Source organism: Bufo bufo, chromosome 3, assembly GCF_905171765.1.
Source record: "Bufo bufo chromosome 3, aBufBuf1.1, whole genome shotgun sequence".
NCBI classification, from domain to species: domain Eukaryota; kingdom Metazoa; phylum Chordata; class Amphibia; order Anura; family Bufonidae; genus Bufo; species Bufo bufo.
Window position 1 is genome coordinate 90,334,100 of NC_053391.1, and position 144,179 is coordinate 90,478,278.

Consider the following 144,179-nt stretch of genomic DNA (forward strand, 5'->3'; position numbering starts at 1 on the left):
CCAAGAATTCAATTTGTCTCTCTCCAAGATTACCATAGTTTTTCAACTGTAATTTCATATTATTAATACCCTGTTCATGATCAATCACGGTATAGAGCGATTGAACATCCAATGTCCCTATAAGCCAGTGTGGCTCCACCTTCAGATTTTCCAATATCTGGACAATCTGTGTGGTGTCTTTAAGATATGATGGAGTGTTCTTTACTGTAGGTTGAATAAGTTGATCTATGTATTGGGACAAATTGGACGACAAGGACTCTATACCCGAGATTATGGGGCGGCCTGGAGGATCCGACATACTTTTATGTATCTTGGGCAAACAATAAAACACAGGTAATCTCTGCTGTGTGCCCAAGATAAAATCATACTCATGTTTGGAAAGTAGACCGTCCTCCAGTCCTCCATTACAATATTGGTTTAATAATTCTACATATTCTTCTATTGGGTCCTTCCTCAGTTTCTTATATGTTGTTGTATCCGCAAGCTGTCTCAAGCACTCTGCATTATATTTTATAGTGTCAAGGAGAACAATAGCTCCGCCTTTATCAGCGGGGCGAATAGTAAGGTTATTGATTTTTTGCAATTCCTTAATCGATTTGATCTCCTGTGGGGTCAAATTATTTCTCCTCGACTGTTTGTCTGATACCTTCCTCAAATCTGTCTCTATGTTTTTCCTAAAAGTCGCTATCTCTACGCCAATTTCCTGTCTTGGGAATTTTTTTGATTTAGGTTTCAAGATTGTATGTTGGATCCCACCTTCTACATGTTCATCTGTGTTTGTTAATATCGGATTTTTTAAGAAGTATTTTTTCAAACAGAGTTTCCTCACAAATTTCTCTATCCCCACATATGTATCAAATTTATTCAGTTTTGCTGTGGGTGCAAATTTGAGGCCTCTGTTCAGTAGTCTCGTCTGGGAATCAGTCAAAACCACCGAACTGAGGTTCACCACGGCATCTGAATCAATTATCTGTGTCTGTTGTAAGTCCCTCTTTTTTCTTTGGGATCTTCGTATCTTTCTTTTGGGTCTAGATTGTGTTGGTGTCTGTGAGTTCCCTCTCGCAGATGTTTGGGTGTATATTGCTGCCTGTAGTTCTGAGGGGGACGAGTCCTCTGTTGTGGCTCGTAATCGTCTAACTGATGATTGGGCCTGTGGTGCAGCAGATATATCTCCAGAATATATAGTTGAATAAATAAATGGACAATAAACGTGTGAATATCTAAATTAGTAGTGATAGTGTATGGTATAAAACATTAACATATAGTGCATATAGTGAAATACCTGTAGAATAAATATATTAAATATATTAAAGGATCAGACAGAGATCACAGACACCAATCGATTTTCCCGTCCAACATCAACAGACAGTAGCATGTCACAATACGAGAATCAGACACAGATCGCGATCACCAATAAGAGATCAACCCCACACGTACAATCTGAGGAACAGGCCCAATCATCAGTTAGACGATTACGAGCCACAACAGAGGACTCGTCCCCCTCAGAACTACAGGCAGCAATATACACCCAAACATCTGCGAGAGGGAACTCACAGACACCAACACAATCTAGACCCAAAAGAAAGATACGAAGATCCCAAAGAAAAAAGAGGGACTTACAACAGACACAGATAATTGATTCAGATGCCGTGGTGAACCTCAGTTCGGTGGTTTTGACTGATTCCCAGACGAGACTACTGAACAGAGGCCTCAAATTTGCACCCACAGCAAAACTGAATAAATTTGATACATATGTGGGGATAGAGAAATTTGTGAGGAAACTCTGTTTGAAAAAATACTTCTTAAAAAATCCGATATTAACAAACACAGATGAACATGTAGAAGGTGGGATCCAACATACAATCTTGAAACCTAAATCAAAAAAATTCCCAAGACAGGAAATTGGCGTAGAGATAGCGACTTTTAGGAAAAACATAGAGACAGATTTGAGGAAGGTATCAGACAAACAGTCGAGGAGAAATAATTTGACCCCACAGGAGATCAAATCGATTAAGGAATTGCAAAAAATCAATAACCTTACTATTCGCCCCGCTGATAAAGGCGGAGCTATTGTTCTCCTTGACACTATAAAATATAATGCAGAGTGCTTGAGACAGCTTGCGGATACAACAACATATAAGAAACTGAGGAAGGACCCAATAGAAGAATATGTAGAATTATTAAACCAATATTGTAATGGAGGACTGGAGGACGGTCTACTTTCCAAACATGAGTATGATTTTATCTTGGGCACACAGCAGAGATTACCTGTGTTTTATTGTTTGCCCAAGATACATAAAAGTATGTCGGATCCTCCAGGCCGCCCCATAATCTCGGGTATAGAGTCCTTGTCGTCCAATTTGTCCCAATACATAGATCAACTTATTCAACCTACAGTAAAGAACACTCCATCATATCTTAAAGACACCACACAGATTGTCCAGATATTGGAAAATCTGAAGGTGGAGCCACACTGGCTTATAGGGACATTGGATGTTCAATCGCTCTATACCGTGATTGATCATGAACAGGGTATTAATAATATGAAATTACAGTTGAAAAACTATGGTAATCTTGGAGAGAGACAAATTGAATTCTTGGCAGAGGGCGTGAGATATATCTTAACGCATAACTATTTCTTTTTTGAGGGGGCTTATTACCTCCAGACTCGTGGCACTGCCATGGGCACCAGGTTCGCCCCCAGCTATGCCAATCTATTTATGGCCCAATGGGAACAGGAGACCATTTTGCCCAGGCTGGGGTCGGATCTGGTGCTCTGGCAGCGCTACATTGATGATATTATTTTTGTCTGGCAGGGAGATATATCCAGCCTCCACACCTTCTTAGAAGAAATCAATAGAAATCAATTTAATCTTAAATTTTCCTCTAATATTAACCAAGAATACACAGAATTCCTAGATATTCGGATCACTACCCAGATGGAACAATTTATCTGCACTACTTTCCAGAAAGAGGTAGCTAAGAACAGCTTCATCCTCTTCTCTAGCTGTCATTTGCCCTCTTGGTTATTAAATATACCTACAGGGCAGTTCCGTAGAATAAAGAGGAACTGCACAAACCAGACAGAATTTGAGGATGAAGCTGTCATTATGAAGAATAAATTTCTGGAAAAGGAATATCCCGAGACAGTTGTCGAAAATGCCCTTTGTAAAGTGAGAAAAATGGATAGAAAAATGTTTTTTGAAACTAAACAGAAGAAAGATGATAAACCCATTGATGATAATAAATTCCGCATAATACTGCCTTATAATGCACAACACAAGAAAATAGAGCAAAGTATTAAAAATAATTGGCATCTTATTCAAAAAGACAAAATTGTAGGCCCTCTAATTCCATCAATACCGGAGATAGTGTACACAAAGGCCCCTAATCTGGGTCTGAGGATAGCACCATCGATTAAAAATCAGACAAGAGAGACCGGATCCATTAATAAATGGTTAAAAAGGAGTGGGTTCTACAGGTGCGGATGCTGTATAAATTGTAGAAATACGTCCTTTGCGAAAAAGACTATACGAGTGACCTCAACACAAAACAACTTTTCAGTTGAGATAAAAGATCTTCTCACCTGTAATAGTTCTAATGTAATCTACATTATTGAATGCTCATGTGCCAAACAATACATTGGCAGGACCAAAAGACCCTTAAAAATTAGGATAGCGGAGCATATAAATAATATCAAGAAAGGGTATGAAAAACATGTACTATCAAAACACTTTAAACTGATACATAATCAAGACCCTAAGTCTCTAACCTTTGCAGCATTTGAACAAATAGAGCGTCACTGGAGGGGGGGCAATCATATTGCCCGAATGTCCAGGGCAGAGTCTAGGAAGATTTTCGAATTCGGCAGTTTGGCCCCAGCTGGGCTGAATGCCGAGTTGGAAATTTTTGGGTTCTTATGATGGGTTGGGTGTCTTCGGCCCATGGAGGGTACTGGTCGGGCTGTTTAGCAGCACTATGACCCTCCCTGGTCTGGAGAGATCCAGCCCCATTCCATCTAGACCACTCTTCTGTGCACTCTGCCTGAACATTTTAGAGGATGAGCCCCACAGGTCAAGCCTGCTGTCTATTAAGATAATCAAGATATACAATATTATGAAAATAAATAACAACTAAAATAGAAGAGATAAATATACAAAAAACATATGCATGTACCTTCCAATAGATGAATACCCCATATATCATATAAATTATTTAAATTATATATTTTATATTTTTAGACCTAATACTGAAGCTCCCTACCATTTAATATGTTCTTAACCAAGCCCCTTTTTTATATTTTTTATATTTTTTATATTTATGACCTTTTATTTAATTTTATAAATAAAATATGTTTCTACTAAGATATGTTATTGGATACAACTATGTATATAGGATCCAAACATAACTAATTGCAACAAGAATCGAATATATGTACTATTTCTGGTGGACTTGAGTATTTAACAAAAAAACGCATGTCTACACAAAAGCCGCAGACATACCGCAACAATATCGCAATACATGTTAAATGTATCAGTGAAATCCAGATTCTTGGGATCCATTTCGGGATTAATAAGGAGCCCTTTGGATGAAAAAATGGATAAATAGCTGGTTAGTCAGTCAGATCCAAATTAGCCACTGAGGAAGAAGGCAGCTAGCCTTCGAAACGCGTCTGGTGAGGAACAACTGGACCTGATGAAATACCAGCTTTAATTCCTATTATATATTGGACTGAGAAAGCGCTTTCTAAAGGACAACTCTATTGCGGTTTCCAGGAGCAACTGAACTGCGGGTTTTTCTGGATGCACTATACTGATTGACGGGTGAGATCCTCACCACCAGTACTGACCCAGACAGGTGGAACACCCATTCTAATCAGAGAAACCTGACGCAGCTCTGCAGTGTGTTACAACGAAGCACTCCCGTCCACAGTCGGGTGGACATACCACTGCTAGTAGACAAACCTAGCAGATTTTGATTGCGCTACTGAAAGACAAGTTCACCCCGGATCTCTACCACGTGGGACGCCACGGTGAGAGCAGGACTGTACGTGAGTAATCTGGTGCTGTTGCACAACCATCGGCACATTACTGTGGATACATTTATATTACTTCTCAAATTATCTTGCCACAATCGTTGCGGCTGACTCTGTTGAAATCTACTATACTCCTGGTAAATTGCGCGGACCAAGCCGATTTCCAGGCTATATGCTCCAACAGCAAAAGACTGTTTTCTAGGAATAAAACTATCAGTGGGATGCAACAAGTTATTTATTAATGTTGATTCTCCAGAGATTTATTATATATATATTCACTAATTAATTGTACACTTATATATTTATTTATTTAATATATTTATTCTACAGGTATTTCACTATATGCACTATATGTTAATGTTTTATACCATACACTATCACTACTAATTTAGATATTCACACGTTTATTGTCCATTTATTTATTCAACTATATATTCTGGAGATATATCTGCTGCACCACTGTTCTAGATAACAGAATTATATTAGTTTTTTCTTATATGCCGGACCGGTTTTCCAGTTTCTATTAGCTACAACAGTGGATGAATTGCCTTTTTAATATATATTTTATGTGAGTTTTAAATATTCTGTATTGGGGATACAGCTATGGTTTAGGTCTTACTACCTATTGCGTATGGTTATAATATTATCGCTACCCATCCGCTTTTATACTGTCCTAAATAAACTAATAAATTGACATATTATTAATATATTGTTTGAGTCGCTTTGCCTATCTTGTGAACTGGATATATGAGTGCCCATTCTATTTTTATTACTAGTGTATTTCTAATACACACCAAACCGAAGATAAAATCGATTTTAGAGGAAAAATTGTTAGGAAACATTCTTTCCTGTATATTTACTTGTATATAAAGTGCAAAGGCTGCCAAAAATTATAAGGAAGAGGCACTCCGATACAACCTGTATATCACATAAAGGAGGGCCTCATTCACATTGTGGTACAATTGTTCAGGTAGTTGGACTCCTAAACTCATAAAGCCTATGCAGTAAGTGAAAGAGCTGTCAAAAATTACAAGGAACCGGCACTCCAATACACCCTGGCACTCCAATACAAACTGAACAGGCTGCAAAAATGCAACGTTATGCAATGTTGCACAGCTAGGTTCTAGATACAACTAAATGCAACTAAATAGGGAAACAGATAAGGCAATGACTGACAGGTGAGGTAACAGGTGAGACTATGACAGAAACAGATACAGATTGAGGGGTAGAGATAAGCAAAATCTTCCAAGATGTGGTTTGTTTTGGATTCGCCGAATTTTTCAAAAAAGTTTGGTTCAGGTCCGTATCTGTTTATTCTGAACCAAAGTTTATCCAATTGCCCTGAAAACTGGTATATAACCCCCTCTAGTCCTCTAAAACAGAGATTTTTTATTTTATAAAGAGCTCCTATCTATTTACCTTAATTAAAAAAAAAATAATAATAATTCCCTTGCCCGTCCCCTTGGTCAGATACAGCGTTAGGTGTAACTGTATCTACTTTTATCGTTGCCGCTGCAAACTGCGGTTATTGCTTGGCCGCAACTGACTGCAATTACCTCCTGCCTGGTGGTGACAGAACACTATTGATTGCTTATGAGCTGGGCGCCATTTTAAAAGATTCATTTGAATCAAACCAGAAAAGATTCGGGTTCGATTAGGTGCCTAAAGAAAAATATAAAAATAAAAAAGATCGGAGATTCGGACTGAATCTTCAAATCTGAGAATAGATTTGCTCATCTCTATTGGGAAGTCAATCTCGCAGAGCCAGTTAGTGTAGTGTACGGGAACTGTAATACCCGTCACTACCAAAGTGTCACTTGGTGTGCTGTCATCCCTCCTTAGTTATGGAGAAGTTGGTATATGTCAGTTTTATAAAATGTCATGTAATGCAATGCTATGTGTTTCCCTGTTACTATGACACTTGCATGTACAGGCCTGCTAGGGGTGTCATTCCAGCTTCTAGTCATTAGAGGGAGCTAGGGAGCCCTAGTTTACAGTATATAAGGCCCAGTCAGGGAAGTAGAAGGCAGACGGAGTCTAGTGTCTGTAAGCTACAGTTGGAGATTAGACAATGTCAGAGACAAGTCCAGGCCTGAAGCCTGCTGTCCAGGAGCAGATTCCCTCCTAAATTCCCATATGCAGAAACAGGAATATCTTAGCTAAAGAGCCTGAGGAAGCCGAGAGAGACAGAGGCAAAGTGCAGAGAAGTAAGAGGTACTCAAAATAACAGAGGAGGTACTTTCTAAAGCTATAGCCAAGGATATAAAGCCAGAACTAGGTTATTGGGCCTTGGTGAAGAATTGCTATATTCCAGGATCAGACCGAAATAGAGTGCAAGCTCCTGTACTGCAAGTCCTGTGTTCAACACTCTGTAATCACCTTGCTAAATCTGTAATTGCCTGCATCAACCGTATTGCAAAATCGACTGTATGCCAAGGAACTGCGATTCCAATATTGTCTCTGCATGAAAACTACTAAAGTTGGAGTTCTGTTTTAATACCACGTGTTCCTCAATTTATTCCTGCTATCCGCAAACGGCGTGCCACCGTTTACTTGGCACTGGCGTCACGAACTATCTATACCATCACCTGTCCTTGCAGAGAGTCAGCCGTACCAGGTTAGTGTCTATTGCACTACATCACCCAGAAACACCTACTGCACACAACTTGAGTACGCTGCACCTCTCTTTTGGCGTCACGAACAGGATACGCACGCTTTCTAGTGCAAGAAGCGTGAACTTTGTGCCTTATACAGTTGCCCTGTGACCAAAGTGACAAATTGCCTGTTTATTAAAAGTGGACTTTGTGGACTGAAAATCATACCCAAAGTGTACCAAAAAACCTCTAAAAAGCGCTGTGCAGTGTTGCGCTATCAAGGGGAAGAAAATCGCCACATTGGAGTGTGGTTTTGTGGACTTTTTACAATCCTGCTTGCTGTCAGGGAATAGACAGCGTTTCTTGCTAAAGATGGCCGCTGAGCTTGCTGAATTTACTGCTGTGTCACCTTCATCCCGAAAAGGCGGGAAAAATTGGCGCCTTTCTGAGGAAAAAGCGGGAAGGAGTTCAAGGTCAGGCGCCACTGCTTATCTGGACATTTGCATGTCTGCCAGCATGGACACCGCCTTCCATATACTGGAATACCTGGGGGGCGGCCTCCCAGTGCAGTGGGAGGAGCTGGCTGCTGTAATTGACGCGACCCTATCGCTCTCCTCAGAAGGATCGAGCATGTTGGAAAGTGAGCATCATTGTGCTGCAATGTCTACGCCTAAAATACCGCAAGTTCCTGATGTTGGTGTAGAGCCAGAGGAGGCTCCACCGGCCTACGCTCCGGGACCGGAGCAACCCGCCTGCCGCCCAAGGGAGAAAGAACCCGAGCCCTACTATGGCTCGTGGAGAGACTTTTTCCAACCATCTTTCAAATGGTCCTCCCTGATGGCGGAGATCCGAGAGGCTGCTATAAAGCGGAATACAAAGACCAAAATACTCTATGAGGAACTAACTAAGACAATACATGAGAAGCATACGTACACCCAACCCCGCCTGGAAAGGAGAAAGGGAGTGGTGCTGTCATTTGACAAATCCCGTGGCTACGGGTTCATCCAAGACTATCTTACTGGCAGAGACCTCTATGTGAATCGAAGGTCTGTCAAAAGAGACTACCTCCCTTCTTACCAGCATAGCCTCCGCGAGGGAGAGGAAGTGGAATACACCCCTGCCGAGAGCCTGCGAGGCCCTTATGCGACTGCTGTGACCCGTCCCAAGCGAAACCCTGAGGACTGGGAGGCAGAAGAAGGAGAAGACTACTCTGGCTGCGAGCGGGAACCGGAATGCTCTCCAGAGCCGGCCCATCACGCCTTTCAGGAGCGGAGCTCCTTCATTGGGCCTAATGTCTTCTGGCAGCCAACCGTGTTGGAGAAATGGGTGAGCCCCTATCCTTCCCCCGAGCTGCCTCGTCGGGAGAAGACCATATCAGAGCTGGAACAGTTAAAAGGACTTCAAAATACCTTTAAGAACATCCGGGTGGGTCGGAGACCAGACGCATCGCCAGAATCTGCAGAGGCCGAGTCCGCACCATCGGTGACTGTACCTGCGCCGGCGGCGCCAGCAGATGACAGCGGCTCCGACACAGAGAGCATCGGTGAGCAGATCGTCCGGCTGGAGGAGAAGTTGCGGGAGTTGCGCAAGATACACACTGCCAGGATCCGGACACCGCCAAGGAAGGATGAGGTAAGGGTGCCTGTCACCACCCGTAGACCGCCTTCTGTTGCCACCGCTCCGTCAGTGCCCCAGACCGGACCCGCGATTGCCGTAAACTGCTGCACCCAGAGCACCGGATCGCTTGCTGCGGCGGTGCCAAGCACGTTACACCCTGCAGTGATCATGCCAGGACCGGCACGGTCCACCAGAGGGTTCACCCTTAGGCCTATGGGGCCAATACCTATTAGGGGCCCCTTTACTCTACAGCTGCCCCCTGACACTGTTATGTGGGCACACCCTCCTGTAGAAGAATACTACAGACGATACCTGCCAGCGGAGCCAAGTGGTTATGATATGCCACTGTAATCAGCCTGCTAGGCCTTTGATTTATTTCACTGCAGAAGTTTGATGTTAACCCTTCCAGGACAGGAGTCCTACGTTTCTGGTCCTTTGTTGCGGCTGCCAGTTTGTCCACGGCTCAGTGGTAGGTGTTGACCACTGAAATCACAAAGTCAGCAAGGCCACGTTTGTTTCCAGGATCTCCTGCCTGCTTTTGCTACCCCACGCCAAGTTGTGCCTGTTCCTTTAGTTGCACCTTTTACCCTTCACCCCCTTTTCAGGTTGATCAGGGGTATTACAGCACTTGTCTTTGCTGTCCTTTTATTGTGCAACTTCATACTAAGGAACCGTGCCCGGAGACAGACTCAAAAGTACCTGAGCCTCTGAGATTCTTACTCTTTTAAAAGTATTGTGCCCAGGGATGGACTCCACTGCATGAGAGCCTCTGTGATTTAATAAGAAATAACCTGGGTACGGACTCATGTTTGTTCTTTGAGCCTCCAAGAACTTTTATACTGTTTTATCCATTTTGCTGTTCTATCATGGACTTATTCATTGTCATGGACTATCCTGGTTATAATGTTACGCTGTGCCAGGTCAGCGCCCCCGTTCCATTCACTATCCTGAGAGAAGAGAACGACGCCCCTTGTCACTACCCTTCACTTTTGCCAATTGGACCTGATGTAAATGTAAATGCAGATGAATTACATGTATGTATGCCTGTATGTCTCTATTTTCTATTTCAGGTAGAGATTCCAGTTGGGCGACCCATGATGGAGTACGAGGTCGTACTCAGCTTAAAGCAGTGGGGTATGTAGTGTACGGGAACTGTAATACCCGTCACTACCAAAGTGTCACTTGGTGTGCTGTCATCCCTCCTTAGTTATGGAGAAGTTGGTATATGTCAGTTTTATAAAATGTCATGTAATGCAATGCTATGTGTTTCCCTGTTACTATGACACTTGCATGTACAGGCCTGCTAGGGGTGTCATTCCAGCTTCTAGTCATTAGAGGGAGCTAGGGAGCCCTAGTTTATATAAGGCCCAGTCAGGGAAGTAGAAGGCAGACGGAGTCTAGTGTCTGTAAGCTACAGTTGGAGATTAGACAATGTCAGAGACAAGTCCAGGCCTGAAGCCTGCTGTCCAGGAGCAGATTCCCTCCTAAATTCCCATATGCAGAAACAGGAATATCTTAGCTAAAGAGCCTGAGGAAGCCGAGAGAGACAGAGGCAAAGTGCAGAGAAGTAAGAGGTACTCAAAATAACAGAGGAGGTACTTTCTAAAGCTATAGCCAAGGATATAAAGCCAGAACTAGGTTATTGGGCCTTGGTGAAGAATTGCTATATTCCAGGATCAGACCGAAATAGAGTGCAAGCTCCTGTACTGCAAGTCCTGTGTTCAACACTCTGTAATCACCTTGCTAAATCTGTAATTGCCTGCATCAACCGTATTGCAAAATCGACTGTATGCCAAGGAACTGCGATTCCAATATTGTCTCTGCATGAAAACTACTAAAGTTGGAGTTCTGTTTTAATACCACGTGTTCCTCAATTTATTCCTGCTATCCGCAAACGGCGTGCCACCGTTTACTTGGCACTGGCGTCACGAACTATCTATACCATCACCTGTCCTTGCAGAGAGTCAGCCGTACCAGGTTAGTGTCTATTGCACTACATCACCCAGAAACACCTACTGCACACAACTTGAGTACGCTGCATTAGGTACAGACACATACTAGAAAGCAGACTGGGGAACTTAACCCCCCTCAGAAACCAGGCAAAACTAGACAGACACTGTTCACAAACCAGGCCACCGCTGCCAGCACGCATAGACCACAGAGAACCATCCAACACGGTAGCAATTTCAAACGGGCGCCTCCCCCCAGGTGCTCTGGCTGGCGTGGGCACGTCCAGCAGAGACCTGCCCCTGCACACCCTTCCCCTTGCAGGGGGTAAACTAAAACTGACTCTACCTGGTCCCCACACTTCCTGCAGGAAGTTGCACTAGCCCACCCTCTACAGAGGGGGGTTAGAATGGAATGCTCCAAGTACAGCTCTGCCGTGTTTACTGCCACCTGCTGGTGAACCAGGCACATTACATATGAACAATTGCGTAATGGTACTTTCACACTAGCGTTAAAGTTTTCCGGTATTGAGTTCCGTCCTAGAGGCTCAATACCGGAAAAAACACTTCAGTTTTATCCTAATGAATTCTGAATGGAGAGCAATCCGTTCAGCATGCATCAGGATGTCTTTAGTTCAGTCACTCTTACGATATTTGGCCGTAGAAAATGCATTAATGCTGGATCCGGCACCAAGTGTTCCGGAAAAACGGATCCGGTTTTCCGGTCTGCGCATGCGCAGACCTTTAAAAATGTCAACATTTTTTATACCAGATCCGTTTTTCCGGATGACACTAGAGAGACAAATCCGGTATTGCAATGCATTTGTGAGACGGATCCGCATCCAGATCCATCTACAAATGCTATCCGTTTGCACACGGATTTCTGGATCAGGCAGGCATCTCCGGCAACAGAACTGCCTGCCGGATCCTCACAGCGCAAGTGTGAAAGTGCCCTAAGAAGACTAGGAATGCACATTGTGGAGGACTTGGACAAAAATACAGTTGCAATAAAAAGTATGTGAACCCTTTGGAATTATATGGATTTCTGCACAAATTGGTCATAAAATATGATCTGATCTTCATCTATGTCACAACAATAGACAATCACAGTCTGCTTAAACTAATAACACACAAAGAATTAAATGTTACCATGTTTTTATTGAACACACCATGTAAACATTCACAGTGCAGGTGGAAAAGTATGTGAACCCCTAGACCAGTGTTTCCCAACCAGTGTCCCTCCAGCTGTTGCAAAACTACAACTCCCAGCATGCCTGGACAGCCAAAGGCTGTCTGGGCATCCTGGGAGTTGTAGTTTTGCAACAGCTGGAGGCACACTGGTTGGGAAACACTGCCCTAGACTAATAACATCTCCAAGAGCTAATTGGAGTGAGGTGTCAGCCACCTGAAGTCCAATCAATGAGATGAGATTGGAGGTGTTGGTTACAGCTGCCCTGCCCTATAAAAAACACACACCAGTTCTGGGTTTGCTTTTCACAAGGAGCATTGCCTGATGTGAATGATGCCTCACACAAAAGAGCTCTCAGAAGACCTACGATTAAGAATTGTTGACTTGCATAAAGCTGCAAAAGGTTATAAAAGTATCTCCAAAAGCCTTGCTGTTCATCAGTCCACGGTAAAACAAATAGTCTATAAATGCAGAAATTTCAGCACTGCTGCTACTCTCCCTAGGAGTGGCCATCCTGTAAAGATGACTGCAAGAGAACAGCGCAGACTGCTCAATGAGGTGAAGAAGAATCCTAGAGTGTCAGCTAAAGACTTACATAAGTGTCTTGCATATGCTAACATCCCTGTTAGCGAATCTACGATACGTAAAACACTAAACAAGAATGGATTTCATGGGAGGATACCACATAGGAAGCCACTGCTGTCCAAAAAAAACATTGCTGCACGTTTACAGTTTGCACAAGAGCACCTGGATGTTCCACAGCAGTACTGGCAAAATATTCTGTGGACAGATGAAACCAAAGTTGAGTTGTTTGGAAGAAACACACAACACTATGGGCCAGATTTATCATTACTGCTCACAGCTCACTCCACTTTAACATATGGCTAAAGTCAGTTTTAGCCAAGTCAGATTTATGATCGGCCCTTTAAGACTGTAATAAATGTGGTTTGACGGTAGCAGTTTATCCGTCAGTAAGCAGCTTTACAAAAGTCGCACATCTTTACGAAAAAGTCGCACGTTTTTATGAAAAAGTCGCATGTTCTATTAAAAAGTCTCATAAGATAAGCATGGTCCTCACTGGAGTGAAATTGCGACTTTTTTGCGACTTTTTTGCTACTTTTTAAATAGTCCCAATAGTAAATCTGTCTAGAGATTCATTTACATAAGAAAACACGCCCACTTTCAGAAAACTGGCGAGCATAGTGCAGAGCAGAAAAAAGCCGCAAATTTGTGCGCAGTTTTAGCGTTTGGGACTTTTTTTGGGACTTTTTCACTCCATTATTCTGACCTGAGCTAATGATAAATCTGGCCCTATGTGTGGAGAAAAAGAGGCACAGCACACCAACATCAAAACCTCATCCCAACTGTGAAGTATGGTGGTGGGGGCATCATGGTTTGGGGCTGCTTTGCTGCGTCAGGGCCTGGACGGATTGCTATCATCGAAGGAAAAATGAATTCCCAAGTTTATCAAAACATTTTGCAGGAGACATTAAGGTCATCTGTTCACCAGCTGAAGCTCAACAGAAGATGGGTGTTGCAACAGGACAACGACCCAAAGCATAAAAGTCAATCAACAACAGAATGGCTTAAACAGAAGAAAATACGCCTTCTGGAGTGGCCCAGTCAGAGTCCTGACCTCAACCCGATTGAGATGCTGTGGCATGACCTCAAGAAAGCGATTCACACCAGACATCCCAAGAATATTGCTGAACTGAAACAGTTCTATAAAGAGGAATGGTCAAGAATTACTCCTGACCGTTGTGCACGTCTGATCTGCAACTACAGGAAACGTTTGGTTGAAGTTATTGCTGCCAAAGGAGGTTCAACCAGTTATTAAATCCAAGGATTCACATACTTTCCACCTGCACTGTGAATGTTTACATGGTGTGTTCAATAAAAACATGGTAACATTTAATTCTTTGTGTGTTATTAGTTTAAGCAGACTGTGATTGTCTATTGTTGTGACTTAGATGAAGATCAGATCACATTTTATGACCAATTTGTGCAGAAATCCATATCATTCCAAAGGGTTCACATACTTTTTCTTGCAACTGTACATAAGATGACACTGTGTTAGCTAGTGATGGACGAACATTGGCCGGGACAATTCGCGAACACGCGTTCGCAATCAAATGTTAGCGAACCGCGCGTTCGCGGCGGGCCCGATTCACTTTAATGGCAGGCGATCCTGAAAATCCTTCAGGTCATATTTGCAGCCACCAAATACTTACTAGAAGTGCACAAATAGCCCCACAACATGGACAGTGACATACCAGAGGGTGATCAATAGCAAAACTTCCCACAAAAAAATATGTATTTTAATCAGGGGGCATTTTTATGCGTCTTAAAGGGAAACTGTCAAAAATGTGCCCTGCTGGAGCCTAGAAAAATGCTATTTTAGGCCACAGGAGTACAGGCCCTAAAAATTAGGCATTCACCTGACAGAAAAGATCAAGTGATTATGTGGCTGGAGGTATATTGGACGGTCAGTGGATAACAATTTTACTGTAGGCCAGTTCAGGCCCCAAAAATTAGGCATTTATCTGACAGAAAAGGCCTTTTATGTATATACATAAGACAAGGACCATTCTTTGTTCTGGGTCCTGGCGGATATGTGTGGGCTGGCATGAGGAAATTCAATTACACGTTGTCGTCACAGGTTTTGAATTCCTCCCAGATCCATGCCTCATTCATTTTTAGAAATGTGAGGTAGTCCAGACTGTTGTGAGCTAGGCGAGTGTGCTTATCGGTCACGATCCCCCCGCTGCGCTGAACGTCCTTTCGGACAGGACACTCCATGAGGGGCAAGCCAAGAGTTCCATGGCAAATTGTGCCAGCTCTGGCCACAGGTCAAGCCTGCACAGTCAGTAGTCCAGGGGTTCCTTGCTTCTCAGAGCATCCACATTGGCCGTTAACCTGATGTAGTCGGACACCTGTCGGTCTAGGCGTTCCCTGAGACTGGATCCGGAGGGCGGCTGTCGATGGGTTGGCTGCAAGAATGATCTCATATCCGAAGTGACCAACACATTTTCAAACCGCCCTCTTCTTGCAAGAGCGGTAGGATTGGTACCCGCAACTGTTTCGCTGTGGGTGGAAATTCCTCTGCCAGCGCCAGCAACAGCAGAATGAAGCATCTCTCTCAGCAAGGCCTGGAAATGCTGCATTCTGACAGCCCTCTGTGATGCTGGTAACATGTCCACCATTTAGTGTTTGTACCGGGGATCTAAGTACGTTGCCAACCAGTACAGGTCCTTGACCTTTATGCTTTTTTTACGTGGGTCCCTCTTCAAACACTGGATCATGAAGGTCCCCATTTGCACTAAATTGGAAGCGGTGGAGCGCCCTGGCTCCTGCTCATCACCCAGGAGAATGTCGTCCTCGGTCTCCTCCCCCCAGCTACAGACAACACCGGGGATCCCCCAAAAGTTTAAAGTCCCCCTCAAACTTAATCAATATTTGGTGGAAGCAGGTATATCGCAGGCCTCAATCAATATTTGGTGGAGGCAGGTATATAGAACCCTTTAATCAATATTTGGTGGAAGCAGGTATATCAAACCCCTTAATCAATATTTTGTGGAATCAGGTGTATCGCAGGCCTCAATCAATATTTGGTGGAAGCAGGTATATCAAACCCCTTAATCAATATTTTGTGAAATCAGGTGTATCGCAGGCCTCAATCAATATTTGGTGGAAGCAGGTATGTCCTATCCCCTTAATCTGTATTTTGTGGAAGCAGGTATATAGACCCCTTAATCAATATTTTGTGGAAGCAGGTATATCGCACCCCTCAATCAGTATTTTGTGGAAACAGGTATATAAAACCCCTTAATCAGTAATTTGTGGAAGCAGGTACTATCGCAGACCTCAATCAATATTTGGTGGAAGCAGGTATATTGTACCCCTCAATCAGCATTTTGTGGAAGCAGGTATATCAAACCCCTTAATCAATTTTTTTTGGGGGGCAACAGGTATATCACTCCAGTTGCAATTAGTTATTGCAATAGCGTTTGTACCTCTATATAGCTGCGTTATCGCAGCAGAACCGCACACAAATGCTGCACAATACAAATGCACTATAATATTCTATGTTAGAAAGTATATTATAAGTATATCACACCCCTCAGTATATCACACCTATCGATAGCTCACCTATACCAGTCCTTAAAAGGACTTTTGTGGCCCTATTAGCTAGCGTTTGGTGTCCCTAACAGCCTGTCCCTGCTTCACAAAGTAACCTCTCCCTACACTGGCAAAACACAGAATGTAAAATGTCTGCCAGATCGGGTTCTGTTATAGGGTGAGGGTGTGTCCATGTGCTCAAACGTCTCAATTGGCTGTCCTGTCCCACCTGATGGATGTGTCATGGGTCAAAGTTTGGCGCAATGCAAAAGAATATGGCACATCTCCATATGTTCGCATGTTCGCGAATCGCGAATGAGCAAAGTTCGCCACGAAACAACCGCAAGGCGAACCGCAAGGCCATCTCTAGTGTTAGCCCATTAAAAACAGTAGCAGGGTGCAGGAGTGGTAACACCACTCTATGGTGATGCACAATGGCGAACCCAAGTATCCAGCGGCCAGTACATATGAAAGAGGAAAATGTGCACTACCGCACAGACACAACCCTAGATACACATTCAAATGACTAGCCCACATGGCATTCAAGGGACACGAAGAACAGTGACAAACACAGGAAGAAACAGTCATAGCAGGAAGTTCACACACAGCTGCAGGATACTGCAACCAGTATGCATTACACTAGCAACCAGCATACACGGAAAGAGGATGTGTACTGCCGCACCGACACACGGCCATAGTCACACATCCACACAGCTTTGCAGCCAGTACACAACAGCGTCGTCAGCCAACCTACAAGGCAACACATTGTCCCAGTGAACACACTGTGACATCTAGTAATTGTTTTACCATGCAAATACTGCCTTGGTGCCATCTACAAAACAAAGTGAGAGCAGCCATTTTGGATATCCTGGTTATTAATTAGAGTGAGATATTGTGAGTTATTAGGATGAAATTTTGTAAGAGGCCTCAACTCCTGCCGTGCTCATTAAAATTGGATTGTGTTACAGATGATTAGGATTTAATCATAAGGAAGATGAAGAAGGTTAGAAATCTATGTAGAGGAAGAAAGTTTGGTCTTGTGCACAATCTGCATATAAAATAGTGTGGTATATCCAGTCCATCGCGAAGTGCATTAAAGCCGCAATATTATAGGTCCAGAATTAGGGATGAGCAAATCATCATAAAACTTTGTTATTATACTCTACGGAGCAGGCTCTCTGTACAGTATTAGAATGTATTGGCTCCAATAATCCGAAGTTATTGATTAGTGAAATCTCGCGAGACTCCGCGCAATAACTTCATGAAATAATTTGTACTGTAAAAAAACATTTCCCGAACTCTGGTTCGGTTCCAAGTGTTACCTTGGAACTAAACCAGAGTTCGGGAAATGTTTTTTTACAGTAAAGATTAATTTATGAAGTTATTTCGCAAAGTCTTGCGAAACTTGGCGAAGCAATAACTTCGGCTCATCGGAGCCAATACATTCTAATACTGTACGGAGCTGCTGCTCTGTACAGTATTAGAACAGAGTTTTATGCAAACTGACTTCGGATGTTTCTTCCGAAGTCGATTCGCTCATCCCTAGTCCAGATGTTTGGGAAATGTAATCCCCAATGAGGTTGTTGCAATACATGAAATGGGATTCTGGGGCATCAGCTTTTCCAAATAAAAGTTTAAAATAAAAAAAACACAGTTTTTTTTCGTCCTTGGAGGGGCAGGTAACTTGGTAAGAAGTGTAGGAGATACAGGAGTTATTGGAATTCCACCATCTTGATAAGGTGAACTCTCCCTACACAAGAGAGTAGTAGGTTTATCCACCCTTTTAGTATAGCCTCCAGAGTCGAGAGATAGGGTGTGATATATGCCCCATGTAATTGTGCTGGTAAATTTGAGATCTGTATTCTCAATCGAGACAATGAGGATGATTTCCACTGGAACGGAAAGAGGAAGGTCCAACAGGGTTTTTGCCAGGCCGTGGAGCAGTAGACCTTCTGATTAATTATGTACCCAGACAAGCTACCCAAATTTTTTAAATCCTGTAACAGATATGAGAGGATACTTGTGGCATGTTCAATACGCAGGAGAACATCATCTAATTGTTCATGGGATAAGGGTTAGTAAAGGGGTTGGGTGGGCAAACACTGTGTGCTGTCCGCATCCATATGTCCGTTCTGTAGCCCCGCATAAAAGATAGAGCATGTCCAATTCTTGTCCGTTTTGCAGACAAGGATAGGCATTGTTACAATGGATCAGCAAAAAAAACGGATGCAACTCGGATGTTACACGGACGTCATCCTTATTTTTTGTGGATCCGCATTTTGCGGACCGCAAAATACATACGGTCATGTGCATGAGCCCTCATGCTGCGGATTTTCCTTTCAAAAATGGCGCATAATATACACTGTGTGCATATGCCCTAAGGGAGTATCGCAGGTGATTTGCCATATGCACATGTTCAGAAAAAATGGTGTCCGTGAAATGATAATCCTTTTGCACAATCACACAGATTTTTCTTTTTTAACTAATTTACTGGCTAAGATTTAACATTTGTCAAATCCACACCTTTGAAAATGAGTGGAGGATTTGGGGTTGCGGAGTTTAAAAAAATAATCTCATATAATCCATTATAGAAGTCTGAAGTAGAGAGAGGTCCTCTGTTCTGGATCCTCATCAAAGAGTGTCTCACTCTGGAAGACCTGTCCAGTTCTGCATTAGACAGACAAACCAATGATATGAATGGGCACTGTGTAATGCTCAATCTCCCCTGTGGTGGCGCTGCAGGAAAACTGAAAACTAAGGCTACTTTCACACTGGCGTTTCTGGGTCCGCTTGTGAGATCCGTTTCAGGGCTCTCACAAGCGGCCCAAAAGGGATCAGTTCAGCCCCAATGCATTCAGAATGGATAAGGATCCATTCAGAATGCATCAGTTTGGCTGCGTTTTGTCTCCGTTGCGCTTTTCAGGCGGACACTAAAATGCAGCTTGCAGCGTTTTGGTGTCCGCCTGACGATGTGGAGCCAAACGGATCCATCCTGACTATGTAAGTCAATGGGGACGGATCCGTTTTCACTGACACAATATGGTGCAATTGAAGAGGTATATGTTTGCTTTGAATGGCCTCTGGGGGCCCACTTGAGGCTGGAAGTGAAGGAAAAAATTTGGAAAGGAGAGTACTTGGACATATTTTCGTTACTCCCGCTAGAACGGTTAAATTTAGATAGGAGATAGGAAGAGGAGGATAAGCGGCGGTACCGTTTGATTCCGCTAACTTTTTCCAACTGGTTGCATTCGTTTGTGATCCTGGCCAGTGTCATTGGAGAGAAGGCTCTGGAGAATTGTTCCGTGCTTTTCTGTTACCTGGACGCGATAGGGGAGGTGTATCGGGTATATGGTGGACAGGGGTGGTTGAGGTACGACGAGCAATTTCGGCAACGGAAAGCGGCTCAGTCTAGCATTACGTGGGATCATAAAGACAATGATTTGTGGATGAGGGTGATGGCTCCGGTCAGGGCAGGGCAGTCCTTTCCAGGGGGCGCCGGGGGTTCTGGGCAATCAGAACGCTCAGCGGCCTCGCAAAAGGGGTTATGTTTAATGAGGGTGGATGCAAGTATGGGGACAAGTGCAAATTTATGCACAAGTGATCCTCATGCGGTGGGAATCATGGAGCGCAGAGGTTCTTCAAGGGCCTTAAAGGATAGGGTTGGGGTGATGCGGCTGGAAAAGGGGCGGACGCCAATTCGGGTAACCGAGATGGTGCCCTTTCTAAATAGATACCTAAATGCGGAGGTGGCTGAGGGATTGCGCCGGAGTTGTGTTCGGTGGTGTATACATCGTTCGACGAGGCGGTTTGTTGGGTTCGGAATTATGGGCAGGGAGCTTTGTTGTCTAGGGTGGATATTGAGGCGGCATTTCGTCTTTTGCCAGTACACCTGGATAGTCAGCACTTGCTAGGTTGTTTTTGGGATGTTTTTTTTTTGTTGATCGGCGTTTGCCCATGGGTTGTTCAGTTTCGTGTGCCTACTCTGAGACGTTTAGTACGAGTGGGTGGTGCGAGAGTGGTCAGGTTGGGGTTCTATTATACATTATTTGGATGATTTTTTGTTCATTGGGCCACTGAGTTTGAAGGGATGCTCTGTGATGTTGCATTCGTTCGAAGCCATGTCGCAACTTTTTGGGGTTCCCTTGGCATTGAAAAAAACGGAGGGCCCTACGACGGTGTTGAGTTTTTTGGGGATAGCCATAGATACAGTGGCTATGGAGTGCAGATTGCCTGAGGACAAAGTTGAGGATCTCCGGCGGGAGGTGTCGGCGACAAAAAATGCGGCTTCGCGTGTTGCAGCCCTTATTGGGTAAACTTAATTTTGCGTGCCGTATTATGCCCATGGGGTGGATTTTTTGTAGGAAGTTGGCCCTGGCGACAGCCGGGGTTCAGGCTCCTCATCACTTTGTGCAGCTTAATCGGGAACTGCGGGACGATTTGATGGTGTGGGCGTCCTTTTTATAAAGGTATAATGGTCAGTCTTTATGGATGGCAGAGGGGGTGTTGGGGCATATTTACAAGGTCGGTGGTGTGTAGGGGAGTGGCCGATGCAATAGCAAAAATAAGGTTTGGTGAAGAATTTGGTGTTGTTGGAGCTCTTTCCCATTGTGGTGGCTATGTCCATTTAGGGGGATTTTTTCCGAAAGGAAGGTGCGATTCCATTGTGACAACTTGTAGTGGAGGCCATTAATCGCATTTTGGCTTCGTCACCGCCAGTTGTGTGCTTGCTTTAGCATTTGTTTTTGGGTTGTTTATCATTGAATGCTTGGGCAGTAGCGACCCACGTGCCTTGGGTGAGTAACTCAATTGCGGATGCTTTGTCTCGTTTTCAGTGGGATCGTTTTCAGGTGCTTGCACCAGAGGTGGACGAGCAGGGAGCGAGCTTTCCCCAGGAGCTGTGGAATCTTCCATTTAGTCGGTTGGAGAGTTGGTGAGGGGATCCTTGTCGGCGGGAACCTTGGCGGCGTATGAGAATGCATAGTGGTTATGGGAGGTATGGAGGCAGCGTTTTCAGGGGTGTGAGTTAGAGGAAGGGGCTTTGATGTTGCTGTTTGTGAGGCACTGCAGAGAGGAAGATGGTCGGTTTCCAGAATGAATACGTTTATGGCAGGGGTGTCTTTTGGTTGTAAGTGTCGGGCTACACCGAATGTGACGAAATCATTTTGGGTGTTGCAGGCATTAAAGGGTTGGAGGAGGCGGTTGCCGGGGGTGGATCAGCGTAGGCCTATTTCCTTTGCGTTGGTGGATATGTTGGAACAGTTGGGGTGGGTTTGTGTGTCAGTTGGTGAGGTTAGGTTGTTTAAGTTGGCCTTTTATTTTACTTTCTTTGGGGCGTTGCGCATTGGGGAATTGGTTAGTCCGAGTAAGAGCCAAGCTGGTGGGCTTCAGAGAGAGGATGTGGATTTATTTAATGATAGGGTGGAATTTTGTATTAGGAGGTCGAAAACGGATCAGTTGAGTCAGGGTTGTCTGTGGTTTTATATCAGGTGGTTGGGTCGGCCGCATGCCCGGTTCAGTGTCTTAAGAAATTTGGGGGGCGAGAGGTTGGGGGGGGGGAGGTACGTTGTTGGTTCATGAAGGCGGGTCGTTTCTTTCTCATTGACAGTTTATTGGGGTGCTGCGAGCTTGTTTAAAAGGGTTGAATAGAGACCCCTTGTTGTTTGGGGGTCATTCTTTTCGGATCTGCGTGGCCACTGAAGAGGCTAGGAGGGGGTTTGGGGATGATGTTATTCGTCGCATTGGTCGATGGGAGTCTATTCGGTTCAGGTCCTATGTTAGGCCTGCATTGCTATAAAGGGGGTAATGGTTTATGTGGGGCTGGGGCATGTTGTGGGCTGTTTTTTGTTGAGGTGTTGTATTTTGTGTTCCTTGCAGGTGGTTCAGCGTGACTGGTGTGGATTATGGGGCACTCTTACGTGTTCTGGGGTGCGTTGCAAGCAGCGGTCAGGCTAGACGGAAGACAATTGGGTTTTCCAAGAGAGGTGGTGGTGATTCGCTGGTTGGGGATGAGAGGATTGCAGAGTCAGGTTCTTTCGGAGTTTCACAAGTTTGAGAGGTTAGATACATCCCCGGGGGTCTTGGTGTTGCATGTAGGGGGTAATGATTTGGGGGTGTACCCCTTTCGTGAGCTCACAAAGGATATTAAATTTGACTTGCTGCATTTGTGGGCTGAGTTTCCAGGATTGGTGACAGTCTGGTCGGATATGGTGCCACGTAAGCAATGGAGGGACGCTAGGTCAGTGGAGAGGCTGAACAAAGCGAGGATAAAAGTTAATAGGGCGGTAGGTCATTTTGTGGTGAGGAATGGCGGTATTGCGGTTCGGCATAGGGAATTGGAAGCGGGAGAGGGGGCATTCTGGAGGGTGGATGGAGTGCATCTGAATGGGCTGGGTATTTATTTATGGTGTTCAGGTTTACAGGATGGGATTCAGTTGGCTTTGCAGGTGTGGCGGGACGCAAGGAGGTGAGGTTTCACCCCCTGGTGTCGTGGGTGGTGGTGGGTCCTTGGAGTTGGTGGTTATGGTTGCTCTGGCGTGGTGGGGAGGGAGCCAAGGAGGCGGCGTGGCAGTTACCCATCAGATTTACGGGGGCTCCTAGGACCCTGCTCGTGCTGTTATGTTTTTCTCAGGGTTTTTCAGTGTTCTTGGGCAGGCCTTCCAGATGGGAAGGCCTTGGGTTGGTTATTATTTATTGTATTTATGTTATTAATAAAATGGCTGCTGTGGCCAATAAAATTCACTTGTGGAGTTGTGTCTTTATTGGGTTGGGAATGGGGGGAGATTGGGAGGAGAACGACGCTGGTCATGGGTTCAGATGAAAAGAAATCTAGAATATTCGCGAATACGAATATATAGCACTATATTCTAAATCTTCGCGAATTCTCGAAGTGGCGATATTCGCGATTAAAATTCACGATTCGATTATTCGCGCAAACCACTAATTATAGTCAGAGAACCCTACTAACAAGGTGGCATTGTAGTTTAAGGGCATGTTCAGCTAAAATCTGAAGGTTTGACTGGATTTACTAGTAATCTTCCATTTTTACTCATGGGAATCCTCAGCTAAAGAAGATTCTCATTACAGTCACCAAGCAGACAGAACAGGTTCACGGTTTATTAGACCCTGGCACAAAAAAAAGAAAATATAAAAAATTGGTGGGGCCCCCTCCTTAGTAGCAATATCATATACTGCATGGATAACAGACTTGAACACTAGATCGTTGTCTAATGTGTATGTAGGCCGCCCCGCTATCCTGCTGAGTCTGCTGTTAGGGTGATCAAGATTCATAATGTTGGATTTCAATATGGCCCATCCTTTGTTACACCGGAAATCTGTGATGGCAATGGTTTTAGCAGTTTCTTACCCCCTCCTCCCAATGGAAATAACATCAAGTTAGTTAGTGGATTGTAGGTTTTACTTTTGAGTGTCTGGGAAGAGGTAGATAGTGAAGATCCCTTGAAAATTGTCTAAAAGATAGACACTAAAACTAAAAGAAAACTAAAAGATAAATAGACAATTTTTAGCACATTTTTGGGGTTTTAGTGCTGATAAATCATGTTTATATCGTGATCATAGATGAGCTAGGAAAACACTGGTGGAGTTATAGGAACATCTATCGATATAACAAAAATTGTATTAGTCTGTTCGGTAACTCAAGCCGGGGAACCACTTGAAGACATGACGATCCCAACACTTTTCGAATACTTAGACGACATAATTGAGCCAGGGAAGCAGGACCTATAGAAGAAATAGAAGATACAGCTTAGGAAATTGGTTTCTCAGAGATATAGTATTACTTGGTCATAAGGCTTATGGACTAATAAACATATTCTCTATAAGTGTAAAGTTTTATTATACTCAATACAACCACCCACCCACCAGGGTCAATATTCATAGGCAGTCAAGTAATCTCTCAGAATGGCTTTGAAGTGTGCGAGGAAACCAGAGTACCTGGAGGAAACCCATACAAACATGGGCAGAACATACAAACCCCATGCAGATAACATAGTAACATAGTACATAAGGCCGAAAAAAGACATTTGTCCATCCAGTTCGGCCTGTTATCCGGCCTGATATTGTCCTTTATTAGATTGGAGTCCAGATCCCCAGAGCTGCACGGCAGCAATGCTAACCCCTGAGCTACCGTACTGCCCAGCAGTCAAGAAGGAAACAATGATTTCACATGAGAGGGATCAATAATCCCTATGCAGCATCTTCACAACCACAAAAGAGAATATATGCGATTAACCCTTAGGATACCAGCGCCGTACATGTACGGCGCAGAAATGCGGGCCAGAAATCCCAGCGTAGAACAGGTACTGCGCGCTGATCGGGTGGGTGCAGGAGCCGGACCCCTGCTGTATGCTCCAGGCATCGATGAAAACCCAGATGCCGGCGCATTAACCCTTGCACGGCCGCGGTCAGCAGTGAGCGCGGCACGTGCGGTATCCTCACTTGTGCCGATGTCCATGGGGTCCCCGTGCTGGTGTGACGGGGACCCCATGGCAGGGAAGGCAGCCCGATGCCTTCCTTAGGCATCGTGGCTGCCTTCCGGGAGAGCCTGTGAGATCCAGCCCCATGGATCTCACAGGCGGAAGCTGTAAGTGTATTAGGCTGAGTTCACACGGGCGAGTATTCAGCGCTGGTGCAATGCGGGAGGTGAACGCATTGCACCCGCACTGAATCTGGACCCATTCAATTCTATGGGGCTGTGCACATGAGCTGTGATTTTCACGCATCACTTATGCGTTGCGTGAAAATCGCAGCATGCTCTATATTGTGCGTTTTTCCACGCAACGCAGGTCCCATAGAAGTGAATGGGGCTGCGTGAAAATCGCAAGCATCCGCAAGCAAGTGCGGATGCGGTGCAATTTTCACTCACGGTTGCTAGGAGATGATCGGGATGGAGATCCGATCATTATTATTTTCCCTTATAACATGGTTATAAGGGAAAATAATAGCATTCTGAATACAGAATGCATAATACAATAGGGCTGGAGGGGTTAAAAAAATTAAAAATAATTTAACTCACCTTAATCCACTTGCTCGCGCAGCCCGGCATCTCTTCTGTCTTCATCTTAGCTGTGTGCAGGAAAAGGACCTGTGGTGACGTCACTCCGGTCATCACATGATCCATCACCATGGTAAAAGATCATGTGACAGACCATGTGATGACCGGAGTGACGTCACCACAGGTCCTTTTCCTGCACACAGCTAAGATGAAGACAGAAGAGATGCCGGGCTGCGCGATCAAGTGAATTAAGGTGAGTTAAATTTTATTTTAAATTTTTTTAACCCCTCCAGCGCTATTGTACTATGCATTCTGTATTCAGAATGCTATTATTTTCCCTTATAACCATGTTATAAGGAAAAATAATACAATCTACAGAACACCGATCCCAAGCCCGAACTTCCGTGAAGAAGTTCGGGTTTGGGTACCAAACATGCCGATTTTTCTCATGCGCATGCAAAACGCATTACAATGTTTTGCACTCGCGCGGAAAAATCGCGCATGTTCCCGCAATGCACCCGCACCTTTTCCCGCAACGCCCGTGTGAACTCAGCCTTACAGTGTGTAATACACTTACAGCCAATGCATTACAATACAGAAGTATTGTAATGCATTGTAAAGGGGATCAGACCCCAAAAGTTGAAGTCCCAGAGTGGGACAAAAAAGAAAGTGAAAAAAAAATAAAAAATTCAAGTAAAAAAAATAAAATAAAAAGCGTCCTTTTCCCAAAATAAAGCAAAAAATATAAAAATTGGGGAAAAAAAGAAAAGTAGACATATTAGATAATCGCCGTGTCTGTATCGACCAGCTCTATAAAAATATCACGTGACCTAACCCCTTTAGGTGAACACAGTCAAAAATAAATAAAAACTGTGCTAAAAAAAACATTTTTTTTGTCACCTTACATCACTAAAAGTGCAACACCAAGCGATCAAAAAGGCGTATGCGCGGCAAAATAATACCAATCTAACAGTCAACTCATCCCGCAAAAATGATCCCCTACCTAGGGCAATCGCCCAACAAATAAAAAAAACTATGGCTCTCAGACTATGGAAACACTAAAACATGATTTTTGTTTTGTATTAAAAATGCTTTTATTGGGTTAAATGTAACAAAAATAAAAAAAGTGAACATATTAAGTATCGCCGCGTCCGTAACAGATGAACAACCGTAAAAAAAAAAAGCCATTTTTTGTCATCTTACATCACTAAAAGTGCAACACCAAGTGATCAAAAAGTCATACGCACCCCATAATAGTGAAAATAAAACAGTCATCTGATCCTGCAAAAAGGATACCCTACCAAAGACAATCACCCAAAAACTGAAAAAACTATGGCTCTCAGACTATAGAGACAATAAAATATGATATATTTATTTATTTTAAAATGATATCATTGTGTAAAACTCTCATAAAAAAAGTATACATATTAGGTATTGCCACATCCGTAATGGCCTGCTCTATAAAAATATCACATGACCTAACCCCTCAGATGAACACCGTAAAAAAAAAAAAAACGGTATCAAAAAAGCCATTTTTTGTCACCGATCACCACAAAAAGTGTAATAGCAAGCGATCAAAAATATGCACCCCAAAATAGTACCAATCAAAGTGCAGCCTCAAACCTGCATTTACAGTTCACCATAACCCTTCTGAGAGTCCTAGCCTGACCCTAAATTATCGGTATTTTGACTTTACAGGGTAAATTAATATAAGAATTTTCTCTACAGTCGTGGCCAAAAGTTTTGAGAATTACATAAATATTGGAAATTGGAAAAGTTGCTGCTTAAGTTTTTATAATAGCAATTTGCATATACTTCAGAATGTTATGAAGAGTGATCAGATGAATTGCATAGTCCTTCTTTGCCATGAAAATTAACTTAATCCCCAAAAAAAAACTTTCCACTGCATTTCATTGCTGTCATTAAAAGGACCTGCTGAGATCATTTCAGTAATCGTCTTGTTAACTCAGGTGAGAATGTTGACGAGCACAAGGCTGGAGATCATTATGTCAGGCTGATTGGGTTAAAATGGCAGACTTGACATGTTAAAAGGAGGGTGATGCTTGAAATTATTGTTCTTCCATTGTTAACCATGGTGACCTGCAAAGAAACGCGTGCAACCATCATTGCGTTGCATAAAAATGGCTTCACAGGCAAGGATATTGTGGCTACTAAGATTGCACCTCAATCAACAATTTATAGGATCATCAAGAACTTCGAGGAAAGAGGTTCAATTCTTGTTAAGAAGGTTTCAGGGCGTCCAAGAAAGTCCAGCAAGCGCCAGGATCCTCTCCTAAAGAGGATTCAGCTGCGGGATCGGAGTGCCACCAGTGCAGAGCTTGCTCAGGAATGGCAGCAGGCAGGTGTGAGCGCATCTGCACGCACAGTGAGGCGAAGACTTTTGGAAGATGGCCTGGTGTCAAGAAGGCCAGCAAAGAAGCCACTTCTCTCCAAAAAAAAACATCAGGGACAGATTGATCTTCTGCAGAAAGTTTGGTGAATGGGCTGCTGAGGACTGGGGCAAAGTCATATTCTCCGATGAAGCCTCTTTTCGATTGTTTGGGGTATCTGGAAAAAGGCTTGTCCAGAGAAGAAAAGGTGAGCGCTACCATCAGTCCTGTGTCATGCCAACAGTAAAGCATCCCGAGACCATTCATGTGTGGGGTTGCTTCTCATCCAAGGGAGTGGGCTCACTCACAATTTTGCCCAAAAACACAGCCATGAATAAAGAATGGTACCAAAACACCCTCCAACAGCAACTTCTTCCAACAATCCAACAACAGTTTGGTGAAGAACAATGCATTTTCCAGCCCGATGGAGCACCGTGCCATAAGGCAAAAGTGATAACTAAGTGGCTCGGGGACCAAAACGTTGACATTTTGGGTCCATGGCCTGGAAACTCCCCAGATCTTAATCCCATTGAGAACTTGTGGTCAATCCTCAAGAGGCGGGTGGACAAACAAAAACCCACTAATTCTGACAAACTCCAAGAAGTGATTATGAAAATGATGATTACACTTACCGGTAATCGGATTTTCCTGACCCCACGACAGCACCTTAGAGAGATGGCTCCGCCCCAGGACAGGAGATTTGCAGCATAAAAAGGTGGAGCCGCTCTCCCACCTCAGTGAGTTTCCAGAGCATGAGAGGGACTCCCCCTTACGTTAGTTTAGTTATTACACTTTTTTTTTTTTTTTTTTGCAACACCCGTGAACACACAGCCCTACACCAACAGGGAGGGAATAAAGAGGTGCTGTCGTGGGGTCAGGAAAATCCGATTACCGGTAAGTGTAATCATAATTTTTCCCCTCCCCCACGACAGCACCTTAGAGAGAGATTTCAGAGATCATCCTCAGGGTGGGAGACAGTGCTCAAGACCTTTGTACCAAAGAGAAGGTCAGAAATAGAGTCGAGCTGAAGCCTATAGTGCTTATAGAAAGTGGACGGAGAAGACCAGGTGGCAGCCCGACAGATCTGTTCAATGGATACGCTGGCCCTCTCAGCCCAAGAAGTGGACACCGCCCTTGTGGAGTGAGCCCTCACAGAAACAGGGGGAGACGCCCCGGACACTGAATACGCCAAGGATATAGCTTCTCTGATCCAGCGGGCAATAGATGCTTTAGAGGCAGTATTACCTTTTCTAGCCCCACCGAACAGAACAAATAAGGCGGAAGATTTTTTCCAGTCTTTAGTCACATCCAGGTACTGCAAAATACACCTCCTGACATCAAGGGAATGCAGCTCCTTCTCTCTGTCATCTTTTGGTTCTGAAAAGAAAGCTGGAAGAACTACCTCCTGAGCCCTATTTGTCCTAGAAGGAACCTTCGGCATAAAACCAGGATCTGGTCTGAGAACTACCCTGTCTTCTCTAATGGACATAAAAGGGGGATTAATGGAGAGGGCCTGAATCTCCCCAACCCTCCTGGCTGACGTTAAGGCCACTAGCAAAACTAGTTTAAGGGAAAGTACTTTAACCGAGCAAGAGACTAGAGGTTCAAAAGGATGTCTGGTAAGGGCATTTAACACTAGGTTAAGGTCCCAGGGAGGAAATCTAGGGCCTGCTACCGGGGTAATCCTATCTACTGCCTTAAAAAACCTAACGACCCAAGGGTCCATGGCTAAACTCCTTCTCCCTAAGACCGACAAAGCTGACACCTGCACCTTTAGTGTACTTTTTGCCAACCCGAGCGACAATCCCTTTTGTAAAAAATCCAACACCTGAACCACTGAAAATTCTAACGGCCAGGAAACCCTTACTGCGCCTATAAAGGACAGGAACTTTCTTCAGACCCACGCATAGATAATATTCGTCACCTCCTTCCTACTTTTCATTAGAGTGGAAATGACCTCCTTAGAAAATCCCTGACTAGCTAAAAATGACCTCTCAAATTCCACGCCGAAAGATGTAGAGACTCTACTTCCGGGTGGAACACTGGACCCTGTGACAATAGGTCCGGAATTCCTGGCAGGATCCATGGATTCGAAACCGACATGGGTCTCAACAGGGAAAACCACGCCCTCTTGGGCCAGAAGGGCCCCATCCCCAGGGGCTGGCGTCTGTAGTCACAACTACTGGTTCTGGGAAGATTCTCTACTTCCTTCCACCAATTTAGGGATGAAAGAGTTCTGTCTGATAACTTTATACCTGACTCCAGGGACGTCCCTGCCCGTCTCGAGGCGGCCAAGATCTCTCCCTGTAACTGTCGAGAGTGTCGCTGCGCCCACTGGACCGCTGGCATGCAGGATGTTAAAACTCCTAACAGGGACATAGCTTTCCTTACGGATAGGGCTTCTCCTGACTGAACCCTGTGAACTCTTCCCTGAACCCCAGCTACCTTCTCCTCTGTGAGGAAAGTTTTTTCCAGCCTGGAATTTAAAACCAGACCCCAAAAAATCTGGCTTGTTGACGGCTCCATCCTGGACTTCTGAACATTTAACAGCCACCCCAGGGACTGAAGTACCTCCATCACCCGATTCAGAGCCCTGACACACTCCACTTGAGATTGGGCCACCACCAGAAAGTCGTCCAGGTAAGGCAAAAACGTGATGTTCTGCCTTCTGATGAAGGAAGCCATCTCCGCCACTACCTTGGTAAAGATCCGAGGCGCCATGGAAAGGCCAAAGGGAAGTGCCTGGAACTGATAGTGAAGAAGACCCGCCTCGGTTCTTACAGCCACCCGGAGGAATCTCTGGTGATCTGGGTGAATCGGAATATGATGGTAAGCATCTTTTAAATCCAGAACCGCCATGTGACAGCCTGGAGATAAAAGATATATCGCTGACCTGATAGTTTCCATTTTGAATTTTCTGGCTTTCAGGAACTTGTTCAGGTATCTGAGATTTATTATAGTCCGGTATGACCCATCTGGTTTCTTCACTAGAAACAGGGTGGAATAGAAACCTTTCCCTAGCTCTGACTCTGGGACAGGAATTAACACCTTTTTGCGTATCAATTTTTTTATTTCTTGCAGCATAATGAGAGAAAATCTTGAAATCAGAAACCTCTCCGCGGGGAATCTCAAGAACTCCAATCTTAAACCTTCCCGCAGAAGACCTATCAACCATTTCCCTGCCATCTTTTCCCAAGCAGGAAGGAAGAATTTTAATCTTCCTCCTACCGGGATCATGGCGTCATTGCTTTCCTTGTTTTCCCGCACGAGCTGTGGCTGTTCTAAACAAAAAACCTTTACTTCCTGATCTAGGCCTTGCTCCCTGCTCTCTGTCCCCCGTCTGCTTCTTATTTTGAAATCTTGACGGGTTCCGAAAGGGCCGTCTATACTGCTTGAACGGAGTAAAAGATTCCTGGGGAAATTTTTTCTTTCTATCCGCCGCTTTTTCGAGTAAGGAGTCAAGTTCAGACCCGAAAAGAAACTGGCCATCACAGGAGATGCTACATAACCTCAGCTTGGAAGGCATATCACCCCCTTTCCAATTTTTAAGCCACAAAGCACGTCGCGCAGAATTGGAAAGGGATGCGGCTCTTGCTTCCAGCCTCACTGAGTCCACCGCGGCATCCGCAATAAAGTCAGCGGCCTTTTGGAAAGTGGGTAAATACGCTAGTAACTGCTCTCTAGGGCATTTATCCCTAATCTGCCCTTCTAGCCTATCTAACCACAGTGACATAGACCTCGCAACAACGGTGGCAGCTATACTAGGCCTAAAAGCAGCCGCAGAAGATTACCACGAGTTCTTAAGGGAAGAATCTATTCTTTTATCTAAGGGGTCCCTTAAAAATCCCATATCCTCAAAGGGCAGTGAGGATCTTTTAGAAATCTTAGAAATGGCTACATCCAGTTTCGGGACCTTGTCCCAAGATGTAGAAGCCTCTTCCTCAAAGGGGTACTTCCGTTTAAAGGTCTTAGAAATGAATGGTTTTTTATCTGGTTTTCTCCACTCTTTCTCTATCACCGCAGAAATAGATCTATGGACAGGGAAACATCTACGCTTCCTTTCCCTAAGCCCCTCAAACACGACATCCTCTACAGATCTATCCTCTCTGGTATCCTCCAACTCCAGGGTAGATCGGATAACTTTTAACAATTTGTCCGTATCTTCTGCTGAAAATAGGAACTTCCCTTCTCTTGTGTTATCTTCAGAAGAGGAGGAATCATTAGAGTCCTCATTCCCGGAGAGAGATTCACTATCTTCCGATTCTACGTCAGACTCCTGCCTCACCGCTCTTCTCCTCTTCCTACCGGCTTTCAGGGTATTTTTAACTTCTGACATAATAGATTTTAGATCTTTCAGAAGACTCGGGGTCTCCTCAGCCACCGTCTTCTCAATGCACTGCTGACAGAGCTTCTTAGTGTAAGAAGAAGACAGTGAACACTTGCAGATAGGGCATTCCTTGTTCTTTTTCTTGGCCACCACCTTCTTAGGCACCGTCTAAGAAAAAAGGAACATACCCAAATCTAAGGAACAGCCTACACCCTTAAGGACCGAGATTAGGACTCACAATACCGGCGGCAGGATCTCAATATCCGCACTTTCAGACCTCCTCTCTTCATCCATAATGAAGGTAAACCTGCACTGATGAAACATTGTCAAAGTTACCTTCTGCCACCAAGTATTCCTCTCACCTGAGAGATACACAGCTTCCTGCAGACCCACCACTCCACAGATAGCACTGGAGCAGAACCTGGTCCACTTTCTGGCACTCTGAATTCAGACACCGGTGTCCAAATAACCCAAGCACACTCATACCTGAATAGCTTGTTTTAAAACTGCCGGGATGCCGAACTTCCGGTCACCTGACCGGAAGCGCTCGGCCGTAGAACGCATGGCACTTCCTGCACGGACGCCACTAACCAGCGTCTACATCCGGTGGCGTCCTGGCTAATCTGCAGCAACTTGGGGCCTTCTGGCCACACTCAATCCGTTGGTGCGGTCCTCCTCGCCTGAGGGACCGGCACCTTCTGTCTCCCAGAATCTCCGTCACCAGCATCCTGCCCCCCGACGCCTGTGGGTGAGGAATGATCGGCAGGTACAACGCGCCACCGCTAACCCTCCAGCATCTACCGGGACTTCCAGGTCAGGACGACAACTGCAGGCTCCCATACCAGGACAGGAAACCTCACTGAGGTGGGAGAGCGGCTCCACCTTTTTATGATGCAGGTTTCCTGTCCAGGGGCGGAGCCATCTCTCTAAGGTGCTGTCGTGGGGGAGGGGAAAAGAATGGGTTGCTATCAGTCAGGAATTGGCCCAGAAGTTGATTGAGAGAGAGCATGCCCAGTCGAATTGCAGAGGTCCTGAAAAAAAAAGGGCCAACACTGCAAATACTGACTCTTTGCATAAATGTCATGTAATTGTCGATAAAAGCCTTTGAAACGTATGAAGTGCGTGTAATTATATTTCACTACATCACAGAAACAACTGAAACAAAGATCTAAAAGCAGTTTAGCAGCAAACTTTGTGAAAACTAATATTTGTGTCATTCTCAAAACTTTTGGCCACGACTGTATAGTAAACTTGAATGTAGATTAGTCCTTTGCTGCGATCTACTGACCAAACGAATTATAGCAGGAAATTTACACTCTACATTCAATTACATTGGAAAATCATGCTTACACTCTTACATAACACCCCACTAAAATATTGGCGTCCCGACAGCCCTACCAAATAAATTAGTCTTCTGCATAGCGCTGAGGGGGAATACCTGCCATGGAGCGCTCCGACCTGCGAAGGACTGAGTTCTCTGTAGTTGGTATAGTAACATGACCCGACGCCCCCGGGGCGGTAGCGCATTTTCTGGAACAGTGTCTGGTACTGCACAATTGGGTGCGGACGACTCGTCAGTCTGTACAGGCAGCGTAGGGATCCGCCACCACTCTACGTCCCTTTGACTCACAGGCTTCGACTGTCTCTTCTGAGCATCTCCAGAATTATCTGTCGTGGGGGGACTCTATGAGAGACAAGGTCTGAGGTGTAATCTTCGAATTGGCCCATCAGAGTTTTCCCTTTGTACATCTGGGCCTTCCGGAAACACTTGGCGTTTCACAATATGGCTGCGGTTCCAGCGGTCATCCAATTTATCTGTAGGTTGTTTAGCACGAACCAATACTTTGTCACCCGGCGACAAGGCTGTATCCTGCACTGTTTGATGATCCCTAGGGGTGTGTTGTTGCAACTTCTCATTGACCAACTGATGAACAGACCTCAGTTTGTCTTGGTGCTCCTGCACCCATGAGTCAACTGTCCTAGGGAACTCTTCTGAAAGAGGTACAAGGTTCATTTTTGCCACTTCTTGTCCCGGACGACCGCGAACAGCAACATATGTGGAGTATAGCCGGTGGTGTTATGAACACGATTATTATACGCCCAGAGTAGTTCAGGCAAAATATTCGGGCCAGCGCAACTTGCGTTCTTTCTCCAGAGTACGGAGCATCTGTAGAAGTGTCCTGTTGAATATTTCACAGGCCCCATTGCCCTGTGGGTAGTACGGCATCATCCTCAACTTCTCAATCCCATACAACTGACACAGCTCTCCCTTCAACTTCTCTTGGCAGCAAGCTCCTTGATCGAAATGAATCCGCTTCGGCCATCCGTACACCTGGATGAAGTGTTGGCACACTGCACGGGCAGCTGACTCCGCCGTCTGGTCACTGGTCGGTACTGCCACAGAGAACTTTGTAAAGTGATCAGTCATCACAAGGCAATATTGGTGGCCACTCACTGACTAGCCGATCAAGATGTAATCAATCATTAGGATCTCCAGTGGCGCAGACGTTTTAATCACTTGAATTGGAACTCTCTGTTCAGGAGGCTTCGCCAGCTCACATGCTTGACACTTCTGGCACACTTCACGAACAATCTGCTCCAACTGCGGACAATATACGAATCTCTGTATACACTTTTATGTCTTCTCCGCTCCAAAGTGGGCACCCTTTTCATGTCCCTCAAGGGCCACTCTTCGGGCCAGGCTACTGGGTATCACTATTTGCCATCTTTCTTCAAGATCAGTAGGTAGAAACACCCTCCGGTGCATGATTCCATTTCGGATTCGTAGCCGATCCCACTGGTGCAGCAGCTTCCATCCATCTGAGGACAAGCAACTTCTCTCTTCAATCTTGGGCCATAACCCAGTCTTCACACAATATTTGATCTTCCTTAAGTCAGGATCATCATCTTGCACTTGAGCCCATTCTTCCTCAGTCTTCCCCAGCAACACTTGAGCTGGCCACGGATGACTGGTGAGGCACTCTGCCAAGATCGGGTATCTCAGTCCCTTCATCCTTTTCGTCCACCTCACCTGCTAAGACTTCCCAGGTGACTCTGGACAGTGCATCTGCATTTGCGTTGTCCTTACCGGCACGGTATTTGATGGCATAATCAAACTTCGCAAGCCTTGCCATCCATCTCTGTTCCAAGGCGTCCAGCTTCGCATTCTGCAAATGAGCCAATGGGTTATTGTCTGTCCTTACTAGGATCTGTGCTCCGCTGAGATACCCTGAGAACTTTTCAGTCATTGCCCAGACCAACGCCAACAACTCAAGTTTGAAGGAGCTATAATTTTCCGGATTGCGCTCAGAGTCCCGTAGGGGTCGACTAGCATACACAATGACTCTTTCCTGCCCGCCTTGTTCTTGGGCTAGTATTGCTCCCAATCCATGCAGACTTCCATCCGTGTAGAGTGTGAATGGTCTGTCATACTGAGTATATGCCAGGATGGGGGCACTAATTAGGGCTTTCTTCCACTCGTCAAACGCTTGCTGCGGAGGCAATCCCCATGATATGGGTCGTGTCTTCGGACCCCGGGCGGTCCCTCTCAAGAGTTCATGTAGTGGTCCGGCTATCTTCGGAAAGACTTTTATAAATCTTGGATAATACCCAGCCAATCCTAGGAATGCTTTCACTTCTCGAAGCGTCTTAGGTTGCAACCACTTACTTACTGCCTCTATCTTACTCTCCGCAGGACGAACCCTAGGCTTGTTTGAAAGAGATGACATTTCCTCGGTTTGACCTTAAGACCATGAGCACGGAGCCTACTTAACACTTGCCATAATCTTCTCAAATGTTCTTCAAACGTAGGGGCATGGACTATTACGTCATCCAGGTAGATCAGAATCGACTCAAAGTTCAGTTCACCCAGGCAGTGTTCTTTTAGGCGTTGAAATGTACCCGGAGAATTCAGCAGCCCGAAGGGCATTCTGTTAAAATCCTACAGCCCCATGGGTAGGATAAAGGCTGTATTCTGTCTATCTTTCTCTGCCACAGGTACTTGCCAATATCCGCTCGCCAAGTCTAGAGTGGAGAAGTACTTGGCCCGCTGTAATGTCGTCAATGACTCTTCAATCCTGGGCAGGGGGAAAGCGTCCTTTACTGTGGCAGCGTTTAACTTCCAATAATCCACACAGAATGGCAAGGACCCATCCTTCTTCCACACCAAGACCACTGGGGCAGCCCACGGGCTTTGGCTCTCTTTTACCACTCCACTGTATAACATCTGTGACCGCATCGTTTTCACTTCTTGGTAGAGAGTAGGCGGGATCTGCCTATACCTTTCTCGAATTGGGGGAGTATCCAGAGTCGGTATTTCATGTTCTATAGCTGTTGTGCACCTGAAGTCCTCTTCACACCGGGAAAAGGTAGAATGAAACTCCCATAGTACTGCTTCAATCTTATCCATTTGTTCAGCGGTGAATTGGTTCGCATCAATCTCAATTTGCTCTAAGATCCACTGGCCATTCCACTCCGGCGTGGGTTCCTCCACCGAGTTCTGGTCCACTGCCAAGGTCCAGGCGTCATCTTCAACAGCCCGTAGGACGAATTGGCTACCTGCGAGTGGTTCTCCTTGCAGCACATTTAACTAAGCCACTTTTTCCCCAGTATGGAAGGTAACTTCATGGTCGTGTATGTTGACAACCCAGACTAACACATGGCCATCCATTACGGTCACAATGGTCCTGGCGACCACTGGGCTCCATCCGGCTTCCGACACGCCTAGAGGCTCTATCAGCACCCCTATCATATTCAGTTTCTGCCGGCTCCTGACAGACATCCGTATCATCTTCTCCTGTAGCAGGGGTACGGAACAGGCTCCTCCATATGGGGCATACACTGCTCCCACCGGCTTATCTTAAGGGGTACTTTTGCAGATACCGCAGTCCGGATCAACCTCTGGAATGCCCTCTAGGTAGGCTTGTGGGTAGTCATTTTCTTCCAATAGCTCGGACCCTCCTTTGGAAACATGAGCTGGTCCAGTTCCCGCAGGACGTTCATCCCCAATACAACGGGAGCTCCACACCGAGCCGGTTAATCTACAAGCACCACCCCCTTCTTTCCGACATCTTGTCCGCATAGCTTCATTCTCATCCATGCCACTCCGAACACAGGTATACCGGTCTGATTTACCGCTGTCCGCTTGATCACAGTTCTCTTGTCAGGCCTCATCAGGTGACCGAAGTGTCTTTCAAATAACTCTACTGGCATCGTGGTTACTTCTGATCCGGTGTCTATAAGACATCCCACCATCTGTTCTTCAATCTGCACTTTTAGGTAAGTGCTTTCGCAACTGGCCTCCCCCACGGTGTGCCCCACTACTGCGCGGAGGGGTTCCCATTAAATGGCAGCTCTTCTGGATGCAGGACCCTTTGTGGGCATTGACGAGAGATATGTCCTCTTTCTTGGCAAATCCAACACTGCGGCCCCCTCATTTTCCGTTCCCTTGGAGGACCACACAACTGTGCCTCTGTGGATGGTGCCAGGCCAGCCCAGTGTATGATAGAGTGCATGATAGAGTCTCTCACTCTAGCCCCTTGAGTTGATCGATACAGAGGGGGACCCATGGGGGTTGCACTCCTTTGCCAGTAATCAGGCTGAACTGGGGCCATTGATGGGGCCCGTAACTGTGCCAACTGTCTCTGAATTTCTCTCAGGGATGCACTAAGTGCCTTCACTGTCTCTCGCAGATCCCCCCCATCAGAGTGAGTCCTTTGACTTCCTACAGCCTGCATCCTCACGGTGTAAGCTCCATACGCTTCTTCTTTGTCTTGGGCCACAGCCTCAGCTTGTATCTTCTGAAACTGCAACATAGCATCCACCAGGATATACTCCCTGAGGGCCTGGCGAAGAGGAAGGGCTGCGCAATCCAAGAAGGATCTGATCCCAGAGGATTTGATCTCCATTTCCAAGCACGTTAGCACCACTGGCCTCTCTATTCTGTATATGGGCCCATATCTCTTGGAGAGCGTTAGCAAACTGGGGAATCGTCTCATCTTCACACTGGAAGCGAGTGAAGAAGTGGGACCTAAGGGTGCCAGTACCGGAATTTTCTCTGTAAATATACTCAATTATCAAGAATATAGTATCCAGTGTCTTCCTTTCCTCTTCTGGATGCAGCATGACAGTGCGTCTAGCATCCCCTTCAAGGGCATTCAGCGACACATCTGATTGTAGATCCGAAGCCAAATTGTACAACCTGAGGTTGCTTTTAAAATGTGCGGCCCAGTCTTCTAACAGCATATTTTGGCCATCAAACCGCACTAGCTGGTTCAACATTGCTCCTGCGTGCAAACACATGGTCAGAGCTTCCCCCACAGCAGGAGGGCTGATGGGAGCCACGGTGGAGCCGCCTTGGAACCAGTCGGGTTCTGCATGGCGATCAATTCACCCTGCTCGCAGCGCCAAATGAAAGAAAACCGAGGGCTGGGTCCACAGGTACAGAGGGTACACGATGCCATACAGACACAGACAACGGTTCTTTCCCAGCAGTAAAATTTACTGAACAGTAGTAATGGATAAGTGGCTAGGCATATATACACAGGATAACAACAGAGCATAAATTAAACAGTAACAGTAATACTGCCTAACGCTAAACTAGCTATTGCAAAATATTCCCCCACAGTCCATAAGCAGCTTTGTCTTTGGGGTGCATCCTTAAGTATTGTGCAATACTATTTGTAATCCAACAAGGTGAAGTCTATATCTTGCCGCTTTCTTATATGTCCCCAAAGTGTCACTGGTACAGTACAACGAGGTGTGATGCGGAAGAGCTGCACTTACAGTTCTTGGCAGTCTCTTGGGGCTTTTCCTTGATCCTCTGGTTCACTTCAGCATGAACCGGACCATCAGCCACGTGCTTCCTGGGGCCGACACTACAAGTGTCTAACTTGGGGCTGGTGTCAGTCTCCCCTGTGAGCCGCAAATCCGTTTCTGGCTCCACAGAGGTTCTCTCCTGACGTCCTCAGTATTTACCAGGCAGCCTCCGTCTGGTCTCTTCCTGCTCTGCCAGGAAACCCCTCCCCTTTACAGGGAGACTGTGATGCAGCAAGTCATTTTCAAAGTGCAGCCTCAAACCTGCATTTACAGTTCGCCATAACCCTTCTGAGAGTCCTAGCCTGCCCCTAAATTATCGGTATTTTGACTTTACAGGGTAAATGAATAAGAATTTTCTCTATAGTAAACTTGAATGTAGATTAGTCCTTTGCTGCGATCTACTGACCAAACGAATTATAGCAGGCAATTTACACTCTACATTCAATTACATTGGTAAATCATGCTTACACTCTTACATGCCACCCCACTAAAATATTAGTGTCCGCATCCGTGTGCTGTCCGCATCCGTTGCTCCGTTCCGTGACCCCTCAAAAATTATAGAGCATGTCCTATTTTTGTCTGCTTTGCGGACAAGAATAGGCATTTTTATGATGGGCAATTTGCGAACCACAAAACACGGCACGTTCATGTGCAATGAATCAACTGCCAGGAGTCTTCACTAAAGGTCCAACTAGTTGTTACCAGTTGGGGGGTGTCCTTGCACAGTGTGCCACTGACAGTACAGATTGAATAGTGTCAAACTGTGCAGGGACACACACCCAACTGGTAACACAAATTTATTGAAGACTGATGGCAATTCATTCATAACCTTGTAGTAGGAATTGCGGAGAAATATCACAACAGTGAAATATGAAAGCATGCTCCAGAATTGTTACTACGTGAGGAATATAAGTAGTTACTACAGCAGACCTATCAGGAGAGGTGACAGCTACTCTTTATATACAAGAGAAAAGACTATATAGATAAGTGACATTAACATGGCATGAATCTGAATTATTACCTTCTGCAACCAGAAGGGCTCGCTCTACTGGACTCCTGGATACTGATAGTTCAATGGGGTATTTGCCCTCCATGTTTTTATACTTGACATTAGCTCCATAATCAATAAGCAGTTTGACAATCTGTTCGCTTGTTCTTCTAGCTGCAGCATGCAGTGGAGTGTCCAGCTGTCTCCCATGGCTTACATCTGCACCTAGAAGAAGAATAACTAAATTTGGTTTATATCATAAAATGCTGCTGTTATTTGAAGGCATCCCTATCCACGGGTCTAGCAAATCCTTTAAGTGTTGTGTGCCCATGCAGAGGAGGTCACGTTCTGTGCCAAACCTCATATACAGAAGAGAAGGTCCTTACATCATTACGCCAAAAATGGTAAAACACTGGGTAAAGCCTCATTCCCACGTCCGTATTTGGTCAGTGATTTCAATCAATGATTGTGAGCCAAAACCAGGAGTGAAACCTCCAAAGTATAACAAAAAGATTTGCTACTGTTCTGACTATTTTAACCAGACCTGATTTTATTCCCAATCACTGATGAAAATCACTGACCAAACACAGAGGAAAAAACTGATGTGTAAAAGAGGCTTAAAACGGACACTCAAAGGAATTTGGGGATAAGGTATTGGTGGACAGCAAACTGAACTCTTAATAACCAGTGCCAGGCAGCTGCTTCAAAGGGAAATAAAATAATGTGATGCATCAAAAAATTCCTAGATATGCAAGATAAGTACATAATGTTAGGTATGGGGCATATCACTAAAGAAGAATTGTTATCAATATAAAAGGTGAATGGAGAAAATAATCTAATGAGGATTTAGAAGAAATATGGGCATAATATATATAATAACAAACACTATATATATATATGCGCGATAAGTAAAGATACTACACTCATAAGTGTGGACTATTTGGATTGAAAATAAGAAGAATATCACCATTAAGATCGGAATAATAATCATATATTATAAACCACATCATACTGTATATGTGATAGAGATCAACAGTAACCGCTATATACATAACCATACGGTATATTGAATTTGAATGTGGAGAGAAGAAGGGATCAATTGGATTCAATATATATACATACAACCATAAATGGAATGTTTTAATTTATTTAAAATTATTCTATTTTAGCAATATATCATTATACAGATCACAAATCAGACAGCACATGGAATATTATGTACAGTCTTGTAAACCGGTACATAAAAAGGCTTGGCTGTACTAGGATGGATTTAAAAGCAATGATCTTATCATACCCAGACCTGTACACATGACTATAGGCCATCCAACATGTGTACAAAAAGTTCTATCACCATCATAGAAGGGGTTTCTCATTAGTAAGAATAGAAGACAATAGAAGTCTCAACCACTGGACGTTGGTATGGTCAATTTATTGCCTTTCTGCAGAAGATTTCTTGAAATGGGTCAGCGGTCCAGGGATTTAGTCTGAAACTGGAAGGATAATTCCCCTTCAAGAGGCGGTGTCTTTGGTGTCCACCTCCAAAGCGGAATGGTGACTGAATGGAGCCAAACTGATGCATTATAGCTACTATGTATACTACTATGCACCATGATCAATTATACATTACCAGTAAGGTGGATGGACTGTTCATTCATGCATTTCTTCACAAAGTATTGGTTACCTAACTCCAGGAGTCTTCTGACGCAGTCTGTTTTCTGATGGGCACAGGCTAAATAAAGCGGGGTACCCCTGTTTTGCAGTTCTTTTTCAATGTCTGCTCCGTAAGCTATTAACATTTCTGCACATTCCCTGTGACCTGTGGAGACAAAAAGTAGTGGGCCAGATGACTGTGCCCTGTGGATTCTTTTCATAATAGAAAAGATGGATTCATAAAATTTGGAAAAACTGGTTATTGCAGCCCCTGGTGATCTTTTGATCACTTCTTAGAATATCCAATTAAAAGTGTTGACAGAGATTGGCACTCCGGGATCACTATTTATTTCATAGGCCATTCACATATAAATAATCAACATAAAATAAGATAAGAAAATAAGAAAAGGTAAAAACAGCAAAAACACACATTATAAAAATAATTAAAAACAAAGTTCATATATATCCTATAGTGGGAAATCTGGAAGTGCGTTCACTATTAACCACCTCCGGACCGCCGAACGCAGCGACACGTCCTGGAGGTGGTTGATTCATTCCGCCTAGACGCGCCGGCACGTCCTCTCGCGAGACGCGAGATTAAGGTCACAGCCGGCCCGCGCATGCGCATCGCGGGCCGGCAAAAGTTCGAGGAGAATTGCATCAGCAACCTGCCAGCCAATGATCGTCGCTGGCAGGTTGCTGATTTTTAAAAAAATCGAATCACAAGCCATATAACAGATCATATTAGTAAATATGATCTGTTATATGGCCTCTCTGCTCCTCTGCTGGTCCTTTTCGTCGGTTGGATCCAGCAGAGGAGCAGACTGAACTGTGAGTACACACCAAACACTGTCCTTAGCCCCAGATCACCTTCCATCACCCCCATCATCCAAATTAACCCCTTGATCGCCCCCTGTCAATCACTTAGTGAAAGACAAAAAGTGATCAGTGTAAACTGTCACTTTTTTTTTTCACTAGTATTGGCTGTTAGGTTTTAGGATTAGTTTAGGCCCCTTGGTTAGGTAGTTTAGGGATCAGTTAGCGCCCAGCCCACCGCACCGCAGTCCCTTATTCGCTGATTAGCGTATCGCTAATCAGCATTTGTACTTTTATAGTATCTGTAAGTGATCAAAACTGATCACGGTCAGATCTATAATTGTATTAGTGTCACCTTAGCTCGCCCTCCACCCAAAACGCAGTGTTTGCCCGATCAGGCCTGATCGGTCGCCCACACGTGCGTTCACCCACGCCCGCCCCACCGCAGTGACAAAAAATTTATATTTTTTGATCACTGCACATTCACTTTACACGCACTGCGGCGATAAAAAAATCAGTTTTGATATTTTTTTATCAACCGCAGCGGCCTCCGGTACTTCGCTAGCCTCCCCTTTGTAAGACAGGCTTGCTTTTTTTCTTGGGTAGTCTCAGGGAATACCCCTAAATTTAGTAGTCCAAAATGTCAAACAGGGGGTATTCTTCTGAAGAGGCCTACAGGATTCTGACCCAGTCGGATGAGGAATAGGAACCCTCATCTGACGAATCTAGCGGGTCAGAATATGAACCTGTAGAAAGCAGTGGCTCTCTGACCCAAAGTTCGGACGAGGAGGTGGAGGTCCCTGATAGAACCAGGCGTACCCGGCCCCGTGTCGCTAGACCACAGGTTGCGCAGGATCCGCTTCAAGAGCAGCAGAGTGGGGCTGTCGCTGCCGGATCACGTGGTGAGGCATACACCAGCAGCGCAGCCCTTCCTGGACCTAGTACCAGCACTGCCGTACAACATGGTGAAGTAGCGAGCACCAGAAGGGCAGTTGAAGCTGGTACGGTGGCACGTGCAGTAGTTACCCCATCGCAGCCACCGCACAGACAGGCCCGTAGAGCCCCTAGAGTCCCTGAGGTGCTGGCAAATCCTGATTGGCAGTCACCAACTTCAGCCGCACCAGTAGTTCCCCCTTTCACTGCCCAGTCTGGAGTTCGGGTTGAGACGGCTCAGATCGGTTCGGCCCTGGGATTTTTCGAGCTGTTCTTGACTGCGGAGCTCTTGGACTTAGTCGTGGCAGAAACAAATCGGTATGCCACACAATTTATAACCGCAAACCCGGGAAGCTATTATGCCCAGCCTTTCCGGTGGAAACCAGTCCAAGTTTCCGAACTTAAAATTTTTCTGGGCCTTCTCCTCAACATGGGTCTAACTAAAAAGCATGAATTGCGGTCATATTGGTCCACGAACCCAATTCATCACATGCCCATGTTCTCTGCTGCTATGTCCAGGACACGATTTGAGACCATCCTGCGTTTCCTGCATTTTAGCGACAACACCACCTCCCGTCCCAGAGGCCACCCAGCTTTTGACCGGCTCCACAAAATTCGGCCCCTCATAGACCACTTCAACCAGAAATTTGCAGATTTGTATACCCCTGAGCAAAACATCTGCGTAGACGAGTCCCTAATACATTTTACCGGGCGCCTTGGCTTCAAACAATACATCCCAAGCAAGCGTGCCCGGTATGGGGTCAAATTGTATAAGCTCTGTGAAAGGGCCACAGGCTATACCCACAAATTTTGGATCTATGAGGGAAAAGATCAGACCCTGGAGCCGGTCGGTTGCCCTGACTACCTGGGGAGCAGTGGGAAGACAGTCTGGGACTTGGTGTCACCCTTATTCGGCAAGGGGTACCATCTTTATGTGGACAATTTTTACACAAGTGTGGCCCTCTTTAGGCATTTGTTTCTAGAACGGATTTGCGCCTGTGGCACCGCGCGAACTAGTCGCGTGGGCTTCCCCCAACGGCTCGTTACCACCCGTCTTGCAAGGGGGGAGAGGGCTGCCTTGTGTAACGAAGAACTGCTCGCGGTGAAATGGAGAGACAAGCGTGACGTTTACATGCTCTCCTCCATTCACGCAGACACGACAATCCAAATTGAAAGGGCAACCCGTGTCATTGAAAAGCCCCTCTCAGTCCACGACTATAATGCGCTCATGGGAGGGGTGGACTTCAATGACCAGATGTTGGCTCCCTATTTAGTTTCCCGACGCACCAGACGCTGGTATAAGAAGGTGTCTGTATATTTAATTCAATTGGCTCTGTATAATAGTTTTGTTCTCTACAGTAAGGCTGGGAGAACACGATCCTTCCTCAAATTCCAGGAAGAGATCATCGAGAACCTCCTGTATCCAGGAGGTTCCGTGGCCCCAACCACCAGTGTAGTTAGCCGTCTACACGAGCGACATTTCCCCAGTGTCGTTCCTGGTACCTCAACCCAACCGCCACCCCGAAAAAAATGTCGTGTCTGTAGCAGGAGTGGAATAAGGCGTGACACCCGCTATTTCTGTCCTGATTGTCCTGACCACCCTGCCCTATGCTTAGGAGAGTGTTTCCGGAAGTACCACACACAGGTACACCTAGCATAGGGATTGCATCTCACAGGACAGGCACACAGGGCTATTAGGGCCCTTTTACTCACAGCTGCTGCAAACCTCTCCTTTCACCTGGGATAAAGTGCATAACGTACTTCGCCACATCTTTGGGCGATTTGCGCTTTGCACATTGTCCCATGGGGAAGGAGAGGTTTGTTCTATAAAGGTAAAAAAAACTAAACAAAAAAAAATTACCGGTAAGTAAAAAAAGTTAACGTTCAGTTAAAAAAAGTTTATATGTTCTGTTCAAAAGTTAATAAATTTATTGCGTTGCTGCCTGGTTTTTTCTTTTTTGTTTTGTTTTTTTTACCTTCCAGGTGGACCAACCGATCGACTAGCTGCAGCACTGATGTGCATTCGGACAGAAGCATTGCGCTGCTGTCAGATTACACGCAAGTCGGTGTATGCGGCGCTACAAGACGAGATTTCTCCTCTGCAGTAAAAGATACGTTTGCCGAGGCATATGAGCTGAGGAGGTGGCGGTGTTCATATACTTTGGCAAACACTTTGTATATATAAAAAAAAAAAATCCCGGCAATGATTTATTCATCCACATCGATTGATGTGAATGGAGAAATCTGGTTTGCCAGGGCATACGAGCTAAGTGGGTATGGATGTTGGGCGGAGCTCCTATGTCCTGGCAGACGCCTTTCCCCTCCTTTTTCTTTTTTTGGCAGAGATTTTTTCATCCACATTGATCGATGCGAATGAAGAAATCTGTGCCGTTCATTTTTTTCTTTCAGCCCAGAGGCTGAACGGATAAAAAAAAATCTCATTACCCGTATGCTCAATATAAGGAGAATAGCAGAAACTCCTAATGCTGGGCATACATGTAATGATTGCGGAGACCCTCAAATGCCAGGGCAGTACAAACACCCCACAAATAACACCATTTTGGAAAGAAGACACCCCAAGGTATTCGCTGAGGGGCATATTGAGTCCATGAAAGATTGAAATTTTTGTCCCAAGTTAGCGGAAAGGGAGACTTTGTGAGAAAAAAATAAAAAAAAATCTATTTCCGCTAACTTGTGCCCAAAATTTTTTTTTCTATGAACTCGCCATGCCCCTCATTGAATACCTTGGGGTGTCTTCTTTCCCAAATGGGGTCACATGTGGGGTATTTATACTGCCCTGGCATTTTAGGGGCCCCAAAGCGTGAGAAGAAGTCTGGTATCCAAATGTCTAAAAATGCCCTCCTAAAAGGAATTTGGGCACCTTTGCCCACCTAGGCTGCAAAAAAGTGTCACACATGTGGTATCTCCGTATTCAGGAGAAGTTGGGGAATGTGTTTTGGGGTGTCATTTTACATATACCCATGCTGGGTGAGATAAATATCTTGGTCAAATGCCAACTTTGTATAAAAAAATGGGAAAAGTTGTCTTTTGCCAAGATATTTCTCTCACCCAGCATGGGTATATGTAAAATGACACCCCAAAACACATTCCCCAACTTCTCCTGAATGCGGAGATACCACATGTGTGACACTTTTTTGCAGCCTAGGTGGGCAAAGGGGCCCACATTCCAAAGAGCACCTTTCGGATTTCACTGGCCATTTTTTACAGAATTTGATTTCAAACTCCTTACCACACATTTGGGCCCCTAGAATGCCAGGGCAGTATAACTACCCCACAAGTGACCCCATTTTGGAAAGAAGACACCCCAAGGTATTCACTGATGGGCATAGTGAGTTCATAGAACTTTTTATTTTTTGTCACAAGTTAGTGGAATATGAGACTTTGTAAGAAAAAAAAAAAAAAATCATCATTTTCCGCTAACTTGTGACAAAAAATAAAAAGTTCTATGAACTCACTATGCCCATCAGCGAATACCTTAGGGTGTCTACTTTCCGAAATGGGAACATTTGTGGGGTGTTTGTACTGTCTGGCCATTGTAGAACCTCAGGAAACATGACAGGTGCTCAGAAAGTCAGAGCTGCTTCAAAAAGCGGAAATTCACATTTTTGTACCATAGTTTGTAAACGCTATAACTTTTACCCAAACCATTTTTTTTTTACCCAAACATTTTATATGGATGTCGTTTTTTTTGCAGAATCTTACAACTGAAAGTGAAAAATGACATTTTTTTTCAAAAAAATCGTTAAATTTCGATTAATAACAAAAAAAAGTAAAAATGTCAGCAGCAATGAAATACCACCAAATGAAAGCTCTATTAGTGAGAAGAAAAGGAGGTAAAATTCATTTGGGTGGTAAGTTGCATGACCGAGCAATAAATGGTGAAAGTAGTGTAGGTCAGAAGTGTAAAAAGTGGCCTGGTCTTTCAGGGTGTTTAAGCCATAGGGGCTGAGGTGGTTAAAGGGACACTGACAGGCCAAATCAACATATATAGTTATATATATGACATTACAGGTCTTATACAGTCTATTAAAAGCATCTAAGTATCCCCCCTGTCCACCTTATAAATACCGAAATATAAAGTTTTATAACCTGCCTGTCTCGTCTCCAATCTGCCCAAGGGGCGGCGTTTCATCTCAAAATGCGCCCAGCCAGCCGCTCCTAACTGCCGTTCTGAAGCCCCGCCCAGCTCATCAATATTCACTTCGCTGGGCGGCGGCTACAACTCTCCCCGACTCAAGTGCCCGGCGCATGCGCATAAAGCAGAGGCTGCAGCGGCCTCGAAGATGCAGGCTGGGTGTGTACCCAGGCGCGATGTAACCACGGCGGGGCGCAGGCGCAGAAGATTAGACATGAACGATGCCAGGAGGATTCAATTGTCCATGCGCAGGATCGTGACTGGGGAGAGTTGTAGCCGCCGCCCAGCGAAGTAAATATTGATGAGCTGGGCGGGGCTTCAGAACGGCAGTTAGGAGCGGCTGGCTGGGCGCATTTTGAGATGAAACGCCGCCCCTTGGACAGATTGGTGACGAGACAGGCAGGTTATAAAACTTTATATTTCGGTATTTATAAGGTGGACAGGGGGGATACTTAGATGCTTTCAATAGACTGTATAAGACCTGTAATGTCATATATATAACTATATATGCTGATTTGGTATGTCAGTGTCCCTTTAAATGTGTTGGAGCACTATTATCACTAGCTTGACAAAGGCTCCATTTAGAGAGCTGAAATGCTGCATTGCTGTTGGGTTTAATAAAGTATTCACCAGAAGACCGGAGTGCTGCCTTACTTTTTTTGCTCTATATTCATCGTACCATGTCCTAGGAACAGTTGGGGATTTGCACCTGGCATCTAAGTGCTGCTGTTTATTTTTCCATATTATATATATATATATATATATACACACATATATACATACACACACACACACACACTCACCTAAAGAATTATTAGAAACACCTGTTCTATTTCTCATTAATGCAATTATCTAGTCAACCAATCACATGGCAGTTGCTTCAATGCATTTAGGGGGGTGGTCCTGGTCAAGACAATCTCCTGAACTCCAAACTGAATGTCAGAATGGGAAAGAAAGGTGATTTAAGCAATTTTAAGCGTGGCATGGTTGTTGGTGCCAGACGGGCCGGTCTGAGTATTTCACAATCTGCTCAGTTACTGGGATTTTCACGCACAACCATTTCTAGGGTTTACAAAGAATGGTGTGAAAAGGGAAAAACATCCAGTATGCGGCACTCCTGTGGGCAAAAATGCCTTGTGGATGCTAGAGGTCAGAGGAGAATGGGCCGAATGATTCAAGCTGATAGAAGAGCAACGTTGACGGAAATAACCACTCGTTACAACCGAGGTATGCAGCAAAGCATTTGTGAAGCCACAACACGCACAACCTTGAGGCGGATGGGCTACAACAGCAGAAGACCCCACCGGGTACCACTCATCTCCACTACAAATAGGAAAAAGAGGCTACAATTTGCACGAGCTCACCAAAATTGGACTGTTGAAGACTGGAAAAATGTTGCCTGGTCTGATGAGTCTCGATTTCTGTTGAGACATTCAAATGGTAGAGTCCGAATTTGGCGTAAACAGAATGAGAACATGTATCCATCGTCTGATGGCTACTTCCAGCAGGATAATGCACCATGTCACAAAGCTCGAATCATTTCAAATTGGTTTCTTGAACATGACAATGAGTTCACTGTACTAAAATGGCCCCCACAGTCACCAGATCTCAACCCAATAGAGCATCTTTGGGATGTGGTGGAACGGGAGCTTCGTGCCCTGGATGTGCATCCCTCAAATCTCCATCAACTGCAAGATGCTATCCTATCAATATGGGCCAACATTTCTAAAGAATGCTATCAGCACCTTGTTGAATCAATGCCACGTAGAATTAAGGCAGTTCTGAAGGCAAAAGGGGGTCCAACACCGTATTAGTATGGTGTTCCTAATAATTCTTTAGGTGAGTGTGTATATATATACAAATCGTGAATAAAAACTGAATGCAATGATGTGGAGGTGCCAACTTCGAATATTTTATTCAGAATAGAACATAAATCACGGAACAAAAGTTTAAACTGAGAAAATATACCATTTTAAGGGAAAAATATGTTGAATCAGAATTTCATGGTGTCAACAAATCCCCAAAAAGTTGGGACAAGGCCATTTTCACCACTGTGTGGCATCTCTCCTTCTTCTTACAACACTCAACAGACGTCTGGGGACCGAGGAGACCAGTTTCTCAAGTTTAGAAATAGGAATGCTCTCCCATTCTTGTCTAATACAGGCCTCTAACTGTTCAATCGTCTTGGGCCTTCTTTGTTGCACCTTCCTCTTTATGATGCGCCAAATGTTCTCTATAGGTGAAAGATCTGGACTGCAGACTGGCCATTTCAGTACCCGGATCCTTCTCCTACGCAGCCATGATGTTGTGATTGATGCAGAATGTGGTCTGGCATTATCTTGTTGAAAAATGCAGGGTCTTCCCTGAAAGAGATGACGTCTGGATGGGAGCATATGTTGTTCTAGAACCTGAATATATTTTTCTGCATTGATGGTGCCTTTCCAGACATGCAAGCTGCCCATGCCACATGCACTCATGCAACCCCATACCATCAGAGATGCAGGCTTCTGAACTGAGCGTTGATAACAACTTGGGTTGTCCTGTCAGCTGGCAACGGCGGATGGCACGGTGGATTGTGTTCACTGACAATGGTTTCTGGAAGTATTCCTGAGCCCATTCTGTGATTTCCTTTACAGTAGCATTCCTGTTTGTGGTGCAGTGTCGTTTAAGGGCCCGGAGATCACGGGCATCCAGTATGGTTTTACGGCCTTGACCCTTACGCACAGAGATTGTTCCAGATTCTCTGAATCTTCGGATGATGTTATGCACAGTTGATGATGATAGATGCAAAATCTTTGCAATTTTTCGCTGGGTAACACCTTTCTGATATTGCTCCACTATCTTTCTGCGCAACATTGTGGTAATTGGTGATCCTCTACCCATCTTGGCTTCTGAGAGACACTGCCACTCTGAGAAGCTCTTTTTATACCCAATCATGTTGCCAATTGACCTAATTAGTATTAATTGGTCTTCCAGCTCTTCGTTATGCTCAAATTTACTTTTTCCAGCCTCTTATTGCTACTTGTCCCAACTTTTTTGGGATTTGTTGACACTGTGAAATTTTGAATCAACGTATTTTTCCTTTAAAATTATACATTTACTCGGATTAAACGTTTGATCTGTCATCTACGTTCTATTACAAATAAAATATTGACATTTGCCATCTCCACATCATTGCATTCAGTTTTTATTCACAATTTGTTTAGTGTCCCAACTTTTTTGGAATCCGGTTTGTATATCAGTAAAATATAGTATACAACTGAGGGTCTCAAACCCACCCATATCAGATTAGGATTTACCATTATTAATACTGGAGAAATGTAATATGTTACCTCTTATAACTGCTTCATGAAGGGGAAAGGCAAGTTGAGTTTCCAGCTCTGGGTTGGCACCATGGTCCAGTAACATGCTAACACAGGCCACACTTCCACTGCTGCAGGCATTATACAGAGGAGTGATCCCATCAACCGTCACAATGTTTATCTGGAGAGGAACCAATATGGAATCAGAGTCACCAGCGACCTCTCTATCAAACTGTTTGCACAGACACATAGCTGTGGTTCACCTGAAACGCTGTTTTTCTTCTGTTGATCTGAGGCTCCATTTCCAAGTTATGATACTTTTCCTTATATAAAAATTAGGCCTTTGATACAATGAGGGTGTCACCTTTGCTCTTGTTGCACCCAGTCTCTGCTCTTTTCTGTGACAAAGCAGCGCGGGAGTGGTTGACCATAGAAAGGACTGGAGCTTGGGTGAAACAAGAGCAACGGTGACGCCCTCTTTGCACCAAATACCTAATTTGCATATTGTGAAACAATTAAATTTGGGAGCGGAGCCTCAGATCAACAAAAGAAAACAGTGTTTTAATCAGGTGGACCACAGCTATGTGTCTATGCAAACAGTGTGATAGGGAGGTGATAGATGCACTTTAATTGTCATAGGGGTGCATTTAACGATACGACTATTTTAACCATTTATCTGGGCTGTGTGATTAATTACATGGGATTGTGATCATTAGTCTTTTCTGTGTTCATAAGTGATAAATATTATTTTTATGCTTTGTTGTGAGAAGTCGTGCACGGATGGTATATAAGTAGTAAGATATTTGCATTGCTGCCATCTAGTGAGAACCTTTGGTAATGCACACTAAAGTTTTAGGATGATCATACTTACACGAGCCCCATTCTCCAGTAAAACCTTTGCACAAGACACATGACCTCCCAGACATGCTTCATGAAGAGGAGAAATCCTGTCTATTGTCAAAATGTTCACATTAAATCCCTGCAAAGAAAAAAGTTATATATTGTTAGTAAAATCCAACCTGATTTTATAGATTATTAGTTGCAAGAAAAAGTAAGCAAACCTTTTGGAATCACCCAGGTTTTTTGCATTGATTACTAATAAAATGTGATCTGGTTGTTACTGTATCTAAGTCACAATTATAGACAAACCCAATCTAACTAAACTAGTGACACAAAGAGTTGTACTCGTCATATCTGTAATGGAGTATACTGAGTAAACCTCCACAGTATAGGGAGTGAACCCTAGAATTGAATAACCTGTAGATCTCCCTTTAGCAGAAATCATCCCTACCAAATGTCTCCTGTAGCTGAAAATACAATTTGCACAATGATGAGGGGGCATTTTTGACAATTCCTCCCTGAAAATGTGTTTCAGTTCCTCATATCTGGGATGCTTTGTGTGTGCAGCCCTCTTCAGATCATGCCCCAGCATCGCCATACAGTTGAGGTCATGACTCGGACTTAGCCCACAAACCATTTTCTTTTTCAACCATTCTTTAGTGATTTACTTGTGTGCTTTCGGTCATTGTCTTGATGCATCACCCAGCTTGAGGTCATGGTCTGCTGTCCTTAGAGTCTCCCATAAAATGTTAGTCTATAACTTCTCTATAAAATGTCTTCAGACGTCTTCTGAAAGTAATTTACATCAAAAGGAAGGTTCTTACTAAACAATCTGTTTTTAGAAAAACAGATTTGTCGTCAGTAACTTGTCTTTTCATGCCATTATTTAAAGGGACTCTCCAGGAATTAAGAAAATGAAAATACTTAATGGGAACCTGTCGCCGGGATTTTGTGTATAGAGCTGAGGACATGGGTTGCTAGATGGCCGCTAGCACATCCGCAATACCCAGTCCCCATAGCTCTGTGTGCTAATACATTCCTATGAAAAAAAAATGCCGGATCCGGCATTCAGGCAAGCCGTTTTTTTCACCGGAGATAAAACCGTAGCATGCTACGGTTTTCTCTTTTGCCTGATCAGTCAAAATGACTGAACTGAAGACATCCTGATGCATCCTGAACGGATTACTCTCTATTCAGAATGCATGGGGATATGCCTGATCAGTTCTTTTCCGGTATAGAGCCCCTGTGACGGAACTCTATGCTGGAAAAGAAAAATGCTAATGTGAAAGTAGCCTAAGTGTTCTCCTGGAGACATGTTCTGGCTTTGCTCAAAAAATCCCCATCAGACTCAGACTTTATTGGTCCTTTCAAGATGTTGAGATACTTCAATCGGGTATGCTATAAGCTGCGCCTTTCTCCCTCTTTATGTATTCCTATTTTTTTTTTTCATGTTTCCTTCCTCAAACCAGTTGTGTTTAATAGTTATTCTGCTCCTGTCAGAACAGAAGATCTATAAAAAGTCAAGAATATTCTAAACATGAAGAAAATCAAAGGTAAAAACCTTCTTCTTGGTGTATTGGAAGGGTTATGGCCCAGAAGAAACTTTTTTGGACCCAGCTGAAAGCATTAATAGGGTTCTTCTAAAAAAAAAATGTCTCCAGCAATCTGGACCGAAGAATAGAGGACGTACAGGGTGGGTGTGTGTTTGCCTCACTCGTTGCTCCTGGGTTTCTATATCCCAGCGACATGGACTCGCCTCCTGCTCTCCCTTGCCGCTGGGGTTGCTCTGTCCCTCCACGCAGGCTGCGGCCCGCTTGCTGGCTAGGTCTGCCTCCCTGTGCCTATATGATAACGATCAGGCCACATTTTATTAGTAATCGATGCAGAAATCCAGGTTATTTCAAAGGGTTCACTGGGGGCACAGTTCAACACTAGCTATATCCCATAGCTGATTAGTCAGTTTTAGGTGGGATAACTGTACGGTCGAGCAGTCATGCTTTACCTGAGCAATCAGTGTTTTGACAGTGAGCAGTCTTCCTTGAAATGCAGCATCATGTAGGGGAGATCTGTCTGCCCAGGAACCTGCAAAATACAACTCAGAAATCAGAAACATGATTGATCTCATCACAAATGATAAAAGGTGCCTCACTATGATGGTTATTATCATCATCATCATCATCACTCATGGCAGCCCGAAAACCACATGGTGGTCTCCCATTCTGCTCTTCTATTCCCAGCGGGGCCGGCTGACAGTGTTGCAATGTACCTCCACACAGGCTGTGGCCTGCTTGCAGGCCAGGTCTTTCTCCCTGTGCCTGTAGGGTGCACGCTTCATATGGCCCTTAAAGAGCACCCTAATCTGCTCTAGTTTATGGATGGCTACCTTGGAGTACTTAAAGCACCTTCCCCTGTGGGAGGGTGCCTGAGCATTAGGTTCTCCAGCGTGCTAGAGTTCTGCAAATCTGTGCTGCTCTGTTGTCTGCCCATGTACCAAGTCTCTGCTGGACTCCTGGATTGTGACCCTCTGTTGCTTGATCTGATATGTGCCTGACTTCCGTATTGACCTTTTGCTGCCTCCCTGGCAGACAGTTTACCTTATAGCACATACTCAGCCTGCCCTGACCACAATTTTGCATGCCGCCGCCCCCCCCCCCCCCCCCTTTGCACCGGTGTCTATGACCCCTGTAGGTTAGCTGTGAATCAGCTTTGAATCACCCAGAGACTACCCCAGGAGGTAGTGGCCTAGTGGTACTTCCATAGAGAAGTCCAGATCCCTGTACATGATTAAAGGGTGAAAACCAAGGGAATGGCGTGTTAACGCCCTTAGGAATAGCCCATAGCCAAATCTGTTGGTCATCAAAGTAGTTCCACATCCACTGCTGAAACAAATATTAACCTGGTTATTCCTTCCCCAAAAAAATTTACATGCAACAAACCATCACAACACACATTCCACAAGTCACATTTTGGCCACTATTATATTGTGAAAAAAACTAAAAAGATACCCATATTTTTGATCACTCGCATAAATCAGGCAAAAAGAAGAAGCGAATAGTGATCTGGAGTATTTAAGACGTAACTTTTACTTCTAATACAGTACAGACCAAAAGTTTGGACACACCTTCTCATTCAAAGAGTTTTCTTTATTTTCATGACTATGAAAATTGTGGATTCACACTGAAGGCATCAAAACTATGAATTAACACATGTGGAATTATATACATAACAAACAAGTGTGAAACAACTGAAAATATGTCATATTCTAGGTTCTTCAAAGTAGCCACCTTTTGCTTTGATTACTGCTTTGCACACTCTTGATGAGCTTCAAGAGGTAGTCCCCTGAAATGGTTTTCACTTCTTGCCTTATAAATGGTGTTGGGACCATCAATGGCGTTGAGGAGAAGTCAGGTGGATACACAGCTGATAGTCCTACTTAATAGACTGTTAGAATTTGCATTATGGCAAGAAAAAAGCAGCTAAGTAAAGAAAAACGAGTGGTCATCATTACTTTAAGAAATGAAGGTCAGTCAGTCAGCAGAAAAATTGGGAAAACGTTGAAAGTAAGGGCTATTTGACCATGAAGGAGAGTGATGGGGTGCTGCGCCAGATGACCTGGCCTCCACAGTCACCGGACCTGAACCCAATCGAGATGGTTTGGGGTGAGCTGGACCTCAGAGTGAAGGCAAAAGGGCCAACAAGTGCTAAGCATCTCTGGGAACTCCTTCAAGACTGTTGGAAGACCATTTCAGGGGACTACCTCTTGAAGCTCATCAAGAGAATGCCAAGAGTGTGCAAAGCAGTAATCAAAGCAAAAGGTGGCTACTTTGAAGAACCTAGAATATGACATATTTTCTGTTGTTTCACACTTGTTTGTTATGTATATAATTCCACATGTGTTAATTCATAGTTTTGATGCCTTCATAGTCATGAAAATAAAGAAAACTCTTTGAATGAGAAGGTGTGTCCAAACTTTTGGTCTGTACTGTACATTAAAAGATATATCCCTCAATATTCATGAAAGATAAAACGTGTATGTGAATACAGTTTTCCACAAACCCACACACAGGGGATTCGTTGAAAACAGAAACAACCGTGTCCACACTTATACATTCAGTAAATACACAATTATAAGGTAACAATGGCCGGTATGCACTAGCATCTTAGGTACACAATTAAACAATGATGTTAGAGACGACATATGACAGTATGTACATAATGCACGGCGGCATCAAAAAAGCAACAAAGATTTGGTGCCAAAAATCACCATGCAAGTTAGTGCACAGCAGCACCTATATCAAAAAGGTGCACGGCGGCACCAATGAAACCCAGTGTCCTACCCTACAGCTGATGGAATCTTCAGACACCTTCGTTTCGGGGTTCCTTGGCAGGGTTGTCCGGTTCAATAGTTGGAAACCACAAAACGAAGGTGTCTGAAGTTTCCATCAGCTGTAGGGTAGGACACTGGGTTTCATTGGTGCCGCCGTGCACTAACTTGCATGGTGATTTTTGGCACCAAATCTTTGTTGCTTTTTTGATGCAGCCGTGCATTATGTACATACTGTCATATGTTGTCTCTAACATCATTGTTTAATTGTGTACCTAAGGTGCTAGTGCATACCGGCCATTGTTACCTTACAGTGTCTCACACTGAATGTATAAGTGTGGACACGGTTCTTTCTGTTTCCAACGAATCCCCTGTGTGTGGGATTGTGGAAAACTGTATTCACATACACGTTTTATTTTTCATAAATATTGAGGGATATATCTTTTAATGTATTAGAAGTAAAAGTTACATCTTAAATACTCCAGATCACTATTTACTTCTTCTCTATTATATTCTGCCAAAAAAATCAAGATGGCCCCTGCAGAAACCGAGTAGCATGTCAGCAGCGATGGACTGGCCATCGGGAGTACCGGGAGAATCCCGGTGGGCCGATCGAATTATGGGCCGGCCAGGGCCGCCATCAGGGGGGTAAAGCCGATACCCCAGTAAGGGGCCCGGACCCCGGGGGGGCCCGGCCGGTCCCGAGCCATTTTAATTTTTTTGCTGTCAGTGTGTTAACTTTAAAATCAGCGCTCATCTCTTTACTATCTTACACTGACTCAGCTCCAGTAACAGCAGGCAGTGTGGGGGCGGCGCTCACTCACTGACGTCACACGCCTGCTCCTCCCACTAGGCGGCGCAGGCGCGTGACGTCAGTGAGTGAGCGCTGCCGCCCGCACTTGTTACTGGAGGCTGGAGGGAGCTGAATGTAAGGTAGTAAAGAGATGAGCGCTGTGTTAAAATTAAAGTTACTGTCTGCAGCCTGCAGGATACCGATTTATTAATGTATACTACTGTGAGTGGCGGGGAGGGGATCTATGGATGACGGCACTGTTATAGGGAGGGGGATCCGTGGATGGCACTGTTATGGGGGGGGGGTCTGTGGATGACACTTATGGGGGGGGGTCTGTGGATGACACTTATGGGGGGGATCTGTGGATGGCACCATTATGGAGGGGGATTTTTTTTTCTAAATTAAGAGTAAAAATAAAAAACCTGTTTATACTTACAGTGGAATGTTTTTACTTATGTTTTTTTTTGAGTGTGTTTGGGAAAAATAAAGTGGGCCGGTCTGGCTGAAGTCCAGGGCCACTTTATTGTCCCAGTCCATCCCTGCATGTCAGTCTTTTTTTTGACCGATAAAAACTCCCAATGCTGTACTAACGTTAAAATAAATGTTATCCCCTCTCCCTCCAGTGCACTCCTTTCCTGTAATCATCACTCGGGTGATGGTGCCGAGTTCATTATTGAGGCATAAGCCTGTAACTAGTGTAGACTGTGGTCAAAGGGGCAAGAAACCATGTCCCCCATTTGAGTAGAGCTTTGTTCAAGCATTCGCACTGCTGCTCCACTCAAACTCTAGGGGACAGCTGGGGAGAAAAGTGTGCTGTACTCATCTCTGCCAGTGCCATAGACTCTTAAGTGGAGCGGTGCCGCACATGCTCGACCATTGCTGCATTCAAATGGAGGACATGAGATTCCCCTACTTATGATCAGTGCAGGCTCCAGTGCTCTGATCCCCATCAATCTAACAGTTATGCCTATCCACTGTTACCAGAATATCCCTGCAACATTAAATTGACCCCCTGAACCTAACAAAGGTCACATACCTGTCCTGGGCTCTACGATTGCTATGGTCCCAGCTGTTTTAAGCCCTCATGGAACCTGTAAGCAGCTGGGTCCCGTGACACAAAACAGTGAGGTACTGTTCAACCCTCTGTGACAGCCGAGGCCTGTGATTGGCCACAGTGGTCACAGGACCCAGCTGCATTCTGGTCTCATAGAGACCCAAAGCAGGCGGGAATAGGGAATGGAGCAGAAACGGGACCCAGGACTGGCGAGTGGCATTTATTACTTTCAGCGGAGTAGGGGAGTACTCCAGGAGTTGTCAGCTCCAAGACCGGACAACCCCTTAAATGGTATGGGAATAGCAAATATTTCCGGCATAGAAAATTATCTAAATCTACACCAGCAAGGCAGCATAGACTAAAGGGGTTATCCAACTTCTATAATGACCCCCCCCCCCCCAATGCCCGGGAACCTCATACGGGTTATACTTACCCCGCTCCTTGGCACCCTCATCACTACTGATCCCTGCACGGCTGTCGCTGCATCTCCCTATCGATCGGATCAAAACATCCAGTGACAGGGTGGGAGGGGGGTGCCGTTGCAGCCAATAGCAGGCCGCGATGGGGACGTGACTCCCTAGCTGGAGATGCAGCGGCGGCCAAGCAGGGATCAGGAGTGAAGAGGGTGCCAGGGAGTTGGTTAAGTATAATTTATGGTCTCTGATGCGGGCACTTCACTCAGCTTTCAGGCAACGGCCGTTTTGCGCGATCTGCGCTTCGTCTGGCCTCTCACGTGATGGCGTCAGCATGCTCCTCTTTATTCACCGCGTCGGACGTCATCCGTGTTACAACGATACTCATACAAACATTTTAAAACCAATACAAAAAAAGTGTTAAATAAAAACAGCTAGGTCATTTAGACCCAAAGGCCCCATAGCATTTGTCTTTATTATCCAAGAAACTTCTTTTTGAAGTGATGCCCTGTCTATCACCTCCATTTGGTAACAATCCCACTTTCTGAATTCCTGCACGTTAGGACCTTCCTGTTTCCTTCATGTGCTTCTCCTATATGTTCCATCAATCTTGGTGAACCTATTCCTGTTTCTATGGATTTTTTGTGCTCTCTAAATCTCACATACAGGCATTTTATAGTTTTACCTATATAGAATCTTCCACATGGACAAAAAAATAACATAAACCAGAAACTGTGATTTACATGAAATGAACTGTCTAACCACATGCGTCACCACACTCATTGCCATTGGTGTATATCTGCTCAGAGCAAGGTTTACCTTCAGATATACATCAATGGCAATGAATATAAAGAAAGCCATTTTAAAGGGTTTCTATCACTTTGTTTCACCTATTTAGCTTTCAGACACTAGCGATCCGCTAGTGTCTGCTTTATCTAACCATCCTAATATAAGAGCTTATTGTCCTGCCGTTTAGCTAAAAAAATAACTTATATAGATATGCAAATGAGCCTCTAGGTGCTATGGGGGCGTGATTAGCACCTAGAGGCTCCGTCTACCTTAACAAACTGCCGCCGCCCAGCGCGTCCCTCCAGCCCGCCCATCTCCAGCTGAAGCGATCCTCTCCGTGCGCGTCTCTGTTCTGCGCATGCGCAGTGAATGTCTGATCGCTTCCCTGCTCAGACATCTCCACTGCGCCTGCGCCGATGACGTCATAGTGCTCCGAGGAACAGGCGCAGTGGAGATGTCTGAGCAGGGAAGCGATCAGACATTCACTGCGCATGCGCAGAACAGAGACGCGCACGGAGAGGATCGCTTCAGCTGGAGATGGGCGGGCTGGAGGGACGCGCTGGGCGGCGGCAGTTTGTTAAGGTAGACGGAGCCTCTAGGTGCTAATCACGCCCCCATAGCACCTAGAGGCTCATTTGCATATCTATATAAGTTATTTTTTTAGCTAAACGGCAGGACAATAAGCTCTTATATTAGGATGGTTAGATAGAGCAGACACTAGCGGATCGCTAGTGTCTGAAAGCTAAATAGGTGAAACAAAGTGATAGAAACCCTTTAAATCATTGGAATATTCTTGCTCATGATAAAGGGATGAAGGGGGAAAAAAAAACTATGAATACACCATTGATAAGTTTTAGAAGAAGCCAGACCATTAAAAACAAGATGGTGCGAAGCAGATTTGAAAACAAGAGAGAGAATTGGTTAGAGAGAGGAATACCACAGGGAAACTACAATGTACATCATGTCGATTTATAGTGAAGTCTAGGAAGTTAAACATAGGAGGAGTGAAGCATGTGGTTAGAAACAGGAATAGGTTCACCAAGATTGATAGAACATAAAAGAGAAGCACATGAAGGAGACAGGAAGGTCCTAACATGAGCAGGAGTTCAGAAAGTGGGATTGTTACCAATTGGAGGTGATAGACACAGGGCATCACTTCAAAAAGAAGCCTCTTGGATAATAAAGACAAATGCTCTGGGGGCTTTGGGTCTAAATAATCTAGCGGTTTTTATTTAACACTTTTTTTGTATTGGTTTTAAAATGTTTGTATGATTATTGTTGTAACAGTGATGACGTCAGACGCGGTGAATAAAGAGGAGCGTGCTGACTCCATCACGTGAGAGGCCAGACGAAGCGCAGATCATGCGAAACGGCCGTTGCCTGTAAGCCGAGTGAAGTGCCCGCACCATGGACCATGTTTTATTTTTCTGAATAAACTCTACAAGAAAATTGGGTGAGTGCCACAAGTTCTTTTTTCTACTATTTATCACAAAGATAAATGTCTTTACAAGTGTTGAGCACCACCCATAAACAAGCTGAAGATATAAGAGTCCACGTCCACCCTTAAACTGGCAGCAGTGCCAACACTAGAACTGTGTTTTCTCTTTTTTGATATAGAAGTATAATCTATAGGAGGTGCCTGGGCACTGGGGAAGGGGGGGGGCTGCTATTGGCCCTCCCACTCCCTATACAACCTTATGGGATTTGTAGTACATGCACATAATGCATGAAATACAGTGCTATTAACAGTTTCAGTGCTTTACAGTGTATTTTAGGACACTGCAGATTGATATCTGCTTAGCTCGGGATTACGGTTTTGGCATTCGCCCTGCTGACTCGTATTCATTCACTCTCTATATTCACATGTATACAGCCTTCTTCTAGATACGTGTATGAACATACCTCCCTGGAACGTGTGGCAGATGTGATTACCATACAGAGCATTTCTTAGTTCCCACGATAAAGAAACTCCACATAATTCTTGTCTTTTTGAGACCTCTGTGCTTACATTGAGAGCCAGCTTGGAGCGTGTAGAGATGGCATTGCTGGAGACTGAGTGGCAGCAAAACATCACGTGGGGGAATGGTGGGGGAATGGTGCCGCCCCCCCCCCCCCCAGTATCAAATCTCATCTATGACCAGAAGCTACCTACTTAAAAGGTTAAAGGTCCACTGTACCCCATGTACACAGCTTATAATACTACCTTTTTATCTATATATTATGAATGTATACACAAAAATTGTGGTATATATGTAAATGGACCTAAACTGACTTTTCTGCACAGCACAGGAATTGTTAATAACAAAACAGCAGAGGGCTTTGAGGGCCTGAAGGAAGCTGCAGTTGACAGTATGCGCCTCTAGGGAAGGGGGTAACGGGGCTGTATTAAAATAATCAGACCCAATGGACCACCTATATTTTGGCATAAATAGCGCCATTTGATGCATCTAGGTTAAAAGCCTAAAAAAGATGTACCATATTTATGCCCTATAAGACACACCTGCCCATAAGACACACCTAGGTTTTAGAGGAGGAAAATAGGAAACAAAATATTTTTCATTAGACTTCAGATCACACCAGCAATCAAACCCCCAATCTTAATCAGATCTCAGCTTACATCACCAATGTTAATAAGATCCCCAATTAGACATCTGCTTAGACCCCCAATGTTAATAAGACCCTGAATCAGACCTCAGATCAGAGCCTCAATGTGAATGACCCCCAATCAGACCCACAATGTGAATGACCCCCAAATAGGCCTCAGATCAGAGCCCCAATGTGAATAAGACCCCTCATTCAGACGCCCATGTTAATCGAAGCTCAGAGCAGAAAAACTTACCTCTCCTGTTCCCGACACCGCCGTCGCTCCTGAGACCCAGCGCTCTTCCTGCCGCTCTGTTCTGTGACCTGATGTCACACAGTATGCAGACATCCTCTGGCTGTGCGCATGTCACAGCACAGCATACGAGCCTGCAGGAGAAGACCAGGAATCGGTGAGTACAGAGCCCGAATGGGGAGTACTGCATTCACTGCTCCGCGGTCCTCCTGTACTAACGAGCGGTTCCATAATGCATAATGGAAGCGCTCATTAGTATTTGCCCAATAAGACGCACTGACACTTCCCACCCACCCACCTTCACCCCCTGGACATCAAATGGCCCCATAGTGCCCCCCAGTATGAGTGATTGTCCACATGGTGCCCCCACCGAATAATATCCCCCTAGCGCCCCTCCCCTTTCCCCAACTCTGGTAGTTTTAACAGCTCCATAAAAAAAAAAAATATAGGAATAAAATTATATACACTCACCAGATCCTCTTGCATATGATGGAACACTCGCTCCTCGTTGGAGGCAGCAGAACCTACACATGACATCACGATGTTGGGAGCCTCAGGTCCTAAAGCCTGCAATGACGAGAGAGTGTCGAAACTGTCCGATTTATTTCAATGAGGTCAACAATAGGACATGTCCTATTTTTGGGCAGCCTCTATTCACTGGCCATTTAAAAAACAGGCATGTGAACAGCCCCATAGACTTCAATAGGCTGCAATTGCGTTCAGTTTTTCACGCGCGTGAAAGAAAAAAAAAAAACACTGAAGAATTACAAACATCTCCTAGCATAAATCTGTGAAAATGCATTGCATCTGGATGCAATGCGTTTTTCACTGAAGCCCCATTTACTTCTATGGGGCCAGGGCTGCATGAAAAACGCAGAATATAGAACATGTTGCGATTCTCACGCAACGTAGAAATGATGTGTGAAAAACCACGCTCATGTACACTGACGCATTGAAATGAATGGGTCAAGATTTAGTGCGGGTACTGTACATTCACTTCATGCATTGCATCCGCACGGAAAACTGACTTGTGTGAAAGGGGGCTTAGGGCTCACGCACACGACCATGTTTTTTGTCTGCATCCGATCTGCATTTTTTTGGTGCATCAGATGCTGACCCTTTCACTTCAATCCGTATGTCCGTTCCACAACCCCGCAAATTTAACATGTCCTATTCTTGCCCATTTTATGGACAGAGATAGGACAGTTCTGCAGAGGGCAGGATGTTCCATTCTGCAAAGAACCCTTACCCAGTGTTTTACCATTTAGTATGTACGGGTGACTTGCATTATTCCTTCCCATGTGTATAACCTTACATTTGTCAGTTGTTATATATATATATATATATATATATATATATATATAGTAGGGATTTCCCAAATGGTAGCCGTCAGATAAATACACAGCAGCCTTTTTGCGGTGAAAATTAAAGTAGTAAATGTCTTTTATTGTTGGCACACAACAAGTCAACAGGCGGCAGTGATCGGCTTACTGCAGGTGACACTTAAAGAAAAACAATTCAGTCCCGTATCTGGTAAAATCAATCACACAGGTATGATTAAGGCACAGTACCGTAATCCTCACGGAGTGGAGGAGGATCTCGCTTTGTCCTCCGTCTCTCGGCAGAGACCCTCCGGCTTTAGCTCAGCTCAAAAAACACCCAGCTATCCAGAGCTCCACCGTGAGCCAGGTAATCAAACACCCACCTGACCCTGCTGGCTGACTTTTGTAAGCCAGTTAAAACCCGGCCTAAGCCGTGGAGAGTAGTCACCCACTCCCAGTAAGAGCCGTCCCGGATTAGCTTTTCACAGCTATGCTAACTACCAAAGTGTCCATCAGCAACTGCTGCAGACACATGCACTACTGGCTCCTACTTCACCGAGGCCAGAAACCTCGGTGACACATATCTTCCATCTATGATAGTCCCTTGTGCCTTCCTACATACCCCCCCCCCTTCTGCCCAAAGCCGGGGATCTGGACAACTCCAGCAAACATGCAGTGTACTCTGGACAGGGCACCCGCATTTCCTTGTAGCCTGCACGGCCTATGCTCTACCGAAAACCTAAAGTCCTGTAGGGCTAGAAACAAACGGGTGACACAGGCATTCTTACCCTTTTTCTCTCTTAACCATTTCAGAGGGGTATGATCTGAGACCAGTGTAAATCTCTGTCCAAGAAGGGCCCACTTAATGGCCAAGCATTCCCTTTCAATTATCAAGTAATTCTGCTCTGCCAGGACAGTTTTCTGCTGAGGTAACAAACGGGATGTTCCTCCTCATTTATGACTTGAGACATTACTGCCCCTAGGCCTACTTATGATGCATCTGTCTGAACAATAAATTCCCGGGAGAAGTCAGGGGCTACCAAGATGGGCTGTCTATTTGGAAGGCCTCTTCAGCCTCCGGGGACCACTTGATCACAGCAGACTTCCCCCCTTTTGTAAGGTCGGTCAGTGGTCCTGGTATTTCTGCAAACGTAGGAACAAATCTCCTATAGTATCCCACAATAACTAGAAAGGCTTTGACCTGTTTCTTCGTAAGTGGGCGGTGCCATTCTTGGATAGCTTCCACTTAGTTTCTTGGGGTTTTATTATTCCTCTTCCTACAATATATCCCAAGTACCTAGCCTCTTCCAACCCCATGGCACACTTACTTGGATTTATAGTGAATCCGGCCTTTCGTAGCGCATCTAGGATGCTTTGAACTTTACTGAGGTGAATCTCCCAATCTTGATTGAAGATCACTATATCAAGTAAGCAGCCGTATATTCCTGGGGTGGGCATAAGATTTGGTCCATAGCTCTCTGGAAGGTGGCGGGGGCCCCTTGCAACCCAAACGGCATCCTAACGTACTGGAAGGACCCTTCCGGTGTAGAAAATGCAGTTTTTTCCCTAGCTTCTCTCGACAATGGAATTTGCCAGTATCCCTTTGTAAAATCCAGGGTCGTTATTTAACGAGCTGGCCCTAGTCTCTCAATAAGCTCATCCACCCGAGGCATGGGATAAGCATCTACTTTGGACACCTTGTTTAATTTGCGGTAGTCATTACAAAACCGCTATTCTCCATTGGGCTTTGGGACTAGCACTATGGGACTAGACCACCCACTTTTTTTGATTCCTTAATTACCCCCAGTTTTAACATTGTCTGAACCTCTTTGGAAACGATTTCCCTTTGGGCCTCGGGTATCCTGTACGGTTTTAAATTTACTTTTGGGACAGGGTTTTGGCATGTTTACATTGTTGATGGAGGCGTCTGGTTAGGTCAACAGACATGGGTTCTCAGGAGGGTCCCTATCCTTCCATGGTTTTAGCAAGTTGATGTGGTAGATTTGATAGGGCTTTCTCCTACCTGGCTGATGTACCTGGTAGTTAACTTCGCCCACCCTCTCAGTTATCTCATAGGGCCCCTGCCACTTAGCCAGGAACTTGCTCTCTACTGGGGGGACTAAGACTAGAACCCGGTCCCCTGGACTGAACTAAGACGGGCTGTCCTGTTGTATATGTTTGCTTGCGCCTCCTGTGCCTGGAGCATATGCTCTTTCACAATAGGTGTTACCTGAGCTATTCGCTCCTGCAATGTAGTGACATGTTCAATGACACTTTTGTAAGGTGTTACCTCACTCTTCCAGGTCTCCTTAGCGATAACCAACAGGCCTTGTGGATGCCTTCCATACAATTCAAAAGGCAAGGTACCTCTCTGATTGAGAACAGTAGCTAAGGCAACAGGTAATCCCAATCTCGTCCATCTTTATCGACCACTTTTTTCAACACGGCCTTCAAAGTTTTATTTAAGTGTTCCACCAGGCCATCTGTCTGTAGGTGGTACACAGAGGTACGGAACTGGGTAATTTGTAATACCTTACAGAGATCCTGCATGACCCTGGACATGAACAGGGTCCCCTGGTCAGTCAGGATCTCCTTGGGCAGCCCTGTTCTGGAAAAAATCTGGAACAGTTTTCTGGCTATAACTTTAGAGGTAGCTTTCCTCAAGGGCACTGCCTCATGGTATCGGGTAGCAATCCATTACCACTAATATATATTGGTGACCCCTAGCAGATTTTACCAAAGGCCCGACTAAATCCAATCGCAATTCTCTCGAATGGTATCTCGATAATTGGTAATGGTATTAGAGGGCTGCAGAAGTTTGCGACTGGAGAGGTTACTTGGCACGTATGCAGGATTGGCAGTAATCCTTAATTTCTCTGTAACACCCGGGCCAATAAAACCTCTCCAAAACCCTTTCACGGGTTTTATCAGCCCCTAAGTGTCCCCCTAATACATGGCTATGTGCTAGGTCCATTACCATGCGTCAGTATGGTTTAGGAACCACAAGCTGTTCCACTAATTCTTCCCGGATTTTAGTCACCCGGTACAACAAATTTTCATTCATTGCAAAGTGAGGGTACCTTTTGTCTGCCCCTGGCTCTTGAGGTGCCCCACTGACTACCCCCACATTGTTTAACCACCTCAGCTCCCCTAGCTTAAACCCCCTTAATGACCAGACCACTTTTTACAATTCTGCACTACACTACTTTCACGGTTTATTGCGCGGTCATACAACTTACCACCCAAATGAATTTTCCATCCTTTTCTTCTCACTAATAGAGCTTTTATCTGGTGGTATTTCATTGCTGCTGACATTTTTACTTTTTTTGTTATTAATCGAAATTGACCGAATTTTTTGCAATAAAATGACATTTTTCACTTTCAGTTGTAAATTTTTTCAAATAAAAGTACATTTCTATATAAATTTTTCTCTAAATTTATTGTTCTACATGTCTTTGATAAAAAAAATGCAATAAGTCTATATTTATTGGTTTGCGCAAAAGTTATAGCGTTTAGAAACTATGGTACAAAAATGTGAATTTCCGCATTTTGAAGCAGCTCTGACTTTCTGAGCACCTGTCATGTTTCCTGAGGTTCTACAATGCCCAGACAGTAGAAGCACCCCACAAATGACCCCATTTCGGAAAGTAGACACCCTAAGGCAGGGGTGTCAAACTCAAATTCATCGGGGGCCGCATCAGCAGTTTGGTCACCCTCAAAGGGCCGGTTGTATCTGTAGGACTATGTGTCCACTCTTTATTATCATAAATTATTGTCACTGCATTCAATTATTACTGTTTTTTGTAATAATGTAAGTAATAACTAGCTCTGAAAGCAGAAACAGTCAGAATAATGGCAAGTAGATATTCAAATGTACAATTATTGTACAATTTATTGAAAAATGATTTTTGGTAACAGACAGTAATTATTATTTTTTAAACATCTGTGGATGACGGACACTGTTATGGGGGGGATCTGTGGATGACGGACACTGTTATGGGGGGGATCTGTGGATGACGGACACTGTTATAGGGGGGATCTGTGGATGACGGACACTTATGGGGGGGGATCTGTGGATGACGGACACTTATGAGGGGGGATCTGTGGATGACGGACACTTATGAGGGGGGATCTGTGGATGACGGACACTTATGAGGGGGGATCTGTGGATGACGGACACTTATGAGGGGGGATCTGTGGATGACGGACACTTATGGGGGGGATCTGTGGATGACGGACACTTATGGGGGGGATCTGTGGATGACGGACACTTATGGGGGGGATCTGTGGATGACAGACACTTATGGGGGGGGGGATCTGTGGATGACAGACACTTATGGGGGGGATCTGTGGATGACAGACACTTATGGGGGGGATCTGTGGATGACAGACACTTATGGGGGGGATCTGTGGATGACAGACACTTATGGGGGGGATCTGTGGATGACAGACACTTATGGGGGGGATCTGTGGATGACAGACACTTATGGGGGGATCTGTGGATGACAGACACTTATGGGGGGATCTGTGGATGACAGACACTTATGGGGGGATCAGTGGATGACAGACACTTATGGGGGGATCTGTGGATGACAGACACTTATGGGGGGATCTGTGGATGACAGACACTTATGGGGGGATCTGTGGATGACAGACACTGTTACAGGGGGGGGGGGATCTGTGGCTGGCACTGTTACAGGGGGGATCTGTGGATGGCAGTGTTATGTATGTGCCATCCACAGACCCCCCACCCCATAACAGTGCCATCCACAGACCCCCCACCCCTTAACTGTGCCATCCACAGATTCCGTGTAAACCCCCCCCGCCGCCGCCCCCCCCCCAGTATACAAATATAAAATGTATTATTGAATTAAAAGTTATTAAACATGCCCCCCTCACTCCTAATTGTACCGTATATCCTAATTGCTTGTGTATAATGCCGGCAGGCAGGACGGGCGGCCGGCGCGTCACTCACTGACGTCAGTTGCCTGCGCCGCCTGCTTCATTCATAAAGGAGGCGGTGCAGGCACGTGACATCAGGGAGTTACGCTGCCGCCCGCCCGGCCTGCCTGCATTCTACACAAGCAATTAGGATATACGGTACAATAGAACGGCCGCTAGAGGGCAGACGTTCTCTGGCTTGTAGGCTGCCGCGTATGCGCTGAAGAGGCGGCTTTCTTGTGTCAAAAAAAAAATAAAAAAGCGAGAATAAAAAGGTGAAGGCTGGTGAAGGCTGGCGGCGGCTGCGCGGGCCACATGACGAGGTCTGGCGGGCCGGATTCGGCCCGCGGGCCTTGTGTTTGATACCCGTGCCCTAAGGTATATATATTTTTTTCCCTTACAAAGTCTCATATTCCACTAACTTGTGACAAAAAATAAAAACTTCCATGAACTCACTATGCCCATCACGAAATACCTTGGGGTGTCTTCTTTCCAAAATGGGGTAACTTGTGGGGTATTTATACTGCCCTTGCATTTTAGGGGACCTAAAGCGTGAGAAGAAGTCTGGAATCCAAATGCCTAAAAAATGCCCTGTGAAATCCTAAAGGTGCTCTTTAGAATTTGGGCCCCTTTGGGCACCTAGGCTGCAAAAGTGTCACACATGTGGTATCGCCGTACTCGGGAGAAGTTGGGCAATGTGTTTTGCATTGTATTTTTACATATACCCATGCTGGGTGAGAGAAATATCTCTGTAAAAGTCAACTTTTCCCATTTTTTCATACAAAGTTGTCATTTTAGAGAGATATTTCTCTCACCCAGCATGGGTATATGGCATTGTGTTTTGGGGTGTCTTTTTACATATACCCATGCTAGGAATATCTCTGTAAATTGACAACTTTGTATAAAAAAAATAAAAAAGTTGTCATTTACAGAGATATTTCTCACACACAGTATGGGTATATGTAAAATTACAACCCAAAACACATTGCCCTACTTCTCCTGAGTACGACAATACCACATGTGTGACACTTCTTTGCAGCCTAGGTTCGCAAAGGGGCCCAAATTCTAATGAGAATCTTTACGATTTCACAGGGCATTTTTTACGCATTTGGATTCCAAACTACTTCTCACGCTTTAGGTCCCCTAAAATGCCAGGGCAGTATAAATACCCCACAAGTGACCCCTGACCCCATTTTTGAAAGAAGACACCCCAAGGTATTCCGTGAGGGGCATCGCAAGTTCCTAGAATTTTTTTTGGCACAAGTTAGCGGAAAATTATTTTGTAAAAAAAAAAAAAAAAAAAAAAAAAAGCCTCATATTCCACTAACTTGTGACAAAAAATTAAATTTTACATGAACTCGCCATGCCCCTCACGAAATACCTTGGGGTGTCTTCTTTCCAAAATGGGGTCACATGTGGGGTATTTATACTGCCCTGGCATTTTAGGGGCACTAAAGCGTGAGAAGAAGTCTGGAATATAAATGTCTAAAAAATTTTACGCATTTGGATTCAGTGAGGGGTATGGTGAGTTCATGTGAGATTTTGTTTTTTGTCACAAGTTAGTGGAGACTTTGTAAGAAAAAACAAAAAAAAATAAAAAATCTATTTCCGCTAACTTGTGACAAAAAAGAAAAAAATCTTCTATGAACTCGCCATGCCCCTCAAAAGTGATCTTTATAGCGCCGCAGCGATTTTACAGTGTTTTTGCAGTGATCAGAAAAAAAATAATAATTTCTGTCACTGCGGTGGGGCGGACTGAACGCAAGTGTGCGCACAAGATCAGGCCTGATCGGGCGAACACTGCGTTTTTTGTAGAGCCTATAGAACATGTCCTATTCTTGTCCGCAATTGCGGACAAGAAAAGGCATTTTCTATATAGTTCTGGCAATGTGCGGATCCGCAAAATGTGGAAAGCACATTGCCGGTGTCCATGTTTTGCGGATCCGCGGTGTCCGTGTTTTGCGAATCCGCAGATCCGTGGATCCGCAAAACACATACGGACGTCTGAATGGAGCCTTACAGGGGGGGTGATCAGGGAATCTATATGGGGTGATCACCCCCCTGTCATTCATCACCCCCCTGTAAGGCTCCATTCAGACATCCGTATGTGTTTTGCGGATACGCGGATCCGATCCGTGGATCCGCAAAACACATACGGACGTCTGAATGAAGCCTTACAGGGGGGGTGATCAGGAAGGTGATCAGGGAGTCTAATATGGGGTGATCAGGGGTTAATAAGTGACAGGGGAGGGGGTGTAGTGTAGTGGTGTTTGGTGCTACTTTACAGGGCTGCCTGTGTCCTCTGGTGGTCGATCCAAGCAAAAGGGACCACAAGAGGACCAGGTAGCAGGTATATTAGACGCTGTTAACAAAACAGCGTCTAATATACCTTTCAGGGGTTAAAAAAAAAAAAAAAAACGCATCTACAGCCTGCCAGCGAATGATCGCCGCTGGCAGGCTGTAGATCAGCTCGTTTACCTTCCGATCCTGTGTGCGCGTGTTCACAGGAAATCTCGCGTCTCGCGAGATGACGCGCCGGCGCGTCAAGGAGGAATGAATCGACCGCCTCCGGAACGCAATCCGACGTTAGGTGGCTCGGAGGCGGTTAAGGCCCCTTTTAGAGTCTCATCTCGGAACTGAGCAGTCCCAAAGTTTCCCCGAGGTCCCTCTAAATCAGGGACCGTCTCCTCGAGGGCAGACTCCTCCCCATTCTCACCTACCATGGCCGAGAACGGAAAGTCAGGGACCATCTCAGGGTCAAGGAGCACGGGGCTGTCTGCACCCCCAGGGCGTTGTTGCGATACGGTCTTGGCCCACAGGTCCCAGAACACAGGACAGTCTCGGCCAAAAATCATCTCGTGCATCAACCCCTGCACGACCCCTACCTGGTGGTACACCGTACCCTCTTCTGTTTTTAAGGTGACCTGGGCTATTGGGTAGACCTTGGTATCTCCATGAATGCAGGTGACTCCCAAGGTCTTTCCAGGAACCAACTTATGAGGAATAGGGGCCGTTAGGAGCGTGACCAGGCTCCCCGAGTCCAGAAGTCCCGTTGTGGGGTTGCCATTCACATTAATCGCACAAAAGGGAAGTCTTTGCTCAACGTTTGGAATCGCACTACACGCAAACATTGAGGTTCGTCTCCTCACAGAACAGTCCATTTGTTCTGGGCTGATGGGACATTGGGCTGCCATATGTCCCAGGCCATGGCACCTCCAGCAGATGACCTCTCTTAGGGACGGCTGTGGTGTTGGTTCTGGTAGACTCTTGGCCTCATAACGACCACCCTGAGGGGGTTTTAGTCCCTTTCTCTTAACTTCAGAGTCAACCCGCACCTTCCAGTAGGGGGGAGTTCAAGGATCCTGAGGCAGCTAGGGTGGGCTCTACGGCATAGTACCTCTCTACGAAGCCTATTAAGTCATCTGCAGTCTGCGGATTTCCTTGTTCAACCAAGCACTGTACCGGCTATGAATCGGTCCATTACGACCCGCTCCACCATTTTGGCTGGGGAACAGACATCCGGCTGTAGCCATTTTTGGACGAGGTACAGTAGGTCAAACTTTAGAGACCTGGGAGGCTTGCTTCTCTGAAACCCCCACTGGTGCACCCTCTGAGCTTGGACGGTAATGGTTACCCCAGAAATGCCAATATTTCTGCCTTTAATCGGGAGAATTCCCGTGCATCCTGCAACGATAAGTCATAATACGCCTTCTGGGGTTCGCCTGAGAGAAAGGGGGCCAGCACCTCGTCCCATTGCTCAGCTGGTAGTCTCTCACACTCAGTGACCAACTCAAAGACGGTGAGGAAGGCTTCTATGTCGTCCTCTGCGGTCATTTTTTGTAAGGCAGGCTGCATGTTTTTTCTTCTGCCCAAATTCTGTTCAGCTACATACCCCACTGGTTGTGCTGCCACCCCCTCTCTTAGGGTTGCAATTTGCTCCGACAGTAGGTGGTTTATCTCCTGTTGATGGGCATTAGCCTGCCGTTGAGCCTGAAAAGCCTCTGCATGAACCCTTTGCTGCTGCTCCAAGGCCTGTCGCTGCTGCAGATTGCTCTGCACCATCTGCTTGATAAGATCCTCCATTTTCACCGACTCTTGTTGAAGCTCCACTGTTGCTTTAACCCAGGACATCAATTGGAAAACTTCCTTTCAACAAAAGTCCATTCAGTAATTTAGGCTTCTGGCCCTTTAAGAGTCCAACCAGAAAAAAAAAAAGGCTTCTGGCATTTTAACTTGTTGCTGCTTCAAGCAATCCTGGGAGTGCCTGCATCCTCCACCAAATGTAGAGATTTCCCAAATGGTAGCCTGCGGATAAATACACAGCAGCCTTTTTGCGGTGAAAATTAAAGTAATAAATGTCTTTTATTGTTGGCACACAACAGGTCAACAGGCGGCAGTGATACTACAGCCGACACTTAAAGAAAAACAATTTAGTCCCGCATCTGGTAAAATCACACAGGTATGATTAAGGCACAGTACCGTAATCCCAACGGAGTGGAGGGGGATCTCAATTTGTCCAGAGCTCCACCGTCAGCCAGGTAATCACACACGTACATGACCCTGCTGGCTGACTTTTGCAAGCCAGTCAAAATCCGTCCTGGACCGTGGGGAGTAGTCACCCACCCAGCACTATGACTACTCCCAGTAAGAGCCGTCCCAGATTAGCTTTTCACAGCTATGCTAACTACTAAAGTGTCTATCTGCAACTGCTGTGGATACATGCACTACTGGCTCATACTTCACCAAGGCCAGGAACCTCGGTGACACATATCTTCAATCTATGATAGTCCCTTGTGCCTTCCTACAATATATATTGTGGGGATTCACTCTGGTAGTTAGGAATAGCGGATGCAGTATAGAGGCAAAGTACACGGTTCTTGAATCAAACAGCGGTGTTTATTCACACATTGGTGTATAACAAAATGCAGGTAAGGTGCATCACAAAACGCAGGTGGCTTGGTGTTTGTTCACACACAAGGAAAGTCCATAAACAATAAAAGTCACCTTTTCTCCTGGGTGTTAATTAACACCCTGCTAGCAGTTCAGCCTCAAGTCCATAGGCGAACTGTTCACTTTTAAGAGGGGCCCGTGTCCTCCAGCCCGCTCAAACCTCAAATTCCAGCACAGCCCTCAGTTCACAGCACACAGACTCCTGAGCTCCACTGTCAGAGGGAGGTAAATCCACCACATCTGGCAGTGCTGGCTGGTTTTTATGCCTTGCAAAACCTTGCCTGGAACATGGGGAGTAGTTACTGCCCCAGCACTTTGACTACTCCCAGTAAGAGCCGTCCCGGATCAGCTATGACAGCCATGCTAAATCTCACGGTGTCAATTAGGAATAGCTGCTGCTGACACATGCACTACCGGCTCTTACTTTACCGAGGCCAGGAACCTCGGTGACACATACCTTCCATCCACGATGATTCCAGGTACCTTCTTATAATATATACACACATACACATACATATACACACACACACACACACACACACACACACACACACACAGGTGAAACTCAAAAATTCAAATAACGTGCAACAGTCCATTTATTTCAGTAATGCAAATTAAAATGAATTGCATAATGTAGCTTAAAATTAGAATTTTGGGAAAAGGTTCAATAATCTAGGCTTAAAGTGTCACACTCTAGCCAGCTAATTAATCCATATCAATAGGTGATAAAGTAAAGCTTCCCTAATAAATATGGATCACAGAAGGTGTGGGATACGCAAAAATGTAACTTTTATTGGTATATCAATAAAATAGGGGGAAGAACATGACCTAAAAAATCCCTAATAATTATAGGCAGGTGGGGTGGCACTAACCAAGTGCTCAAACAAACAGTGACATGTGAACCCACCATGTGTATAGTGTCGCCACCTCCACTCTGTAGCCAAAGGGATATGAAAATGTGTCCCAATATCAAACCACCTCCTTGAACCTGGAAGGCTATCCAGGTACAACTATGGAGGGGTATGATAGGAATCACATACAAGCTAATCACCAACAGCTGATGCTATAGTGGTAGCATGAGAGCCAGGAGACAAGTGTATTTCTGTGATAGACACTACAATGTCCCAGCGCTCTCAGACAAGCTGTGGTGATTAAATTGGGAAGAACAGGGTTGGGTGCAGATCAGGGTGCCCTGGTTATACGGCGTCCTGATACACTGTGTTAAGCATGGATCACCTCTGTACTGTATGATTCAGGTTGTAGCAACACAGCCAAAGGTATCCTGCAGGATCGCACCCAATCCTACTTCCCAAGAGAACTGTCATCTAGCTCATGCTATCGCAGTAATACTAGCTCAACACGTTTCCTCTATGTAAGAATCATCAGGAGCAAAAATAACCTGCCTATCTAAGCTGAGCTATCTCATTCATTCAGAGCAACAGCATGACAGCATATCCGGCGCTAGTACGGCCGTGAGGCGGCGGCCGAAAGCGCTCTGATGTAAGGAGGAAAGCCCTCCCCCATTGATGACGCAGGGATCGCATGTTAGCCAATCATGTGTGGAAGGGGCGGGGTGCCTATACACCTCCCACATCACGCTGGCTAGACCAAAGTAAGCGATGCCTGCATCTAGGAACAGTGTATATGTATGAGGAATACTTGGCAAAACATTGAATAATGCTGGATGGAATTCGAGAAGGGATATGTGAAGGAAATGAAAATTAGCAGCAACCGCCTATGTAGATGTCATTATCCATAGGGAGCACACTACAAGCTGAAACTATCTGCATCACAAAAACAGTGAACAATCGCTATTGGTTACCATTGGTTACCACGGGAGGAAGAACGAAACATTCAAAAAGTGCCATATATGTATCAGATCTGAATTTTAATCAGGGGGAGCAAACAAAAAGTCAGCACTCATTAATAAAAAAAAAATAAAAAATAAAAAATAAAGGGGAGGCGCCAGTTTTTTAGGCGACTATTCAATGAAACTGAGGTATGATATATGGTCATTTAGCCCGTTAGGGCGAAGGGCCCCCAATTTAAAGGTCCATTGCGCCTCTTTTTGAAGGACCCTCTGATCCAGGTTGCCCCCTCTAGGAGAAGGTCTGACAATCTCTATCCCCTGAAAACAGATAGACCCAATATCCCCCGAGTGACAGGTGTTGACATGATGGGACACAGGAGTGTCCACGTTCTTTTTTATATCATTAATATGCTCCCCTATACGACGGCGAAGCTCACAAATCGTCTTTCCCACGTATTGGAGCCCACAGACGCATGTGGCCAGGTAAAGCACACCAGAGGATCTGCAGTTAATAAACGTACGGATGGTATATGTTTTTCGCAGTAACTGTACTGCTGAACTCAGAACCCCTTTTGAAAGAATCACAAGCTATGCAACCGCCGCAGCGAAACGACCCTTTAGGGGGGTCTCCTAGCCATGTAGAAGAGACTGGAGACTGATTGCGGCTTCTACCACAAGCTCAGGGGTGTGGCCATGGGCAGTCCTTGTGGCCTGTCTTATGCCAACCTATACCTGGGCTGGTGGGAGAGGGAGGTAGTTTTTGGCGACGAGATGGTGGGTTGGGCAGGTCCCATCACGATATGGGTTAGGTACATCGATGATGTACTGATCTTCGGGAATGGGACCGTTCAGGAGTTCAATGAATTTGTGAGGGTCCTGAATGTAAACAAGTGTGGTCTGTTTTTCACCTTCGAGATCAATGCAACACAAATAACATTCCTCGACCTCACCATCTTCAAAACGGAGGATGGCAAAATTCATACCAGTTTATACTGGAAAAGTACGGCAACAAATACGCTATTACACTGGGACAGTTGCCATCCATATCCTTTAAAGAAAGGAATACCCAAGGGCCAATTCTTCCGTATGGGTTGCAATTGCTCCTCCCTCTCAGATTTTCAGATTAAAGCTGGTGATTTGACTAACAGGTTTATCAATCGTGGATACCCTCGTGGCATACTTGGCTCTGCCTATCAGCATTCGGTATCCTGCACTCGTGAGGCATTATTAAATCCTCGGGAGCGAGGTGAGAGCCAAGGGCAGGTTCGCCTTATTGCCACCTTCGATGGGGCAAGTGGTGCCATACGTGATATTATCAGTAAGCACTGGGGGATTCTACAGATGGACCCTGACGTGGGTCACCTTATGGGCCCCACACCTGCAATTACATTTCGGAGGGGCCGCAATCTTAAGGATCGCCTCTGCCACAGCCATTTTCAGTCTCCAGTCTCTTCTACATGGCTAGGAGACTCCCCTAAAGGGACGTTTCACTGTGGCGGTTGCATAGCCTGTGATTCTATCAAAAGGGGTTCTGAGTTCAGCAGTACAGTTACTGCGAAAACATATACCATCCGTACGTTTATTAACTGCAGATCCTCTGGTGTGGTTTACCTGGCCACATGCGTCTGTGGGCTCCAATACGCGGGGAAGACGATTCGTGAGTTTTGCCGTCGTATAGGGGAGCATATTAATGATATAAAAAAAAGAACGTGGACACTCCTGTGTCCCGTCACGTCAACACCTGTCACTCGGGGGATATTGGGTCTGTTTTCAGGGGATAGAGATTGTCAGAGCTTCTCCTAGAGGGGGCAACCTGGATCAGAGTGTCCTTAAAAAAAGAGGCGCAATGGACCTTTAAATTGGGGACCCTTCGCCCTAACGGGCTGAATGACCATATATCATACCTCAGTTTCATTGAATAGTCGCCTAAAAAACGGGTGCCCCCCCTTTTTTTTTTATTAATGGAGTGCTGACTTTTTGTATGCTCCCCCTGATTAAAATTCAGATCTGATACATATATGGCACTTTTTGAATGTTGTTTCGTTCTTCCTCCCATGGTAACCAATAGCGATTGTTCACTGTTTTTGTGATGCAGATAGTTTCAGCTTGTAGTGTGCTCCCTATGGATAATGACATCTACATAGGCGGTTGCTGCTGATTTTCGTTGTTTCCTTCACATATCCCTTCTCGATATTCCATCCAGCATTATTCAATATTTTGGCAAGTATTCCTCTATACATATACACTATACCTAGATGCAGGCATCGCTTACTTTGGTCTAGCCAGCGTGATGTGGGAGGTGTATAGGCACCCCGCCCCTTCCACACATGATTGGCTAACATGCGATCCCTGCGTCATCAATGGGGGAGGGCTTTCCTCCTTACATCAGAGCGCTTTCGGCCGCCGCCTCACGGCCGTACTAGCACCGGATATGCTGTCATGCTGTTGCTCTGAATGAATGAGATAGCTCAGCTTAAATAGGCAGGTTATTTTTGCTCCTGATGATTCTTACATAGAAGAAACGCGTTGAGCTAGTATTACTGCGATAGCATGAGCTAGATGACAGTTCTCTTGGGAAGTAGGATTGGGTGCGATCCTGCAGGATACCTTTGGCTGTGTTTCTACAACCTGAATCATACAGTACAGAGGTGATCCATGCTTAACACAGTGTATCAGGACGCCGTATAACCAGGGCACCCTGATCTGCACCCAACCCTGTTCTTCCCAATTTAATCACCACAGCTTGTCAGAGCGCTGGGACATTGTAGTGTCTATCACAGAAATACACTTGTCTCCTGGCTCTCATGCTACCACTATAGCATCAGCTGTTGGTGATTAGCTTGTATGTGATTCCTATCATACCCCTCCATAGTTGTACCTGGATAGCCTTCCAGGTTCAAGGAGGTGGTTTGATATTGGGACACATTTTCATATCCCTTTGGCTACAGAGAGGAGGTGGCGACACTATACACATGGTGGGTTCACATGTCACTGTTTGTTTGAGCACTTGGTTAGTGCCACCCCAACTGCCTATAATTATTAGGGATTTTTTAGGTTACGTTCTTCCCCCTATTTTATTGATATACCAATAAAAGTTACATTTTAGCGTAATTAATCCATATCTCCCGAGCAAAGGGTACCTCAAAATTTTTACTTTGGGGTTTCATAAGCTGTAAGCCATAATCATCCAAATTATAACTAAGGCTTGAAATATCTCACTTTGCATGTAATGAGTCTATCTCATATGTTAGTTTCACCTTTTAAGTTGCATTACTGAAATAAATGAACTTTGCACAGTATTCTAATTTTTCGAGTTTCGCCTGTATATATACAGTGAGGAACAGAAGTATTTGAACACCCTGTGATTTTGCAAGTTCAGGAAATCACATTGTATGATTTTTAAAGAATTTATTTGTCTTGCACTGTTGAACATACCGGTAAGTATTTGAACACCTGAGAAAATCAGTGTTAATATTTGGTACAGAAGCCAAGTAGTTCTTGACCAGGTTTGCACACACTGCAGCAGGGATTTTGGCCCACTCCTCCACACAGATCTCCTCTACATCTGTCAGGTTTCGGGGCTGTTGCTGAGCAACACGGAGTTTCAGCGCCCTCCAAAGATGTTCTATTGGATTTTGGTCTGGAGACTGGCTAGGCCACTCCAGAACCTTGATATGCTTCTTACCGAGCCACTCCTTGGTTATCCTGGCTGTGTGCTTCAGGTCGTTGTCATGTTGGAAGACCCAGCCACGAACCATCTTCAATACTCTGACTGAAGGAAGGAGGTTGTTGCTCAAAATCTCCCAATAAATGGCCCCATTCATCCTCTCCATAATACAGTGCAGTCGTCCTGTCCCCTTCACAGAAAAGCACCCCCAAAGCATGATTTTACCACCCCCATGCTTCACAGTAGGGATGGTGTTCTTGGGATGCAACTCATCCTTCTTTTTCCTCCAAACACGACGAGTGATGTTTACACCAAAAAGTTCTACTTTGGTCTCATCTGACCACATGACTTTCTCCCATGCCTCCTCTGGATCATCCAGATGGTCATTGGCAAACTTCAGACGGGCCTGGACATGTGAGGACTTGAGCAGGGGAACCTTCCGTGCAATGCATGATTTAAAACCATGACGGCGTAGTGTTCTACGTACAGTGACCTTTAAAACTGTGGTCCCAGCTCTCTTCATGTCATTGACCAGCTCCTCCCTTGTAGTTCTGGGCTGATTCCTCACCTTTCATATCATCAGCGATACCCCACGAGGTGAGATCTTGCATGGAGCCCCAGTCCGAGGGAGTCTGACAGTCGTCTTTAGCCTCTTCCATTTTCTAACAATTGCTCCAACAGTTGATCTATTTTCACCAAGCCGCTTGGCAATTGCCCCATAGCCATTTCCAGCCTTGTGGAGGTCGACAATTTTGTCTCTGGTGTCTTTTGACAGCTCTTTGCCCTTGCCCATGGTAGTAGTTGGATTCTGACTGACTGTGGAGTGGACAGGTGCTATTAAGTTAGATTAATGAGTGGAGTAGAGGTGGACTTTTTAAAAGGCACAGTAACAGGTCTTTGAGACAGAATTCTTGCTGTTTCTCAGGTGTTCAAATACTTATGTTCAGCAGTGCAAGAAAAATAAATTAATTATTTAAAAATCATCCAATGTGATTTCCTGAATTTATTTTTTAACCACCTCAGCCCCCAGTGATTAAACACCCTGAAAGACCAGGCCACTTTTTACACTTCTGACCTACACTACTTTCACCGTTTATTGCTCGGTCATGCAACTTATCACCCAAATGAATTTTACCTCCTTTTCTTCTCACTAATAGAGCTTTCATTTGGTGGTATTTCATTGCTGCTGACATTTTTACTTTTTTTGTTATTAATCGAAATTTAACGATTTTTTTGCAAAAAAATGACATTTTTCACTTTCAGTTGTAAAATTTTGCAAAAAAAACGACATCCATATATAAATTTTGCTCTAAATTTATTGTTCTACATGTGTTACAAAAAATGTTTGGGTAAAAAAAAAAAAATGGTTTGGGTAAAAGTTATAGCGTTTACAAACTATGGTACAAAAATGTGAATTTCCGCTTTTTGAAGCAGCTCTGACTTTCTGAGCACCTGTCGTCATGTTTCCTGAGGTTCTACAATGCCCAGACAGTACAAACACCCCACAAATGACCCCATTTCGGAAAGTACACACCCTAAGGTATTCGCTGATGGGCATAGTGAGTTCATAGAACTTTTTATTTTTTGTCACAAGTTAGCGGAAAATGATGATTTTTATTTTTTTCTTACAAAGTCTCATATTCCATTAACTTGTGACAAAAAATAAAAAGTTCTATGAACTCACTATGCCCATCACGAAATACCTTGGGGTCTCTTCTTTCCAAAATGGGGTCACTTGTGGGGTAGTTATACTGCCCTGGCATTTTCCAGGGGCCCTAATGTGTGGTAAGTAGGTAAATGACCAGTGAAATCCGAAAGGTGCTCTTTGGAATATGGGCCCCTTTGCCCACCTAGGCTGCAAAAAAGTGTCACACATCTGGTATCTCCGTACTCAGGAGAAGGTGGGGAATGTGTTTTGGGGTGTCATTTTACATATACCCATGCTGGGTGAGAGAAATATCTTGGCAAAAGACAACTTTTCCCATTTTTTTATACAAAGTTGGCATTTGACCAAGATATTTATCTCACCCAGCATGGGTATATGTAAAAAGACACCCCAAAACACATTCCTCAACTTCTCCTGAATACAGAGATACCAGATGTGTGACACTTTTTTGCAGCCTAGGTGGGCAAAGGGGCCCATATTCCAAAGAGCACCTTTCGGATTCCACAGGTCATTTTTTACAGAATTTGATTTCAAACTCCTTACCACACATTTGGGCCCCTAGAATGCCAGGGCAGTATAACTACCCCACAAGTGACCCCATTTTGGAAAGAAGACACCCCAAGGTATTCCGTGAGGGGCATGGCGAGTTCCTAGAATTTTTTATTTTTTGTCACAAGTTAGTGGAAAATGCTGATTTTTTTTTTCATACAAAGTCTCATATTCCACTAACTTGTGACAAAAAATAAAAACTTCCATGAACTCACTATGCCCATCAGCGAATACCGTGGGGTCTCTTCTTTCCGAAATGGGGTCACTTGTGGGGTAGTTATACTGTAGTTATACTGCCCTGGCATTCTAGGGGCCCAAATGTGTGGTAAGGAGTTTGAAATCAAATTCTGTAAAAAATGACGAGTGAAATCCGAAAGGTGCTCTTTGGAATATGGGCCCCTTTGCCCACCTAGGCTGCAAAAAAGTGTCACACATCTGGTATCTCCGTATTCAGTAGAAGTTGGGGAATGTGTTTTGGGGTGTCATTTTACATATACCCATGCTGGGTGAGATAAATATCTTGGTCAAATGCCAACTTTGTATAAAAAAATGGGAAAAGTTGTCTTTTGCCAAGATATTTCTCTCACCCAGCATGGGTATATGTAAAATGACACCCCAAAACACATTCCCCAACTTCTCCTGAATACGGAGATACCACATGTGTGACACTTTTTTGCAGCCTAGGTGGGCAAAGGGGCCCATATTCCAAAGAGCACCTTTCGGATTTCACTCGTCATTTTTTACAGAATTTGATTTCAAACTCCTTACCACACATTTGGGCCCCTAGAATGCCAGGGCAGTATAACTACCCCACAAGTGACCCCATTTTGGAAAGAAGAGACCCCAAGGTATTCGCTGATGGGCATAGTGAGTTCATGGAAGTTTTTATTTTTTGTCACAAGTTAGTGGAATATGAGACTTTGTATGAAAAAAAAAAAAAAAAAAAAAAAATCATCATTTTCCACTAACTTGTGACAAAAAATAAAAAATTCTAGGAACTCGCCATGCCCCTCACGGAATACCTTGGGGTGTCTTCTTTCCAAAATGGGGTCAGTTGTGGGGTAGTTATACTGCCCTGGCATTTTCCAGGGGCCCTAATGTGTGGTAAGTAGGTAAATGACCAGTGAAATCCGAAAGGTGCTCTTTGGAATGTGGGCCCCTTTGCCCACCTAGGCTGCAAAAAAGTGTCACACGTGGTATCGCCGTATTCAGGAGACGTTGGGGAATGTGTTTTGGGGTGTCTTTTTACATATACCCATGCTGGGTGAGAGAAATATCTTGGCAAAAGACAACTTTTCCCATTTTTTTATACAAAGTTGGCATTTGACCAAGATATTTATCTCACCCAGCATGGGTATATGTAAAATGACACCCCAAAACACATTCCCCAACTTCTCCTGAGTACGGCGATACCAGATGTGTGACACTTTTTTGCAGCCTAGATGCGCAAAGGGGCCCAAATTCCTTTTAGGAGGGCATTTTTAGACATTTGGATACCAGACTTCTTCTCACGCTTTGGGGCCCCTAGAATGCCAGGGCAGTATAAATACCCCACATGTGACCCCATTTTGGAAAGAAGACACCCCAAGGTATTCAATGAGGGGCATGGCGAGTTCATAGAATTTTTTTTTTTTTGGCACAAGTTAGCGGAAATTGATATTTTTTATTTTTTTCTCACAAAGTCTCCCGTTCCGCTAACTTGGGACAAAAATTTCAATCTTTCATGGACTCAATATGCCCCTCACGGAATACCTGGGGGTGTCTTCTTTCCGAAATGGGGTCACATGTGGGGTATTTATACTGCCCTGGCATTCTAGGGGCCCTAAAGCGTGAGAAGAAGTCTGGAATATAAATGTCTAAAAAATTTTACGCATTTGGATTCCGTGAGGGGTATGGTGAGTTCATGTGAGATTTTATTTTTTGTCACAAGTTAGTGGAATATGAGACTTTGTAAGAAAAAAAAAATAATAATTCCGCTAACTTGGGCCAAAAAAATGTCTGAATGGAGCCTTACAGGGGGTGATCAATGACAGGGGGGGTGATCAATGACAGGGGGGGATGATCAATGACAGGGGGGGATGATCAATGACAGGGGGGTGATCAGAGAGTCTATATGGGGTGATCACCACAGTCATTGATCACGCCCCTGTAAGGCTTCATTCAGACGTCCGTATGCGTTTTGCGGATCCGATCCATCTATCAGTGGATCCGTAAAAATCATGCGGACGTCTGAATGGAGCTTTACAGGGGGTTGATCAATGACAGGGGGGTAATCAATGACAGGGGGGTGATCAGGGAGTCTATATGGGGTGATCACCACAGTCATTGATCACTCCCCTGTAAGGCTCCATTCAGACGTCCGTATGCGTTTTGCGGATCCGATCCATCTATCAGTGGATCCGTAAAAATCATGCGGACATCTGAATGGAGCTTTACAGGGGGTTGATCAATGACAGGGGTGTAATCAATGACAGGGGGGTGATCAGGGAGTCTATATGGGGTGATAACCACAGTCATTGATCACGCCCCTGTAAGGCTTCATTCAGACGTCCGTATGCGTTTTGCGGATCCGATCCATCTATCAGTGGATCCGTAAAAATCATGCGGACGTCTGAATGGAGCTTTACAGGGGGTTGATCAATGACAGGGGTGTAATCAATGACAGGGGGGTGATCAGGGAGTCTATATGGGGTGATCAGGGGCTAATAAGGGGTTAATAAGTGACGGGGGGGGGTGTAGTGTAGTGTAGTGGTGCTTGGTGGGACTTTACTGAGCTACCTGTGTCCTCTGGTGGTCGATCCAAACAAAGGGGACCACCAGAGGACCAGGTAGCAGGTATATTAGACGCTGTTATCAAAACAGCGTCTAATATACCTGTTAGGGGTTAAAAAAAACACATCTCCAGCCTGCCAGCGAATGATCGCCGCTGGCAGGCTGGAGATCAACTCTCTTACCTTCCGTTCCTGTGAGCGCGCGCGCCTGTGTGCGCGCGTTCACAGGAAATCCCGGCTCACGCGAGATGACTCGTATATGCGTCGCTGAGCGCAGGGCTGCCACCTCCGGAACGCGAATCTGCGTACAGCGGTCCGGAGGTGGTTAATACTGTCCCTCAGAGGAGGAATGCACCTACAATGTGTATTTCAGACCCCTCTATGATTTCTAAGTGGGAGAACTTGCAAAATCAAAGGGTGTTCAAATACTTCTGTTCCTCACTGTATATATACACACACAATATACTGTCCTCTTCTGTGTTAATTACTTTACACAGTTTAGTGTCATCTGCAAAAATTGCTATTTTACTGTGCAAGCCTTCTACAGGATCATTAATAAATATATTGACCCCTGTGGTACCCCACTAGTGACAGTGACCCAATCTGAGTGTGTACCGTTAATAACCACCCTCTGTTTACCATCACTGAGCCAGTTCCTTACCAACATAAGGCTGGGTTCACATTACAGTTTCATTATCCTGTTCTTCCGACGGTTTAGAAGAACAAACAAAATAAAATAAATAAATAAATCAGGATACTGTGAATCAGTTAAACATCCATTTAAAAAAAAAAAATACATTTCCTGCATGCAGTACTTTTTTCCCCCCTTCTTATTTTACAGGATCCTTTTAATTTTTTCTGTTCTTGTGACGGCTCAAAAGAACGGAAAATGAAAAGGAGATGTGAACCCAGCCAAGGCACAGTATCGAATGTGTGCAAGCTTGACCACCACAGCCGGATTGCAGGGTGGTCATAACATGGAAACGAGAAGTGCATAAAGTGAAGGAAAAATGAATCCAGCCAGCAAAGGAGGCAATATGGACAATCACAGTACATTAGTAAGTGCCTTGTAATAACTTTCTCTTCATGATAAATGCAATTTGCTGAAGTGACAACCCTTTAAAGTTGATACTTTCATTTATCATTCTAGTACACTTGCTTGACAACACATTTCTTCTGCACACAAGATATGACATCCTGATAAACAAGCAACAGTCATCGGCTATTGCATACTGCAGATATTGTTACTAAGGAAAGACTGAATCAGGACAAATGGAGACCGAGCCAAACTCTGTAACTAAATAGAGAGACTGCACACAACTCACATACCTTGTGATATCCCGTAGATCTCCTCGGCTATGCGTGCAGCTTCTTTTCGATTCCCTCGGACAATGTAAAAATGAGTGAGCAGAGCCAGTGACACTTTGATCAAAAGTTTAAAGCAGAAGAGGGCAAATATGGCCACGTAAATATTACTGAAGGCCAGGAGGATAGAACTAGTATCCATTGTAGCCACCTCTCAGCTGAGACGCTTGCACTGTAGCAGTCTATTTTTGGCCTCCCTGCAAAGCTATTTTAGAACTTTCCACTGCTGGTCGACTTCAGAGAACAAATCTCTTTATTAAGTGAACAGCGCCTACATGCCATATACCGTAAACATAAAATACATAAAAACGGAAGTGCTGCAGTCTTCTGGAATCCAAAAGCACAAAGGGTTGCATTTACTAATGCGAGTGTTCCTAGACTGTGGCACAATTTAGCGTATCTAGGTTTAGCGAAAGTTCCTGCGCCTTGTCTTAAAGGGTGTGGCTTGCCAGGAAAGAGGGGTGACCCAAGATGTGACCTTTGCAACAAAATGATGCCACTATACTGGCACAAAATTCTGTCTCAAAGTAGGCCAACCAATAGCTGGTATAGAGTTAGACAAAAATATCTAGCTCTATACCACATTTATAATCCAGCCTGAGCCACGGTAATCAATCTGGTCTTGAAAAATCTGCGCCGGTCTCGATTTCTGCCTCGTCATATATTAGGTGCATCCTCCGGCAGTCTGCGCGCATAGACAGAAATCTACAGAAGCTCAGGGATATCGGTCTTAATTTGTGCCAGAAAACTGGAGAAAATGAAGATAAATTTGTCAACGCCACTGGCCGCATCCCCTCCCCACTCCTTTCAGAAAAGTGGGGAGGGTGGCATAAAAACACCACTTGTGACAGTATACTGTATTGTCACAATGGCGTCTAGTGGTGATAAGCCATTAATGTCTGAGATATGCTAACCTCTAAGTATAGTTCTCGTTTTTTAATCCACACCAGGTTTTAACTTCAAAAAGTGCACTAAACACTTGATCAAAACCCGAATGTGGTCTGACACCTAAACAGCAATGTTTATACTGTTGGGATATACTTTATTTTGACCATATGAAGAAAGGTGAGGACTGACCTGATATTTAATGTGAGGCTTGTGCACAATAGGGCTGCGGTGCTGCCCCAAGCTATTTTATTTATTTATCTACAAGGAACATGTCCGATTGTGAACTGGTCACCTTCTTTTATCCAAAAGACTGAAGATTCTAAAATAACAAAACCACAATTTCAGTCGTTGATTGATGCACATGTCAGTCGTGTTCTATAAAGCCTTATTAATCTAGTGAAAATGCGGAATATTAACTTTAGACTATCGGAAAGTGAACACATCAATGACTGCAGAGATTCTTATACTTTTATTACAATGCTGATCGTACATAACAAAAACAGTCATATAAACAAATGTAAGAAAACCAAGAACAGACCGATCATGGAGTGTGCAGTCAAATTGATTCACTAAAGCTAGGGCTACACGCCGACTTTGGTCATGCAGCATTAAAGGGGTTGTGCAGCGATTTATATTGATGACCCATCCTCAGAATAGGTCATCAATATTTGATCAGCGGGGGTCAGACACTCAGCACTCCCGCCGATCAGCTGTTGGACGAGGAGACGGCGCTCCATGCTAGTGCTGCTTCCTGGTCTTTACACTACTCGTCCTCTCCTGGAGCGGTGGCATAGTGTAATGACAAGTACTCACTCCACTCAAGTAAAGGAGCGAGTACTTGTCGTTACACTGCACTTTCAAGATGAAGTGCAGTGTAATGAACAGGAAGCAGAGCTCGCATGGAGAGCCGCCTCTTCTTCTAACGGCTGATGAGCGGGGGTCCTGGGTGTCTGATATTGATGACCTATCCTGGAGGACAGGTTATCGATATATATCTCTGCACAACCCTTTAAATATCTCAAGGTACCTGCACTTAGGGCTCATACACACGACGCTATGTATTTTGCGGTCCGCAAAACATGGATCAGCAAATAATAAAGGATGACATCTGTGCGCATTCAGTATTTTGCGGAACGGAATAGCTGGCCCCTAATGAACAGTCCTATTCTTGTCCTTTATGTGGAAAATAATAGGACATGTTCTATTTCTTTTGTTGAACGGACATACGGAAACAGAATACACACAGAGTAACTTTGGTTCCGCATATGGGCCACAAAAAACAAAACAAAAACGGAACGGACACGGAAAGAAAATATGTTCGTGTGCATGAGCCCTTATGCTGTGGAAAAACCTGGAGTGTGTGCAGGTACTCTTAAGGTCACAGTGACATGCCGTTCAAAAAAGATCCAATTGTGCAGGTCGCAAACTGCAAGCGTTTTTTCCAGCATTGATTTTAATGCAATTTTGGTTTGGCTGTAACTCATTTGTGACACTTCGGGGATTTCTTTTTTATTGGGTGTTCCAAATTCCAACCAAATCACACCCTAAAGTGTGGCTTCAATGCAATGTCAAGTCGCAGACATGCAAAACACCCATTTTTCTTGTATGAGTTGTAGTCATGTGACTAAAGTTGCCGAGTAGCCCTAGCCTTATTCTACCACATAAACCTTCTGGTAATACAGAATCATAACACAACTTTGAGGCATATAACATTGGAAAATTCAAAAAGGAAAAAAATGTATTTTCACATTTCACGCCTATTCAACAGGCAGGCTTACATACGGTACTTTGCACTTGGTTTAAATTGCATAGGATGCGAGATAGAAGGTTAAAATAGAAGACTCTATAGTAAAGAAGCAGCACAAAAAAAGCAAATGTGAGGACTGAAACGTAATATTACTATGCGTCTAATAAAAGGCCTTCCTAAAGTAAAGTAATCCCAATTATTTGTACATTGTACAAATAATAAATGGTGCTTTTCTGAACAGTATAGGAATATGAAGAGCAGGAAGACAAATCACTTCCTCATTCAGATGTAAGAAAAACATGCACCACTAGGGGGCGGGAATCATGGACTCCCCGGCGATCCTTGAATGAGTGGTCCCTGACACAGTCCTCTTTCATTCTCCATCGTCTAGCTAGCTATGCTAGAAATTAGGGCTTTTCTGGAGTGTTGGCCGTTTTTTAAAAACCCCTGGCATCCAGTTGTTGTAAAACTACGACTCCCATAGTTTCCCCAGAGTTGGAGTGCCGGAGGCTGCTGATCCCTGGCCTATAGTCAGAAACTTGCAATCTGATACTGGATCGACAACTTGCTTCAAGAAATTCAGAACGTACAGCAGATCTGTTAAAGAGGAGCACTCATCTCTAGGCCTGCAATAGTAAACACTTGCATGTACAAAAAATAATTTCAGCGTAGCCTTTTCTTTCTTTTTTTAATTAGTAACTAAGCGCTGGGGAGGGGGGTGTTATTCATAAGATCTATTTAGGTGGATTGACGTGTTTTTACAGTGTTTTTGTTGCATTAAAACACCAGCTCTGGTTGTGACATGGAATTCTATGGGGATTATTAAACGCACCCACACAGGCGGATTTTTGACACTTGAGCTGCATTAATGGTATTTGCTAAAATGGCAGCATGCTCTGCGTCCGATGTTTTTGTATTTTTTTTTTAACCAATGGATCTATTTTCAGGCTGCTTTACATATGAAATGATATTACAGGGGGGGGGGGGGGGGGGGAGTACATATTTTGCTATATAAAAAATTCAAGGCAAATGCCTTAAATGCACAAAGAATTATTTAAAAAAATGCTGCGGGGTGTTACAGTACACAGGATGTGTCCCTACACAGTTGGACACTGTCAGCATTGACCGGAAAGTGTCAACTTGTGGCGAGACATGTCCCATCAGGAGGGAGTATAGCAAGCCTACTTTCACACTAGCGTTTTTTTCGGCTCAGTCATCGATCTGCAAAAACGCTTCCGTTCTGATAATACAACCGCACGCATCCGTCATGAACGGATCTGGTTGTATTAGGTCTTCTACAACCATGACGGATCAGTCTTGAACACCACTGAAAGTCAATGGAGGACGGATCCGTTTTCTATTGTGCCAGATTGTGTCAGAGAAAACGGATCCGTCCCCATTGAATTTCATTGTGTGCCATGACGGATCCGTTTGGCTCAGTTTCGTCAGTCGGACACCAAAATGCCGCAGGCAGCGTTCTGGTGTCCGCCTCCAGAGCGGAATGGTGACTGAACGGAGGCAAACTGATGCATCCTGAGCGGATCCTTTTCCATTCAGAATGCATTAGGGAAAAACTGATCTGTTTTGGACCGCTTGTGGGAGCCCTGAATGGATCTCACAATCGGAAAGCCAAAACGCCAGTGTGAAAGTAGCCTAACAGCTATCAATTTATACATACTCTTCCAGGAGGAATATCAGAGGAAAAGCACAACACAGTTCTAAGAAAACCAACAGGGATTATTTTCCGTATATTAAATATGTAGGAGGAAAAAAACTGGATAATAGTACCACATCTATAATATAAGATATCTTTTGTGATATTACTGTGCATTTGTATTAATATAGTCTTCTTTCTGTAAACTATATAGATTTTAAGACTTAGCTTTAACCACAGCCTCAGATTTATGAAGTTAATACCTAGATAAAAAAATAAAAATAAATGCAGATGCCATTTATCAATAAATATTCATGTATTCTGAATACGGAACAATATACCATATAGCTTGTACAGATCCCATAAAGAGTAAAAGAGTGCAAACAGTAAATATAATACACATGGATTGTACACATATATCCTTGGTATAAAGATGGCTTTCATCATTTCAGAGATCTCTAGTAAGAGGCGCACATTATAAAAGGGTAACACGCTATACGCAGACATTTGGTTACAAGCAGAATGTAAGTAATAGGAGTGTAAGGAGCTTGAACCATTAGACGTCCTCCATTAGTAACACAAATTTCTGTCAAAAAGCCCTAAACATAGGTTGTTGTCATTCCAACCAATGTGATACAGTGCAGTAAGGGGGTCCTTTCCTTACATAACCCAAAAGACTGGAGTGGAGCATATATTATGGCAGAGCAGCAAATATTTGGTGCCAAGAACAGGATATGATCTCATTAGCTATTCTAACCCTATTTGAAAATGTGTTTTGCCATTCAGGAATTGAGGTATTTCCAGTAAATCACCTGCATTTATGTATGATCTTGCATTTTTGTGTCGGGGAAACATCCTTTTTACACTGCAAAGGCCCAGGCAAACACACTGAGAAATAATGGAAGCTGCGCTGTCATAGACAGGAGGAGCCTCCCATTAACAGCTGAAGTATCTGCAGGTCATGGTCACTGACTTTTCATACAACTTTGAAAAAAATCAATAGTACAAGCTACAATAAAACATTGTAATATAGCTTATCAAATAAAAATGTATTGTTCTCGAGCTGCACCTCCCCCCCCCCCCACCTTTCCTAACCTAAATTTGTATCTGAAATTTCTTCTCAAGCAGTCTCACGAGGGAACAGCTCACAGATTATGTGCGCCAATAAAAGTCTATGGAGCTGGGAGGGGGAGGAGACAGGGGATATACCAAAGAGACTGCTACAGACAGTTTCTATCGCAGCCTAAGTGCTTTATTTACATCCATAAAGGTAAGTACTTCTCTATAATGTCCTCCATAATCCTGCTGCTGTTGCTGAGTAAGAGAATGTCATAAAGCAGATTCTCATCTACTTTCTGTGTGCAATGTATGAGAGCTAGTCCCCACCAACCACCAGATCTGGGAGAACGGCAAACTAAAGTTCGAGCGTACAGATGAGAAACTGCTAATAAATGCCAGATACAATCATATAATGGCACTGTACTTCGGATTAATAAAAAGTTTGTTGAAAAATTTGGTACACTTTTGGCCGGACATGTAAAAGGAAAGATTATATACCTGCTTTCCTGTCCTGGCTCCCAGCATCTCCTCCCTCGCTGTAAGCATCCGGTTTGACATCACCACAGGCGATCACTGGCCAAGGCGGAGACCAGATCCCCTTGCATCATATGACCATTTATCATGAAGTAAGGGGAGACGGTCACCGCCGTGGCCAGTGATTGGCAGCAGCGATGTCAAACCCGATGTTTACATGGAGGGTGTCCATGGAGATATGAAGGAAGCGCCAAGAAGCAGGTAAGTCATCTTTACTTTACTGGTCCGAGCGAATGGGGAGATTTGCCAAAAACTCCCCCATTCTTTCACAAACCCTTTAAGGACTTCATCTTACTGGCACTTTCAAATTCTCACTGCATGTAAAAACATGACCATATGAATATAGTTATGTGAACAGCTCTATTGGCCTCTCAGTATGGCATAAATTAAATTGATCAACTTTTCGGAAGTGAAAAAAAAAAAACAACTTGAGACATTTAAAGCTGACTGAGCTAGTCTTTCTGTTCTAGGCAACAGCAGAACCAGCATTTGACGGAAATAAACATCCCCTGATGGACTACATTGACTATAAACGGATCTGTTTGGTTTCCATAAGGGAGTTCAACATTTTAATTGACAAAACAGTACAGCATTGCTGTGGTACATTGTCCACATCATTTAACGGCATCTAAGGTAGAGGATCCTAACCCGCTCAGGATTAAAACGCTGTGGATCTTAAATATATAGATATCCATCCATGTATAGTGCAAGTTATGTACAGTTATGGCTAAAAGTTTTAAGAATTATACATTTTGGTTTTCACAAGGTTTGCTGCTTCCGTTTTTATGGTTGCAGTTTGCATTAACTCTAGACTGTTACGAAGAGTGATCAAAATAATTGAAATGAATTGCAAAGTCATTCCTGGCCATGAAACTTGTTCATAATATCCCATTCCAGCCCTGCCACAAAATGACCAAGATCATTTAATTAATCTTCTTGTTCGTTCAGGAGAAAGTTTTAATGAGGACAAGGCAGTTGATATCACTCTGTCCTGCTGCTTCAATTAGAAGAACAAACTGGTTTCTTTAAAGGGGGTGTGGTGCTTGAAATCATTGTCTTCTTCTGTTAACCAAGGTTACCTTCAATAAAACATGTGGCAGGCAGGTGTGAGTGCATCTGCATGCACAGTGAGGTGAAGGCTTCTGGAGGATGGCCTAGTGTCAGGAGGGGCAGCAAAGAAGCAACTTCTCTCCAAGAAAAAACATCAGGGACAGACTGATGTTCTACAGGGAGTTGACTGCAGAGTACTGGAGTAAAGTTATTTTCTCTCATGAAGCCCCCTTTGGACTGTTTGGGACTAGGGCTGCAGTAAACGATTATTTTAGAAATCCAGTATTCTACCGATTATTTTTAAGATTAATTGAGTACTCTAATAAGAAAAAATGAATTAATAGACTGTTTTCCTTTATAAAAACTCATCAGACCCCCTGCCATCATTCCCCAACACCCTTCATCCCCCCTGTGCGATCAGCTCAAGTGAATCAGTTCCACCAAGTGCCATCAGCTCCACTATCCCCAAGTACCTTCAGCTCTCCCCCACCCCAGTTCCATCAGCTTGCCCCCCTAAGTGCCAGTACTTACCTTTCCTGTAGGGGAGCCGCTCCACAGCTCCACCGTCTTCTTCTCCGCGCGCTGCACTGCCGTCCTGACGTCACAGAGCGTCGGGTCATAGTGCACGTATGCGTGCACTATGTCCTGACAATGTGTCAGGGCTGAAAGTGCAGCGCGGTACGGGCCGACAGGTGACCACGGAGCGGTAAGTAATAGCAAGCGATTCACTCCCGCTCCGTGGTCACATGACACAAACGAATACTCGATGCAAAAAATTTGCATTGAGGATTTTTTTGTGTAGAATTACTCGATTCAATCGAGTAATCGTTTCAGCCCTATTTGGGACATCTGGAAAAATGATTGCCCGGAGAAGACAAGGTGAGTGCTTCCATGAGTCCTGTGTCATGCCAAGAGTAAAGCATCCTGAGACCATTCTCATCCTAGTGAGTGGGCTCATTCTCAATTTTGCTTAAAAACACTGGCTCAAATAAAGAATGGGATCAATACATCCTCCAAGAGCAACGATCCAGGAGGCAATTTGGTGAAAAATGCTTTTTCCAGCATGATGGAGCACCATGTCACAAGGCAAAACTGAGAGCCAAGTGGCTCGGTAAACAAAACTTTTACATTTTGGGACTATGGTCAAAAAACTCCTCAAGTCTCAATCCCATTGAGAACATGTGGTCAATCTTCAAAAAAAGAGGGTGGACAAACAAAAAAAACCATAGAAACTTTGATATACTCCAAGGACTGATTAGGCAAGAATGGGTTGTCTTCAGTCAGGATTTGGCCAAGAAGCTGATATCCAGCAGGCCAGGGCGAACTGCAGAAGTTTTGAAAAAGAAGGGTCAACACTGGAAATATTGAGTCTTTCCATAAACTTGATGGATTTGTCAATAAAAGCTAAAAAAGTTATTATACTGTACTTCAGTATACAATATAAACATCTGACAAAAAGACCCAAAAACACAGAAGCAGTAAATGTTGTGAAAACCAAAGTTTGTGTCAGTCTCAAAACTTTTAGCCATGACTGTACAAGACAATCTCAGACAGGAGGTTTGGAGTGCTTGAAGTCAAATGTGCAAAAGAAGACATGACATGTACACTAATTAGAAAGGTGTAGGCAGCATTGATCCTTGAAAAATAGTAAAAAAGATGTAATAAAAATAGAGTAATACAGGTTATCTCCCAGGAGACTCTCCAGGACCATCAGTGGTGTTTCCATGAGGAGTTTTCCCTTTTTTCCTGGGTTTTTCAGTGCAGTATAGTCGAGACCAAGCTGTTTTAGGACCTGTAGCATCCACAGCAATGTCAATCAAGTAGTCTGGGGTTGTCCATCGTAGAAAAACTAGAAATAAGAAACTAATTACTGCAAAGAGGGCAAAGATTGAGCCCGTGACAACACCACAATGGTTTACCAGCCGCTCGAGCCTTTCGCTCATTGGTAAAACAGTCTCTTTAGCAACACGATCGTATACCTAGGGAAAAATAATATCATGTAAAGGCTTCAATAAATAAAATGGGCATTTATACAGGGAACCAAATCCGTATCGTTATACATTATTATATTTTGGGATTCTGCAATAACAAAAATTAAAAGTCATACTCTGTCCACGTCATCTGTGTATTGACACAACGCCTATAGTACATAGCAAAGTCAACATTTTCTTTATGTAAAGAGTGTATATCATCAAAGGGGATTTCCGGGATTTTAATATTGATGACTTATTCTCAGGAACACACATATATATATATATATATATATATAAATATAAAGTACAATATGGCTATCAAATCTGAACTTACCCTTTCAGTTCTCTCGGCAACATTCCTCCACGTATAAAAAGGTTTAACAGTATTGTGAATAGTTTCGGGGCTCGGTAACGTTCCTGTCCGTAACTTGTCGATAGCTTTCTCTAAACCAGCGCACAGAGACTTCACAGAGGGCTCACACAGGATAATGAAATTGTCAGGAAGAACTTCAGGGATCCCTCCCACTCTAGTGGTCACCACCTGTAATATGAATATGTAGAATTATACAGGAGGAAACGCAGCCTTAACTGAAAAGTTCCCGTTGCTTTTCTGTGTATGGCCGACCTCAGCCTTACACCAATAAGATTGCATGGCCAACATGTTACCCCAACATCCCCATAAGCAAACATGTTAAATGTGCATGTTCACTTCAGTGGGGAGGATAAGGATTTGGCAAACTTCTCTCCCAGCAGCTTCTCGCTCCTGACAGAACAAACGGATCAAGCGTGTTGAATTCAACATGCCCGATGCGCTTTTCTCCCCTGGTATCTGTGGAGGGGCCACATACACATTAAAGGGGTTTTCTGGGATTTTAATATCGATGACCTATCGCAGCCTTCCCTCGTTTGTTTACCTGCTCGCCGTCGACATCGCAGCAGTGAGCAGGAGTAACTACAAGCCGCCCCATTCACTTCTATGGGACGGCTCTGTAGTATACCCTTGAATAGATATTAAATGAATGGGACGCCTTGTAGTTACTCCTGCTCACTGCTGCGAGGTTGATGGCGAGCAGGTAAACAATGAGTGAAGGCTGCGCTCGCATGGAACGTGACCTTCTCTTCAACCAGCTGATCCGATATTGATGACTTATCCTGAGGACAGGTCATCAATATTAAAATCCTGGAAAACCCCTTCAAACTGTCAACTAGTATCAAACTTTTGTGTGAAGGTAGCAATAGACAGATATCACAATTTGCCCCAAGACAGTAAATACTATAAAAATAAATCATCCTATTCTCCGCTGTTTCTCCCCTGCCACTCTCCGCACAGTAGCTTCAGTCCTTCTTCGGGTGTTTGTATGCAAGGCTGCAGTGGTGATATATACAGGTATATGGCACGTGACTGCTGCAGCCAATCACTAGCCTGAGGCATCTTATACTGTATACCTCTGAGGCCAGCGATTGGTCTTGTATACCTCAAGCCACTGCTGCAGCCTGTGCACAAACACCGCAAGGAGGTCCAGACACGCTGTGCTGAGAACAGCAGAGAGGAAAAAGATGAGTATATGATGATCATTTGTTATTCAACCCCCTTTAACAATTCAGCCACCAAAATTTAGCTTATGGTGATATCTCAAACAAGATAACCAGTAGATAAAGCACTGGTAACACAATGGGTTGTGCCAAATGACAATCTCTGCTCTGCTACATCTGCATTTAAGGTGTGACTGGGTACCAGAAGATTGTCCTACTAATACACTATAAAATAGTCAAAGCTTCCAGGAGGATACCTGTAGTCCACAGCTAGCTGCCTCCACAATTGCCATGCAGAAGGCCTCAGTGAGGGATGTATTCAGGAAGATCTCTCCTTCAACCAGGACGTTCCTCACCTCGTGATGTTCTAGGGCACCTAGGAGCCGGACTCTATAAGAAATGAACGAACGGAAATTACTTTATGTTGCCTTAATATCCATGACTATAGAGTTGAAATCCTTAGTTTTTCTAGCCTGTTAGATTGAATGCATTAGACTAGAAGATCCATAAGATATATTAGGCATGATCCTCCACATTTTTTTTTACACATACAGTCAGGTCCATAAATATTGGGACATCGACACAATTCTAACATTTTTGGCTCTATACACCACCACAATGGATTTGAAATGAAACAAACAAGATGTGCTTTAACTGCAGACTGTCAGCTTTAATTTGAGGGTATTTACATCCAAATCAGGTGAACGGTGCAGGAATTACAACAGTTTGCATATGTGCCTCCCACTTGTTAAGGGACCAAAAGAAATAGGACAATTGGCTTCTCAGCTGTTCCATGGCCAGGTGTGTGTTATTCCCTCATTATCCCAATTACAATGAGCAGATAAAAGGTCCAGAGTTCATTTCAAGTGTGCTATTTGCATTTGGAATCTGTTGCGGTCAACTCTCAAGATGAGATCCAAACAGCTGTCACTATCAGTGAAGCAAGCCATCATTAGGCTGAAAAAACAAAAAGAAACCCATCAGAGAGATAGCAAAAACATTAGGCGTGGCCAAAACAACTGTTTGGAACATTCTTAAAAAGAAGGAAAGCACCGGTGAGCTCAGCAACACCAAAAGACCAGGAAGACCACGGAAAACAACTGTGGTGGATGACTGAAGAATTCTTTCCCTGGTAAAGAAGACACCCTTCACAACAGTTGGCCAGATCAAGAACACTCTCCAGGAGGTAGGTGTATGTGTTTTAAAGTCAACAATCACGAGAAGACTTAACCAGAGTGAATACAAGATGTAAACCATTGGTGAGCCTCAAAGACAGGAAGGCCATATTAGAGTTTGCCAAACGACATCTAAAAAAGCCTTCACAGTTCTGGAACAACATCCTATGGACAGATGAGACCAAGATCAACTTGTACCAGAGTGATGGGAAGAGAAGAATATGGAGAAGGAAAGGAACTTCTCATGATCCTAAGCATACCACCTCATCAGTGAAGCATGGTGGTGGTAGTGTCATGGCGTGGGCATGTATGGCTGCCAATGGAACTGGTTCTCTTGTATTTATTGATGATGTGACTGCTGACAAAGCAGCAGGATAAATTCTGAAGTGTTTCGGGCAATATTATCTGCTCATATTCAGCCAAATGCTTCAGAACTTATTGGACGGCGCTTCACAGAGCAGATGGACAATGACCCAAAGCATACTGCAAAAGCAACCATAGAGTTTTTTTAAGGGAAAGAAGGGGAATGTTATGCAATGGCCAAGTCAATCCCCTGACCTGAATCCGATTGAGCATGCATTTCACTTGCTGAAGACAAAACTGAAGGGAAAATGCCCCAAGAACAAGCAGGAACTGAAGACAGTTGCAGTAGAGGCCTGGCAGAGCATCACCAGGGATGAAACCCAGCGTCTGGTGATGTCTATGTGTTCCAGACTTCAGGATGTAATTGACTGCAAATGATTTGCAACCAAGTATTAAAAAGTGAAAGTTTGATTTATGATTATCATTCTGTCCCATTACTTTTGGTCCCTTAACAAGTGGGAGACACATATGCAAACTGTTGTAATTCCTACACCGTTCACCCGATTTGGATGTAAATACCCTCAAATTAAAGCTGGTAGTCTGCAGTTAAAGCATCTTGTTCGTTTCATTTCAGATCCATTGTGTTGGTGTATAGAGCCACAAATGTTAGAATTGTGTTGATGTCCCAATATTTATGGACCTGACTGTACAGTGCGAGAAAATGAAAAAAAGGATACCTAGAAGATAAAAGCCTATATTACAATATGGCAATCCTGGAGGATCTTCAAGGTTCCTTACTTTATATACGGACGCTGTTGCTGTTTGTTTTTGGTCTGGCAGCGCTTTTGCCGTTTTTGGTCTGGCAGCGCTTTTGCCGTTTTTGGTCTGGCAGCGCTTTTGCCGTTTTTGGTCTGGCAGCGCTGTTGCCGTTTTTGGTCTGGCAGCGCTGTTGCCGTTTTTGGTCTGGCAGCACTGTTTTACATGTTCCCACATGTCTGTTGATTGGATGTTGTCTAAGTGTTCACTAGGCCTGCTATACAAAAGTGTGTACCATTTGTGCAATTTACAAATTGAAATGAGTCAGATAGTGGGACTTGGAGAAGTTGGATGGTCTCGGAAAGAGCTGGACGAGAAGTTTCTGTAGTGCATCGGTTATGTTGATGTTGTCGGAGGAGGGCATCGGTAGAGGGTTCTGGATGGTCAAGACAGACAGATGCATGCCAAGATCGCCGTATAAGAGCTACTGTATCTCAAAGGACAACCACAGCATCACATACTGGTTTTGCAGTAGTCCCTGCACACGTTTAAATCTGTTTTGTGGTCCGCAAATTGCATATCCACAAAATACAGATGCGGTCCACGTTGCACTCTCACTTTTTGACTTCAATGGGACTGCATTTTGCAGACAAGTACAGGGCATGTTCTATCTTTTTGCAGAAAGGACTAACGGATGCAGAAAGCAAACCGATAATGCATGCAGTTTGCACATCTGTATGTCTGTTCCGCAAAAAGATAACCCAATAAAAACAATGGCCTGATATTGATGACCTATTCCAGGCATAGGCCATTAATATCAAAATCCTGGAAAACACCTTTAAATCCGAATTTAGGCGACACTCGCACAGAAAGAGAACATTTTCAGCAGAAGGAAATCTTTATGTTCACGTGATAAGTCCTGAACGCTGTTCTGCATTTTGTTGTTTTCCTCTCATATGGAGAATGGATCGTAATGTTCCACAATTCTCCATCTGTTAGGCTTCGGTCTTGGATAGAAACTTCTCTGAAGCCGGCTGCACATCTTGCTGTCGCTGTAGATATTGTAATGCTGCAGTATAGGAACGGCGTGTGGTGGAGTTTTTTTTTTTTTTAATATTTGCTCTCTTCTGAGGGAAGATTCATCCATGTGCAGATGCCTCTTAAAGGCGTTATCCCATGATTAAAGGGGTTGTCTCACTTCAGCAAATAGCATTTATCATGTATAGAAAGTTAATACAAGGCACCTACTAATGTATTGTGATTGTCCATGTTGCCTGCTTTGCTGGCTGGATTCATTTTTCCATCACATTATACACTGCTAGTTTCCTTGGTTATGATGACCACCCTGCAATCCAGCAATAGTGGTCGTGCTTGCACACTATAGGAAAAAGCACTAGCCTATATGCAGACAATATCTAACAAAAGCTAGAACCAGCCCTGTACCTCACATGGATCCAGAGATCTCCCCATTCATTATACTGATAGATTTATATTAAGCAGGCAGCTCACAGGGAGTGTCCTTTCTGCTGCAGCTCTGTCCCTATAAGGCTGAGTTCACACCTCAAGAATAGGCAGTTCTATGGGGGTGCCGGCCGGGTGTATTGCGGATCTGCAATACACTACGGACGTGTGAATGGAACAGCTCAGGAGGCAGCTGAAGGATGAAACAGCATGTGCGGCCATCTGAGTGAGGTGGAGAAGAAGTGAAGAAAAGAACAAACAGCAGGTGGCGCTATACAGGTACATTTTATTGAATAACTCAGTGGCTATGCAAAATTTTTAATAACATGCAATTACAAAAGTAAACTGCCGAATATTTCTTGTGGGACAACCCCTTTAATGAATTAGGCGTATCACTAGCGCATCGTGCACCAAAAATGCAAATCTACGCTAGCCAGGGGCTATAAGTTATAGTAAATGCGGTCAGGATGTGGAGGCTCAGCCTCCTCACACTAAGCCCTGCACCTTCTCAAAGCACAAAGTCACACATCATGGTGCAAATATGGGTCATGATTTGAGACTTTTTAACGCCACAAAAGTGCCATAAATCTCCCCCATAAATCTCACACAGTGTGCTGTCCACATCTGTATGTCTGTTCCGTGGCCCCGCAAAAAAAAAAATAGAACATGTCCTATTCTTGTTCGCTTTACGGGGCCAGGACCTTCCATTCTGCAAAATATGGAACACACATGGCCGGTCTCCGTGTTTTGCGGATCTGCAATTTGCGAACCGCAATACAAGCTACAGTCGTGTACATAAGCCTTTAATATATTTTCTATGACAGCTCAACATCTCTGCCCATTCGCTCATCCAGCCGGTTTAGGTCCCATTCACACGACAGTGTCCGTTTTGCAGAGTGCAAAACATGGGCACCGGACGCATTACCCATTGTGGAATGGACTCATTGACTTCAATGGGTCTGTTATCTACAAGATGTGGCCAAGGATAGGACATGTATTATGTTTTGTGGGACAGAGCCGGAAGCGCTTGGAAGTCTTCACAAAACAGACGCAGCTGTGACGCGGTCGTGTGAATGTGGCCTTACTCCGATAAAGCCCGGCTTCACATGGCCCTAATAGAATCACTTTATAGGGTTGATATTTCAGTTGAAACCTCGACCATCTGTTTTTTTTAACTGAACCAACATTAGATTATCATTGAATCTGACTTGTAGTGATTTTCTTCTTTGGTTTTCTGTTTTTACTTGATTCTTCCTGACAATGCTCCACTGAGATGGGGACGTCTACACCTCACGTTATTACAGGGACAGATTAAAGGGGTTGTCAAGCTTTAAATTAATGTTCAACATCCCCCGCTCCCCTCCAGACCTGTGGAGGAAAGGGTACTTACCTGATACCCACTGCTGGGTTCTAGCTACTTCGTTTCACTGCTCGTCAACATCTGGACTGGACAGGGGTCACATGTGCCGCTGCAGCCAATGGCCGGCTGAAGTGGTGACTTATCCCCCAAGCGGCAGATGACTCAGTGACGTCCTTCTGGGGAGCACTCCCCACTGTGATCAGGTAAGTACCCTTTTCTCCAAAGGTCTGTCTGGGAGGAGGGGACTGGTGAAAACCACGTTTAAAGGTACACGTTGCCTTACCTGTCATGGAGCTGGTATCTTTCTCTTACTTCTTCTAAAATGATTCTCTTGGGTCCTTCTCCTCCGATGAGGAAGTGCAGTTCAGGGTATTTCTGACACATTTCGGGAATGATACCGCCGAGCAGATCCACGCCTTAAAGAGAGAAAAAAAAAAAAAAGAACATAAATTGTAGATCTGAGGAAAAGCCTATTCCCCTTTAAGCAGAGTGTCCGCGAAAAGCCAAGATGGGAATAACCCACAGTAAGCGCCAGCTCGGAGATGTGGATTTACAGGAATCTGTTGTTTCTGTAACTCCCATAGCAATGAGCGGGGTCTACCCAGACAGCATAGACAGTGATGCAAACAGTGCAGCCGGTATGGAAGTTGTGGAAACAGCTGATCGCCGGCCAATCAGGCCACTCAGGGCTGACGCTTACTGGGAGTAATTCCCATCATGGCCATGATAACAATGAGAAGAACGTATGTTGGAAGGAAGGTTGGCTCATTGTTATTCAGCATGGTGCATGTGGAAGGCAAGACTAATCAGTCCATTCAATTCCACCAAGGAGTTAAATCAAAGGAGCTAAAAAAAAAACTCTTTCAAGTTATTTTTTTTTGTTATAACCCAATCTAAAACATGGAGGACAACCAATACAGCAGATGTTACAGTTCACAAAGGCGTTGTAATCCAATTTCCTTGGACTCCTGAATAGTAATTATGCTTGGTTATGCCATGAGGGTTTTTTGCCTTCCTCAGGATTACCTTTGCACGATAACAGGCTGAACTGGACGGATGTCTTTTTACAGCCTTACAAACTATGGTTACTACGTTACCTCTCGAACCACACCTATCCCACAAACAGCAGAGTCAGTCAACCAAACACGTAGATTAAAACTGTAAAATAATGTTAAAGGGAACCTGTCACCATGGGGGAAGATTCAGTATAACCTGTATATCATTCATTAAAATTCCTGCTCATTCTGGGCTTTGAAGTCCAGGAGGCGGTCCTATCAGTGATTGACAGCCTGCCCTCTATGACTGTGTATACAGAGATAGCTGTCAATCACTGATAGGATCCGTACCATTGAAATGAATGGGACGGCTTGGGTGTAATTACACCTGCTCATCGCTGCAGATGCAACGGCGAGAAGGTAAACAGTGAAGAGGAGGCGGCGCTGACACGGCGCACGCCTTCTCTTCAAACATCTGATCGGCGGGGGTGCCGGGTGTCGGACCCCAGCTGATCTGATATTGATGACCTATCCTGAGGATAGGTCATCAATAAATATAACTTGGACAACCCTTTTAATGAAAAACAAGTTTTACTGAATCTTTTCCCATAAAATGACACACCAATCTGCTCAGCTCCTCCTGCTCTCTAACATGCTGCTCAGACACCATGTTTAACGTGACAGGTTCCCTTTAAAAAAATGAAGCTACTCTTACGAGAGTTGCTGAACTGTTCGAAAACCTCCTTGAAGAAGAGGTGAGGTCCAAGTAGAGAGGTTACATAGTTACAACGGATGAAAAAAAGACCTTAAAAGTTCAACCAAGGGATGGGTGGGGTTGCAAATTTTAGAAAAAAAAAATAATTGAGTAGGACCCAGATTTCTACACATTTTCATAAGCTTTAACGTCATTAACTTTTAAGAAATCATCTCAGCTCTTTTGAAAACCGTCCATGTCCACCGTTCCTGTGGTGACCACGTCCTGAGGAAGTCTTTTCCACAGATTCACAGTTCTTACAGTAAAGAACCCTTAACACCTGTGGAGACTGAACTTTTTCTTCTCCAGTCGGAGCAGTGCCCCATGTCTTTTCAGGAGAACAGTTTTTCGCCGTATTTTTTTGTATGGCCCGTTTATATATTTGTATAGGTTAATCATGTCCCCCTTAGACGTCTCTTCTCAAAACTAAATACATTTCAATCTTTTAATCTTTCCTCATAACCAAGACCTTCCTTGCCCCTTGTTAGTTTAGTTGCTCTACTTTGTACTTTTTTCCAGCTCCAGGGCATCCTTTCTTTACACTGGTGCCCAGAAGCTTTGTAAAGTGGTAATATTAGATCCGTGTCCCGCGAGTCCATGCCTCGTCTAATGCATGACAATATCCTGGTAGCTTGAGAAGTAGCTGATTGTATGCTGTTATTTAATCTACGATCTACAAGTACACCCAAATCCCTCTCCATCATAAGGGATGGCAAAAACTGTATTTTTCGTTTTATAAGACACATTTTCCCCCCAAAAGTGGAGGTAAAATAGCAGTGCGTCCTATAAAGCAAATACTAATGAGCATTTCCATTATGGACGTGCTCATTTGTATGCAGGAGGTGTGGGGAGTGGCAAGTGTAGTGCTGCTAGTGCTGACTGTACTCACCACTCAGGATGTAGTGCATGTAGATGTGCACTATGACCTGGCCCTGTGCAATGTCCGGTCTAGTTTAGCACAGGGCCAGCAGAATACCAGGAAGCGATGAGCGCAGGAAGAGCTCACCATCCGGAGCAGAAGAGGTAAGCTCATTTATTTTATATCCAATGATGATTTGTGGTCTGACCAGAGGTCTGATACAAATGGGAAGGGGGGGTGGTCTGAGCTGAGGTCTGATACAGATGGGGGTGGTCTGATACAGATGGGGGTGGTCTGAGCAGAGGTCTGATACAGATGGGGGTGGTCTGAGCAGAGGTCTGATACAGATGGGGGTGGTCTGAGCAGAGGTCTGATACAGATGGGGGTGGTCTGAGCAGAGGTCTGATACAGATGGGGGTGGTCTGAGCAGAGGTCTGATACAGATGGGGGTGGTCTGAGCAGAGGTCTGATACAGATGGGGGTGGTCTGAGCAGAGGTCTGATACAGATGGGGGTGGTCTGATACAGATGGGGGAGGTCTGATACAGATGGGGGAGGTCTGATACAGATGGGGGTGGTCTGAGCAGAGGTCTGATACAGATGGGGGTGGTCTGAGCAGAGGTCTGATACAGATGGGGGTGGTCTGAGCAGAGGTCTGATACAGATGGGGGGTGGTCTGAGCAGAGGTCTGATACAGATGGGGGTGGTCTGATACAGATGGGGGAGGTCTGATACAGATGGGGGTGGTCTGAGCAGAGGTCTGATACAGATGGGGGTGGTCTGAGCAGAGGTCTGATACAGATGGGGGTGGTCTGAGCAGAGGTCTGATACAGATGGGGGTGGTCTGAGCAGAGGTCTGATACAGATGGGGGTGGTCTGATACAGATGGGGGAGGTCTGATACAGATGGGGGTGGTCTGAGCAGAGGTCTGATACAGATGGGGGTGGTCTGAGCAGAGGTCTGATACAGATGGGGGTGGTCTGAGCAGAGGTCTGATACAGATGGGGGTGGTCTGAGCAGAGGTCTGATACAGATGGGGGGTGGTCTGAGCAGAGGTCTGATACAGATGGGGGGGTCTGATCAGAGGTTTGATACAGATGGCGGGGTCTGATCAGAGGTCTTATACAGATTGGGGGGGTCTGATACAGATTGGGGGGTCTGATCTGAGGTCTGATACAGATGGGGGGGGGTCTGATCTGAGGTCTGATGAAGGTTAGGGGTCTAATCTGAGGTGTGAAAGACTGGGGTCTGATGAAGATTGGGGGACTATTTTAACTTATGATGAAGATGGAGGAATTTGATTTGGGGAGTCTAATTTTAGTTCTGATAAAGATTGGGGGTCTGATCTGAGGACTGATGGAAAACTTGCAGAATTTTCTCCTCTAAAACCAAGGCGAGTCTCCTAAAGCGAAAAATACAGTAACTAGAATAGGTAGTCACTTACTGACCATTGGGAATCCCATTGATAGGACCCTCTTAAAATGAAGAGTCTACAGTGCTGGTCAAGCGCTGTGACTCCATAGTGTTTCACTTCGTAGTGCCGCTCCCAGCCATAGAAGTCTTCGTCCAGTCCATGTGAGTGAACTAATTATTTTTTCTAAGAAACCGTTACCAGAAAATGATGAGAGTGGTTGTTTACCTTTTCTGTAAACGAGTCTGCTGACCACGACAATGGTGATTTTAGGACCTCTCTCTTTCTCTAGGTCTGGAGTGAAGTCTGTGGGGTCGACGGCATTTGGAATCACAGAGACAATCTCCGGGTCCAGAGCTGCTCGGAGCACAGTGTTTTCTTTGCTGGTGTACGACACGCAGATGATGTGGTTTGTATCACACAGAGACACTGTAAGAAGTTTGTTGGTGAGGACGGAGCTCACGTCTGCAAATCCAAAGAGAGAATGGTCTGTAAAGACCGTATAGAGTCCCAAAGTCTTGGCGTGAAAGAGGGCATCGTGGGCCATAGCAGAAAAAGAGCTGTGTGAATGGACAACAGAGACTTGTTCCCTTACAAATATATACCTGAGGAGAGGTAGGCTGTGCAACAACGTAGTCGCTGTAGACTGGTTATACATGACTTTTAAAGGTAAGTAATACACCTTCAGACCATTGGTGAGGTAGCGGATTCCTTTTCTGTCCCCATAAGCATGGGTGACAATTATAACCTTGTGTCCTCTATTGATCAGGCACTGTGAGAGCTGATAAATGTGACTTTCCACCCCACCCGTGTTTGGGTAAAAAAAGTCAGAGACCATACAAATGCTGTGAGTCCTTGGAGGAGTGGGCGCAGCCTCTGTAGTCCGTACGGAGTCCCTCTGTGAGCAGGGTCTGCTTCCTTCCCCTCTGCGGTGAAGCATGGTAAAGACCGGTGGTGGAGAGCGCCCCGCTCACTGGGCGGATCTACGGGAAGATAGACACAATATAAATCAACAGGTACCAGTCACTCATACAATACTCCTACCGCTTCATGTCCTGAAAATAATGGGATACTATAGATCTGATAGAGGATCACGATAAGGTAGGGCAAAGCTCTGCAGTAAGAATGTAGACGTATATATACCGTTCAGGGCGTGGCCGGTGACGGCGTGTGTGGGCATCACTGTGGGATCCTTAGAACCTTTGAAATCTTAAATAGATGAGATTGGCACATCACATCCCTGCACCCTGCCACCTTCTGCAGGTAGGCATCCAACACATAGACAGGCTGGCACTGACAGAGAGCGACGTCAGAAGGGAGCGCAGCGTCTGCCAGTCTTTAGCAGCTTCAGTGGGCGATCCCTCTGCCTGGCAGGAGCGACTGTTCCCATCAGGACAGATGGAGCAGGAACAGTGGAACGGCCCAGACGCCAGGGACTATTTCTTTTTAGCTACTATAGCAACTGGTTTTTGTAAGGCTCTGATTTAGGCTACTTTCACACCTGCGTTCGGGGTTCCGCTTGTGAATTCCGTTTGAAGGCTCCCACAAGCGGCCCCGAACGGATCCGTCCAGCCCTAATGCATTCTGAGTGGATGCGGATCCGCTCAGAATGCATCAGTTTGGCACAGTTTGTCCTCCGCTCAGCAGGCGGACCCCTGAACGCAGCTTGCAGCGTTCGGGTGTCCGCCTGGCCGTGCGGAGGCAAACGGATCCGTTCAGACTTACAATGCAAGTCAATGGGGACGGATCCGTTTGAAGTTGACACAATATGGCTCAATTTTCAAACGGATCCGTCCCCCATTGACTTTCAATGTAAAGTCAAAACGGATCCGTTTGCATTATCATGAACAAAAAAAAAATTATTATTATTATTTTTTTTTTTGTTCATGCTAATGCAAACGGATCCGTTCTGAAGGGATCTAAGTGTTTTCATTATAGGTGCGGATCCGTCTGTGCAGATACCAGACGGATCCGCACCTAACGCAGGTGTGAAAGTAGCCTTAACATACATATTTATATAAGAGAATTACTTAAAAAGTCAATGGGGGGGGGGGGGGCAGCTCTATAGTAGTATGCTCTCTCAGCGAGGGGTGGGGGGTGTCTGTAGTCAGCGCTCATCGCTCCCAGCGGCTGGGAGTACAGTGGACGAGCTTACCGACAGCGCTGGTCACCGAGCAGGAAGAAAGGAGAGATTTATTTCTATATTAATACATATCTAATCTATAATAACTGTATTGCCGCATGTCATACATTTTGCCACTATGGATCTAGTCTAGGCAAATCCCTGTGTTAAGCCTCACTCACACGTCAGTGTGCCGTACTCGTTCCCCTTCATTTTAATGTTTGTATTCACACATCAGTTGTTACCCCGGTCAGTGCTTTTAGCACGTATGCTTGCTCTATTTTGTCCGTTCACGGATCCAGCCCGACCATTATAGTCTATGGGTCACAGATCATTCGGAAGAGATGCTTTGAAAATGATTTTTCAGCTGTGCAGGGTCAGTGAAACACGGAAAGCAAAAAACGGACATGCAGACCCAACACGGATCAATCACTGAGGCATCACTGACCACTTTATTACTTTCTCACGGATTTAAAGGGGTTGTCCGAGTTATATGTATATATGTTAATGTGGCTTATAACATTCTTAAAAACACATTTGTAATTTACTCACTTCATGTATTATGCCGTGTTTATGCGTGGCCGATGCGGGTCACGTGACCCCCGATGTCATCCACCAGGCTCCTGTGGTGACGTTTCGTGTACAGGCTTATCCCTGCCTTAGGGAGTGGCCCGGCACCGTACACGAAATGTCAGAGCCTGTGTGCCCGCCACCCTCTCTCTCATCTGGCTGCCGGCCCGCTCCCGTGAGGCATGGCGCATGCGCGATCCCTACCAGTGCCGGTTGCAGTGTGAAATCATTTCTGCAGTGAGACACAGCCGATCCCCTGCCATCAAAGCCACCCCCAACGACCAGACAAAAGTAAATCTATGCCCATCAGCGAATAGGACCAGAACTGGCGGGAGTCGTAGTCCCTATACCTGATCTGCAGGAGTTGCAGCAGCCGATCCTAGAGCTGGAAACCAATGATCCCCACATGGGGGAGAGAAGGCCTTCAGTGTTCAGTCACGTGACCTGAGGGAGGGCCGTTTGGTAGGACGCTTGGTGAAGATAAATGGGGGAGTGACGCGTTCATGCAGCAGAGCTGTGTGTGTCGTGACTGCAGTACTGGTGTGTGTGAGCGTGCGCATTGGGTTGCTGATGCGTGCAGAGCTGGTTTTGTAAGGTGTGCAGCAAATCTGTGTGTGTCACGTGTGAAAGAAGCCTGTGTGTAGTGGTTGTGTAAGCAGTGCCGTGTGTGTAATGTGTGCAGCATATCTTTGTCTAGTTTTGTAGCAAAGCTGTGTGTGTAATCTGTACGGCAAATCCATGTGTAGTGTTTTTATAGCAGTGTGCAATGCATGCAGCAAATCTATATGTAGTGGTTATGTATTAGGGCTGTGTATGTGCAGCAATTGTATGCATAGTGGTTGTGTAGCAGAGCCGTTTGTAACGTGCATCAAATCTGTGTAGTGGTTGTGTAGCAGAGCTGTGTGTGTAATGTGTGCACCAATTGTATGCATAGTGGTTGTGTAGCAGAGCCGTTTGTAACGTGCATCAAATCTGTGTAGTGGTTGTGTGTGTAATGTGTGCACCAATTGTATGTATAGTGGTTGTGTGTAACATGTGCAGCAAATCTGTGTAGTGGTTGTGTAGCAGAGCTGTGTGTGTAATGTGTGCACCAATTGTATGTATAGTGGTTGTGTGTAACATGTGCAGCAAATCTGTGTAGTGGTTGTGTAGCAGAGCTGTATGTGTGCTACGAATCTATATATAGTGGTTGTGTTGCAAGGCTGTGTATGTGTGCACTAAATCTGTATGTGTTGTGCGTGCAGTGCTGATCATGCATGTGTTTGTGTAGTAGAGCTGCATGTGTAATGCGCGCAGCAGATCTGTGTAGTGGATGTGTAGCAGCACTGTGTGCAATGCTATGGCAACCACTGTAAATGTGTAAAATAAGATAAGAATCCAGGTTCACCTGCATTATATGTTACTTCTAAGAGCTCCTTCACACAACCATATGGTGGCTATTTCCCATGTTGCGGACTGCAAATAGCGGTCTGCAATATACACAGACACCGGCTGTGTGAATCCCTTTTCACGGATGCAGACCCATTGACTTGAATGGGTCTGCGATCCACAAAATACAACAAAAGATAAGACGTACGCTATGTTTTGCCGTATCTTGTACATCACGGAGCAATTCAAGTCATTGCATCTCCATCCGTGACATGCAGTTCACATGTGTGGTGACCGTGTTTTGCGGACCACTACTTGGGTTCTGCAATACAGACACCACAGCCATACGTTTGTGTGAATGGGCCCTTAGGATGGGTTCACATCACAAGTTTGTCCTCTATTTAACCCCTTCCAGGCCAGAGCCATACGTGTATGGAGCAGCGGGACGTAACTTGCCGCCCAGCGCAGTAGGGCGCTGTGATCGCGTGGTTGCAGGAGCTGCGCACACTCGTTCCGCGGCAGCTGACGTAAAAAAATGTATTCCTATTGTAAAAATTAGGAAAATTTTTTTTTTTATTTGCCACATCCGCAACAATCAGCTGTTTAAAAATATCACATGGTGTACCCCATCCGTCAGGAGCCAATTTTGGGTCACCATCCACCACAAACAGAATAACACCAAGAAATCAAAAAGTCTTATATACCACAAATACCCATGGAAACGTCACCTCTGCCTGCCAAAAAACAAGCCCCCACATAATACATTTTGACAGAAAAATTAAAAACAGATGGCTCTCAGAAAATGTAAAAAAAAATATATATATATATATTTTCTGATGAGAGGCATGGGGGTTCATATGAGGGCTGATAAGATGATATATGTAGATCAGTAAATATATATCTCTACATATATCGATGTGACAGGAATATCTTCTGCCTGTGTGAGCTAGGAGATGATCATGTGACTGTTTGCATGCAAGGTTAGGTTGTGCAGAGCAAGCACTACAGAGCAGGGGGCGGGGAAGGGCAGATTAGTCACACCCACAAATATTCATGAGATGAGGGAGAGCTCAGGCACTGTTGGTACACGCCCCCACAGCTTTGCTGCAGCATGTAAACAAAGCAAGAACAACAGAACCATGCAAAGGTGTAAGTATGGTTCTTTTTTAAAGAAATCAAGCTTAACTAATGTACAGTACAGACCAAAAGTTTGGACACACCTTCTCATTTAAAGAGTTTTCTTTATTTTCATGACTATGAAGGCATCAAAACTATGAATTAACACATGTGGATTTATATACATAACAAACAAGTGTGAAACAACTGAAAATATGTCATATTTTAGGTTCTTCAAAGTAGCCACCTTTTGCTTTGATTACTGCTTTGCACACTCTTGGCATTCTCTTGATGAGCTTCAAGAGGTAGTCCCCTGAAATGGTTTTCACTTCACAGGTGTGCCCTGTCAGGTTTAATAAGTGGGATTTCTTGCCTTATAAATGGGGTTGGGACCATCAGTTGCGTTGAGGAGAAGTCAGGTGGATACACAGCTGATAGTCCTACTGAATAGACTGTTAGAATTTGAATTATGGCAAGAAAAAAGCAGCTAAGTAAAGAAAAACGAGTGGCCATCATTACTTTAAGAAATAAAAGGTCAGTCAGCCGAAAAATTGGGAAAACTTTGAAAGTAAGGGCTATTTGACCATGAAGGAGAGTGATGGGGTGCTGCGCCAGATGACCTGGCCTCCACAGTCACCGGACCTGAACCCAATCGAGATGGTTTGGGGTGAGCTGGACCGCAGAGTGAAGGCAAAAGGGCCAACAAGTGCTAAGCATCTCTGGGAACTCCTTTAAGACTGTTGGAAGACCATTTCAGGGGACTACCTCTTGAAGCTCATCAAGAGAATGCCAAGAGTGTGCAAAGCAGTAATCAAAGCAAAAGGTGGCTACTATGAAGAACCTAGAATATGACATATTATCAGTTGTTTCACACTTGTTTGTTATGTATATAATTCCACGTGTTAATTCATAGTTTTGATGCCTTCATAGTCATGAAAATAAAGAAAACTCTTTGAATGAGAAGGTGTGTCCAAACTTTTGGTCTGTAATGTACCGTATATGTAAGTCCTGAGGAGTTTTATAATGTTTTTTTTTTTCATTACTCGGATAACCCCTTTAAGCACGGATGCGTGAATGAGGCTTTACATGTGGATTCCGATGCAAATTAGGGCTCGTTCACACGAATGTTTTTTGCATTCTGTATACGGGCCGTTTTTTAAGTTCCATATACGACACTATTCATTTCAATGGTTCCTCCAAATAAACGGAATGTACTCCATATGCATTCCGTTTCCATATTTCCGTTCAAAGATAGAACATGTCCTGTTACTGCCTGCAAATCACGTTCCGTGGCTCCATTCTAGTCATTGGGTCCACAAAAAAAACGGAACACATACGGAATGTACTCCGTATGTCTTCCGTTTCTGTTTTTGCGGAACCATCTATTGAAAATGTTATGCCCAGCCCAATTTTTTCTATGTAATTACTGTATACTGTATATGCCATACGGAAAAACGGAATGGAACCGGAAACACTACTGAAACAAAAAACGGATCAGTAAAAATCGGCCTGCAAAACACTGAAAAAGCCATAGGGTCGTGTGAACGAGCCCTTAGGTGAAGAAGATTTTAACCAGTGCAAACGGTGAAATCCACAGTGAATCTGGACGTGCAACTAAATCTGTGGCGGAATAAATGTGCTCTGTGCGCAAATCACAGGCGCACCGGGGCCCTCTGAACTCATGCTGGCCTTTTTTTTTGTCTCTTAGATATCCTACGTGGAGTTTCCTGGTAACAGGTGACAGTAGAGATGGCGGCACTTCCCCAGGGTTGTCAGCCAGTAATCTGAGGCAGTGCCGGGGAATGTGAATTAACAGAGCGCGCCACAGTTAGAGGACACGATCCGCCGCTGTCACTATGGCAGAGGTGAGGTGCTGGATTATACAAGGCCGTTTCCGTATTCGCCAGGCTGGCTTTGTAGATAATTGGGCCATAATCACTATACGATTTATTTGCTCTGCTGTTAATAGATAATCCTTTCCAATAAACTTCTGAATAACAGCTCTGATCTGCCATGTACGCGTTATGGATGACGTAACGTTATGTGCGCCCACGGACTGCCGGGGACGGACATCGGGGCTCTTACTAAAAGCTTCACAAGCTGTGGATTTCTTACAAAACCTTCGGGATGCAAAAAAATAAATAAATAATAATTTAAAAAGTCCAAAATGATGGGACCTCCGCTGTACCCCAAAATGTAGCGGCAGGTCAAGCATGCGCCCTCCCGCCCCATTCACCTCTATGGGAGTCCCGCAGACAGCAGAGTACAGCACTCACATATTTCCGGAACTCCCATAGAGATGAATGGAGCAGCAGATCATGATCAGTGGTGGTCCCAGCGGTAGGACCCCCACCGATCTAACAGTTATTCCCTATCCTGAGGACAGAGGATAACCTCTAACATCCCGGATACCCCTTTAAAGGCAGTAGGTCACCTCCACGTCGGTTTTAAAGTAACCATACCCCTATGGCGGGTAGGGTTCCCCCCAAACATAACCATACCTTTCTTATCAGTCTTTCTTCCAGTCATCCAGAGAAAGGCTTTGTTTTATTTTAAGAAGATAAGGTTTTCGGAGCACTGTGGGCAGAGCCACTCCATTCAGTGCAACCCCCCTCCTCCTCTATTTGAGTGACAGTCCCTGAGATTTCAGAGCAGATAGTGATAAGGCAAGGAATGCCAGGTGCACCAAACAGCCAGCTCCGCCCACAGTGCGCCAAACAGCCAGCTCCGCCCACAGTGCGCCAAACAGCCAGCTCCGCCCACAGTGCGCCAAACAGCCAGCTCCGCCCACAGTGCGCCAAACAGCCAGCTCCGCCCACAGTGCGCCAAACAGCCAGCTCCGCCCACAGTGCGCCAAACAGCCAGCTCCGCCCACAGTGCGCCAAACAGCCAGCTCCGCCCACAGTGCGCCAAACAGCCTGCTCCGCCCACAGTGCGCCAAACAGCCTGCTCCGCCCACAGTGCGCCAAACAGCCAGCTCCGCCCACAGTGCACCAAACAGCCAGCTCCGCCCACAGTGCGCCAAACAGCCAGCTCCGCCCACAGTGCACCAAACAGCCAGCTCTGCCCACAGTGCACCGAAAATCTTAGCTGCATAAAAATAAAAAGTATTTTTCCATTACACTGATTTTCCCCTTTTAGTCACATCTCTTGCTGGACTAGCACCAGGACTACATAGACTGAGGCATGTAAGGCAGTGCACTCAGTCACTCACACGGACGGTCCAGTCACATCCATGTACATACAAGCTAGAGATAATTGGCAAGGGGCAGCTTCTTATAACAACCAATCAGGTGGCTGCTTACATTAGCTAAGGAACCTGTGAGAAGTGAGAGCTGCGCTGTGATTGGTTGCTCCGGGTAACAGCACTGGCTTTGCTTCAGTCACTATGACAGGTCCCTCAGCACATGCCCGATCACACATTCCCCGGACCGCGGCTATGAAACAAGGAAACAGCGGCAGAAACCGCACACAGGTCTGCGCTTCCTGGTGCCGACATTACACGATACAAAACTGTATCTCTATCAGGGCGACCCCCGTCCGGTCCGGACAGCAGCGCTTCCTTACCGGCTCCTCAGCACCGCGGCTCCGTCATCCTCCTCAGTCTAAAAAGATGTTATTTCCTACTAGTGGGCTATAGGACCTGTGGTGACGTCATGCCCACGTGACCAGGCTTTCCTGTGGGAGGAGCAATGCTGGAGAGTTCGCTGGATGGCAGGTTGTGGTCCTGGAGCAACGGGCCAAAGACTGGGGGTCTGAGTGCACTGGGAATGCAGAGCTGTGCAAGGGGGTGGGGGGCGCTGGGTGCAATGCTCTGCAGAGACTATGGTGTCTGAGTAAACTGGGCTTCTGTGCTCTGCTTGGTCTAGTACGCTGGTGTACTGGGATATGATGATCTGCAGGGACTGGGGACTCTGGGTGTACTGGGATATGATGATCTGCAGGGACTGGGGACTCTGGGTGTACTGGGATGTAATGATCTGCAGGGACTCTGGGTGTACTGGAATATAACGATCTGCAGAGACTGGGTGTACTGGGATGTAATGATCTGCAGGGACTGGGGACTCTGGGTGTACTGGGATATAATGATCTGCAGGGACTGGGGACTCTGGGTGTCTGGGTGTACTGGGATATAATGATCTGCAGGGACTGGGTGTACTGGGATGTAATGATCTGCAGGGACTGGGGACTCTGGGTGTACTGGGATATAATGATCTGCAGGGACTGGGGACTCTGGGTGTACTGGGATATAATGATCTGCAGGGACTGGGGACTCTGGGTGTACTGGGATATAATGATCTGCAGGGACTGGGTGTACTGGGATGTAATGATCTGCAGGGACTGGGGACTCTGGGTGTACTGGGATATAATGATCTGCAGGGACTGGGGACTCTGGGTGTACTGGGATATAATGATCTGCAGGGACTGGGTGTACTGGGATGTAATGATCTGCAGGGACTGGGGACTCTGGGTGTACTGGGATATAATGATCTGCAGGGACTGGGGACTCTGGGTGTACTGGGATGTAATGATCTGTGGGGACTGGGTGCACTGGGATATAATGATCTGCAGGGACTGGGGACTCTGGGTGTACTGGGCTGTGATGCTCTGCAAGGAACTGGACACATTGGGATGCAGTACTCTGCAGAGAGGAGGGGGTGCATCCTCAGGAGGCCAGTGAGTGCCCTTTAGGACCCCCACAAATTAAATGGTAGCACTGTGTCCTCTTAAAGAAGACCTGTCCCCTCTCCTGACATGTATGTTCTAGTAACTACTTGCATTCCCCATGTAATACCAATTCTGGAACATCTATTCTTATGACTCTGTGTTGTGCTATTCCTGTATTATTCCTACTAGAAATTTACAAATAAATTGCCAGCAGTCAGTAAAGGTACTGCTGGGTGTTTCCAGTAGCAGGTGTGTCTGACTCTGTCCAATCAGTGCTGCCGGTGTCAGACTGTGCAGGGACACACCCCTCCCCGACTGGTAACACCCATCTGGACCTTTACTGCAAGCTGCTGACCATTCATTCATAACTTCTAGTAGAAATAACAAAGGAATGGCACAACATAGAGACATAAGACTAGATGCTCCAGAATTACACGGGGGATGCATTTAGCTATTAAAACAGACATGTCCGGAGAGAGATTTTTCCTGTACATGTCACCACTATGCATTAATTAACCCCCTTTTGTCCAGTCCTTTTATATTAATGGCCTGTCCTCAGGATCAGGTTACAATTAGTGTTGTGCGAACTTGTGTTATCAGGTTCTGCGTACAAGGTTCAGGTTATCTAAGAATTTTGTTATGGATTCCGCTACCACGGACCACAATTTCAGTATGTTACAGTGCAGCCCCTTGCAGACGAGCGTAGGGTTGGGCGATATCAAGAATATTCAGACGATAACGATATTAAGAAATTTATCGCGATAAATACCCGTTTAAAAGAAAAAACACAAGCAGACATTATACTGTATGGGGGCCACAAGGAGACGTTATACTGTATGGGGGCCACAAGGAGACGTTATAGAGTATGGGGGCCACAAGGAGACGTTATAGTGTATGGGGGCCTCAAGGAGACGTTGCACTGTATGGGGGCCACAAGGAGATGTTATACTGTATGGGGGCCACAAGGAGACATTATACTGTATGGGGGCCAAAAGGAGACTTTATACTGTATGGGGGCCACAAGGAGACGTTATACTGTATGGGGGCAGCCACAAGGAGACGTTATACTGTATGGGGGCCACAAGGAGACGTTATAGTGTATGGGGGCCACAAGGAGACGTTATAGTGTATGGGGGCCACAAGGAGACGTTATACTGTATAGGGGCCAAAAGGAGACTTTATACTGTATGGGGGCCACAAGGAGACGTTATACTGTATGGGGGCAGCCACAAGGAGACGTTATACTGTATGGGGGCCACAAGGAGACATTATACTGTATGAGGGCCACAAGGAGACATTATACTTTATGGGGGCCACAAGGAGACATTATACTGTATGGGGGCCAAAAGGAGACTTTATACTGTATGGGGGCCACAAGGAGACGTTATACTGTATGGGGGCCACAAGGAGACGTTATAGTAAATGGGGGCCACAAGGAGACGTTATAGTGTATGGGGGCCACAAGGAGACGTTATAGTGTATGGGGGCCACAAGGAGACGTTATACTGTATGGGGGCTACAAGGAGACATTATAGTGTATGGGGGCCTCAAGGAGACGTTATACTGTATGGGGGCCACAAGGAGACGTTATACTGTATGGGGGCCACAAGGAGACATTATACTGTATGGGGGCCACAAGGAGACATTATACTGTATGGGGGCCACAAGGAGACATTATACTGTATGGGGGCCTCAAGGAGACGTTGCACTGTATGGGGGCTACAAGGAGACATTATACTGTATGGGGGCCAAAAGGAGACTTTATACTGTATGGGGGCCACAAGGAGACGTTATAGTGTATGGGGGCCACAAGGAGACGTTATAGTGTATGGGGGCCACAAGGAGACATTATACTGTATGGGGGCCTCAAGGAGACATTATACTGTATGGGGGCCTCAAGGAGACATTGCACTGTATGGGGGCCACAAGGAGACATTATACTGTATGGGGGCCAAAAGGAGACTTTATACTGTATGGGGGCCACAAGGAGACATTATACTGTATGGGGGCCAAAAGGAGATGTTATAGTGTATGGGGGCCTCAAGGAGACGTTATACTGTATGGGGGCCACAAGGAGACGTTATACTGTATGGGGGCCACAAGGAGACATTATACTGTATGAGGGCCACAAGGAGACATTATACTTTATGGGGGCCACAAGGAGACATTATACTGTATGGGGGCCAAAAGGAGACTTTATACTGTATGGGGGCCACAAGGAGACGTTATACTGTATGGGGGCCACAAGGAGACGTTATAGTGTATGGGGGCCACAAGGAGACGTTATAGTGTATGGGGGCCACAAGGAGACGTTATAGTGTATGGGGGCCACAAGGAGACGTTATAGTGTATGGGGGCCACAAGGAGACGTTATACTGTATGGGGGCTACAAGGAGACATTATAGTGTATGGGGGCCTCAAGGAGACGTTATACTGTATGGGGGCCACAAGGAGACGTTATACTGTATGGGGGCCACAAGGAGACATTATACTGTATGGGGGCCACAAGGAGACATTATACTGTATGGGGGCCTCAAGGAGACGTTGCACTGTATGGGGGCTACAAGGAGACATTATACTGTATGGGGGCCAAAAGGAGACTTTATACTGTATGGGGGCCACAAGGAGACGTTATAGTGTATGGGGGCCACAAGGAGACGTTATAGTGTATGGGGGCCACAAGGAGACATTATACTGTATGGGGGCCTCAAGGAGACATTATACTGTATGGGGGCCTCAAGGAGACATTGCACTGTATGGGGGCCACAAGGAGACATTATACTGTATGGGGGCCAAAAGGAGACTTTATACTGTATGGGGGCCACAAGGAGACGTTATAGTGTATGGGGGCCACAAGGAGACGTTATAGTGTATGGGGGCCACAAGGAGATGTTATACTGTATGGGGGCCACAAGGAGACGTTATACTGTATGGGGGCTGCAGCCCCCCCCCCCATGTCTTATGGCCACCTGTGTGACTGTGACCTGCCTGCCACCATACAGTAATTCCTTCTTGTTGATCATGTCATGGGGAGGGACTCATGATGGCTCATTCCCTGCCTGCTGGCTGCTATTTCAATGTGCAGTGCAGAGCAGGCAGCTCGTTGCAGGAAGGACTGAGTGGGCCAAGCCAGTTGGACAGAAGACATATAATTGGGGTAATCTGATAGAGATAGGCAGAGATATTACACCTATAATAGCTGCCCGTCCGGCAGCAATGATATATAGGGTCTCTTCTCTCCGCAGGCGTGAATTCTGTGGGGGTCGGAGTCGGACGGAGTGTGGGACTAAGTTCTACTGACTTTCCCGCCACTCGCTGCTATACTGCGCTGCTCAACTCGGCCTGGGCGTCGTCTGATTCCGACGTTAGATGTCGGTGGGCGGAGACTGCACCATGGGAGCAAGCGAGGAGGAGCCAGGTCGGCCGCTGCGGGAAGCAAGTGGTAGATAATGATGCAAGGGCGGGTCGCCGCAACCGCAGTTTTTGAAGCGATGACGTCACAAAATACTGCGGTAATTTGGAAACCAATATCGCCGTTTTTTAATACCGCGGTATATCGCCCAACCCTAGAGTAGCATGAGTGGATTAGGTCCAGATGCGTTCAGTAAAAAATGCGGGATTTCGTAAGCGAGTCCATTCAGTTTTGTTTGCAATCGCGTTCAGTTTTTATCACGCACAACTGATGCGTGAAAACCAACGCTCATGTACACACACCCATTGAAATGAATGGGTCCAGATTCCGTGTGGGCGCAATGCGTTCGCATCACGCATTGCACCCGCGCGGAATACTCGTTCATGTGAGAGCGATAACACCAAATTTACCACACCTGAGACCTTGTAACACTAATGAGTCACATGACACCGGAGAGGGAAAATGGCTAATTGGGCACAATTTGGCCATTTTCACTTCGGGGTGCACTCACTTTTGTTGTCGGCAGCTTAGACATTAATGGACAAATACTGACCCTAAGCACATGCTAAGGCACCACACAACTTCAATGATTTACAAATGGTCCAAAAGACCAATAAACACCTTTTTATTCCATGTGCTGCTTTCTACCTGTTAAAACGTAACATTTATTGATTCCATATTATAAATATTTCGCCAGACCGCCACTCCGTCCCTATTGACTATAATGGGGGCGGAGCTCCGGCGCAGCACGGCAAAAGCCGCCGGGCTAAAAAGTTGGACATGCAGGACTTTTTAGTCCGGCGGCATTTCGCCGTGCTGCGCCGGAGCTCCGCCCCCATTATAGTCAATGGGGACGGAGCGGCGGCACAGCGAAATAGCCGAAGGACGGATCCGACATGGTGAACAGCATGTCGGATCCGTCCTGCCGCAAGTGTGAAAGGGTACTTTCACACTAGCGTTTTTCTTTTCCGGCACTGAGTTCCGTCAAAACTTCAAAAGGGCTCAATGCCGAAAAAAAAAAAGTGATCAGTTTTATCCCCATGCATTCTCAATAGAGAGTAATCAGTTCAGGATGCATCAGGATATCTTCAGTTCAGTCTTTTTGACTGATCAGGCAAAAGAGAAAACCGCAGCATGCTACGGTTTTATCTCCGGCGAAAAAAACCTAAAGACTTGCCTGAATGCCGGATCTGGCATTTTTTTCCATATGAATGTATTAGGGCTAGATTCGGCATTTAAAATACCGGAATGCCAGATCCGTCCTTCTGGTCTGCGCAGGTGAAAAAAATAAATGCCGGATCCGTCTTGACGGATGACACTGGAAAGACGGATCCGGCATTTTTCTGACTGATCAGGATCCTGGTCAGTCTTACTAATGCCATCAGTCTGGTGACGGAACTGCCTGCCGGATCACTCTGCCGCAAGTGTGAAAGTAGCCTAAATAAAATATTTAAAAATATCAGCTGTGTCACATAGTTACTTTGTTGCTTTGTCTGTTTGTAACACTGTTTGCATCACAGTGTCGTTTAGCCAGCTAAAGGCTACTTTCACACTCGCGTTTTGGCTTTCCGTTTGTTAGATCCGTTGCGGGGCTCTCACAAGCGGTCCAAAACGGATCGCTTTGCCCTAATGCATTCTGAATGGAAAAGAATCTGCTCAGAATGCATCAGTTTGGCTCCGTTCAGTCACCTGACGAAGCGGAGCCATCCTGGCACACAGTGTAAGTCAATGGGGACGGATCCGTTTTCTCTGGCACAATAGAAAATGGATCCGTCCTCCATTGACTTTCAGTGGTGTTCAAGACAGATCCGTCATGGCTATAGAAGACATAATACAACCAGATCCGTTCATGCATACGGTTGTATTATTGTAACGGAAGCGTTTTTGCAGATCCATGACGGATCCGCAAAAAAAATGCTAGTGTGAAAGTAACCTAAGGGATATAGTGAGCGGTTTCAGCGCCCTACTACAGGCTCACTCATCTTCTATCCCTGCGCTAAATTAGAATTCTCATAAACCATTTGGTAGCTTCCTATATCTATGTGCACCTGCTGTTTAAAAATAGCTCAAACGCTGCTGTCACGGCTGAGGATGGAGAAAACCCTCAGCCGTGCGATGCCAGAAGAGGTTAGTGGCTGCTCGGCCAGGACGACAGAATTAGGGAGCAGGTCACCTCCTATTGCGTCCCTAATCTGACCCCGACTCCTAACCATATGAGCCAACCCTGATGGTGGGAGGGCTCATACACCGGAACCTAATATTCCCTGCTAGCCCTCAGGATTGCCCTGGAACAAGGAGCAGGGTAAGACGACCTGTTCCTTCTGGACACGGAGGAACAGGAGTCTCACTGGCCAAGCTGCAAGGAAATGGGGTACATAAACAGACGTATGGATATGGCAGGACAACTACTCTTGTTCACACCTACCTGCCACAGCCTTGCTGACTGGATCCCGGGCTCACAAGCTGATGTCCAGACCAAACATAAATGGACACAGCAAACATACACACACACATAGGAACCCAGATCCATAGCTGCATTAAACATGAAAGGAAAACAACATCAACTTAACATCACATATAAACATTTATGACCACAAGGGTGGCCCTCACTGGCAGATGGTATAAGGGACCAGGAGGATGACTCCAGCTTACAAACAAGGCTGAAGTACCCCTCAGACTACTGATCTTAACTGAGGCTTTATAGCCCATGTAGCCACATCCAGTGCTCACATACTAGGAAGGGAATTAACCCTTCTCACACCAGAGAAGGGAAGACAGACAAAGGGGACGTGCACCCATAAATAAACCTCGTGCACAAAAACTGAGACAAATCACACCTACATAGACAGGTTGCCAGCTGCAACCGCATGCACAACATAGCAAGCTGCCATGCAAAAGCTCAGGCTGCTATGCTGCCACATAAATAATGTTGCCAGCGGCAACATACTTCAGCCCCCACCTGTGATTGACAACCAGACCTAGACCGCAGGCAACTGCCTGCGGTTACAGGAGTCACGACCATGACCATGGTCGTGACAGCTGACCTCCGACATGTTTCGCCAGCTGATCTGGGGTCCTCAGGAGATTTGGGCAGACTGCCCCCCGTGGCCGTCCTCGCCCAGCTCTGAATCCTCCTTCTGCAAATGGCAGGGGGAGGATCCGGAGCATCTCCTCTCCTACATAGCGCCCCATACCTCTTACATCCAGTGATGTCACCTTTGTTGTAGACGTTCTCTTTGCTCATCTTCTCCATTCAGACCAGACCGCCATGATGATTTTCCTGCCATCTCTTGTCTCTGCAGAGATTGAGAAACAGACATTAGTTTCCCACATTTCCATCATCTTCACATCTTCTGAACACCCTTTCCTGCCACCCCCAATACTATACTGCAGAAACAGTCCCCCTGGGAATACTACCACACAGATAGTGCCCCCTTCAACAATTATTGGCACACAGTGCTCTAAAAAATAACTGCGCCCAGACACTAATAGTATAAAGATAATGTCCCCCCAAAAATAATTGTGCTAAGCTGATACTGTGCCAGAGTGCCCCCCAAAGTAACAGTGCTCCCCAAAATCCCACCAATAGAAATAATTCTCTGCCAGAGCACACTTAGTAGTAATAATGCCCCTTTAGTGCCCATACTAGTAATCATGTTCCTCATAGCCCCCAGTAGTAGTAAAGCACCCCATAATACCGCCTAGTACTAATAATTCTCCTTATAATATGACAGTACATTAAATACCCCCGCTTAGTGCCCGCAGTTAAGCTAATGTCCCCATAATGTATGCCAGTATAAAGGGGGGTGCGGGCCGCACCAGTGATGGGGGTGACACCAGCAGGGCCGGCATTTACGAATCATAGTCATTTGTATTGCCGACCTCAGGAGAGATGTGTCTGGGATTTAAACCCACGACCTCTTCCTGTGTCCCGGCCTGTATGTCCATATATGGAGTCAGTGCTTGTGGATTCTAATTTCAGAAAAGTTTCTGTTGGGATTTGAACCCATGACCTTCTGTATCAGAGGCAAAGCACCTAACCACACGGCCATAAGAAAGGCATTGACACTGATTGAAAAAATATGAGACTTCAAGTGTACATCTATACACATGACTGCTGCCCTAACGCACCCAGCACTTCTATATCTCTATATGACAGCTGTCCCAGCACACTCAGCTCTGCTATATCTCTATATATGACAGCTGTCCCAGCAAACCCAGCTCTGCTACATCTATACACATGACAGTTGTCCAAACACACCCAGCTCTGCTACATCTATACACATGACAGCTGCCCCAGCACACTCAGCTCTGCTATATCTCTATATATCTATCTACTGTATAGCAATACTTAGAGATATATAGATGTAGCAGAGCTGGGTGTGCTGGGACAGCTGTCATATATAGAGATATAGCAGAGCTGAGTGTGCTGGTGCAGCTGTCATGTGTATTAGATGTAGCAGAGCTGGGTGTGCTGGTGCAGCTATCATATATAGAGATATAGCAGAGCTGAGTGTGCTGGGGCAGCTGTCATATATAGAGATATAGTAGAGCTGAGTGTGCAGTTGTCATGTGTATTAGATGTAGCAGAGCTGGGTGTGCTGGAGCAGCTATCATATATAGAGATATAGCAGAGCTGAGTGTGCTGGGACACTGTCATATAGAGATATAGCAGTGCTGGGTGTTCTGAAATACAAGCACTGACTCCATATATGGACATACAGGGCGGGACACAGGAAGAGGCCGCATCGCATCGCTGACATGGAGGTAAGTATAAGTGTTTTGTTTTTTTTTTATACCCGACTGTTACTGCCATGGGGGGAGCGGGAGGCACTTGATACTGGCACATGGGGGGAGGGAGGTTGGCACCTGATACTGGCACATGGGGGGAGGGGGGTTTGCACCTGATACTGGCACATGGGGGGAGGGGGGTTGGCACTATGATACTGGCACATGGGGGGAGGAGAGAGGCACCTGATACTGGCACATGGGGGGGGGGAGAGGCACCTGATACTGGCACATGGAGGGAGGGGGGTTGGCACTATGATACTGGCACATGGGGGGGGGAGAGAGGCACCTGATACTGGCACATGGAGGGAGGGGGGTTGGCACTATGATACTGGCACATGGGGGGGGGGAGGCACCTGATACTGGCACATGGGGGGGAGGGGGGTTGGCACCTGATACTGGCACATGGGGGGAGGGGGGTTGGCACCTGATACTGGCCCATGGGGGGGAGGAGAGAGGCACCTGATACTGGCACATGGGGGGGGAGGGGGGTTGGCACCTGATACTGGCAGATGCGGGGGGTTGGCACTATGATACTGGCACATGGGGGGAAGGAGAGAGGCACTTGATACTGGCACTTTTTTTGGGGGGGAGAGATGGCACTATGATACTGGGACATGGGGGGGAGAGGCACTTGATACTGGCACTTTTTTTGGGGGGTGGGAGATGGCACTATGATACTGGGACATGGGGGGGGAGGCACTTGATACTGGGACATGGGGGGGGAGGAGAGAGGCACTTGATACTGGCACTTTTTTGGGGGGGGCAGATGGCACTATGATACTGGGACATGGGGGGGCAGGAGAGAGGCACTTGATACTGGCACATTGGGGGGGTGGCACTATGATACTGGGATATGTGGGGGAGGTAGAGAGGCACTTGATACTGGCACATGATGGGGGGGCATCTATGGGGACACTTACTGGCACATTATTGGGGGTCATTATGGGGGACACTAGGCCGGCAGCCTTTCAGAGGCCGGACACTGAGGGCATCTACTGGGGCACTATATATAGGGCATTTTATACTGGTACATTATGGGGGGCACTAGCAGGAAGGGGGGAGAGGAGCACTATGGGGGAATTTACTGGGGGCACTATATATGGGTATTTTATACTGGGACATTATGGAGGCACTATGGGGACATTAGCTCAACTGGAAGCATTACAAGGGGGTATTTTTTGCACTGTCATATTATAGGGAGAATAATTTCTACTGGGGGGGGGGGGGGCATTATGGTGGGCTTTATTACTCCCCTATGGTATGACCCCCTAGTAGCAGCACCAGCCTCTCCCTGCTCTGCTATCCCTCTGCCCCTTCTCCAAATCCTTATTATGAAATCTTTCTCATTAGGATAAAACAAATCAGCTCCGCCGAGCCCCCCGGCCAAAGTGTGGAAGTGGCGTCCGAGATCCCCAAGGGTCAAATCAAGTAACTGTAAGTTTTCATGTGGAATATGTTTATGTTATACACATATAGCATGTGACATCATTTTGTACCGCAACGGGTGACACCAGCCCTAGCAACGCCACTGATAAAATACCCCTATATACTGCCCCAGTAAATGCCCTCATAGTGCTCCTCTTCCTCTTTCCCATAGTGTCCCCCATAATATGACAGTAAAAAATGCCCCTTCTTAGTGCCACCAGATGCCCCAATAGTGCTCCACTCCCCCTTAGTGCCCCCAAATAATGCCCCATAGTGCCGCTCTCCCCTATAGTGCCCCCCATAATGTGCCAATAAAAAAAAAGCCTCTTTAGAGCCCCTATAGTGCTACTCTCCCCCATGGTGCCCCCCATAATGTGCCAGTAAGAAATGCCCCCATAGTGCCCCCCCCAAAATGATCAAGAAATAAATGTCCCCAGAGTGCCACCCCCAAAAAAATGGGGCTTTAAGAAATGCCAGATGCCCCCATAAAGCCAGCTCCGCCCCAAAAAACAAACAAAAAGAAAACACATACTTACCTCCATCAGCAGTGATGCGATGCAGACCTCTTCCGGCCTGTGTCTCCCGCTGTGTGCTGCCCTGCTCAGGCGGCGCGATGATAATGACGTCATCGCGCCACCTGAGCCGGCGACTGATAGGCTGCAGGCATTAGTGCCTGCGGCCTATCAGAAGAACAGGGAAGGGAGACGCCTCTGTCTCCCCTGCTCCACCGCAGCACAGTCATCTGTATCGCTGCCCTGAGGACGGCGATACAAATGAATATGGTGCGTTCAGTGAAACTCGCAGCATTTTGCAAGCAAGTTCAGTCAGTTTTGTCTGTAATTGTGTTCAGTTTTTTTCCGCGCGGGTGCAATGCGTATTGATGCGTTTTTCAAGCGCGTGATGAAAAACTGAAGGTTTACAAACAACATCTCTTAGCAACCATCTTGCTGACTGTTCAGAAAATGGAGAATAACTTAAAGAGTAACTAAACTTTTACACTAACTTTGACTATGTTGTCCCTAACCCCCTAAAAAAATCTTTTTCTAATATACTTTATTAATTAATTTTCTATTTTTACCGTACTTTTTCATCTGGTGCGCTAAAACTCAGTTCTCCCTACACCGCTGAGCTGTCAGTGGTGTACGGAGTGCTCTTTTTATGAATGGGGCCGCAGCAGCACAGGGAGTACGGACAGGAGCGCTCATTGCTGGACTATTACTAACTGCACTGCTGGCATAACAAAAGGGTACCCATCTACTATGCAGGGGCGTACATTCCGCCTGTTCAACCGGTTCAGCTGCACAGGGGCCCAGCCTATGAGGGGCCCCTTCAGCTCAGCTGTCTGTGCGTCCACAGGAGGCACAGACAGCTGATTGTAACGGTGAAGCAGAGAGCAGCAGGCTCCTCGCTTCACCATTCATCATCACTCCATCCGGCATGTAGAAGGGGCCCACCTCACTATCTGACTTCAGTCTCAGGACCTACTGCGCCATCCACAGCTCTGAGGCAGCAGGTCCTGAGCTGCATCTGCGATGGCCCCGCCTCCTTACAGCTCAGTCCTGCCGTGTGGTGGGCAGCGTCATGAAGAGTTTGACACCAGCTCAGCCAGGCCTGTGCAGAGCCACTTCACTGTGTCCTAGCTCCGCCTCCCGTGATGTCAGTAGCCCCATCCCCATCTAGTGTTGCTGTAGCTCCACCCCCTGGCAGTAGCCCCACCCACACCTGGTCCTCTCCTAGCGCTCCTGGTGCTGAATGTGTGAAGCCTGCAGCAATTTAGGAGGAGGTGAGTGAGGACTAGAGGCTTCCTGTGTGTCCACTGTCCCTGCCAGGCACTGAACCTGACTTGGTATGTTATTTTTTTTACACAACCATCCCCCCCTGTCCTCCTCTGGCCCTCCTGTGACTGTCCCTTACCCACATACTGTGAGGCTACATTCTAATTTATTTTGCGGTCCGCGATCGGCAAGATATGGATGCCATCCATGTGCAATCTGTATATTTTTGCAGACGCTTTTTTTAACTTAAACGGGCCTGCAGTCCGCATTTTTTTGAGAAGTATAGGACGTGTCATATTTTCCATCTTGTGCAGACTGGACATACGGAAAGCACATGTAGTGTCCCACTAGGTAGGCGTGGGCACTACACAAGGGTCAATTGGGTGACGTGTTACTCCTACTCACAAGGGACAGAAATATTATATTTAACTATGCATTTAATGTATTTTTCTATGTGTTTTTACATGCAATGTTTCCCCTGTGTTAATGTTTAGCAGGCCTAGTTGGGTGTAATTAGACATCCTAGACACTAGAGGGAGATAGGGAGCCCCTAGTATAAATGTCCAGGCCCAGACAGGGAGGAGTTAGTTCATAGTCAGGAGTCTGTGGAGACAGAAGTGAGAAGGCACCAGCCAGAGATATGCTGAGGGCCTCCTCCTGACATGCAGCTTGATAGCCCTGGCTGCTAGCTACGACCAGGAGGCTAGTGAAGAACCCTAGCCTGCCTGTAGATCAAGTGAGCCTCAGTTAGCTCAGAAGATTACCTCAGTAGTAGGACAGAACCTCCTAGGAGAAACCTGCAGCTTCCCTACCAAGCAAGGATAATACAAGTCAGGTAAGTACCCTGATGGGCAGAGGATCTATAAAGTAAAGAGCAAGGGTCTATACTGGAGGAAGGATTTATATACCGGGGATTAAAGCCAGCAATTAGGCATCCGGGCCTTGGGATCCAGCCAGCTAGAATAGCTGAAGGGGATAGAGCAGCGTTGCACTGCAAAGCATTAACTGTTTACCCTCCAAGTATCTTGCCTGATTAATACCTGCCGTTATTGAAAGAAAACCTGCTTGTGGAGTATTGTTCAAGGGACTGCATCATCCTTATCAACTGTAACTGTCTGTACAAAGTTGGACTGTTTTTCCACCAAGTAAAGCAACGTTCAGTTCACAAACTGTGTACTCCTTTACTACTCCTATAAATCGGTGTGCCACCGTTACAGGCACTGGCGACACGAATCTTAAATGGACCTTACCTAAGGCACTCAAAACACCTACAACATCCAGGGCACCTCACATACCATCAGGCCTGGTCCCTATCTACAGAGTGTGCCCCAGAGGAACTAGTGTCTGCCTCTCCATTCACTGCCGCATGCCTGCCCAGGGTTCTCCTTGGAAAAGTGAGTAACCCTCGATTGCCCATACCGTGACCTCACTGTCGCTTTACCCTCAAGTCATTTGCTTTCGGCGTCCGTATGTCTGTTCCGCAGAGGATAGAAAATGTGACGTCCGCAACATGCAGTCTAGTTAATGGGTCTGACAAAAAATGCAAATGGCACATGGGCGTCATCTGTAATTTGCAGATCACAAAATACATATGGTCCATGTCGTGTAAATGGGTTAAAAGTGCTGCCCAGACACTCCGGGGGTCATTTATTAAGACTGGGCTTTTAGACACGGGTCTTAACCCCTAAACTGGCAGTGGTTCTGCCAAAGTTATGAAGAGGAGCTGGCCTCTCCATTACTTTGGCGCATCCAGCGCCAGTTTAAATGCATATCATCTAGACTGAATCCTGACCCATTCATTTCAATGGGTCTGTGTGAGGGGCACATATCTGTCCATAACTACTGTAAGGGGGGCACATATCTAGCAGAATTACTGTGAGGGGGCACGTAATCTGTCCATAGCTACTGTGAAGGGGGCACAATGTGGAGATTACTACTGTGTGCTGGAACAAAGGGGCAAAAATTACAACGTGGGGGCATTAAGGTGGTTATCCAAGAGTATAAAATTCCCCCATATGCCAGGCTTGTCAAAGGGAATATACTGGCGCCGCTCCTGGTCCCCGCGCACGGGGAGAACAGCAGCAGTGTAGGGACCAGCAGGGAGCGGGGTAAGTATATTCAGTGTGAGGGGCCCGGCATATGGGGGAATTGTATACTCTCAGATAACCCCTTTAACCACCTCCGGACCGCCTAACGCAGGATCGTGTTCCGGAGGTGGCAGCCCTGCGCACAGTCACGCATATATGCGTCATCTCGCGAGACGCGAGATTTCCTGTGAACGCGCGCGCTCACAGGAACGGAAGGTAAGAGAGTGGATCTCCAGCCTGCCAGCGGCGATCGTTCGCTGGCAGGCTGGAGATGTGTTTTTTTTAACCCCTAACAGGTATATTAGACGCTGTTTTGATAACAGTGTCTAATATACCTGCTACCTGGTCCTCTGGTGGTCCCCTTTGTTTGGATCGACCACCAGAGGACACAGGTAGCTCAGTAAAGTCCCACCAAGCAACACTACACTACACTACACTACACCCCCCCCCCCCCCGTCACTTATTAACCCCTTATTAGCCCCTGATCACCCCATATAGACTCCCTGATCACCCCCCTGTCATTGATTACCCCCCTGTCATTGATCAACCCCCTGTAAAGCTCCATAAGACGTCCGCATGATTTTTACGGATGCACTGATAGATGGATCGGATCCGCAAAACGCATCCGGACGTCTGAATGAAACCTTACAGGGGCATGATCAATGACTGTGGTGATCACCCCATATAGACTCCCTGATCACCCCCCTGTAAAGCTCCATTCAGATGTCCGCATGATTTTTACGGATCCACTGATAGATGGATCGGATCCGCAAAACGCATCCGGACGTCTGAATGAAGCCTTACAGGGGCATGATCAATGACTGTGGTTATCACCCCATATAGACTCCCTGATCACCCCCCTGTCATTGATTACCCCCCTGTAAAGCTCCATTCAGATGTCCGCATGATTTTTACGGATGCACTGATAGATGGATCGGATCCGCAAAACGCATACGGACGTCTGAATGAAGCCTTACAGGGGCATGATCAATGACTGTGGTTATCACCCCATATAGACTCCCTGATCACCCCCCTGTCATTGATTACACCCCTGTCATTGATCAACCCCCTGTAAAGCTCCATTCAGATGTCCGCATGATTTTTACGGATCCACTGATAGATGGATCGGATCTGCAAAACACATACAGGCGTCTCCCTGGAGCCTTCCAGGGGGGGTGATCAATGACTGTGGTGATCACCCCATATAGACTCCCTGATCACCCCCCTGTCATTGATCACCCCCCCTTGTCATTAATCACCCCCTTGTCATTGATCACCCCCCCTGTCATTGATCACCCCCCCTGTCATTGATCACCCCCCTGTAAGGCTCCATTCAGACATTTTTTTGGCCCAAGTTAGCGGAATTATTATTTTTTTTCTTACAAAGTCTCATATTCCACTAACTTGTGTCAAAAAATAAAATCTCACATGAACTCACCATACCCCTCACGGAATCCAAATGCGTAAATTTTTTTAGACATTTATATTCCAGACTTCTTCTGCCGCTTTAGGGCCCCTAGAATGCCAGGGCAGTATAAATACCCCACATGTGACCCCATTTCGGAAAGAAGACACCCCCAGGTATTCCGTGAGGGGCATATTGAGTCCATGAAAGATTGAAATTTTTGTCCCAAGTTAGCGGAACGGGAGACTTTGTGAGAAAAAAATTAAAAATATCAATTTCCGCTAACTTGTGCCAAAAAAAAAAAATTTCTATGACCTCGCCATGCCCCTCATTGAATACCTTGGGGTGTCTTCTTTCCAAAATGGGGTCACATGTGGGGTATTTATACTGCCCTGTCATTCTAGGGGCCCCAAAGCGTGAGAAGAAGTCTGGTATCCAAATGTCTAAAAATGCCCTCCTAAAAGGACTTTGGGCACCTTTGCGCATCTAGGCTGCAAAAAAGTGTCACACATCTGGTATCGCCGTACTCAGGAGAAGTTGAGGAATGTGTTTTGGGGTGTCATTTTACATATACCCATGCTGGGTGAGAGAAATATCTTGGTCAAATGCCAACTTTGTATAAAAAAATGGGAAAAGTTGTCTTTTGCCAAGATATTTCTCTCACCCAGCATGGGTATATGTAAAATGACACCCCAAAACACATTCCCCAACTTCTCCTGAATACGGCGATACCACATGTGTGACACTTTTTTGCAGCCTAGGTGGGCAAAGGGGCCCATATTCCAAAGAGCACCTTTAGGATTTCACAGGTCATTTACCTACTTACCACACATTAGGGCCCCTGGAAAATGCCAGGGCAGTATAAGTACCCCACAAGTGACCCCATTTTGGAAAGAAGACACCCCAAGGTATTCCGTGAGGGGCATGGCGAGTTCCTAGAATTTTTTATTTTTTGTCACAAGTTAGTGGAAAATGCTGATTTTTTTATTTTTATTTTTTTTCATACAAAGTCTCATATTCCACTAACTTGTGACAAAAAATAAAAACTTCCATGAACTCACTATGCCCATCAGCGAATACCTTGGGGTCTCTTCTTTCCAAAATGGGGTCACTTGTGGGGTAGTTATACCGCCCTGGCATTCTAGGGGCCCAAATGTGTGGTAAGGAGTTTGAAATCAAATTCTGTAAAAAATGACCAGTGAAATCCGAAAGGTGCTCTTTGGAATATGGGCCCCTTTGCCCACCTAGGCTGCAAAAAAGTGTCACACATCTGGTATCTCCGTACTCAGGAGAAGTTGGGGAATGTGTTTTGGGGTGTCATTTTACATATACCCATGCTGGGTGAGAGAAATATCTTGGCAAAAGACAACTTTTCCCATTTTTTTATACAAAGTTGGCATTTGCCCAAGATATTTATCTCACCCAGCATGGGTATATGTAAAAAGACACCCCAAAACACATTCCTCAACTTCTCCTGAATACAGAGATACCAGTGTGTGACACTTTTTTGCAGCCTAGGTGGGCAAAGGGGCCCATATTCCAAAGAGCACCTTTCGGATTTCACAGGTCATTTTTTACAGAATTTGATTTCAAACTCCTTACCACACATTTGGGCCCCTAGAATGCCAGGGCAGTATAACTACCCCACAAGTGACCCCATTTTGGAAAGAAGAGACCCCAAGGTATTCGCTGATGGGCATAGTTAGTTCATGGAAGTTTTTATTTTTTGTCACAAGTTAGTGGAATATGAGACTTTGTATGAAAAAAAAAAAAAAAAAAATCATCATTTTCCACTAATTTGTGACAAAAAATAAAAAATTCTAGGAACTTGCCATGCCCCTCACGGAATACCTTGGGGTGTCTTCTTTCCAAAATGGGGTCACTTGTGGGGTAGTTATACTGCCCTGGCATTCTAGGGGCCCAAATGTGTGGTAAGGAGTTTGAAATCAAATTCTGTAAAAAATGACCTGTGAAATCCGAAAGGTGCTCTTTGGAATATGGGCCCCTTTGCCCACCTAGGCTGCAAAAAAGTGTCACACATCTGGTATCTCCGTACTCAGGAGAAGTTGGGGAATGTGTTTTGGGGTGTCATTTTACATATACCCATGCTGGGTGAGAGAAATATCTTGGCAAAAGACAACTTTTCCCATTTTTTTTATACAAAGTTGGCATTTGACCAAGATATTTATCTCACCCAGCATCGGTATATGTAAAATGACACCCCAAAACACATTCCTCAACTTCTCCTGAATACAGAGATACCAGATGTGTGACACTTTTTTGCAGCCTAGGTGGGCAAAGGGGCCCATATTCCAAAGAGCACCTTTCGGATTTCACAGGTCATTTTTTACAGAATTTGATTTCAAACTCCTTACCACACATTTGGGCCCCTAGAATGCCAGGGCAGTATAACTACCCCACAAGTGACCCCATTTTGGAAAGAAGAGACCCCAAGGTATTTCGTGATGGGCATAGTGAGTTCATAGAAGTTTTTATTTTTTGTCACAAGTTAGTGGAATATGAGACTTTGTAAAAAAAAAAAAATCATCATTTTCCGCTAACTTGTGACAAAAAATAAAAAGTTCTATGAACTCACTATGCCCATCAGCGAATACCTTAGGGTGTGTACTTTCCGAAATGGGGTCATTTGTGGGGTGTTTGTACTGTCTGGCCATTGTAGAACCTCAGGAAACATGACAGGTGCTCAGAAAGTCAGAGCTGCTTCAAAAAGCGGAAATTCACATTTTTGTACCATAGTTTGTAAACGCTATAACTTTTACCCAAAGCATTTTTTTTTTACCCAAACATTTTTTTTTTATCAAAGACATGTAGAACAATAAATTTAGAGCAAAATTTATATATGGATGTAGTTTTTTTTGCAAAATTTTTCAACTGAAAGTGAAAAATGTCATTTTTTTGCAAAAAAATCGTTAAATTTCAATTAATAACAAAAAAAGTAAAAATGTCAGCAGCAATGAAATACCACCAAATGAAAGCTCTATTAGTGAGAAGAAAAGGAGGTAAAATTCATTTGGGTGGTAAGTTGCATGACCGAGCAATAAACGGTGAAAGTAGTGTAGGTCAGAAGTGTAAAAAGTGGCCTGGTCTTTCAGGGTGTTTAAGCACTGGGGGCTGAGGTGGTTAATACGCACCACAGTATCTTTTTTTTTTTTTTTAACATAGATAATTTTTATTAACATTTTTTTTTATTTTAAATTACAAACACGTAGGAAAGAAGAATCCTTCAGCAAGCATAGAATACACTTGGTCATTCAGACATGACAACCAGTTTACAAAATGAAAGGCATTTTATCTACAGATAGACCTCTTCATTTGTGATAGCCAAAGAAACAAAAGAAAAACAATATTCAATAACCCCCAAACCCTCCAGCGATGAGACGAGCACTCCCCCACTATTATAATTGTATTGCCTCTTGGCCCCCAGTAAGACCTAGCCGACACCTGATGTGCAGGCCCATCTCTCATCCCTGCTACGCACCACAGTATCTAAAGGGTCTCCACCATCTTTGATGCCCCTGATCATCCCTTACTCCCCCTGTAGGATTGGGGGAAAAATGACAAATTGGGGTCCCTTCTGCTTCCTCACATCATTGTATTAATCTTTACCTATGACCTATGTTCACATCTGTATGCGTAGCTTGGGGAGGGGGGGGGGGGGGGGGGCAGGCAAATTCTTTGCACAAGGGCCCTCTGCAGTCTGTGTCCGCCCCTGCTACTATGCCAGGATTAGCGGAGCGGCTTCTGCCTGCTCCGCTCAGTTAAGAGAACTGCATGTCATCTCTCTTAGCGGAGCAGGCAGGAGCCGCTCAGCTAATCCTGGCATAGTAGATGGGTACCCATTTGCTATGCCAGCTGTGCAGTTAGTAATAGTCCAGGGAGCACGGGCAGGAGCAGCAATGAGCGCTCCTGTCCATACTCCCTGTGCTGCTGCGGACTCATTCATACAATGAGCACTCCGTACACCACTGACAGCTCAGCGGTGTAGGGAGAACTGAGTTTTAGCGCACCAGTGAATGGAGCACTTTAGGGATTTAAATGTACGGTAAAAATAGAAAATTAATAAATAAAGTATATTAGAAAAATATTTTTTAGGGGGTTAGGGACAACATATTAAAAGTTAGTGTAAAAGTTTAGTTACTCTTTAACCTGTTCCGGACATAGGGGGTACCAGTACACCCTGATTTCCCGATCCTTCCCGGTACGTCATGTATAGTTCCGATCACCGCCGCCTGATGGGCGGTGATCGGAACCCGGTGCCTACTCAAATCATAAATAGGCACCTTGGCTAAATTCGAGGGGGGGGTCCTGTGACCGCCCCCCCGTGTAGGTGATCGCAGGAAACCGCAGGTCAATTCAGACCTGCAGTTTGCTGCGTTTCCGGGTTATTCGGGTCTCTGGGGACCCGATAACCCGGAACAGGATGGTGATCGGTGGTGTGATAATACACCACCAATCACCATCCTTAGATCCTGAGAGGTGATGGTGACATTACCTCTCAGGATCTCTCTCATTGGTCGGCTGGGCGGGCGGGAGGTTCAAATCATCGCAGCGCTCCTCTCCTCCTCCTCCTTTTCAGTTCGGAGCCCGAGGAGAGAGGAGCGCTGCACGTGTCTCAGAGCCAGCACCCCCCATCTGTTCAGAGCCCAGGAGCCAGCCAGCACCCCATCTGTGCCCCAGCTCCACCAGGTATTTAGGTATTTAGGGAAAGTCTAGGGACAAGTTAGATTAGGCAGGGATATTTAGGGAAAGTTAGTGGTTGCATCACCCAACTGCAACTTTTTTGGGGTGCAGGCATTTTTTTTGTTTTTTTTTTGTGCGTACGCTGACTGTGGCCGGCACTCTTAGCGTACGGCCACTGTTAGCGCAGCGCACACCCCACCGCTGATCAACTTCGAACGGTTTATTTTTAACATTTTTTTTAAATTTCACATTTTTCCCCCTTTTTTTTTTTTTAGTCAGTCTTTTTTTTTTTGTCTGTTAGGTTTAGGGTGAGTTCACGAACACCCGTGCCCCCACACACACGCACACCAAATAAAGATTTACAAGCACGCACACACACACACACGCAGACACACACTCCCCTATGGCCCGCCGGATGTTCTCGGCCGAGGAGGCATACACCCAGCTTGCCTCCGAGTCTGAAAGTCACAGTGAGGACGAGGATGACCCCACTTTCCTTTTGTCATCTGTGTCCTCCTCATCATCCAGCGATGATGATACGCCGCCAGGCGGAGCAAGGGGACCGCCATGCTAGGGACCCTGTGGCCCACCCTAGTACAAGCAGCTCTGGGGCTCGTACTAGTTTTCCGGCCCACCAGTTAAATCCACCGGAGCCCCCTGCCGGTGAACTTGTCTGGTGTACCCCAGAGCGTTATGAGCCCGTGATTCCTGATTTTGAAGGCCAATCAGGAATCCAGATTTCCACAATGAGCTTCACTGAATTCGACTTTTTTAGTCTTTTTTTTCAGCGACTACTTTGTAAATCTAATGGTGGAGCAAACAAACCTGTACGCTCAACAGTTTGTTGCTCAACACCCGGGCTCCTTTTTGGCTAGGCCCAGTGGCTGGACTCCGGTCAGTGCAGCCGAGATGAGGACATTTTGGGGCCTCGTGCTGCATATGGGCCTAGTCAAGAAACCTAGTGTCAGGCATTACTGGAGTGGGGACGTCCTCTACCAGGCCCCACTTTAAAGTACGGCCATGACACGCTCCCGGTTTGAGGCCATCCGGAAATGCCTGCATTATTCAGATAATGCAACATGTCCCCCCCCATCGATCACTTTGGGGCCAAATTTGTACAGGCCTATGTACCTGGAAGGGAGGTCGCGGTTGATGAGTCTCTCATTGCGTTCAAGGGGAGACTCCTTTTCCGCCAGTAGGTTCCCTCTAAGCAGGCGAGGTATGGCGTGAAGATGTACAAACTTTGTGAGAGTACCTCAGGGTACACTTACAAGTTTCGTGTGTACGAGGAGCGAGATTCCCGTATTCAACCCCCAGAATGTCCCCCCACTCTGGGTGTTAGTGGGAAACTTGTGTGGGACCTTATGCACCCACTGCTAGATAAGGGTTACCACCTGTATGTGGATAACTTATATACTAGTATCCCCTTGTTCCAGTCCCTCGCCGCCAGATCCACGTCCGCTTGTGGGACCGTGCGGAAAAATCAACGCTGCCTCCCTACCCACCCCCTCCAGGTACCTATCCCCAGGGGTGAGACCCGTGCCCTTACCACTGGAAACATGTTGCTGGTCAGATATAAGGACAAGAGGGATGTCCTTGTACTGTCCACAATTCATTGTAACGGCATCACCCCTGTCCTTGTGCGAGGTACCGCGGCAACGGTCCTCAAGCCCGATTGTATCGTCGACTACAATCGGTATATGGGAGGAGTTGATCTCTCTGATCAAGTCCTCAAGCCATATAACGCCATGCGCAAAACCCGGGCATGGTACAAAAAAGTTGCGGTCTACTTGGTACAGGTTGCCTTGTACAACTCTTTTGTGCTGTCCCGGAGCGCTGGCAACACAGGGACATTCCTTCAGTTCTATGAGGCAGTCCTCAAGGCCCTGATCTTTTCTGACCGGGAAAGAGCAGGCTGGAGTATCTCGGGAACTGGAGGTGCCCGGGTCGTCCCTGGCCAACACTTTCCAGGCGTGGTCCCCCATACTGGAAAGAAGGGACGGACCCAAAAAAAGTGCAGAGCGTGTCACAGGAGGGGGATACGGAAGGACACCACTACTCAATGTGACACGTGCCCCAATTATCCAGACCTCTGCATTATTGGTTGCTTCAGGGAGTACCACACTTCCATGGAGTACTAAATTTATATCCCAATTTAGCCACTGACAATCGGATAAAAAACTGGTTCTCAGACTTGAGACACTAAAACTAATAAAAAAAAATTCAAAAATATTATTTAAGAAAACTAAAATAGACATATTGGGTATTGCCGCATCCATAATAATCTGCTCTATAAAAATACCCCCCAACCCCTCAGATGAACACTGTCAAAAAAATACAATAAAAACGGTGCAAAAAAAGTTTTTTTGTCACCTTACATCACTAAAATTGTAATAGCAAGAAATCAAATTGTCATATGCCCACCAAAATAGTGCCAATAAAACCGTCCTCTCATCCCGCAAAAAATGAGCCCCTACCTAAGATAATCGGCTAAAAACCAAAAGAATTACAGACTATGGAGATACTAAAATGTTTTTCATTAAAAAAAAAAAGAAAATATAGTGTAAAACATAAATAAATTTAAAAAAGTAGACATATTAGGTATCGCCGCGTCCATAAGAATCTGCTCTATAAAAATACCCCCAACCCCTCAGATGAACACGGTAAAAAGAAATAAAAAAACGGTGCCAAAAAAGCAATTTTTTGCCAAATTTTCCATTTTAATCCATTTTTTTCCAATAAAAAAGTAGGGGTTAACAGCCAAACAAAACTTAATATTTATTACCCTCATACTGCAGTTTACAGAAACACCCCATATGTGGTCGTAAACTGCTGTATGACCAAACGGCAGTGCGCAGAAGGAAAGGAACGCCGTTTCTGGAAGGCAGATTTTGATGGCCTTTTTATTTGGCACCATGTCCCATTTGAAGCCCCCCTGATGCACCCCTAGAGTAAAAACTCCATAAAAGCGTCCCCATCTAAGAAACTAAACCCCTCAAGGTATCCAAAACTGATTTTACTAATGTCGTTAACCCTTTAGGTGTTCCACAAGAGTTATTGGCAAATGAAGATGAAATTTCAGAATTTCTATTTCTGGTAACCTTGCCTCACAAAAATGTAATATAGATAATACAAAAATCATATGTACCCTAAAAATAGTCCCAACAAAACTGCCACCTTATCCCGTAGTTTCCAAAATGGGGTCACTTTTATGGAGTTTCTACTCTAGGGGTGCATTGGGGGGCTTCAAATGGGACATGGTGTAAATAAACCAGTCTAGCAAAATCTGCCTTCCAAAAACCACACGGCGCACCTTTCCCTCTACGTCCTACCGTGTGCCCGTACAGTAGTTTACGACCACATATGGGGTGTTTCTGAAAACTACAGAATCGGGGCAATAAATATAGTATTTTGTTTGGCTGTTAACCCTTGCTTTGTTACTGGAAAAATGGATTAAAATGGAAAATTTGGCAAAAAATTTTAATTCTCAAATTTCATCCCCATTTGCCAATAACTCTTGTGGAACACCTAAAGGGTTAGCGACGTTTGTAAAATCAGTTTTGAATACCTAATTTTTGGGTGGTTTCTATTATATAAGCCTCACAAAGTGACTTCAGACCTGAACTGGTCCCTAAAAATTTGGTTTTTGAAAATTTCAGAAAAATTTCAAGATTTGCTTCTAAACTTCTAAGCCTTGTAACATCCCCAAAAAATAAAATATTATTCCCAAAATGATCCAAACATGAAGTAGATATATGGGGGAATGTAAAGTAATAACTATTTTTGGAGGTATTACTATGTATTATAGAAATAGAGAAATTGAAACTTGGAAATTTGCAATTTTTTTAAAAAAATTGGTAAATTTGGTATTTTTTTTATAAGTTATCACCACTTAAAGTGACACTGGTCAGATTTGCAAAAAATGGCCTGGTCCTTAAGGTGAAATAAGGCTGTGTCCTTAAGGAGTTTAAATCTTCTTACAGACCTTCAAAGCCATGAATAACCTAGGCGCCAGCTATGTAAAAGATCTACTTCAGCGCTACACTCCTTGTCGTCCCCTCAGATCAACAGGCAAGAACAAACTGTCCAAACTCAGGATCCACCACCAAACTTTTGGAGGCAAAACCTTGTGTCCTGCAGCCCCCACTCTCTGGAACGCACTACCCAGATCAGTAAGGCCCCTTGCAGATGAGCGTTAGCGGATTAGGTCCGGATGCGGTGCTGACGCGTTCAGTAAAAACTGTGTGATTTCGCAAGCAAGTTCAGTCAGTTTTGTTTGCAATTTGATGCGTTTTTTCCGCGCGTGATAAAAAACGGAATGTTTACAAACAACATCTCTTAGCAACCATTCGTGAAAAACGCATGGCATCCGCATTTGCTTGCGGATGCGATGCGATTTTCACGCAGCCCTATTCACTTCTATGGGCCCAGCGTTGCGTGAAAAACTCAGAATATAGAACATGCTGCAATTTTCACGCAACGCACAAGTGATGCGTGAAAACCAACGCTCATGTACACAGACCTATTGAAATGAATGGGTCCGGATTCCGTGCAGGTGCAATGCATTCCTGTCACGCATTGCACCTGCGCAGAATACTCGCTCGTGTGAAAGGGGCCTGAGAGAGAGATCATCACTGGACTTAAATAACTAAAGGTCCCTTAACATGGGACAATTTAGCAGGCGGTTGTCAGGAATGAAGCGTTCCTTCCGGACAAGCACCTGCTCGGTAGTGGGGAAGACCGTTGCTATTACATGCAGAAATCTCCTCCACAGTATGGGGAGCAGTGATCACTAATGTCGTCGCTCGTCCCCATATAGACTCGTTGTTTGCTGGCAGCAGATGCTGTTTACACAGCACGATCTTCTCCCGGCAAACCACGATTTTTGTGCCCATATGAATGATGCAATTACCCAATGAACAAGTGTTCATGTAATCTGCGGCACTTTTACACCGCCAGATAATCAATAACGAGCGTTCCCGACTGACTGTCTGCTAATGGCCTGCACTTTGAGTCCCTTGTGAGAAAAGCACATTACAAATGCGACTGATTTGATTATGTGCTGGATACAGGCTCGGCATGACTCCCAACATTGCAGAGGTTCAGAGGGACACTTTTTGTTTACTATTTGAAAAATCCATATTCTTCACAAAAAAAACCAGTAAATCGTAAAATATTGTATAATGTTTTCATAGATTTTTAGCGATCTGACACATTCTGGAGCAACAGAGTGAGTGAAATATTACAGGTATGATAATAATCGGTTCCAAAAGCAGCAGGGACAGAGAGCTGTGGGAATGTCAGTCGTTGCATAGAGCTGGAAAGAATAATGGGGTGTATTTGCCTCTCTGACAGCAGGTGGCAGTATTAACATAAAAACATTTTTTTATTTTATTTTTAGCTGCAGCCAAGTGACTGACCAAAGTGCAGATACAGTATACAGTACAAAATGTATTTGACAAGAATCTCATACTTTCAGCGCAGCATTAGTATTTTATACGGTGAGTATGTCATTATTATATGCACTTATCTTATTATTTGTGGTTACAGAGTGCTGTTGCATTGTTTGTCTTTTACTTTTGTGCTTTCAGCCATGGCGACGTGCGCCTGTGCATTGGGATGTGCGGATTGACCCCCCAGTTTTGTTTTCCTTGCAGTCTGCATTGGAGGTGTGGCTGTAAGCCGTGTACCGGGTTGGGCTCCCCAGGATACAGCGAAGTCACGAACGAGGGAAACAACTCCACCACCAGCTTTTGCCAAAACAGAAATTTTATTAAACGTGGTAATTAACAAAACCACAAATGCTGGGAAGATACAATAAATTTACATACACCCAGCCTAAAGGCTGAGACCCTTGTGCTGCACAGCGCGGTGCCCTCCGATAGATGCAGGAGGAATGCGTGGTAATTTAACTACTGGCAGGCACAACTAAACTGCCACACCTTACCTGTTTTTACCCTAAAAAAACAAGAATAACTATGGGTGCGTGGTTTGGGCTAACCTGTGGTGCAACACAACAGCTTACAATGCTCTACAGTATTCCCCCTCCCATAACTGGTCCTGTAGCACGTGCCTGAGTATTCTTCCTGAACAAAACGTCAGCCTGGCTTGAGTTTGTGGGAAGTTTATCAGCTCTCCGGTGTGAAATGTCCTTTTAAATTGTGGAGTCCTTGCGATGAACAATAGCAACACTTGTTGCCTGACAAAAACAGAGACCCTTACTAACTAACTACAGGCCTGGTCTTAGTCTCTAGGCGCCAACACTGTAATGAGGTGCGTGCATGATCTTACCGACCCAGATCTGCTCTGCCTCCGCTGGTGACTCTGAACAGAACAAATGCCTCTCCAACAAGCATGCGGTACCACATTGTATGTCGCTTTGCTCCTCAGCTCTCATCAGCGTTCCTGAAAGCAATCCTCGTTCCTCTGGACAGGATAAGGGTCTTGGACACGATCAGCTTCACTTAGCTGCAGCTCTGGTCGTTGAGGTATGCCTCCACGCCTGGATGCCGTCGGATCCTCTGCTGACACAGTTCCTCAGTAGTGTTGAGCGTGAATATTCGAATCGCTAATTTTAATCGCGAATATCGCCACTTCGAGAATTTGCTAATATTTAGAATATAGTACTATATATTCACATTCCCGAATAGTGTTGATCGCGAATATTCTAATCGTGAATTTATCGCGAATATCGGCACTTAGCAACATCCCTAGCAACCAATAGGAAAGTTGCCTACCCCTTAGTGTTGATCGCTAATTTTTATCGCAAATATATTACATTGCCGATTTTTGCAATCAAGTAAATAATGTCTGGAGATCACAAATTCTCGAATTTTCTAATTTATGGTGAATATTCGGCCACAAATTTGCGAAATACCGCAAATTCGAATATTGCCTATGCCGCTCATCACTATTCCTCAGTCTCAGCTCCCTCTAAGATGGCTGCTTCCTTTCTCTTCCTCTCCAGGCTCTGTGTAACTCCACCTCTCACGAATATGGAAATATAAGCAGTCTGTAGCTGTGTTTAGGAAACAGCGGTATCTTGTGGCCAAACAGCAGAATGTCAGTCCAGATCATATAATTTAATCTACAGTGTTCAGACAAGGATTGCTGTTTCCCCATCTCACATGGCTGACTACATTACACTGGTCGTGCACTCCTGATTACCCTGTCCGGCCCTTAGGACTCATGCACACAAACATGCCATGTTTTGTCTGCCCGTGTGCATTCCGCAATTTGCTAAACGGAACAGGCGGCCCATTATAGAAATGCCTATTCTTGTCTGCAAAACGGACAAGAATAGGTCCTGATCTATAATTTATGCGGGTGTCGTGGTCTCACCTGCTTGCTGCTCTCCTTCGTTTGACATGTGCTGGCGGCCATCTTGGTTTCTGGGTTTCTTGTAGCCTTCCACCCTGCGGCTCCTCCTTCCCCTGGGAGGAGCTGGATGCCTAGCTCATATATATAGGAGGTCTGTGGCTTCAGTTCCTTGCTTGGTCCTCTTGTGTTCACATGCTTCTAAGACTGCTGCTGCTTCTGGTTCCTGATCCTGGCTTCGTCTGACTACCCTGCTGGTTCCTGATCCTGGCTTCGTCTGACTACCCTGCTGGTTCCTGATCCTGGCTTCGTCTGACTACCCTGCTGGTTCCTGATCCTGGCTTCGTCTGACTACCCTTCTGGTTCCTGACCTCTGGCTTCGCAAAGACTCTGCTCGGTTTCACCATCCGTTTGGACTTTTGCTTTACAGCTTTATTTTCAATAAAGCCTTCTTATTTTCACTTATCTCTTGTTGTACGTCTGGTTCATGGTTCCGTGACAGCGGGGCCACAGAACAGAGCAACGGATGCAGACAGCACATGACAGCACATCTTTTGCGGCCCTATTGAAGTGAATGCGCCCTTAGGCTGATTTTAATATGGTAAGTGCAAGTATAAAGCTGTGTCCTGCTCTCTCTGTATTTATTGGAGGCCATTTGACACCAGGAGAGGTGAAATACAGAGTTGACCCTGCATTCTCTGAATATAACCGAGGCTGGTGTGGCACCAAAGAGGTATCATATAGTGTGGGCTCACCATGCATGTGGAACCTGCATCCCCTGAATGTAATGGAGGCTGGTATGGCACTCTTAGTGAATGTAGCATTTAGTGTTAGGTTCCCATCCTAAAGAGATCGCCTGGACGCCAGCGGACAGGCACAAATATTTTTGCACAAAATGTATTTGCCAAGAATCTCACATTTACAGCGCAGCATTAGTATTTTATATTTTATACAGTGAGTATGGCATTATTATTAGGGATGAGCGAACCCGAACTGTATAGTTCGGGTTCGTACCGAATTTTGGGGTGTCCGTGACACGGACCCGAACCCGAACATTTTCGTAAAAGTCTGGGTTCGGTGTTCGGCGCTTGGCTGTGATTGGCCAGTGCAGCATGTGACCCAGCCTCTATATAAGCTTGGGTCACGTAGCGCTGCACGTCACTCTGCTGATTCAAGCATAGGGAGAGGTTGCTGCTGCGACGTTAGGGCGAGATTAAGCAGATTAACTCCTCCAAAAGACTTCATTCTGTGATCGATCTGCAGCTGTGGATCATTGAAGTGCTAATATCGACTTGCTCACTTTTTTGAGGCTGCCCAGAGCGTTTTTAGATCACTTTTTTCTGGGGTGATCGGCGGCCATTTTGTGACTTGTGGTGCGCCAGCACAAGCTACCACCAAGTGTATTTAACCATCAATAGTGTGGTTATTTTGTGCTATATCCTACATCAGCTGCAGGCTGAGCCTGTGTCACCGAAGTGCATTTAACCATCAACAGTCTGGTTATTTTTTGGCCATATACTACATCTGGTGCAGGCTGAGCCTGTGTCACCCAAGTGCATTTAACCATCAATAGTGTGGTTATTTTTTGGCCATATACTACATCAGGGGCAAGTTGAGCCTGTCACCCAGCGCCTAAAAAATAGACCTGACATTTCTATTCAACCAAATCTGTACTGTTTTAGCTGGTCAAGTATTTTGTAGTGACCGTAAAAGCACACTTTTTGTTCTGGGTTGAAAAACTATTCCCAAATTTGCCATTCTCAAAATAACTAGTTTCTGCTATATGAGGCCTACTTGAAATCTATCCCAAAAAGGATATCTTACATTGAAGGTGCTGATAGTGTCATTCAGAAAAACCTAAGACACATGCTACCGTGCAGATAGAAGTCTGATTCTGTGATTAAACCTATACCTGTCACACAGCGCAAAAAAAAAACAGGCCTCACATTTCTATTCAACCAAATCTGTACTGTTTTAGCTGGTCAAGTTATTTGTAGTGACCGTAAAAGCACACTTTTTGTTCTGGGTTGAAAAACTATTCCCAAATTTGCCATTCTCAAAATTGTGGTGAACGGGAACAATGAGGAAAACATCTAATAAGGGACGTGGACATGGTCGTGGTGGTGTTAGTGGACCCTCTGGTGCTGGGAGAGGACGTGGCCGTTCTGCCACAGCCACACGTCCTAGTGAACCAACTACCTCAGGTCCCAGTAGCCAGCCGAATTTACAGCGATATTTTGTGGGGCCCAATGCCGTTCTAAGGATGGTAAGGCCTGAGCAGGTACAGGCATTAGTCAATTGGGTGGCCGACAGTGGATCCAGCACGTTCACATTATCTCCCACCCAGTCTTCTGCAGAAAGCGCACAGATGGCGCATAAAAAAACCAAGCCCATCAGTCTGTCACATCACCCCCATGCATATCAGGGAAACTGTCTGAGCCTCAAGTTATGCAGCAGTCTCTTATGCTGTTTGAAGACTCTGCTTCCAGGGTTTCCCAAGGGCATCCACCTAGCCCTTCCCCAGGGGTGGAAGAGATAGAATGCACTAACGCACAACCACTTATGTTTCCTGATGATGAGGACATGGGAATACCACCTCAGCACGTCTCTGATGATGACGAAACACAGGTGCCAACTGCTGCGTCTTTCTGCAGTGTGCAGACTGAACAGGAGGTCAGGGTTCAAGACTGGGTGGAAGACGATGCAGGGGACGATGAGGTCCTAGACCCCACATGGAATGAAGGTCGTGCCACTGACTTTCACAGTTCGGAGGAAGAGGCAGTGGGGAGACCGAGCCAACAGCGTAGCAAAAGAGGGAGCAGTGGGCAAAATCAGAACACCCGCCGCCAAGAGACTCCGCCTGCTACTGACCGCCCCCCTCTGGGACCGAGCACCCCAAAGGCAGCTTCAAGGAGTTCCCTGGCATGGCACTT

General features: G+C 45.3%; 2 protein-coding genes across 2 annotated transcripts; both read right to left on the reverse strand.

Moving 5' to 3' along the window:
* Positions 1-23,856: 23,856 nt before the first annotated feature.
* ASB11 (ankyrin repeat and SOCS box containing 11) lies at positions 23,857-85,120 on the reverse strand. The gene is made up of 7 exons (XM_040423311.1): positions 84,943-85,120; positions 53,731-53,810; positions 51,760-51,867; positions 50,919-51,069; positions 41,713-41,847; positions 40,065-40,256; positions 23,857-24,237 (listed from the first exon to the last, which is right to left on the reverse strand). The coding sequence occupies exons 1-7, from the start codon at positions 85,118-85,120 to the stop codon at positions 24,113-24,115; spliced, it is 969 nt and encodes a 322-aa protein (XP_040279245.1). The 3' UTR covers positions 23,857-24,112.
* Positions 85,121-92,503: 7,383 nt separating this feature from the next.
* Positions 92,504-113,279, reverse strand: PIGA (phosphatidylinositol glycan anchor biosynthesis class A). Its single transcript, XM_040423310.1, has 6 exons — positions 113,233-113,279; positions 104,718-105,472; positions 100,755-100,887; positions 95,674-95,806; positions 94,218-94,424; positions 92,504-93,889 (listed from the first exon to the last, which is right to left on the reverse strand). Exons 2-6 carry the CDS (start codon positions 105,427-105,429, stop codon positions 93,593-93,595), a joined length of 1,482 nt encoding a protein of 493 aa, XP_040279244.1. The 5' UTR covers positions 105,430-105,472; positions 113,233-113,279; the 3' UTR covers positions 92,504-93,592.
* Positions 113,280-144,179: the final 30,900 nt, after the last annotated feature.

Bases quoted from the DNA above. Each gene is read 5' to 3' on its own strand.
- ASB11 (XM_040423311.1), bottom strand. From the start codon at position 85,120: ATGGATACTAGTTCTATCCTCCTGGCCTTCAGTAATATTTACGTGGCC. The intron at 53,811-84,942 runs GTATGTGAGTTG...TGTATTTTGCAG, and splicing joins GATCTACGGGATATCACAAG to GTTCCTGGGCAGACAGATCT. The intron at 41,848-50,918 runs GTAACATATTAC...TTGTCTCCACAG, and splicing joins TCATGAAGCAGTTATAAGAG to GTCACAGGGAATGTGCAGAA.
- PIGA (XM_040423310.1), bottom strand. From the start codon at position 105,429: ATGCTTCACCGCAGAGGGGAAGGAAGCAGACCCTGCTCACAGAGGGAC. The intron at 95,807-100,754 runs GTAAGGCAACGT...CATTTCTTATAG, and splicing joins AGATACCAGCTCCATGACAG to AGTCCGGCTCCTAGGTGCCC. The intron at 94,425-95,673 runs GTATCCTCCTGG...TTCATATTACAG, and splicing joins CAGCTAGCTGTGGACTACAG to GTGGTGACCACTAGAGTGGG.